The sequence below is a fragment of the Bacillus rossius genome, chromosome 12 (genome assembly GCF_032445375.1).
Source record: "Bacillus rossius redtenbacheri isolate Brsri chromosome 12, Brsri_v3, whole genome shotgun sequence".
NCBI classification, from domain to species: Eukaryota; Metazoa; Arthropoda; class Insecta; order Phasmatodea; family Bacillidae; genus Bacillus; species Bacillus rossius.
In genome coordinates this window covers 41,325,825-41,470,003 of record NC_086339.1, presented here as the reverse complement: position 1 = coordinate 41,470,003, position 144,179 = coordinate 41,325,825, and positions in this window count along the sequence as shown.

Sequence of the window (144,179 nt, the reverse complement as noted above, 5' to 3'; positions counted from 1 at the left end):
TTGTGGACCAGTTGCTGTTTGCATGTAACCTGAAGGTACCTATATTCTAATTCTGCGGATGTGTATGCTATAACAAACGTATTTCACTTGAATATGTAGGAAATAGGTGGAACGAAACGTGAAATCAGCTAATATAGTGGCTGTGTTATTGACGTAAGTCCACAACAGTTTTCACTGAGTGTACCGCTCCCGCCTGTAGTGTGTTACTCAGGGAGGGGACTGGAGGAGGTGTCACGACACTTCCCCTCACGGGATACATTGTTAGCTTGGGGGCGTTATACACACATTTAATGAAACGATTCGTGCACCGCCTATTGTAAAATAGTTTTACAAACTCAGAAACCTTCGTGGCCATGCGCATAACAACTCACCAAAATTGTATCGTATTGGATGAATGGTATAGGTACGCCTACGGGACAAACAAACGAAAATTCAAGACGTGATGGACGCCCCAAACGAGAGCGCGTATAAAATTCAGTTTTGAAATTTTTATTAGCGCCTTTATTTTGCTAGCCACCGCGAGCTCCACTAAGTGGACGGATTCACACCAAAGATAAGAATATGAAGTTGCCAGACCTTACTTTGTGTTCATGTGGCAGACATTAAGAAATGACACACACTCACTATCTTTATGTTTATGAGCTAAAATTATTTTCTGTTATTAAAACGAATTTATTACTTTTACACTCCATTAGGGATGGAATTTCATATAAATATATGGCCTATGTGTTAACCCAGGTTATAAACTATCCGTGTGTCAAATTTCATTCAAATCCGTTCAGCCGTTTTTGCGTAATTGATTAACAAACATCCAAATATCCATGCAAACAAACTTCCACATTCATAATATTAATGAATTTCCTTTTGTTGAAATCAAAAAAATTGAAAAACCTTGTTGTTGAAGAAATGTCATTCCAAGAAATGTCGCCATAATGTCAATGCGAATGGAAATGTCACGCTGATGAAAATAAAATCTCTCGAGTTCTTCACGAAACTGAAATGTCATTGTGAGTCTACTACACAGTGAAACAAAGACATATAATCTCAGTATTCCATGTGTATTAGTAGTAGGCTTCTGTCTAACGAATTTACTGGTGTGTCGTTTTAGCTTGGATTCCGATAAACATATTCTTAATGATTAATGAAGTCTTTAATTACACCGATTAACACAGGGAAAACGTTAATCAATTTTACCGACATAGATTTAAAGAAAGGGCCTAATAAAAAATAAACCAAAATACTCAAGTGCCATGGGTCATAAATATCCTTTAATTTCTATTTTAAAGGCTCGTTTCCATGATGCTATCTGACGCAGTTAAGGCCTAGAAGCAAGGAATAGATAAGGTTTTCAGCGGAACTAAATTAAACTACCTCATAACCTAACATATCTTGCGAGCAGTGTTTACGCCGTACATTGAGCAACGATGTGACTAGGTGACGAATGCAAAAAAATAATACTTAAATAACATTATTTTTAAATTTAAATTTCTTAGAAATTTTTTTTTTTAAATAATTTGATAATCTTCTAAAGACGTTTAAGCAATCATTAAATAAACTGAGGATATATGAGGAGTGAAAATAAAAAAAATAACAAAGAAATATTTCTGAAGAAAATATGAAATTATTTTATGAATTAGCCAGTAGCATTGACATCAACCTGGTATCAATCCATATATTACACTTGCTTCTAGTTTTGAGTAGGCTTACAATGTTAAGAGCTTCTTTGCTCCTTTTGGAACTTATAAGTCGTGATTCAGCGTATTTTATATGTGTACCCGTCAAATGTCGATCTACAAAATAATCCGGGTTAATCTGGCTTTATTGTTCAAAAATCCTGTTAACTTTATTGAAAATATTTTTTTTTTTTTTTTGCCTTTCAGTGTGATAAAGCGTGAGAACATTTCACCGTGTGTGTTTTAATTCATAAGTCAAAGAGACTTATTGTCTGTGAAACCGGTTATAAATTTGTATTGCGTGGTCGTAACTCAACCGGCCGCTCTGTTTGCGCAGTAAAAGCCTTTCCGGGTAAACAAAGGGCGGGACCGGAACTGCGGCGCACGCAATGGACACAATAACACTAAACAGCCCTTAAAGAAATAAACCCTGGCCTGGACGTACGAGCGGACAGCACGCCTGTAGCGTGTGCCCGCGCTGTTTGCGCGCCTGGGCTCGCGGGCGCCATGCCTCACGGGGTGTTGACAATCTCCCTGTGTCACCGGTCGCGCGACTCCAACGAATAAAGGGCAGTATTTTTCTTTTTTTTTAATCTCTCCATTAATATGCCGTCGCGGCTAGGCCGACTGTTACATCTGACGGGGGGGTGAAGTTCACTGCCGTCATATTCCACCCCTTCCCCCCCCCCTCTCCAACACCCAGGAAATGTGACGCAGTGTTGCCAGATCTCGCATGCAGCGGGTGAGTTCCAAACCTTAAGCTGGGTGCACAATTGAAAAAATAATAATAATAACCGTGACAGTAACAGTAGGTCGTGTGCACGAGATTTGACCGCCATTTTTTTTTTCGAATCTACTGATTCACAATAGCGCATAGGATGGTAGTATGTATTGGGAGAGAGATCGTGTGAATAGGAGGGAAATGAATATTTTTCTTTCCTTTTACGTATGCGTAGCGTAACAGCCAATGAGAATAGAGTACGACGCAATTTTGGTGGGACTAGAGAAGTCCATATTTATCAATAATACTGGGGCAAGAAATTGTCGAGATATTAAAATTCTCAGGTGCACGCAATTCCAGCTTTAAACATGAATTAGTTGTTTTATTACTAGGCTACTTATTAAAAGGCCACTAGCAATTAATGTAAATGAAAATAATTCGGAGATAGAATTGTTATTTAAAAATTTTACATTACCCAAATTAATCCATACGTGTGAGGAAAAAAATGTGTTCACAAATTTCCTGGTCAGATGTCGTGGGATAATAAGTACCAACAGACGTCGGATGGACAGCGAAATTCCATTGGCTGAAATGAAGAGTAAGGTTTCAACTGTGAACCGATGTTGCAGCTCAAGTCGGGTGCTTGGCCTGCTATGAACTCACTCGTGTTTTTTTTATTTTTAAATCGTGCACCCAGCTGTACTCGGAAGCACCTTATCTGCAAGGGGGTGGGAGTGGTTAAGGGTGGGAAGTGGGGAGGGGGCTGTGTGTTTTGGAAACAGCTCCTGGAGGTCTGGTCGGAGCGGCGAGTTGGTTCCGTGACCCCGTGAAGGGTTGCGTAGGGCTCGCGTGTCCGCGGGCCTAGTGCGTGCCTGAGCCCCGCGTCCAGACAGGAGGACTCAGGCAGGGAGAAAACAGGCACATTGAGGCGGGAGTGGGCGGGGGGAGGGCCGCGCGGGACAAACCGGGGCCCGGCGCTGATAACAACTGCGGCCCGCCGCTGATAAGGGAGTTACGCGGCGCGGAACCGGCCGGGGAAACGAGCCGAAAAGTATTACAAAAAAAAAAAAACCAACGCGGGAAAGGCAAAAAAAAAATTATTCCAGGGAGTTACCGGTATCGTGGATTCTCTCCAGTCCAGTCCCCGAGGAAACTGCAGGCAAATATTTAATATAGTTTTCCAGCATAAAGTTTTTGTTATCCTTCACGTAAAAAAAAGAGCCGGATACAGTTAGGTTTTTTAATAACGAAGCAAAGAATGTACAGGGTGCCAGAATATGGCTGGTTTATTTTATGAGCAAGAGACTTAGGTCTCAGCTAATAACTTATTGTGTTTTTGATTCACTCTACACTTGCATAGTTTTATGTCTACATAAATTTATGAAATCAAATATTGAAATTACTAGAAAAAATAATTTTTGGCAATGTTTATGATTAAATACTTCCAGTACATGTTTAAGAATTTAAATAAAAAAACCTAAACACCACGTGTATAAGTATATTAAAAATAATAAAAAGTATACTTTTGATTAAATTTTGGGTAAATGTATGCTGTGATGTTTAACTACTTGATTAAATCCGTCTTTTCGCATTTAAAGATCAAAATTACTTCAATTTTGTTTTCTTCATGAATTTGACAGGGAAATTTTGTTTTGCACATTATTAGTAGTTTTTTTAACTATTTTTTAATTAAATATTCCACGCGTGCATTTTCTGAGAAAAGATAAAATGTTTGAAACATAAAACATGTTTTAAACAAAAATATATGGTCATCGCATAGATAAGATTTTATTAAATTTTATTTTATTATTTAAAAACTGTTCTTTTGTTTCACTGAGACACGTTGTATTAATAAATAAAACAAAATTTAATCAAAATATTTAAAATAATGTATTTTTTATTTGTAATGTGATTTTTGATTTATGAATGAACGAAAATTAATATTTCATGTGAGTGTATGGCTTGACTAAAACCTAAACAAATATATTTTAATTTATTGTTTTGCCAACCTAATAAACGTAACTGCAATTATATAATTAATATCGTTATTGAAAAATAACTACTGCAGATCTCACAAATTAAATCTTGATAATTTTAATTATTACTTAAATCAGAAGCGATTACCTTTAGAACTAATATAAAACTTTGTTCTGGTACAATGAAAATGTTGTGTATCTGTTCTCATCATCTATGTATCTTAAAATATCATCTAGACAATGAACATTACCTTTGATGCAGAGCCTTCTTTCTAGTGAAATTAAGGGTCCAGTGTTCCATAGTTCTTAAAAAAATTGGCAGGAAGAATATCATAAAGAGATCAAGCATAAAATAAACGAGGTTATTGATACATGACAAAAGTACGTTCAAAATATATTTTACAAATAAAAAGTCGTCTGATCCTTAAAGTCTGCGTTTCTGCATTATAAGTCAAGTGTGCACGACAAGCACTAAGGAAAAGCGACGGTAGCATTTGTCTGCGTTAAAATAATTAAACCTCCTGCTTGGCGGCCGTTATCCATCACTCAAAATAAAAGTTTTTTTTTTACACTGGAAAATAGTACAAATCGTAGGACCACCGTTAGTAGGACCAATCGACTGAAACAGTACACAATCGTATGAAGCTTTTGCCCTTTGAAATTCGCTGGTTTTATAATATATACATTATATTCTCTCTAAAAACATATATATATTTTTTTTTTGTAATTCACGTTTTAAACATTCCGCACACTGCAAAACTAATTGTTTTAGCCACGAACTTATTTTGTCAGTAGGGACACCACAGAATAATCTTAGTTGACACAAAATTGTCGTAGTCTTAGCAAAACATAAGGGACATATTTTAGTGATACTAATAGACCATTTCGTGAATAAGACCTTTTTTTAATTACTTGAAAATATATAGATATATAGGGAGCATATTGGCAAAATTATTTAATTTTTACTTAGTGTTACAGCATAATTTACACACGGTATCGCAACAAAACCACATTTGCGATTATTATAATCATATTAACATATCTTCAGAGTTATTACTGCGTGTTTCTTTTATCACTGCACACACATTTTGAAAGATATTTATAACATACAACAAAATATTTCTATGTAAAAACTGCACATATATATTCTCTAAATAATATAAAACAACGTTGCTATCCGCGTCTGTCCGATTGTTCACTTACTTCTTCTGAACTACACAGTGGATTTTGATATTATCTTTAAAACATTTGTGCAATTGGAGTGCATGACTTGATGTAAGCTTTTTGACATACGCCATTGCTAAGCACATGTATGTCTGTAGAAGAAAACTACCAAAAACACAAATGACAAAAACACAAATAAAGCAAAAAATTGCTTTTGTCAGTATATAAATTCCACACAATACTCCATAACAGGAATATGGTCAATAAAACAAAGAAAAAACAAAGAAAAATGGACTAACAGAACGAAAAAATCCGCACAAATGATGACAGCACAAAAATACCGAAACCAAAAAATTCAGTTGAAACGAGACAAAACTGAAGCGGGTTTCACCATTATTTTGAAAAAAAAAAAAAAATTCGGAAGGTTTGTTTGAATGAACAATTTTTAATAAAAGAAATATATTAGAGCTATCTTCATTTTTGTAATAAAGTCGTAATATGTTGCTTTTAGGGCCCCATAATGAATTACGCACAAACTAATGTTAAAAGTAGGATGTGCTGTTATTTTATTATGGTATCTAATCCGTCTAAATTAGTTAATAGTGCACGCCTTTAAGTATAATCATAAAAAAAAAAATTTTTTAATTTAATGCACAATTCTGACCGGATGTGAAACTGGAGAAGTCATTTTAACTCCGCGAATTCTGTTGATACAAAGGGATATAAAAGTTGAATAACTTCAATCCCAGTAAAACTGTTTTATTTCAATGACAGTTATGAAAGCGCAGGGTCAAACATTCAATGTTAGAGGAATAAATTTGTTTATGTTGTCTCGTAAGAAAAATAGGTAACATTATTGTAAACAATTAATTATTTGTTAAATATAAATGACGCTACTTCAGTATAGCGCATATCTGTGAAGCCGTAGCGGGTCGCTTAAAGCACACACACACAGGAATAATCAGAAGAAAACGGAGAAAACAAGCCTTCTCCTTGATATCTAGCAAAGCCCTCCTCTTGCGATTGTGAGCATCCTGAATCCCATATGAAAAATAAATAAAATTTACCTCAACACACCATGTTATTGTAAAGCAGAACTATTTGGCCACGATCTTCCAAATGTAAAAAAAAAAAAAATATTTGCTGATGAAATATTAGAAATTTTATTTAAGTAAATGTTCTGCCATTAATTTACTCTTGGTTCGGTTTGCTAAACCTCACCAAGGCAAATCACGACGGAAGACTCCGGGATCTTAGGTTGAGTGGTATTGCTTTGTTGTAATAAAATAAATAATGAGTAGAGAGGAAATATGCCGACTGGGAAAACTACCGAACAAAAGTTGATAACCTGTTAAGAATTTATATAAATAAGAATTTAATTAAAAAGGTTAGGTAAATGCAACATAAAATACACAGATATCGGGTCAGCCATAACAAAACATATTTATTTAAAACACAATAAAGAGTAATAATTGAGTATTCGTACAGTCAAAACAAAAATGGGGCCCCAACATTATTACTTAGTTACATCTTCACAATATGATTAATTAGTTACATTTTTCAAAATAATTATTACTTAGTTACATTTTCAAAATAATTAACGTAAATTTAAGATACAGAAAGAATTAAAATATTGCTCAGGAATTAAATGTAGATTACGATGCCAAAGGGGTAGTTTGATGAACTAGTCGATGAAATTGCAAGAAACGCGTGGCCGAAACAGGTTAACTACCCATGCTGCATGCTTAGGATTTAGTCGTCGAAAAATTTCCTGGGATTTTTGTTGGCGGCTCCCATCGCCGTAGAACCACGGGACAAGCCCTGGGGTGCCCAGATGTTATGGGCGAAGCTTATGGATCACACCTCAGGCATGGGGCAGCGAGAAGTCGCCAACACCCGGACCGCTAAACAAGTTTTTTAACAACAAAAAATTAAACTATCCCATAAATAATTATAAAACAATGATTCCCGGGGAAAAGGCGGTAAAACTCACCTAATGCGGTAGTAAATACACAACTTTCGACATGGATGTCGATGGATACGTGACGAGCACAAAAATTTTTGATGTCTACATTATGGCTGACAAAAACAGAAAGGAAAGTACTACATTTTCCTTTCCAATATGAAGATGACCATAGATATGACAATACGTAGAGATGAGAAACTTAAAAAGTTACACTTTCCTGCACTTAAGTGCAATAACTCAATAATTAATCTTAACCACAATATTAATGTAAACAAAAGGAAAATTTAATTTATGATGTTTAAAGTCTTTTAAAGTCCATATGTTTTTCTTTTAAATCCACAAAGCTTAACAAAGACATAAATATATTTTAACAAAAAAAAAAACAAGATTTTTATACAACAACAATTATTTCTTACAAATTGATAATTAAAAATAATAATAATTTCATTATACTTCAAATAATCAAAAAAGTTAAAAACAATTAGGTATTAAAAAAAATATAATAAAAAAGTAGCCTCCCAGTTTGCATTTAATTAAACAACATATATAAGCAATAATGGGCGCATGCCCACACAACAAGTGCACAACGGCACAATGTTCCAATTCAAAACTCTTATTTTGAGTTTGGTTTGAGTCACAGAAGCTAACATTGATCTTGGTTTATTGCCTGTAGCTGTATCAAAAGGACGTCTCTGCAGATACTGCAGCAATTAGTTTGTCCTGAGAAAGAATGCTAGATAACTCGAGTAAAATGACTGAGTTAAAAACCCACTACGCAAATGATAAGAAGTATTCGATGCAGCAATTAGTTTACGAGAAAAGAGAGAGTTAAAAAATACACGGCAGAACTTGTAAAGCCGAGCCTAATTACAAGATACAGGACAACGATGGAGCTACTATTCTAAAGAATAATGTGATGTATGACGACAAATAATTTTATTTATCTTGAACGGGATTATGTTTATAGCTCTCCTGATCTCGACCGAGAACTTAAATTTAATTATTTTGATTTAAGGAAGACTTAAAATAATGGAAGTATCTACCATGTGAGAATACATTCGAGCCCATCTCAAGCAGACCCTTCAGGAAGCTTTTAGACGATGAAGAAGCTTCGACGTCATCGATTTCGAATCCTTCCAGTAATCTTGATGAAGACGCTGACTTCTTTGATGATGGCGACAGTGACTTTGAGTCTAGTGACAAGACCAAACATTGTTTTGAATAACCTAAAACTGGCAAGATCTAAGACTGTGATGACGTCCAGAGACCAAAACGATAGAAACCTCGAAATAAAATAAATTATTCTGATACAGTTTACGGTGATCACTGAGATAATAGCCTATTAATCTTAAAAATATTAATAATAAACATTTCAGTAAGATGATGGCAGCAGAAGAGATCGATTAAATATCATGAAAATATCGAAACATATAAGTCGATCGTGTGATGGCTTCGCTTAGGTCAGGAAACTACTCGCAGCTCAAAGAAGTAGCCTTCATACTCAAAGAACTGAAATAAAATTTGCTGCATATCGCTCTCCATGTAAAAAGCACTCAACGATCAAATCTGTTCCTTTTTAAGACATAGAATGCTGTAGTACATTAATTTGATGTATCAGTCATAAATAAGTCAACTTAAGCCATGTAAACGCCCTGAAAGTGTGTTTTAACGACTTCATTACCAACCATAGGAATTTCTCTACTATCATTGAATTTATCATGAATGAATTATTTACATAAAGAGTTGAAGAGTTTTTTTATGATACTGAAAATCGCATCAAAATCCACTGAGTAGTTTAGAAGAAGTTAACAAACAAACATGAAAATTTGGCTAGTGACTTTGTTTTATACTATTCAGAGATACTACTTTCTAACTGCGCTTAATTATGTAGGCCTTGGTGGCACAGATGTTAACCCTATACTCGTTAAATGAAGACCCGGGTTTGAATACCAGTTCGTCCATAATGTCGGGGTATAAAAGTGATCCTACGAGTGCCCTCATTGGAAATACGAGAGTTTGCTGTTTATTGTTTGCATGATTTAAAATAAACCAGATATAGATGACTCAGCAATGGTATATTTTAAATATATCTTTAATAAAAATACAACATATATTTAAACTCTAAAGGTTGGCATTAATACATTATTTAAGTAAGATGTTTTGTGTGATAAATAGTTCGTGAGAAATAAGAAGCTGTTTTGCGTGGTCACCAGTTAAACTTATTGATTCATAAGTTATTTACTTTAATTTTTTTATCGAGTATGTATCTATATATAATATTAGAAACATTGGTCCTGAAAATGCAACGGAAAAAAAATAAATTGATTTAACACAAGTATTCCCAAAATCTCTTCAAGCAAAGGCCGGAATTGTTCCTTATTTACGGGCGATGGGCGTAGACTTCAGAAGCCTAAAAGCTCCACGCGAAAAATCACGTCAACCCCGCAACCCTTTATTTGCGCCGCTGCTATAGACCTTTGGTGACGCCTGTTCAAACACTCGTGGTCTGTGTAGTTGTGTAACACTTTCCAATGGCCTTATTTCCGACGAGACTTTAACACAAACTGTCTTTAAAAAATCTGCTCACAACTTTACGCTTATAAGCTTGAAATTTACGCTGGCTAATATACACCAGCGACAGCGATTTTTCCTCATCCTTTCAAATCCATTCCTAGCATAGGGCAGCATTAAGATAACTTGTATTCGTTTTGATTTTTGTTCACAGATTCGTCCCAAGAAAAGGAGAGCCAGAGTGTAGGAGTGCACTCTACCTTGGATCTGTTATCCCGCGCACGTGAGGCACGGAGCTACGAGCACCGAAGAGACGGGATTTCCCGCGAAAGTGCCTCATCTCCAGGGAACGCCGTGGGGCGGAAGACGCGGCTGTCGGGCTGAGGTTGCGGGTTCTTGTAACCACGAGGGTGGCGCTGGCGGGCGCGCGCTCGCTGTTCGTGACAGACCGTCAGCCCGTCGTCCGCGGGATGACAAAAACAAACGAGGCCTGTCAGCGTGTAACAAGGCTCTGCTGCTACCTCCCCGTCCTTTTCCATCATCTCTTCTGCCTCCTGCTTCGCCCGGGCATCGCGTGCCTTGCGCTGCCGGCGCCACCCACTCCTCGTTTACCTCGTAGCCAGTGCGACCAGGAATAACCATGGGGTGGGAGTGCTGCAAGACGGCATGCTGTTACGTAGTGCAAGGCACTTTTGGACCTGACCAACGTGAGATGGTCACAACCAAGAAACGCGGAAATGCTTCTTGACAACGTCTATGCTCTTGATAAGAAGGTACGAATAAGATTCCTCGTCGCTAAACACACTCACTGCCATAAAATATAGTCATCTGAATCTGTTTTTTATAATGCAAACACTGCTCTTCAACCAAAGTTTTGGGCCTCTTACCAACATGGCGCAGACCATGAATCTAAAAGAAAAAAAAAACCACTAGCTTTACCCAGTTACAAGGTGATCATACATACGTGGCCATCTGCTGGAAATAACATTGGTTGGACTAGAGATACGTTAATATTATCATAACACTGAGAAACAAAAAGCAAAGATAAAAACTACAGAACATATCGGTTAGAGTTATGACTAAAATTTAATTCCAGGATAGACTCAACTTGCCTATGGTTATAAACAAGACCTTTCAAATTGTTCTTTGGTCGATAGAAAATTAACATACTTCGGCTTGGTTGTGTATAATCTGGTAACAATTTCTTCTCCTGAAACAGGGTCGTTGCGGCTTGCAGTTGAATCACCAACGTGAATCACATGCACATGTGCTTCAAGTCTTAGTTGCTAGCCAGGGAATTCACGAACAAATCATGGCTCTTCACGTTTAAAATATCGCAAGCTTGTTGTCCGCCTGCAGAACATTGTAAAACACTGTTTTAAAAATGTTCCACGTACTGCAGTAACTGTTGCAAGCTTCTCGGTGGACGTGTTTGCTGGCGAGAGTCGTGGGTTCGAGTCCAGTACCGCCACGTGACTCGATTGTACGAGCATGTAGTCAGTACCCAAGTGGGTCGGTTACCTCTGTATTCATGGAGGTCTCATCGTCTCAGCCATTTGTGCACAACCATGCGAAGATAAACTCTAATAAAACAATTAAAAAATAATCATACTGTTGAATGTACCAATAACTAGGCCCGAAAAATTCGTGAAATCATTGACCTCTAATATTGATTCCAAAGTCTTCTACATATTTGGGAAAATATCACCTGTTAATTTTTTTCCGAATCGTGTGACTTCCAATCGGGTAGACTGTGATTCAACACTCTTCTGGTTGAGCTTTCCTCATTGGCCCAAAGTAATCCATTGAAACTGTGAGCCAATACTAGAAGCAGCGCAAAAGTATATGTATTGTAATTCTAACCCATTACGAAATGAATAAATAATTTTTCTAGTCCTTACCTAAAACCGGTTATATAACTGTACCTATATTCAGAGTCTTCTTGGATTGTAGGAAGTGAAGTTTAATTTCTAGAACGTACATTTTTTTTTGACTGGAGTAAGCTTAACTGCATTATTTTTTTCTTTATATGATAAATGTACAATGTGGTGAAAATGTTATGAATAATCTGATGACAAATGAAGCTCAAAACACCCGAACAAATAAGCATCGTTTGCAATTGGACAGGACGTAGGTTCTCAGACACACTGAAGCCACAAGCCAAAGGAAAGTCGGTTTAAAAAGATAACTGAACCACAAAACTCTCATAAAACGCTCGTGAAACTATCAAGAGCCAATTAACAAAACTATATCGTTCAAGTCAGCCTAAAAACGTCTATCTCATGAATATTTCCCAATCCTAAACTCAAGGAGTACCGAGTCATTTAAAAGAAAAACTACCTTCTTTATCGCGAACTAGTACAACGAAACGAAAATGGCGTAACTAATAGTGGCGTGGCGGAGCGCAATTTTTTAAACATGGGCCTAAGGGCAAAATGTCAATGTTTCGGTGCCAATCAATCCCAAATGTTCCATGAAGTTGTTTTCTAAAGTTCAGCCTGTTCAGTAAACACCTAGTACCTATAAGCCAGCATCAGAGGGTCAGCTTTACAATTTGGTTCATGTGCCTCGGCCATACAAAAAAAAAAAGCTGAAAAATATATGGATCATACCCTTTCGCATAGACCTCAGATTACTCTGTAAACTCTTCATTGTGTGCTGAGTTTGTGAGTCTCTATTGGTTCTCTCGAAATATGGCAATTCTTAAGAAAAGCTTAAGTTATTTCCACAGAGATTCCGTGCATGTATAATTTAGTAGTTTATTCAGCAAGCTGCATTGGCGAAGTCTGCGAAATTACTTCATAAATGCGTGGTAAATTACGTAAGTGCGCATTCTTACACAATAGCAAGGTATATAACCAAAACGTAAGCATCGACGCCAAAACCTAATTCAGTATACTTCTGGCTTATCTGGCACCACCAGCAGTATCTACTTGCGATTTGTGCTTTTACGTAATACGTCGCTAAATTACCTAACAAATCGGTGACTTTTATGGTTAAAAAAAAATTTATGTTTCTGAAAATAAAAAGCCAAGTATCAGTATATTAAATCTTTGTTACATGAAAAGTTAATCCATTTGTAGTATGGTTACTTTCATTCCACGACTTATATCTTTACAAGGTTAAGCTTTACAGATATGTACATACCTAAGGAAATCACTCAACTGTTCACCGGCTGTTAATTTTGCAAAAATGGTTTTCGTATAAAACTTGCTAATAGGGAAGACTCGCACGTGGTGACCAGTTTACCAACGTATCACATTAACTATGATACAATCGGAGAAGTACAAAGTACAAATCATTTAAGCGAAAGAATAAGATTATAATGCAGAATGGGCTGCATTCTTGGTTCAGGGAATAGTGAAGACGCCGAGAAAACGCCTACGAAAAAGTCAGAATTGACCGCGATAGCAATCAAAACTGGATGTTTTTTTGCGGAAGGCAAGTTATTTGTATTTGAATACCAGTAATATGATAAAACTAGAGCTTAATGATGGGTTCTCTACCCTTGATACGTCATCTATATTGCAGCACCAATAATGGTAACCGCGTTGTATCGATTGCCGACGGAAAGCCCGCAAGCCAGTTGCCGGCACTGCAAGCACAGGCGACCAGGTTTGATGGGAGACAGCCATTAAAGCCCCCGTAAATGCCACAAAAACGCTGTTGAAGTCGGCGTCATTTCCGCAACTGGAGACCAACAAAAGTGTTTCGAGGGCTTATGTACATCGCAGTTAAAAGGTTAAGTCTAATGGTTGGTAAATAACGTGTTATGTATTCACAGGTTCAATATACAAAATCAATTCTCTATAAGAAAGCATGAATTGCAAAAAAAATAGACGGAATTGTTAATTTGTATCAGTATGTGCGGTATGACGTAACCATTCATAATATTTTAAGTGCTAAGCGTAGCTTTTGTCCGCAAAAATTACTTATGTACTGAATGTTATTATTTACAACCGGTATAAAAAAGCACTTTTCAAACCTGACCTCTAGATCGTATAAATAGCAAAAGTGCCAGTCCCACCTCTCTTTTTTGGTTAAAATATTATCATAACTCCAGTTAACCTTTAGTGTGGTTGGTGTAAAATAACCAAGTAGGTATATGTCCGAGTTGTTCAAGACCATGTTTTTTTGACGTGACAACGTCTAATAAATCGATGAACGCCGGCTGCACGTACAAAAAAGTTTTCCACTACGATGTCCCACTACGGATGTGTTCTATTTGCTCATTGTACGCATGCGTGGCATCTCTCTTCATACTCAGTGTACGCATGCGTGGCATCTCTCTTCCACTCGATTGGAACAACCATCGATTTGACTTTTCAATCATATTTTCGTCGTTTGAATTATTAATATTATGTAATTTAACGATCGTCCACCGATTTTCAGCACAATCGGTACGGTTATTTAAAAGTAATTTTTAAAATTCAAATACGTTTTGAACCAACAATGGTGTTTTACAGTTAGACATAATAATTCAAATTACACCCAGGATCTTTTGCACAATGTTTTAAAAAATATTGTAACACATTATAAATAAGTTTGGTGTATTTGGGATGCGTATTTGTTATAAAATCGTGTTAATATTATTCCCCTACCGTGAACAAAAATTTTGATATATAACATCTGAAACTAAATAATGGAAGTATGGCCTCGTGGGCGTGTGGTTAGAGTACCTGACTCTTATAATAAAGATAGTCGGTTCGAAACCCGGCTGCTGAGAAATTATTTTTTGTACTTGTAAATATAAATACGGCGCATGCAACATTTCAAAAGTAATAAATATATTTGAATTAATGAATGCAAATAAAAGTAAATTTATTAATTCAATTGCACATTTCATTTCACTCCTTTGTATCCACACAAAATAGTTATAATTGAATTAAAATGATTCAATTTTATTCATAAAAGTATGCAGAGGTAGATTTTATCATGCAAAAGATAGAAAAATTAAAAAAAATTCTTCCTCAAAGAATATAATATTTTTAATGCCTAAATCGTTTGCTTCCAAAAACCTATTACGGCTCACTCTCAGCCTGAATATGATATTTCCTTTTCTTCTGGATCAATCATTTCATCAATGTTTTGTTATGACGTTGTCACGTTAAACTATCGTCCGTAAACCGACTTTACAGACAACCAATTTTTTTTTTTTTTTAGTTAAAATGTTTACACGAAGCAATGGATTTTAAAATATTTTGCTCTTTGTGCTGCTAAATATTCATAATATGCACTAATTGTGAATATATCAATATTTTCAGTGATGGTGGGCATGCTGATCCTAGACAAGGTTTCTACGGCGACAACAGCGACACATAATTTCAGTTTGTACCTAAGTGTTCGTCACTTCACACTGTTTTCTAAGTTTTCGCCACTTCAAACTATTTGCTAAGTGTTGCATGTGTCTCGAGGTCGCAGTTTTTAAAAATTGAAGTCCCTTCCTCCATGCCGCGAGTGTGGCAGCAGAAGAGATGCGGCTTGTCTACGAGCCGACCCGACTGATGCGCTGGGTGGGTAGGAATTTATCGACGTCCATTACTGGAGTCATCATGCTTCGTGCACATCTCGAATCTCCAAGTAAAACACACTTCAGCTAATCTCCCAGGAATATTAATATGCCATTTTTACGATACTGTGACGAACCCGAGAGATCAGACCACGATGCCAGGTTCCGAGCTGGCTGGCGGCCCTCCACGGCAGCTGGAGTCACGTGCCGTGTCACGTGCCGTACACTGACGTAATGCATGCCACGCATGCCTGGACGGATTACAAGGGTCGTCGCTACATCTCTCTACCCCGCCGCGCACCCCACGCAAAGTCCTGCCTCGCGCTGTAATTTGTTGCTGAACGGCCTTGGGAAATTTCCCGGTGCCGCCGCGTGTAGTAGCGAGAATGGACGCCGCCATTCTGGACTTTTCAGGCATCGGGTAGACCAAGGATGACGCGAGACTCATCACAACCGCTCTCGTTGGTTCGAGAAGGGCACCCCAAGTACTTAAGCAGCGAAGCCGGCCTCCGCGACAGTTCTAAGGGGTGTGCCGCGAGTTCAACGAGGAGTGCCGCGAGAGTTCCGAGCTAATTTCGAGCAAAGGGAAGTGCGACATCGGCGAAGAGTATGAGAGACCCTTCCCTCCCCCCGAGAGTGGCTCGACGCGGAGTTCAACTGGATCGCGAAAGTGCAGCTACTGAGTGGCGCTAGATTGCGTGTGTGGACAGGCGCGTGGTAAGGGGCGAACCACTGTCGAGCCTAGCTCCAGTGAGGAGTGCGAACTGCGCAACTATGAAGACGTTGAGTGACTTGAGAATAAACATTTTTAAGTGCCAGTGATCTGTGATCGGACTATTATTAGTACAATTTTTTTAATTATTTATGTAAATATTAGTAATCAATAAAACTGTAATATACCTTAATTGGGCTATCCATTACGAACCCAGTTCTCCACAGTACAATAAACCAACAACCATAAATTTATTGTTTTGTTTTAATATAGGCCTAACCTTAATGTAAATGTTATGAATTAATATTTATATAACAATAAAATTTAATAATCCGAGGTTTAATTTAATGGTCAAATGTATCATATTAGTAATTTATTTTTTTTAATGCGTTGGTGTCATATTTTTTAAAAGGTTTTGATTATAAATATTTGGGTAAGCGGTAACCAGTCTAAGTACAGATTGTATCGCTTTTTTTAAGTCTTTTTTTTTTTTAACTGCATTCTTCTAAACTTGAGCGCATATCGACTGACGGGAGACTTCGTGTTGGCAGTATCTCTCGTTCAACGGGAGGTCGCGGACTGAAGCGGGGAACAAAGAGTACTAGAGACCTCGGGTAGCAGGATCAGATCTCCGGCTGACCTCTGACCCCGGGGGCTGGCTGCCGGGAGCCCGCCGGCCCTGTGGGGGGGGGGGGGGGAGTGGGGGAAGGATCAGTGCATCTGCATCGCGGGACCATGTGCGGCGCGGAGACGGGCTTACGCCCCAGACGTAGGGGGTCCACGGGGTGGCGGGCCGGCTGATTTATGAGGCGAGGCTCTCTGAGCAGGTCGCAGCCCTCCGCGTCGTGAAGTGATAGATCTCTCCTCCCCCCGCGCCGCCGCCCCCAAACGATGTGGAATGTGATTCTGTAACTGCTTGAACCCAGTGAATTACAACAGCCCATCGCCTGTCCGTCAAGGCCACGCGGCTAGCCTGGCGATTTACAACATGACTTTGGTTTTCTCTAAGAGGCTTATTTCGGAGTACACGTCGTTTCGCCTAAAGTCATTTAGCCTAAAATGTTCTTTAGGCAAAATGACTTTAGGCGAAACGACTTTAGGCGAAATGACTTTAGGCAAAATGACTTTTAGGCAAAACGACTTTAGGCAAAACGACTTTAGGCAAACTAACTTTAGGCCAAGTGACTTTAGGCAAAACGAATTTTAGGCAAAACCAAGGTGGGGAAACACGATTAGGCAAAACGATTTTAGGCAAAACGACGCGCCCCCTCATTTCGATGATGTTTACTATTGATGTCACGATTCTGAAGGCATTGGACTAGCATATTCACGGACAAATTCAGAGTCGTGCCAAAAGAGATTTTGGGACAGAGTTAAGGCATAGGAATCTATTTAGGGAGGTATATGGCTCAGTCCAGTCGTCTAGATTTCAGCTGGCCACGAAAGTATTCTGACAAATTTCTTACTCTTAGCTATACTTCTGTTGCTCTCCAAATAAAAAAGTCAGGAATGCTTACAAGTTGCCACCGTGGTAGTAAAATGAACTCATGGTCAGGTTTCGAATACAATTTCGGCTATGTTGAGTTCTGTTTACCATGATCACTCAAAATCATTTCAAGAAAATGCTGGGATTTCTCCGTCGTAGAAGAGATTTAAAAATTAAAAATAAAATTTATGAACCCCTGAACGAAAAATTATCACCAGGAAAGCAAACCAAGATCTTAGTTTTGTGCCTTATCAGGGCCGTAAGTAAGTATACTTCAAATTATTTTGTCTTAAAATGACTTTAATTAGACATGTTCATGACTGATTGTCATATCGAGCCTGATTAAAGACATTTTGCCATTAACTTTGATGATTATGACACTGAAATTGCATTCGCAATCCGGAAATAAGCACGAATGTGACTAGCCAAGTTAACTTGACCTGGTAAACTTTATTCAAGATGGAACAAGTTTTGTTTCAAGTTTAATGTCAAGCCTATGCCAGCATGATGATTGAAACTTATGGTTGCAAGCTAAATGCTCTGTTAGTAGAGATCTCCCAAATTCGCATTTTTTTTTTTTTCATTTTCCAGGATAGAATCAATATTGCTGTACAAGTTCAGGAAATAATAATTTGTTTATTGGCTGCTGCCGCCATGTCCTCTCTATCGTGGTTGCAAATGCCCGAGTTACAATTTCATTGCATGTTTCTTATTGTCTTCAAGGTCCTAAGAGAGTTTTAAATAACCCTTAATTTAATAAGAGATTACATTGAAATATCAAAAAAGTTTTCAATCTAATCGGTTGCTGAATAACGGGACTTTGGCAGGTCCCCACGGCGGATAAGATATCGCGAATCCCGCAAGCTCCTGTGCTGTTGACGGACTATATTAAAATTTACTCCTCAGAACCATAGGCCCTTAAGGGATCAATTATTCTATAAGTAAGTTTAATATTGTTTAAATGGCATTAAAATTTTTTTTATAAATGTGTGTTAAGGGGCATGTACTTATTTTACAATCCGGTGCTGGCCAGCAAATCCCCTGGGATCCATTGTGAGTGTTGCCTGACGGGTCTTTCCACCCCACAACGGAAAGCAGCATTTTGCTCGGGTACATAGAAACTACCCGATTTCCAAGGGGACACGGGGGACCACTGGCCATGAGCAGGGGCGTAGCCAGGGGGGGGTTTTAGGGGTTCTAACCCCCCCCTTAGCACCAAATCTTTAATTAATTTCTTACTCATCACTCAAACAAATTTCATATTAAAATTAATAAAATTTTTACCATTACAATATTTAAATTTAAGCACCGAAAACTGCTAAAATAGCACTATTTTACACCTTAAAATCCAAATTTTTCCGGGGGAGGACCCCCGGACCCCCCGCTTTAATACGGGGGGAGGGGGGCCATGCTTCTTAACACCCCCCATACGCAAATCCTGGCTACGCCACTGGCCATGAGGGACCGCGGCGACAACGGAGACCTCGTGGACCATGGAGACAATGGAGACCATGGAAAGCCCGGGGGACCATGGGGACCTCAGGGACCATGTGACCATGGGGAGGCAGCGACCTAACGACTCAGCCCCTCAGTTTTTCTTCTTTTATCTTTTTTCTTATTCTGTTTACTTTTTTCTCTTTGTATATCAAAAAATTTTCACATAGTAAATATAGTTAAAATTAAAACAAAGATAATTAAACATTTAAATTAAAATATATATATATACTTAACATCATTTATCATTACTTTAAACAAAATTTTAAAACTTAAAACATAACATTTTGAAATAAACATCTTATTAATACATGTATTTTAAATCATGTTAAAATAAAGATTCTTATTTGATATAGATAGGAACGTAGTGAAGCATCACCGACGAGAACACGGTGACGGACTGGAGCAGAGCAGGAATAGGTGACGGGAGGAATGCGGGCTCGGAGAATCAGCAAGGGAGGGAGCGACAGGGGAGCTCGTGTTCAGCCCCTCGCCGGCACTCTCGCCCCCTGCCACCCCCCTGCCACCCCCTGGCTGCACCCCCGCTGGCAAACAGAATCCAGTCACGTGACACCCTCGGAAACACCTCGCCGCAAACCCATTACCGCCGCGGGTGGCGCAGAAGGCATAGGGTGTCTGCGGCGCTACAGCAGATGGTTCCCTTCTTCCCGTGGATGTAAAATGATCAGGCGGCTGGGAGGTCGGACAGACTTCCCCCCGCCACTCAGCCTCTTCAACGGCGTAAAACCAGAATGTAGTAATATTGAGGTGCCTTCAGAGGGGAAGCCTTCATTTCACAGACGATAGAGCCACACCCGAAGTTACCCGAAGTTTACATGATTTCACAGTATCTTTAATGTAGCCATCCTAACCAAATCAACCGTCCACAATGTTTTAAAGTATTTATATTGTAGCTAAACTAACCTAATTGACCATTAGTATCCTTTTATCAACACCGCCATATTTATTTACAATGAACAACAAAAAAAAAAAAAACCGAAGATGCACGATCGGACGTTTGGCTCTCTCGTCTGTGAAAAGAAGGCTTCCCCCTTCAGGGGGCTTTGACGCCTTCTACTGTCACGGCAGTCTCGTGCACACGCGGATTAAGGGGGTGCCTCCCATTTCAGGTCAAGATTTTATATTTATAGTAATTACAGATAAACTTGTAGATTTTTTCAATTGTTTAATTTTCACGAAATGAAAAATATATACAGCACATACTTTTTCATTATAAGCTGTCAAAGTTACATTTTTTAACGTTTTTGGATTGTACAAATAAGGAGAATTTAAAATATTGCAGAACTGGATTTTTTTTTTTTTAGGTTTAACTACAATGCCACTGGCTACTTCAAGAAATGGTCTGAATTACTTCTAGAAAATATTAATTTATTTTACCTGGCATATCAAAATTCTCAAATTTGTTACAATTTTGACAGCCAAGAAACATAAAATGAGTTTTTATGATAGAAATGCAAACCATATCATGAAGTAGCAAGTGACATTGCAGTTAAACTTAAAAAGTTTCAGTTCCGCAATACATTAAATTCCCTTATTTGTACAACCCAAAAACGTTAAAAATGTAACTTTGGCAGCTAATCATGCAAAAATTATGCATTGTATATATATCTCATTTCGTAGAAGTAAAAAAAATGAAAATGTTTAAAAGTTGATCAGTTATTAATATAAATATAAAATTATAACCTGAAATGGGAGGCACCCCTTAAAAATAGTCCAGAACGACAACTTCGCCTACGTGGAGTAAAAAACTAAAGATTGCTTACGTTTATACTTCCCATTGTACATAACTAATGTTTTATTTCTGATAACTAATATAGTAAACAGAAACAATGGAATGTAAAGTGTGGGTAATTTCTTTGCAACAAGGAAAAAAAAAAGTTTTTTAATCTTAAAATTACTATCCATACTTATTGATTACCCTTATCGACTACATTTACTTAACAACGGCTTTCATATAGGCTACTGGCTAGAAAAAATACTGTGTTCAAAGTTAGCAAAAAAAGTGTAATAACTATTTATAGTACCTAGTATTTAGAAAGGATTTTCGGCAGTGTTTTAATATCTGTTTCTTTGACTTCCGTTTTCATGGTATCGTTTCGCATGTACAAAAAATGTATGGAATATATTTTAAAACCAATCATTATTTGTTATAACCAGCTAAATATATATGAGTATAAATATTGTTTGGTTAAATATTTGCATTTTTTTATATACATGTATTATTTCGAATTTCACTCCTAATGAAACACAAAAGCTGTTACATTGTTAAGGCTTCTTTATTTTGAAATCAATAAATCTACAGTTTTAACATTATGTTCTGCGATTTCATAAACTTATTTGCGCGAGTTTAGTTTTTTTGGAAATGTTTAAAATGTTAAAGAAAATATTAATTTTGTTTATAAATATCTCTGAATATCCAACCACTGAAAAATTAATCTCCTTAATTTAAATTACCCCTTTCTAATAAGATATCCCTTAAGGTTTTTCAAGAGAAAATTTTATTTTTCAAGAAAAATGAGAAAGCTAATTAGAAAAAGTGATTTTTTTCTTATTTTGGGGTATTTAAAGTAATTGTTTCAACAAAAAACGAGGCCATTGTTTTAGGTTAGGTAACCATAATCAGAGACAAAGGCCGACGTGAAATGTTATACACAAATACATCCTAAAGCCAGCCCCACGAAGCTCAATTTTATGCGAATGTTGAGTTGGTGAAATAAGTTTCCAGATTACTGAGGTTATTCACCAGTCAGTAATAGTAAACTAGTTAAGTTGTGCAACAGTTGACACATTTTAAACATGTGTGAACTTATTTTACGTTCTGATTAGCTTTCATTGAACATGCGTGGTTGCCGTCATTTCCACATATCGGAAAAAAGAACCCAACATTGAAAGCATGTACGCGATTATGTCCGTATAGCATTATCAAATCGGAAATTTACTGCTCGCTGAGCTGGAAAAGCTGCTGCTATGGTTGGCGTATCTTTTATTGCCCTCTTTTGTAAGCCGCTTATTTTCCCACACCCTTAATGTCCATTGTGAAGCTCTCTGCTTCATAAGTTAATATAAATTATTACTAATAAACGTGCACACACACTTATTTATCACGCCTAAATAACAGGAGTTTTGGAAGTGATACCAGTTAAATAATATGTTATATTATGTCAGTTTTTACGCACTCAAAGAAAAAGAGCATCCTTTATAAATGCCACCCAAAATAAAATAAAATACCTAAAACTAAGTTATATTACCTACATATTTGAAGACTTTTTATTGTGTTTTAATAGGTTTCGCTTTATGTAGATAATTCTAAGTAATGCAAGCTAGTTCGCAGTTAATTTGTTTTTGTACAGCTGCGAAGAAAACTCGTTAGAAATAAAGTGACAAGATGCTGTTATATGTAAAAACACACAATGTCGCTCTACTTTGTTTGCAGTTAATTGGTATTTAATTTTTGGTACTGGACCCTGGGTTCTGGGTAATGATTGGGATTGTCATGTCCGCTATCTAGCTATCAACTACTTTTCTTGTATCCCGACAACACAATTGGAATACGCATGAGGGTGAACGCATTCTTTCATTCCCATTTTAAGATAAGTATATATAAATATATTTTTTTGTCCTGCTGATTTCAAAACTGGTGGGATAAGCCATATTACACTAATTCCACTGCGTCCTGCCTGGCAGGTGATTCATTTGAGTCGCTGCGCAGATAGTCAGCTCGGCGAGGGAGCGCAACATAAGCCACCCCTTCACTTCACCCCCTCTCTCTTATACAAACAATTATTTTCGCTTCGCCGGCGTCGGGTTTCAAACGCCAGTTCTCTGCGCGGCACTCGAGACCCGCTCACAAGATCCGCGGGACACGAATACAAGAACGTCTAATAATCGTCGCGTCGAGTGACATTTCTGAGGCCGGATCCCTGTTCGGCGGGAAGCACTCCGACATGCTCAAAATTCAATCGTATTGAGAGCTTATGAGAATGAATGTACATATTAAATGAATTTTAGATGTGTGCAATATTTTTTTTATATACTAGAATAAAATATATTATCAAAATAGTTATTTTTGCCGAATAAGTAAAAAAAAGTTAATAAAACTGTACTGACATATATTTTTAATAACTGACAGTACCAAAATTTTGTCAAATAATTTTAATTTTTTACAAAACTTTCAATTTTTTACACTTTTATATTATTTTTCACAAAATATACTGTAAATTTTTATTTAAATTAATAAGTGAAATCTACATAATTGGAATTTGAAATCTAGATTCATAAAAAAAATATATTATAACAATTGATTTGGGATAAAATCTTTCGGTCTATATGTTATATGGTATTGCCTTGCAGTTTACAACCAAGCCTACCTGTTAATAATGATATGTTGCATGTCCCTTCTTATATATCTAACATTTATGGTGGTTTGAAGATTGAAACCCGCGCAAAACATGTGGATTGTGGTGTTTTTAAAGTAAGCTAGCTTTATTTGAGTTTATAGCATGCACGCGATAAGTCAAACATCAAAAGTGTTTAGCTGTTTAAAATAACAAAAACCAGACAAAAATAATTTACTTGTCATTCATGGCATTGAGAGGTAAGCTTGGAGTGTACGTGACCACTTATATAAAAAATGATTAAAAAACAACATATTTCTAACTTAATTGATTTTTTTTTGTTTTATTATTGTAGACAGCGAGGTTATTTGAATGGCAAGGCAAATTAAAACAACTGAGGCCGCTGGGAAACGATAAACACGGCCCGCATTGAGGAAGCAACCGAGTATTTACCCGGAGCGAATTCTATGAATCATTAAAAAAAAAATTGGTTGTCTGTAAAGTCGGTTTACGGACGATAGCTTATCGTGCCGTCATAACAAAACATTGATGAAATGATTACATACGTTTATGAATAAAATTGAACAATTTTTATTGAATTTTCACTATTTTGTATGGATACAAAGAAGGAGTGAAATGAAATCTACAATTTAATTGATAAATTTACTTTTATTTGCACTCATTACTTCAAATATGTTTATTTCTTTAACGAAGAGATTATTTTAACCATAACTTTTATACATGTTTGCTATTTAACTTCTTCCAATCTGTGTTATTCTGTTAAGGATAGGACGATGATAGGAAAAGTAGGATACGAATGGGAGTGTTTCAAGTTTAATGTTCCTCGAAAAAGTCAAATCGATGGTTGTTCCAATCGAGTGAAAGTTAGATAGATGCGGCGCAAGCGTACAATAAGCGTAACGGGACACATCTTAACGGGACAATGTGCATAACGCGACACATTTTCGTGCGTGCAGCCGGCGTTCATCGATTTATTAGACGTTGTCACGTCAAAAAGTGAGCGGGTCTTGCAGTACTTGCCTGTGATGTGTAACATCTAAGCTCCATACAAGCACATCCCTGTGTGCTCATGTAGCAAATACAATTATAATACGAAACTCGGACGCTTAACTTATTGCATATTTATTTAAAATATTGCTGAGTGTGATAAGTATATGCAAAATATGTGTTTTAAAATATAAACCTTCATATAAATCACTCGCAGGTTCCGCACCCGCCACTACAATTCACGGGAATGTGTCGTTTTGTCTAAAGGCGTTTTGCCTAATTTTAGGCAAAACGCAGTTTAGCAAAACGCAGTTTAGCAAAACGCCGTTAGGCAAAACGTCCTTAGGAAAATCTCCGTTAGGCAAAACACCTTTAGGCATTACGCCGTTAGGGAAAACGCCGTTAGTCAAAACGCTTTTTCCTCTTTTAGGCAAAACGCCATTAGGCAATTCGGCGTTAGGCAAAACGCCGTTAGGCTTATCGCGGTTAGGAAAATCGCCGTTAGGCAAATCACCATTAGGCAAAACGCCCTTGGCCAAATCGTAGTTAGGCAAAACGCCGTTAGGCAAAACGCCGTTAGGTAAAACGAGGTTTTGTCATCATAGTAACATTTTAGGCAAAACGCCGTTTGGCAAATCGGAGTTAGGCAAAACGCCGGTAGGCAAATCGCCGTCAGGAAGAACTCCGTTAGGGAAAACGCCGTTAGGCAAATCGCCTTTACGCAAATAGCCGTTAGTCAATTCGATGTTAGGCAAAACGCCTTTAGGTGAAATGACTTTAGGCAAATCGCCGTAACGAATTCATGTTTAGGCAAAACGCCTTTAGGCAAACTGCCTGTTACTCCAATTCGCTGCCGGAGTATTTACGTCTATTATCGAATCATTCGATTTTCAGAGCAAAAGGATAAACTACATAATGAAATGTCTCCAATTTAAGCAAAAAGATTTCAATGCCAGCTTTGAGCCTGATTTTCTACAAGGAATTTTATTAAAATTTTGTTGAAATTCATCAAACAGTCAATAATATGAAGTTTCCTTTTGACCTAGTGAACTTTGGTTCCTTCCATTCACCACAGGTGGCAGCACTGTGTTTACATAGTTCCATGCGACTTCCGTTTCATTCACTAAATTGCTCCTACCAAATGCCGTATACCGAGAGCTAAGATGTTACACATCACAAATGGCCGAAAGCTTGGTTTAATAGAGTATGTCACATTCCAGGTAATCATTAGTAGGGGGAGAAAGTGGGTGCGTGATCAACACCAGACCAATTAAAAACCCTGTAATCATATTAAGTCACCCCTATTATACCTCCGTATACTGACAATTAAAAACTTATTATGTCCAATAAGTGAGTGCATGTGTGCATATGTCCAGTCCCTTCCCGATGACTCATTACACCAGTACTACCCACTCCCCCTCAGTCACTAAATAAACATTTAAGAATCCTATTAATCTTTATTGTGTACAACTCATCAATCCCAACTACTCCCATCCCATCAATCCCAGTAACACTTCCCTCTATGACTCGCCCAAACTTACCCCCTCCCCCTCTCACACCACTCTGTCCAGTGTTGATTATTTTCTTTAGATTGCTGTCTCTTGAGGAGAGGTTATTATTTGGAGGGATACCCCAACGCCTCCCTTCCCTGCCCTTGACCATGTTAGTAGTATACGAATGTATGTCCGACGGCAGGATTCAGGTTGTGGTGTGTGGCCGGTGGTGTCGACCGCCATATTGGATTGTGACGTCACGGCGGCCATCTTGGATGGTTGTGACCTTGACCTTTGACCTTGACCTTGACCCCGGCGGCCATTTTGGATCCGCCATCTTGGATCCGACATTTTGGATGACGTCATTTTGTTTTCTCGAACTTTCCTCCATTTTGTTTTCCGCCATTTTGAATTATGACGTCACCGTTGCAATTTACGTTACGTCCGCCTTCTTTAAATTTTTTATTTATTATCCGATTTTAATGAAATTTTTTTTAAAATTTATAAAAAAATTAAATTAATAAAATTTTAATAAAATATTTAAAAAAAACATACATTTACGACACGGAGTTCGGAGTCCTCGGTTCGAACCCGACGAGGGCAAAAAAATTAAAAATGGCGTCCGATCCTTCCCTCACAGTGGACGCAGGCAGACTGACTCCCACCACTTTTTTCAAAGCATATATATCGTCACCTAGTATGACGTCATGTCCACCATCTTGTCTTCGCTGCTGGAGACCACCATCTTGTTTTCGTTGGCGAGAGTGCGCTGACATCATGTTAGTTTAGTTCTTATCCGCTAGAGTGCAGTAATCATTTATTATTACTGTGACACCCGCCATCTTGAAATTTGGACACCATCTTGAAAATCCGTAATTATTTAGCTAGAAATTCGGGAAAAATTCCAAAATTCATTAAATAAATCACTCATTAACTTACATATTGATTCGATCAGCTCCTGTCCTCGGTTCGATACCCGATCGATGCAATAATGTTTAATTTTATGTAAAAAATAATAATTTCAATAAACCATGTTCAAAATTCGTAAAGAGACTTTAAATCATCTACTACCATCATCCTACCAGTCAACAAGACCACCATATTGGAAATTCGTAATTGTAATGCTAGAGATTCGGGAAAAAGTTCAAAATTCATTAAATAAATTTGTAATCCATATAATGATTGATTGGATCGACTTAGGTCCTTGGTTCGATCCCTGGCCGATACAAAACAACTTTAATTAAAAAAAATACTAAAAAAAGTGCTAGGTTTGAGAAAAGTAAAACACCACATGTTCTTTTAAAAAAGTTTTATTACATAAATTCAATACACTACTACAAGTACAAAAAAAACACTGACAAATTACTAAAGCCTTTTGGATTCCTCGATTCAAACAGTCTTCTTATTGTACGGACTAAGCCTTTTACATGACTTTAAATGTCTATCCGATCCGGTCATCACCGCAGCCAGAGACGGACTGAAGTTCATATCACTTATATAGTCTCATTAGCCGGTACAACACATGAGTCAAATTAATAACCAGGTTCATTATACGTCTCGGAGCATTTTTTATAATGACGATGTAAGCTATCGAGACGTGAAATTAGTTTATTGCACTTATTGCACTGAAATTGTATTCTTTGAACATTATAAGAACAACCGCTTCTTTCATGTCTGCGAGCATTTGAGGTGATAGTAAATGATGCACCACAGTATTTGCACTGATGCGAAGTAGGCTCTTCATTAATTGAAGTATTCAATGCTGATGAAACTTCAGCTGATGGTGGAACAGCACATATCGAAGTCTCCTCCAGTGTTGACAGAGGCGTTGCCAACGGGATCTGCTCCAACATCGTCGACACTGACGTCATGGTTCCCGTAGTCGATGGTACATCCTCCATCGAGTTCGACGTTAAAGTCGGTAAAGATGCCATCGAAGTCTCAAGAACAGGCAATTACACGACTTATGCACCAGAAGAAACAAACTAGGTGATCCGTACACCGTCGACGGCAGTAACAAACTGAGCGTCCTGCTGTCTAGGACTCGTTTATATACATTAACCGGTTTGATCAATACGCTAGTCAAATCAAGAACAATTTACTAAAATACTAGAGTCAAAACAACATTAAAAAAATAGAAGCACCATCAACAAAAAAGGAAGCACATTTGGAAGCACCTTCAAAAAAGGAAAAACAATAGGAAGCACCGACAACGAAAAGGCAGCACAATAGGAAGCACCGACTACGAAAAAACAGCACATTTGGAAGCACCGACTACGAAAAAAATTAAAAAATGCATAAACAGTTTCTGCTAGCTTGTAAACTTATCATTGTTGAGCAAAGATAGAGTTCTTGTACAAGCCAGAAATTTATGCATTTTTTAATTTTTTTTAATTTTTTTATTAATTTATTTTTATTTTTAAATATTTTTTCTTGTAATTTTATGATATCAAAGAAAACATGTGGTGGTTTTCTCTGTGTGCTTCCGATTAATCTGGTCAATATTATTATGGTTTTCTCCGTGTGCTTCCGATTATTATTGTTAATATTATGGTGGTTTTCTCTGTGTGCTCCTGATTATTCTTGACAATATTTTGATGGTTTTTCCCGTGTTCTTGCAATCATTCCTGTGGTTTCTTCAAGTGTTTCTGACTATTCTGAGAAACCGCTCTCTGCATGGATTTTTTTTTTGGTCTAATGAGACATGTCATTTTATTTGGAGTTACATTTAATTCGATAATTTCTGCTACTAAATCAAAACTTGCAATATTTTTATCAGGTGGAATTAACAAATATCATTACTCAGTCAAATTAATATTACGCCATGAGACATCTGTGGAGCACCAACATGCAAGACGAACTTCCTTTTCCTTGGAGTCTAGCGAAGCCATCCTTCTTTTGCGATCGTTAGTGAGCATCCCGCATCCCGCATAAAAGAACTAAATATTATTTACCTGCAAGCAACATGTGGCGACATCTGTTGTTGAAAAGCAGAACTACATGCGTAAAGTACTTTTGCATGAGATATATTAATTCTCGCTGATGAAATATTAAAAAATTTCTATTTAAGTATTGAATCTAATTTAAAACACTCAATTGGTATCTGGCATTAGTCTCAGTAACTAATATGCTTTCCGATTTGGGATCTGACGCTGTATCGAAAGAACATAGGTGTAAGTTTTGCAGTAAAGAGTTTATCTTGAGAAAGAATAAAAGACAACACGAGAAGAATGACTGTGTTAAAAATCCACTGCGCAATATGATAAGTTGTGTTCGATGTAGCAAGTCGTTTACGCGGAGAGAGAGTCTAAAAAGACATGGCAGAACTTGTAGCGCCAAGCCTGTGTACAAGCTAGAGGACAACGATGAATCTACTAGCCTAAGGAAGAGTGATCTGCATTACGACAATAATTTTCTTGGCTCTTCCGATCTCGACAAAGAACTTAAATTGAAGAAGGTTGATGATTTACGGAAGAATGAAGACAATGGAAGAATCCTTAACGTGAAAAGTGAGAATTTATTCCAGCCGAATTCAAGTAGATCTTTCCTACTTTGTAAAAAAGATGGACTCCTAAAAAGGAAGCATGAAGACGATGAAGACACTTCAACATCATCAACATCGAATTATTACGGTAAATTGGGTGAAGACGATTCCTTCTACGGTGATTGTTACAGTGACTCTGAGGCTGTTGACAAAGACATAGACTATGATGAAGCACCTAAAGCTGCCAAGATCGAAGAATGTGGCGGTGTCCTGAGACCGAAACGATGGAAACGACGTGATATATTAAATAAATCTGATCAAGCTTGTGATGATCACCGTCTCAAACATGAAAGTTACCCTGAGGTTGGTGGTAAAACGGAAGACACCAGAGATCATAATATTTATTATAAAGGTGCAAGGAAGATGGTGGTAGAAGAGAATGATTACACATCATGGAAAGATCCAAACATATTGGTTGACCGGCTAAGACTTCTACATGGTTCGCTTTGTGCAGGAAACTATTCGTGCATCAAAGAAATATCCTTCATACTCAAGGAACTGAGGAATGCTGGCTACATACAATAATGACTTGTTTTACTTGCATTTGTATAATGTAAAGCAATAAAATAAATAATTTAAATTATAAGAATGTAATGTTTTTATTTCTTGTATTATGATTTCTTACTAAGACTTAGATCTCGTAACTTGTGCTTCCTTTTTGCCTTTTTTAGTTCATGGAGCTTCCAAATGTGCTTCCTTATTCGATGATGCATCCAAAATGTGCTGCCTTTTCGTTGGCGCTGCTTCCAAATGTGCTGCCTTTTCGATGGCGGTGCTGCCAAATGTGCTGCCTTTTCGTTGACGGTGCTGTCAAATGTGCTGCCTTTTCGTAGTCGGTGCTTCCAAATGTGCTGCCTTTTCGTTGTCGGTGCTTCCAAATGTGCTGCCTTTTCGTAGTTGGTGCTTCCAAATGTGCTGCCTTTTCGTAGTCGGTGCTTCCAAATGTGCTGCCTTTTCGTTGTCGGTGCTGCCTATTCGTTGTCGGTGCTGTCAAATGTGCTGCCTTTTCGTAGTCGGTGCTGTCAAATGTGCTGCCTTTTCGTAGTCGGTGCTTCCAAATGTGCTGCCTTTTCGTAGTCAATGCTTCCAAATGTGCTGCCTTTTCGATGACGGTGCTTCCAAATGTGCTGACTTTTCGTAGTCGGTGCTTCCAAATGTGCTGCCTTTTCGTTGTCGGTGCTTCCAAATGTGCTGTTTTTTCGTAGTCGGTGCTTCTTATTGTGCTGCCTTTTCGTTGTCGGTGCTTCCAAATGTGCTGCCTTTTCGATGACGGTGCTTCCAAATGTGCTGACTTTTCGTAGTCGGTGCTTCCACATGTGCTGCCTTTTCGTTGTCGGTGCTTCCAAATGTGCTGTTTTTTCGTAGTCGGTGCTTCCAAATGTGCTGTTTTTTCGTAGTCGGTGCTTCCTATTGTGCTGCCTTTTCGTTGTCGGTGCTTCCTATTGTTTTTCCTTTTTTGAAGGTGCTTCCAAATGTGCTTCCTTTTTTGTTGATGGTGCTTCTATTTTTTTAATGTTGTTTTGACTCTAGTATTTTAGTAAATTGTTCTTGATTTGACTAGCGTATTGATCAAACCGGTTAATGTATATAAACGAGTCCTAGACAGCAGGACGCTCAGTTTGTTACTGCCGTCGACGGTGTACGGATCACCTAGTTTGTTTCTTCTGGTGCATAAGTCGTGTAATTGCCTGTTCTTGAGACTTCGATGGCATCTTTACCGACTTTAACGTCGAACTCGATGGAGGATGTACCATCGACTACGGGAACCATGACGTCAGTGTCGACGATGTTGGAGCAGATCCCGTTGGCAACGCCTCTGTCAAAACTGGAGGAGACTTCGATATGTGCTGTTCCACCATCAGCTGAAGTTTCATCAGCATTGAATACTTCAATTAATGAAGAGCCTACTTCGCATCAGTGCAAATACTGTGGTGCATCATTTACTATCACCTCAAATGCTCGCAGACAAGAAAGAAGCGGTTGTTCTTATAATGTTCAAAGAATACAATTTCAGTGCAATAAGTGCAATAAACTAATTTCACGTCTCGATAGCTTACATCGTCATTATAAAAAATGCTCCGAGACGTATAATGAACCTGGTTATTAATTTGACTCATGTGTTGTACCGGCTAATGAGACTATATAAGTGATATGAACTTCAGTCCGTCTCTGGCTGCGGTGATGACCGGATCGGATAGACATTTAAAGTCATGTAAAAGGCTTAGTCCGTACAATAAGAAGACTGTTTGAATCGAGGAATCCAAAAGGCTTTAGTAATTTGTCAGTGTTTTTTTTGTACTTGTAGTAGTGTATTGAATTTATGTAATAAAATTTTTTTAAAAGAACATGTGGTGTTTTTCTTTTCTCAAACCTAACACTTTTTTTAGTATTTTTTTAAATTAAAGTTGTTTTGTATCGGCCAGGGATCGAACCAAGGACCTAAGTCGATCCAATCAATCATTATATGGATTACAAATTTATTTAATGAATTTTGAACTTTTTCCCGAATCTCTAGCATTACAATTACGAATTTCCAATATGGTGGTCTTGTTGACTGGTAGGATGATGGTAGTAGATGATTTAAAGTCTCTTTACGAATTTTGAACATGGTTTATTGAAATTATTATTTTTTACATAAAATTAAACATTATTGCATCGATCGGGTATCGAACCGAGGACAGGAGCTGATCGAATCAATATGTAAGTTAATGAGTGATTTATTTAATGAATTTTGGAATTTTTCCCGAATTTCTAGCTAAATAATTACGGATTTTCATGATGGTGTCCAAATTTCAAGATGGCGGGTGTCACAGTAATAATAAATGATTACTGCACTCTAGCGGATAAGAACTAAACTAACATGATGTCAGCGCACTCTCGCCAACGAAAACAAGATGGTGGTCTCCAGCAGCGAAGACAAGATGGTGGACATGACGTCATACTAGGTGACGATATATATGCTTTGAAAAAAGTGGTGGGAGTCAGTCTGCCTGCGTCCACTGTGAGGGAAGGATCGGACGCCATTTTTAATTTTTTTGCCCTCGTCGGGTTCGAACCGAGGACTCCGAACTCCGTGTCGTAAATGTATGTTTTTTTTAAACATTTTATTAAAATTTTATTAATTTAATTTTTTTATAAATTTTAAAAAAAATTTCATTAAAATCGGATAATAAATAAAAAAGTTAAAGATGGCGGACGTAACGGAAATTGCAACGGTGACGTCATAATTCAAAATGGCGGAAAACAAAATGGAGGAAAGTTCGAGAAAACAAAATTACGTCATCCAAAATGTCGGATCCAAGATGGCGGATCCAAAATGGCCGCCGGGGTCAAGGTCAAGGTCAAAGGTCAAGGTCACAACCATCCAAGATGGCCGCCGTGACGTCACAATCCAATATGGCGGTCGACACCACCGGCCACACACCACAACCTGAATCCTGCCGTCGGACATACATTCGTATACTACTCATGTTGGTTCTAAACTTCGCAGCTAGGCAGCGCTGATGTGCTGACATCAAAGCGGCAAGTTTATCTCGTCATTGAGGAGGTGCCACCATCTGACAAGACTTGAGCGAGCCTTATGGCATGGGGTGATCGATTTATTCAGTGGCACCCAAAACTGGGAGAAAATCGACAGTCAGATCTTAGCATATCCTCATTCCTCCAGCATGCCTCGCTCTCCCGAGTAAAAACTAAAAAAAAAAAAAATAAAAATAAACAATTCCACAGTCTCTTGTTTTTACACTTTGTGCATCTCTGTCCGCATGGCGGTTGTCTTAGCAACAAGCATCTAGCTACTCCTTCCCCCCTACCGCAGATTACTCCTCTCCTTGCCATCGACTGTGTGAGTCTTCAAGCGCGATGGCTGTCAAAAATAGCGTAACTGCGCAGGCTGTCCAGGCGGGCGGTAGCCAATTGCTTCTGGTGGCATAACGACCCCTCGTCTGCTGGGAGTGAAGCTCTCCCTTGTCTTTGGGGGGAGGGGCGGGAGTCCGTGAACCATTAACAATCTTTCAACTCACACACACACAAAGAACAAATTAATGCATGGTTTGAAAAGTTATAACACTCTAACTAGGGAAGCAGGTGATCGTGCAATGATTTACCCTCTGGCTTCTGACATTACATATTTTTTTAAATATAAACTCATGTAGTTATATATATGAATAAGATATATATTTTACTGAAATATATCCATATGTTGTGTAAAAAAATATATATTTTTTTTAAATTTCATAAACGATTTATATCGAACATACACCTACCTACATTTCTTGTGAATTGTGGGCATCGAAACTATTTTAAATATTGCATGGCACTGACTTACCTCTGCAAACATCGGTACCTATATCTTCACTGGAAATGGATAGTTGTGCTGTTATTGGAGCTCTCACACGCTCACACAAGGCATGCACTGTCTAATGGTCAGAGAAAGTCTGGGAAGCATCATCAGGCGACATGTATTCTATTGACATATATTTATGTGATTATTTATTTTTTTTACTCTAGAACCCTATTTCATGCCCATATTAGGAGCGAAATATAAACACCTCCCACTCCACATCCCCCCCCCCCCCTTTTCCTATCATGACACACTGGGAACGTTTCTAATTAAAGTTGCTTCTGGGAGGCTTTCATGTGCATCTTTAGCCAATTAAATTCAATTGCTACCACCCTTAATGAGTCAACATCGTGAGGCTTTGCCATCCAAATTGCAGTAAGTGCAAAAACATTTTCATTTAAGCTGTGCAGTCAGGTGTATTTTAATGTACCCCGTGGGAAAGCTATTTGTTCTAAAAAAGAAAATTAAAAATCTAATTTACATTTTTCACTCAAACGCAGTTTTAATTACGAAAGTTAAACTTGAACATCCTACTGTGCGTAAGCACCCATACAAAATACACTGTATTATATATTTTATAAAAATGCTATACTCGGTTACTTTTTTTACATGAAATTTAATATAATTATTTGTATTTTTTTCTTAATATATCCAGCAAAAGGCTCTGCACTGCCACACGAACTAGTTTCACACTTCTTTCAGTGGAAACTCCAGGACTGGATGGTTCGGTTGCAGGGAAGCCGTTGCTCGTTTCAGCACCACCTTGGCTCACGGAACTACAGAGATAAAAGATACCTGAGGCTTCCAGCGCTGCAATATTGAGCGTAAATGTTCGAACTCGACAGCTGCTAGTGACTGGGGAGCTGATTCTGTCTGGAACAGCTTTGAGATGTTCTGGAGATAATTTTAATGAATGCTGGTAAACTTCGTCCATGCTGGCTAGCACACCGCTCGGTAGATAAAGAAACACCGCACTTGCTGTACTCAGAACAGCCGACAATCTGGAGGACATATCTTTTATTTAAGTCGGGTTTAATGTTTGTAGCATGTGAAAAATTCCTTCGCTATTTTCAAAGTAATTATTATTTTTTAATTACTTCCTTTAATATACTGTATTGCACACTGTTTAGACCTGGTGTGACACTGATGTAGTGGTGATTGTCTGGGTGAAATCTAGTCATTCTACCTTTAAAATTTTACACTTTCTTGGCTCAATACTGATTGACGTCTCACTATGTGCATGCGGCAAATTCTGACACAACACTGTTTAAGCACGCAACTGTATTATTTAAAAGAAAATTGTAACTAATCACACAATTCAGTTTATTTAATTACATACGAGTTCACATTACTCTCCATAGTTCATTTTAACACAGTTCGATTTTTTTCCTTATTTATTAAAGTTTTCTCACTGCACATTGCTATATCGAACAATGAAAAAAGTTGGCATTTCGTATCATTTCTGTGCAGGCTATAAGGCTGTTGCATGTTATATCGTAGGATCTAATATAGTGAGCATTCATTTGCGGGCTGCACCTTAAATGCTTTATTCCTGTACATCACTGTGTATAAAATGATTCCTCAGTGGGAATCCAGCTCACCTTAAGTTAAAAATCGTACATTGAAATTTGGCAGGAAGATGGGACAATTAACCTCACAATTTTCTTTCACGCATTTAACTACTGCGCGGAGTATAGCTGTTTTATTATGGTTTTTAGGATTCCACTTTTGTCGAAAATGTAGATTGTCACAACATGTCTCTCAGGGATAACGAAGTAATATTTATTTCTATGTAAATTTTATTAAGAGCCCTTTATGGTCAACTATTTCATGACTACTTATAATAATGATTGCACAGTAACATGTAAAATGGGCACGTAAATGAACATATTTGGCCATTCGCTTATCTCAAAATTTGGTAGAACTATCGGGGAAAATTCATTCATAGTACTGTTTGATTTTCCATTCAGGAAAGTGTGCACAACAATATTACTTGTAATTATTATAACATTCACTTAAAAAGAATATTAACTGAATATATTGATTCATTCATCTCGACTGCATTGTAAACTTTAGGGCTGAAACCTTGCCTTTCGCCTAGCATGCCTGTTCTCCTAAAATCAATATGGATATTATCGCTAAAAATCGGACATTGTAGTGTAATGGGGTTTCATTCTAGCAGGAATGTCGACACTGTAGACAAGTGCTGTTTTATGTATTCTTCCATATCACCATTTTCATTTTTCCCTGATGGCATTTAATTTTGTGTTCCTGGTTGCCTTCCTATGTGGTGTAATGAAAAAAATGGACTATTCTTATGAAAGTTCAGGATTGAATTATACATAATCAGATCTACTAGAACAATTGCCCAATCTCTGTCTAGTTGCAGGGGTTGATAAGAAATAAGTAGTCATATGAAAGCTCTTTGCCATTAAAATTAATTTTATTGAATTTTTTAAAGTTATCTTAACTTTCAGTGTTTAGGTTAGCAGTTAACACACTATAGATTTTGCTCATGTTGTAAATCCATAAGCACCATTGTGTGCGCGAGACTAACAGTATCCATTGACCAATCAACTGACATTAATATTTATGGAGAAGAACTGGTCTCTTACTGAAATGAGAGACAGACAAGTGGGGATTTTTGAGTTTTGGTAGAATATAAGGTTAAGGGGCAGATTTTATGGCTAAGCTATATGAGCATCTATCTGTTCACCATACAAAACTTGGAGAAATGTACACTACCTTGTTGAAAGATAAAATTACTTTTTTAAAAGATGTACTTAATAGCTTAATTCAAACTGGAATAAATTGTTGCATACGTAAGACTCTGCAGTGAATAACTTGCGGTAACGATGATGTTGTCCGAAAGTTAACAAAATTTACACGCCCAGTCGATAGAATTAAGACTGTTGTTGATAAACTACATTCCACCAATCAGTTAAGAGTCCAGCCAAGCTCAAAATGACAGATCCAAAAGATAGCTCCTACCGATGTGCGAACCCAAGATCCCTGCTTGCAAAGTTGGAGCCTGAAGGTGGGATAAAAAAGTATGCTTTTTTCCACATTGAACATTCAGTTACATCTTTTGAAAATAGTAGGTTTGCTCAGGTGATTCAAAATATCAGTGGCAAATATTACTTGTGAAACAGGCTTGTTTGGAGCAAAACTTAGTGAGACAAGTTTTTTTTATACCTTTTACTTCAAACTTGACGATATAACACAGCCTTCCTCTACTGAGTCCACAGACTCTGTAAAGTGTTAAGATGTGAAGCTGGAGTTTGTGAAAACATCTTATAAACAATCTGTATATGAATTTAAGTCACGTGGTAATGAAGAAAAATTACCACTTGGTGCTCGGTCATTGAAACATATTTGTGGTGTGCCAGTTGTATCCAATTAGTCTCTAAGCGAAACAAAAATGTATGTATTTATTGACTTAAAATCCCAGTAATAGTTTTACTATGCATGACGTTTATAAGCGGAATGTTCATTGGTTTTTAGGGAACACAAAGAGTTTTTTTTCATCCTAATAATATTATTTGTGTGTCTAATGAATAAATAAACTGAGGACTTTTTCGTACTTTGATTCGTAGGGAAGCATATATGTACTCGGAATCTGCCTTGATACAGTAAAAACATCTACTTAAGATTACTATCATAATTTATAAAAATGATCATACGATGAATCGATTAAGAACCTTTTACATGCAGATCTTGATATTATTAAAGAGCTGTTTTCTAATGTTGCATTTCCCAAGGACTGTGATTGTTGCAGAAAACATTAGATTTGAAATGTATCAAAAAAAATTTATTGGAATGATGTGAATGAGTTTGTTAATCGATTACGACTGTTGATGGATTCGCAGCCTGCTGGTCATATTAGACACAGTAATGAAATTATTTCTATAATTGAACAGTTGCCGGAGTCGGGTTACATATCAAAATGTGCAGTCATTAAAGCACAGTAAGTGATCGCTATCACGGGAATCGTAAAATATTTTCAGCACAGAAGAGTGGTGATGTATGGCATTGATGACCTTTTACAGGTTGACTTCGTTGAGATGATTCTGTAGGCATCTGTAAATAAAGGTGTTAGATAAAAAATTAACTGCTATTGACATATACACTGAAAGGACTTGGGCTGAACTTGTTATGCAAAAACAGAAGGGTTTGTAGCTACTGCAGTGAAACACATTTTGAAAGTCTTGTGTTATTTTAGAAACATTCAGAGTGATGCTGGCAGTAAGTTTTATTATAAGGTATTTCATACATTAATGAAGAAGCATAATATTAATATTTATATTACTTTCAAAGAAATTAAGGCTAGTTTACTTGAAACTTTTTACAGAAAATTTTGAGAAGCATATTTTTCACTTGTTTACTGCACGTGGCAGTCACAAGTGACTTTCTTTTTACCTGGCGTTTTGTGTGAATATAATAATAACTACCTCCAAATGGTAAAGATAACACCTTCTGAATTTACTGATAAATATATTTTGCGCAGTGTTTAAAAAAACATGAAAGAAATCTATACCTGATGTCTTAAGGCACATATTAACGATTATGTTCGTGTATTGAAAAATAAGTGCATGTTTGCGAAATGGTGCACACATAATTGGTCATTTTGAGGTATTCACAGTAAGAAATTTCTAAAAGATAAGCAGAGTGTTTACTATTTGGAGGACCTTGATGAAAACAGAATAGGCCTACAAGGAATTCAGGTTACCAAGTATCCCGACCCATATTTAGTAAGCAGAATTAACAAATGGAAATAGTGTGTATGCTTCCTTCTTTTGAGTTGGCTGGGTTTCCCATGGAAGTTACAGATGTGGATTAATCGATTGCATTATAATGATATGGGCAAATATTCATGCCTTTTTCTTAACTGAACCATTGTTGCGGCTGATTGAGGAGAATGGCGGGAGCCCTTAAATGCCCACTTGTCCTCTGGGAGGTGGGCGGCATGCGTGGAGAACATATGGACCGACGTGCTGTGGATTATGCATAAATGTGGATGGCAGCTTTGGGATGGGGGTGTGTGAACCCTCACACTCTTTGGACACCCATTACACTGTGGCTTGGTGGGAGGGAAGAAGAGACACGTTTTTCTAATACATAGATCAACATCTGTAGATGTTAATAGTAAGTTGTAAGACGTGACAAACTTACTGCATTGAGATTGTGGTGGACAAGGATAAGTGGAGTGATGTGGAGTTGTTGGAGGTTGAAGACCTTGTGCCTAAGGAGGTTCAAGAAGATGAAATTGAGGAGGAGAGTTAAGAAGATGACATTGAGGAGGAGGTTCAAGAATAGGTCTTGAAAGAGGAGTTGAATGACACTCAGGAGCTGAAAGAGGAGGTGCCAAGCCACATCTTGTTCGTGGAGAAGAAAGTTTCCTAAATAGTGTGGAGGTAGCTGACCTGGATTTTGTACATATCCGTGGTGCATCTGTGCACTCAGGTAGCTGAATGGGCAAAATACATTATTGAGGTTATTAGATGTGACATAGAGAGGGCGAGGGACAGGACATTTAGTAATGCAAATATTAACGGCATTGTGTTTGGCGAGAGGAGGTTTTAAATGTGTGTATTTTGTAATAAAAAGTTTTACAATATTTTTATTTTAAATAGAATACTTACCACTTTTTTTTAAATTATATTTTTCACATTTTGTTATTGGCATCTCACAAAGGGTAGGCAGAGGTGATTGTTTACAGTTACTGACACTATCATAATAGGTACCATAGAATGCCCATATTATGTGTTTTTGCATTGTTATACATTTACACATTTGCATTATATGTTCATGTGTAGATTTTGGTCCCTCTTGAGAAGAGGGAGCACATTTAATTCTTGGCAAATATTGTTTTCATTTGTATACAAAATTCAGGGTTAGGCTACATGTTTTAATGAAATACAATATCCAATTTTATGTTATTAGTTAAAAAACTTTATTTATTATTTTTTCATAATTTATTTTCATGTTAAGTTAAATACATACACTGTTAAGCTTTCATGAAAATTACATAATTTTTAGGAAAAACATGACTACATATGCCGGAATACCAAGATCTGCAGTATTCGAAAGACAGCAGCTAAGATGTCTGGTAGCAAACGTAACTACTCTTGAGATGTTTTACAGTCTTTTTGACTTAAGCCAAGAAATCTGTCAGGAGATGTCAATGAAGATGGCCACCATCAAATTTAATTCTTCCCCTACTCATTTATGCAACACGAGAGGCATTACTGTATTTAACATTGGTCACATTGGTCACGATATTGGTCAATACATTGGCCTCTCCATCATGCATCATGTTTGTCATCATGAGTTATTGAGAAAGACATCTGTCAAAGACCTTGGCCCCCAGCATCTTGTATAACTTGTTTAACCATTTTATCCTCAAATATGGCTGTGGTATTGTGGTTAGAGTGCATTCCTCATGACCCAGAGATATGCTCTCATTGTTATAAACCCACCTGCTGCAAAAAATTTAGTAGAGTGATGTAACCACACATCTGATCAATAATCACTTCTCAAGAGAGAAGTTTCAAATAAATAAATAATACTTGACCGAGGAAGGGGTGGGGAAAGGATTAGTAATGGTGAGTCAGAGGGAAGGGGTGCACTTGGGTGTGATTGTGATTGATTGAATAGGAGTAATTGGGATTTCATGAGTTATACACACTTAATTAAAATTAATGTATTTCTTAATTATGACTAAGTTGAAGACCTTGGAGAGGGGGTGGAAGGCTGGACAATTGCACACGTGCAGTCACTTATTGAACTAAAAAGGTTTTTGATTGGTAATATACAGATGGATTTGTGGAGGTGGTCAGTAATAATTGTAAAAATTGGATTTTTAATTTGCTTATTGTAGATCCAGAACAGATTTGCTTACCCTACTATTATTTTATTATTAAGTTCTAGTAACATTACCGAATTTTGAGTGCCTGAACTTTCACGATGTGAAAAAAAAAAACATATGTGGCCAATGTTTTGCATTATTAGCTCGCTAAGTGGAATTTAAATATTTTTTGCAGTAAGGATAATAATAATGAAAAGGAATGTAATACAAAAACTTTTTTTTTTGATTTAAGTCAAGTTTACTGGCTACTTTGATTAATTTTATTTTTATTAAAAAAAACATTTAATTTTGCCTAACCTTTAAATTTCTACTCGAAATTTTATAACTACAGAAGGTTTTAATTTAAAACATACCGCACAGTAGCCTTCAACATTGATTTTAAACCCAATCAATTTCAATTATTTATTCAATTTAGTTCTCCTTATCCACTCTCCACAAAAAATGTTAAAAATCTAACTTTGCCAGTTAATTATGCAAAACTTTCTTTTTTTTTATTTTGTTTAATACTGTCCAATCAAAAAGTCTCCAAGTTAAACGATCCTAAACGTAAATTAAAAAAAAGAAATGATATGGAATGGGACACATACCTGACTTATCGTATCCTGTTAAGGGTATGTTCCACGGCGTCTGGCGCAGAGCGTTCTTCTTCCTTTTCGGAATTGTAGGAGGGCGTGGCTGTTTGAAGAGGGCATTTCCCCATCTTCCCCTCGGGGTCCAGGTATGCGAAGAGTCGCAAAAGGGGTGAAGAGGCGCCTGGTCTTTGAAGCCACTCGCAGGAAATTGCGTGCGCGCCCAAGCACGGCGCGTGGCTGCGCCCTCTCCGGCAGAAGTCCTGCTCTAGGCGCGTGGCGCTTTGAAGAGGTGTCTTCCCTGGCCTGCCTCCTGAGGTGCACAGGTGGTTAATGAAAGAAGGAAAATAAACTCGATGGATCTGTGCGATGTTTCTTCGCAAACAACGTAACGAGGGTTCATTTTGAGCTACGCTTTAACCGAAACTTGTGTACGTAGTTTGCTTTCTTGTGTGACGGCGAGGTCTGGGTGTCTTATTATTACGTCTTTCACGTTAAGGTGTTGAGGGTTTAACTATTTGAGTTATTTTTAATTAGTAATGTAATTTGTTTTACTCTTAGCTGCAGTCATCTAGGTAATTTATTCAGAATTTGAACTATGCGCATATTGTTAGTAACCAATTAAAAAAATAACGAATTAAGTTTTTTTTGCAATAACTAACAATATTTCGTCAATAAAAACCTGACAAATCTTTCCTGTAAGGGTTGTACTACTACAAAAATTTTGCATGCATTTTATTTTTACAATTTACTTTGAACTTTTGCCACAATAATTTTGATATTATGACAAAGAATTTTAAGTCATATATTTTATTAAATTTTTAGTGCAAACCACTCTGTAAAATTTTCTTGTAGTTATTTAAATTTCTTTAATGGGAAAAAATTAGGTTATTTTGTTTTGGAATACTTATATATATGTAAGTAGGTCAATATTTAGTTTTAGATTTTATATTATAAATTTCATCTCACTATGTCAGAAGCTGATGGATGAAACTGGCGAACAGTTTTACATAACTTATATTAAACTAAACCTAAACACAATATACTACAGGAATAGCTTTAACTTGACTGAACTAGATCACAAAACTCTTTGCTGCCTAGGCCAACAAACGCATCACTCAAGAGTTTCCAGAAAAGACATCTGAGAATGACTATCATACAATAATTACTTCCTACTCCTTGGTTTCAAGCGATACCCTCCTTCTTAAGCGAATGTGAGTGGACATCCCACATCTCTCATGAAATATCGAGTGTCTGTACAACATGTCAAACGAAGGGATTCATTACTTAGACGATTATTATGAGTTAAGACAGCTGAGAAACATTGAAATGCAAGACAAATTTTCTTCTCCTGGTGTATAGCGAAACCTTCCTCTTGCAATAGTGAGTAAGCATCTCACATCCAAACCAAAAAAATAATATTTATTTTTACCACTATGCAACAAGTGCCCAAATCTGTGGTTGACAAGCAGAACTACTAGGCCACGAGTATTTCAAAATGATAAATTAAATTTCGCTGATGAAATATAAAAAATTCTTTTTAAATAATGTTCCTGTTTAAAACACTCATTTGACATCTGGTATTAGTCCGAGAAGCTAACATGGATCCCGGTTCGTTGGAAGTAGCTGTATCAAAAACACCGCTGTAGATACTACAGCAATGAGTTTGTTCTGAGAAAGAATGCTAGTCAACACAAGAAGAATGATTGTGTTATAAACACACTACGCAAAAAGAAAGTTGTGTTTGGTGTAGTAAGTCGTTTATGCAAAGAAAGAGCTTAAAAAGACATGGCAAAACATGTAATGACGAGCACACTTACGAGATACAGGACAACGATGGAGCTACTCTTTTTAAGAAGAATGTGTTGCATGACGACAATAATTTTGCTAATTTTGAATTTAATTATGTTCATATCTCTCCTGATATCGTTAAAGATCTGAGATTGAAGTACACTAATGATTTAAGGACGTCAGAAGGCAATGAAATTAACATTACAATGAAAAGAGAGAATACATTCAAGCCCATATCAAGTAGATCCTCCAGGAAACTTAAGATGATCAAGAAGCTTCGATGTCATCGATTTCGAAAGCTCACAGTAATCCTGGTGAAGGTGCAGACTTCTACGATGATGGCGAGTGTGACTTTGAGTGTGGTGAAAAGACCAAACACTGTGATGAATCACCTAAAACGGGCAAGATCGAAGACTGTGATGAAACCCAGAGACCAAAACGATGATAACATCAAAATAAAATAAATTATTCTGATAAAGATTACGGTGATCACGTGGAAAATAGTGATCTTAAAAATATTAATAATAAACATTTCAGGAAAATGACAGCAGCAGAAGAGTTTTAATTTTGATAGCACATCATGGGAATATCCTAACTTATTGGTCAATAGTTTGGGACTACTGATGGCTTCGCTTAGGGCAGAAAACTATTCGTACCTCAGTAAAGTATCCTTCATACTCAAAGAACTGAAGGAATCTGGCTACATTTAATAATAACATTTTTTCCGCTTTGTTGTAATAATATTTAAAAATAAGTTATATTTTGGGTTTTAAAATTATTGTTTTATTCCTCAATTTATGTTTTTAACGAAGAATTTTCGACACGGAGCTCATTATTTTTAATGTATTTCCAAATATGCTTCAATTTTCTGAATATGCTTCCCAATGGAGATCCTTTCTCTGAATGTGTTTCAGAAAGTTTTTTTTTCTCTTTTATTGTGCTTTCAGTTGTTTTTCCTTTTCTGAATGTGCTTACAAATATGCTTTCTTATTTGGTTAAGCTTTGGAATGTGCTTCCTTTTTTATTATTGTACTTCCGATTATACTTACTTTTCGCTGATTGTGCTTCTATTTGTGCTTCCTTTTTTATCGTGCACTAGCTGCCCGACCCGGCTTCGCACGTCTATACTAATGGAAAAAAATTAAGCCACATCTCCCATTTACAGTAATGGTAAATAAAAACCAATTCAGTGAAAATTTATTACAATGCTGTGTAATGTACCGTAGAGAAAATGAATAGCACCGATGGTTTCCCGACTCGTGCACGCAACGTACAACTGATGTACCCGTACTTCGCTACGACAGTCTACAGGCAGATCACTCTTGCGCCGCTCATTATACATGCCCCTCCTTGTGGGTACGCCACTGCCGCGCGATGCCCGTTGCCATGCAGACGCAGAAGGCATGAACAATGCAAAATCCTGTTCTCATGCAGACAAAGTACCCACTGTTGCCTGGTCTTAACCACCCATGGGATCTAATTTTAGCAAAATGTCATCCTGCGTAACATAAGGTACATTACTGTGAAGTTTCAAGTCTGTAAAATATATATACTTGAAAAAAAGGGCAATAAAAAAACAAATTAAACACAGAGAGAGGAAAAAAATAATAGTTTAGGTTTGCGATTTAAAGTGATAAAAAGTATTTAAATACTAATTGAACTCTTATGAGGGTACTGATTGCTTCGTTGTTAATATCACACGGGTGTTTTTTACTTGTATGGGAAAATTAAGATTGATAAGGCATCTAGTGCGTGGCAACAATGTTAATAGGCAATAGGAAATAAACTTCAATGCGCCTGCGGCATTGTCAACACACACTTCGTACGTGTACTGCATGTTGTATCTAACCCCCTCCAACGCATTTGATTCTAAATTGGACTTTTAGTAAGGATCCCTAATGTTATTCATAATATAATATAGCCTACAGCCTTCCTCGATTAATGTACTATCCAACACTGAAAGAATTTTTCAAATCGGACCTTGGTTCCTGAGATTAGCGCGTTCAAACAAACAAACAAACAAACTCCAGCTTTATAATATTAAGTATAGATTCAGTTGTGCGTCCTTATTTTATTGTACTTCCACTTAAGATTCCTTGTATGAGTGTGCTTACGATTTTGCTTCTTTTTCTTTGATTGTGCCACCTTTTTTGTTGTGCTTCCAATTGTGATTACTTTTTTTATTGTGTTTCCAAATGTGATTACTTTTTTTATTGTGTTTACAAATGTGCTACCTTTTCATTGTTTGGGCTTGAAATGTTATTACTTTTCGTTGATTGTGATTAAGATTGTGCTTCCTTTTCAAATTATTTTTTTTTTTTTTTAGATGTTCTTCCTTTTTTGAATGTACATCGTCAAGCCTATAGTCAGATTATGATTGACCTTGTGGTTCTGATATATCTGGTCTAAACGTCTGACATTGGACATGGCCTGTTAAAAATGTTCGCCGAGTATCGTTGAAAAATACCTCTTGGTTCGGAGACGCTTGGCATTTATGCCTAACATTGTAATTACATATATTATAATACATATTCGCCTTGCATTATGTCGGTGGGTACCGTAGCACAGGAGAGCTATAATCTGGCTCGTAACGAACTTGATTGACTTTACCTTACACACCCATACGCCTTATTTAGTAAGTGAATTTCCTAGAAAAACACCGTAGTGCCCGATGGACTATGATCAAAACCAAATTGTTTCAACCAAAGTTTGGGCCCTTCCTCTTTTTTTTTCTTTTGATATGTAAATACAACTATGAAATATTGTCAGCCTACAAATGTCCCAATGTACATGTACCAACTGGCAGTTGTCTAAAAATATTATTCATTAAAAACAAGTGTGAAAAAAGTACACAAACAATGGTAGAGCACGCGCCTCTTAACTTCAAAGGACGTGGTTGAAATCTTGTCACTGGATTAATTTTTCTTTTTTTAGTATTATTACATCATTAGGAACATTAAATAATAATAATGTTTAGTCAGCTAAAAAAATAAGACTTTTTTTTAGTAATTATATACAGATTAAATTCAGTCGTTTAAGCCAAAAGAAAATTACAGACATGTACTTAGTGTTTTAATAAAAAAAAATGTTTTACGACAGTATTTTAGTATGGCCATATTATTATAACTTCTAACGTGTACGGAAACTTCATAGTATTAAATATTTGAAGAGAGTTTACAAGATGGACAGTTTTTTAATAAATGCCTTGTTGAAAATCAAGTCCAAAACCAGAATTTAGGATTTTATCAAGTTCTTTTTGGTTTGATTGGAGTCACTTCTAATAGTTTAAAGTTTGCGTTTGTTTCATACTGCCATCTACGTGTGGTAGTGGCAAGCGACGTTTGCGATTAAGGCAACGAATAATATTTTTGGGCGCAGAAATTGTGTGATTCGCATCTAAAAATTTCGGTGCACACTTGAAAAGTGAATATTTATTTATTAGTTATAATTATCACGCTCAAAGTTATTTTAAACATTTTTTTTTACTTTTGTGAACGAGTTTTGTATTATAAGTGTTTATTTGTAACACGGTTAACATGATAACACTTGAATTTTCTGGTACGTTAAAAAAATTTTTTTAGGTTCCTCGAATTTTTCAATCCTTTTCTTTCGCACCTAAAATCCTCACGCCCTTCGAAAATTGGTTCTGTGGGATAGTAACTGTTTGGCCCGTTTGTAAATCGAGTTCAGTTATAATGTTCATATTATTATAAAGATATAATTACTACAGGAATGAATCTTTCAACGCAATAATTAGACAATTTTTCCATTGTTCATAATAAAAATTGACCAAACAAACCAAAGCTATTTTTTAAATTAAGTATAAATTTTTTAAATATAATAAATAATTTTTTTTAGCACATATGAAAAAAGTTTAAATTTTAAATGAAACATATGATATACATACATACATTACCTTCAAGCCTCTTATTTCTCTTAACCTTCTTCCTTCCTCAAAATAACTTTAATAAATCTTAGTATGCACTAATAGCAAAACTACAATCGATGAAACAGCTCCAGTTTAGTTATCTGCGTATATTATAAATTGCATGCCTTAATCAAACCTAATAACAGTTTGTAATGGTAGGTACTATGTGATTCTACCAGCGCGCACCATTACATAACGACTATTATAAAAAATAATTGGTGGGGGAGCGGGGGTGTAAATGGCAGCAATTATAATGAAACACGCGAGTATCGCACCTTGCGTCACTTATCTTAACTGCATGTCATGCATCCCAGCTCCACGCCTAACAGGTAATTCCGTCTATGCAGATGATACCGATGCAGTAAATCAGGAGATTACTGAAGACCGATAACTGTTATATTCTGGAGATATCAGCCAGGGGGCGACATTTCGACCGCACTTCAATTGCCGAAGCGACTCTGTAGCCACTTTGTGATAATGGGACCTATGCAGGATGGGTTCAGATACGCAGCCAGTGTTAATGGAACAATGTTCTTGAAGCGATTAGCATCCCTATTTAACTCTAAGTTTCAATCATTATGTCGTGTAGTTGGGCAACCACAGTAATTAGTAAGACAATTAATTAAAATCCTAAAATATGGCGACAGATTTTTGTGTAAAAAAATTGATTTAGCGTTGTAAATAAAGTACGTAGAATAACCAGCTCGTTTATTTTTCATATAAATTAAGACCCAACAAATCTTTAACCTCATTTTTTCTATATCATTGCAATTTATTTAACGACAATTTTTTTCCCCTGTGGTTTGGACGGCAACATCGAAATATGTGTTATTAAGTATTTGGTGGAAATAACTATTATTTTGATACGAACAACTAAAAAAAAAGATTTCGTTACACTAAAAAAAATGTTTCAGCATATAAGTGATCCAGCCTACATATATTCATCCTAATGGGTGCACAAAAATTTATGTTAATTTTAATTTTGTATAGATGCCTTATTCATTAACTGTCTAAGTTCATGAGATTGTTTGAAACTTTAAATCTCGCTAACGAAATAAGCTTGATATCTTAGATGAAATGCTGACGAGGGCCATTCAGTGTTTTATTATGCTGGTAGGTCATAATATTTTTCTGAGCATAAGTGAATTAAACAAATCTAATAGGTGAAATAAATAATAAAGCGTGACTTTTACATGGTTTCAATTTATTTATTTTTTGCTAGATTCACTTTAAGTGACACCATTTTGCCTATTCTTAAAATAATAACTTTTGTTCTTAGTGCTCAAATTGATAAAAATTTAATAAGGTCTGTTAGTTAGGGTCTCTTGTTTGGATAATTATTAAATATTCATTAGTTATCGAGTCATATAAATCGCTTATCATAATGTGCATATAATAAATAAAAAATGTGTCCAGGCTTTCATTACCATCTTAATCAAGAAGACGTCAGATTTCCAAATAGAACAATTACATGCAAGTCTCCAAAATTGATAACAAACCAACGAATATCGCTGTGTGCTAAAAAAAACATTTTCCACGAATATACTTTTGTATGTAAGACATCTTCCATTCGATATATAATTTAATAAATGGAAAAAATAGTGTTTTTTAAAAACTATTTTATTTGAAAATTATTCCATGGAGGAATAGTTAAAAAAAATGTTTTTACATAGCTGATCGTATCATGCCAAACCCCATTCAAGGTAGTTGTATGCAATTTTAAGGTTCCTGGAGCTACCTCAAAATGATTTATTGATGTTTTCGGCAAAATACAATTATAAATAATATACTTAGCTTTTTCTTACTTATGCCGAGATGCAAACGTTAAAAAAAATATATAATATTTCCAAAAACTAAACAATACGTGTTTCCTGCTGTTTTTGAGGCATTGGGAAGCACGTCTCCATGAAATGCATATTGCATATTGAATGCCTAAGATTCAGAAGAACTACGGGTGATGTTTGGCATTAAATTAAAAAACACTGATGTTGCAAGAAGAATACTCTCTGGTAGCTTTTATTCACGAGAATGTCATGGATGGCCTTCACGTTTAATGCTTGGTTCCAAGAGCAATGTGGATTATTGCACATTCATGATTTTTTTATTTTATTTTAGAAAATGTTTTTAAGAATATTTCACTACACATGAATTAAAATTTTACTCTAGAGGAATATTTTAGGTACAGATATAGATTTTTTATGGTCTATGTTATTTGAAAATGTTGGCAAATAATATGAATGAAAACTTTTTCTATTTATTACGTTATGATCACTCACCAGATATTCATTATAAACATATTTGCACAGTAGTAGTATATATTTGTTTCTCTTGGCTCTGGTGTTGCGAGGATTTAAGAGGGGTTCCATTACCTACCACCCTGATGTCACGGCGGCCATATTGAATGACCTTGACCTTGAATTTGATCACGGTGGCCTTTTTGGATCCGTCATTTTGGATTCTGCCAATGGTTTTCTGCACTTTTTTTTGGGATCGAACATTCCACCCTATAATGTTGCATTTTCTTAATAGCCACCATCTTGAACATCAGTAATTTTAATGCTAGAAACTTTTAAAGTTTATAAAAAATTTAGTAAGTAAAATTTTATAAAAAAATACTTGCGTAATGAAGTATTCGGTTCTAACCTGGCGAGGTCATTCGATTAAAAATGGCGACAGGTTCTTCCTTCATGAAGGCTCCGGCAGACTGACCTCCACCACTAATGCCAAGGAATATATTACGTCATGCAGTATGATGCCATGGTGGCCATCTTGGATCCGCCATTTTCTTTTCGTCAGCTGGAGGGTGCTACCGCCATGTTAGCTTAATTTTTACCTGCTAGAGTGCAGTATAATTTATTACCTTGACAGCTGCTATCTTCTAGGCCAGCTTGGTCGCCATCTTGGAAATTTGTAATTATTTAACCGAAAATTCAGGAAAAATTCCAAAAATCCTCAAAAATATCAGTCATTAATTTAGTGATTGATTACAGTGCTTGGTTCGAACTTTTATCAATTTAAAGTGGTAATTTAATTAAAAATATAATAAAAGTGACAGATTCAAAAAAAAAGGAAGAAAATTACAAATAAAAATATTTATAACATTATTTCTGCAATACAAAAAGAAAAAAGCAAATTACTAACATTTCACAATTGCCTTGAACGACTCATGTTCGAAATTAATGTAAATTTAAGGACTTTTAAACGTAGAATTCACCTCAAATAAATTAATAATTCTTCGTAATTTCACATTGCTGGATATTCATAAAAATATGCCGTATTTTAAAATACGAATACTGTTTCTCAGTATGTGTAAACAGGGTAAACGCACACGCTGAAGAAATTATTATGTTTTTTAATGTGTCTTGACCAGTTTTTGATTTGCCTTATACGCCTAGACTGTGCTGTGGTTTATTTTTTTCAAAGTAAGTGACATTTTTACCAGTACATTTACGAAGGTAACATTTGATTTATGAACCAGCGTTTTCGTGAACGTCTGGTGAAGCATTTAAACAGCAGTGTCTGGTGCGCACTCCTCCCGCCAGAATGCACCTCGAGCTGACGAGAGACCGCCACTCCGCCGAGCGCTCGTCTGCGGGAAGCCTACGATTCACACCGAGTATTCGACATGCCCGAACATTACCAAGTACCTGCCTTCGGGTGTCTTCGGAATTCTTTTGTTTAGCTATGTAGCTAACCTATCCTAACCAATCATCCTAATTTTAAAGAATATTAAATGGACCCAACCTATCATAACCCACTGTCCACACAACCTAACCCAACTGACCATTTTCATTCTCTATATCACAGATTTGTAATACATAAACCTTACCTAATCATTTGTTAAAATGGTGAACTATTAGATCACAATGTCAGAAAAACCTTGTCAAAAAGTAGTTGATTTATTATTATTTTTTTCCATTTTATAAAAATTACTTAACATAATAATTACTAATTTATTATTTCAGAAGAACAAACATAAATGGTGTTTTATTTCTTTTTTCATTCATACATAACTTTCCAGTATATATAACACTCACATTGACTAGATTTTCTCATTGGTGGCATTGGAGAAGTTAGCATCGACATTTCCGGCATTTAAAACAGACGTTTTTTCACCTAAAAAAAAAAAGAATTCCGAAGACACCCGAAGGCAAGTATTCGGTAATGTTCGGGCATGTCCAATACTCGGCGTGAATCGTAGGCTTCCCCTCGTCAGCGCCTGCCGACGCGACGGTCCTAGATCCTCAAAGGGGCGGCTGCTGTGACGTCACGCTCCGCTGAAGCTTAGAAGCGAGGCTTGGGGCTCGCTGTAAGCACCCTAACGAGGACATCATTAGCCAGCAGTTACAGCGTCTCTGACATCCCACAGTGAATACCGCGCTAAACAGTTACATTTGACATTTTAGTTGAAGTATAATCTAAATTGGAATTGAAGTTTTAAATGATTAACCATCGACAAAACAAATCAAATCATACTTGATTAGAGTTAAAAAATTTAATTTTCTTTCCGGTGAAAGTTTCTAAATTGTGACATACGTAGGTATTATAGTTGTTAAAACACATATTTATTAAGCTATTCCGTTGACTTGCCAAATTGAAAGTGTCATTTGTTCTGCAGTATTAAAACTGAGCAATCAAAAAAAGATAGAAAAAAGATAATTAATGAGAAATAGTGCATCATTCGTAGAACAATATATATATTTTTTTTTAGAATTAGATGAAAAGTTAGCATAGTCAAAAAAAAGGATGTCTAATGATTTAAATAATAAATATATATATTTTATATTTTATAGCGTACTGGAGTCCATAGCTGTTACTTAATTCCATATTACCGAGCATTAATTTAATTTTATATGATATAAGTGAAGCATAAACACAGTATTGTGTCAGCTGATGTTGCGGAAAAAGTAATAAATTCGATTAATCGTAAAATTCTGGAGGTACTATAACTACGTTTGGTATCTAAATTTAGCGTCTATGATAAAAATTATGTTAATGATCACTTGTTTTGTGTTTGAGAATAAAAATAATTGTTTCTCAAGTGAAATAACAGATTTCTTGTTAACCTAACCGGATTCATTCGAAAAGTTTTTAAACTCGAAGTAGCCTACATACATACGTTAGGGGCTGACAGACGCGAGTAGACAAGCACTAGTAGTATACAATATAAATTCGGAGCACAACTTCACGAAAGAAGCTCGTTCGCGAATTGCAGACGGAATGCCGGGAGTGAAAGGGGCGTGGCATGTCATGTCTCTCTCTGTCTCGTGTTTCACAACACAGTACGTGCCACCCTCAAGCTCTTCACCGGCTTGGCTCCAATCATGCATTATTTGGAGACATGTGCTTGTCTGTTTTGTTCTATCATCCATTAACGAGTGTAGGTACCACGAATTATGAAAAACCTGTACAGGAATTGATGAAGCTAAGGAGACTTTGACTATATTTAAAATGTAGTTATTTATATGTAAAGTAATGAAAGTTGTAAGAAATAAAAATAAAATGTTCATGAGAGAGGATGAATCAGGATTGAGTTTCGTATTTCATTGAACATGGTTAGTGATTTTTCTTGCTCGATTTGCTTCCTTAGGCTTTAGGCTGGGTATTTCAAACGTCGCCAGGAACACACTAACACAAGAAAATTAGTCGTTTATAAAGCACGCGAGTCGCAAAACGTTCAAACAAATAAAATCTTAAAATTTAAAACTTTAAAAACAAATTTCTACTCCGGGCTGCTTTTTTTTCAATAGTTGATATTCAAAATGAAAATAAAATAAAATCGAATAATTTAATTTAAAGTATTACTACTTTTTAATTGGTAAAATTTTAATAAGTGTAAACGTGACGTACATAATAAAAATAAAGTTATTGCATTCACTGCACATAATATCTGCGTCTTTAAAAGTTTCTGGAACACGTCAATTCAAATATGCACGTCTGAAACGAAAGACAAGACGCAAGAAGTTGAAAAGTTTCTCAATGTTTGCGTTAAGGTTTTGAGTCTTGCATAGTTTGTGCACCGGGTCTTAGAGCCAGCAGCTCGCAGCTCCCAGAGCGCCTTCAAGTCACGTGACGAGAAGATGGGTCAGCAGTGGTTTCCTCCCAGCCTCCGGGTCCACTCGTCTCTCACGATCTCTGCCTCGGAAACACGTGAGTTGACACCTCGGCTGCCGGACAGCCGCTCAGTGGTACGTAGGTACAAGGCGCAAATCAAGCACTAGACCAAGATGTAAATTTCATTGTGAATTGATCAATTTTACTAGGTAATTTAATAAGTCTAAACTACAGTATTATTATCTACTTTATTTTGTCATAACATTTTTTCTGTGCCAAAAAAACACACGTTCGCACTCTCACCTTCAGGAGCGAACAAAACGTAACAGGAAATCCAATAAAATTGTGTTTGTGAATATTTTTTATTTGTATATTTCGTGCATAGAAGTAGAAACCAAATTTTTAGTAATTAAATATTTTAATTGTATAATAATTTATATTTTTTGTGTAACTTAAAATATTGTTGCGTTACAGAACGTTTTTATAAAGGCAAAAGTTGCAACTTTCAGAGTATTTTTAAGAGAAATTTATGACTGGTTAATGATAAGACATAAATATATTTTGTGCTTGGGATTTATCTACATATAAAGAAACTCTTACAAAACTAGTAGCGGGTAAATACCTCGTTTTTTTCTCGTCTGTTTCCCTGAAGCTTATCACATCCGCCAATCCAATTCAGGCCTCTTCCTTTCAGGACATTGGAAATGGCGAAAGGGGAAAATGCTTACCCTATCTGCTCCACGTGAAAAAACCCTCTCTCTCTCAGGCATCCCGGAAGATTTCGAACGAGAAGTAAGTAAGGAAACCAGAGTATCCGGCACCGGGAGAAATAAAGAAGGGTGGAATATCGACGGGTCCAGGGAGTCGTAGGGGTAAGCACTCTTGGTGGGGGGGAGGAGGGGGGATGGAAGAGGAGAAAATATTCCGTTACAGAAATTCAGTTTCTTTTGTGTGAGCTGCAGCGCCGCGCTGCAAGTATTTGGGGGGGGGGGGGGCCGCCAGCTGTCTCGGGGCAGGGTACAGGCAAATGCAATTTGCGACGGCGTGTCGCGGGGTCTTCTAGAAAGGGGGGTGAGGGGGTGAGTGCGGTGTTGACTCCCCCCAGGGACCGGGGAGGGAGGCGCGCCCCTGGCGGGAGATGAGATACCGACCAGGTGTCGGGATGAGCGTAGAGGCTGGGCGGGAGGAGACACGGGCCGACACGGGCCGACACGGGCCGACACGGGCCGACACGAGCCGACACGGGCCGACACGGGCCGACACGAGCCGACACGGGCCGACACGAGCCGACACGGGCTGACACGGGCCGACATGAGCCAACACGGGCCGACACGGGCCGACACGGGCCGACACGAGCCGACACGAGCTGACACGGGCCGACACGAGCCGACACGGGCCGACACGGGCCGACACGGGCCGACACGGGCCGACACGGGCCGACACGGGCCGACACGAGCCGACACGGGCGGACCCGGGCCGACCCGGGCCGACACGAGCCGACACGAGCTGACACGAGCCGACACGAGCTGACACGGGCCGACACGGGCCGACACGGGCCGACACGGGCCGACACGAGCCGACACGGGCGGACCCGGGCCGACCCGGGCCGACACGAGCCGACACGAGCTGACACGGGCCGACACGGGCCGACACGAGCCGACACGGGCCGACACGGGCCGACACGGGCCGACACGAGCTGACACGGGCCGACACGGGCCGACACGGGCCGACACGAGCCGACACGAGCCGACACGGACCCCGGGCGTCTGCCGCCTCTCGGATGCACACGTCATCTCTTCCGTCGAGTCACACTTTCTCCATGCCAATTTGCATCCCGCATGAATGTGCCCAGGGTTTTCCCTGTGTCTATGCAAGTTTTACCTGGGCACAACCTATCTCTAGTTATAGTCTAGATTTAAGAGTGAGGGTAGTTAGTCATGGCGCCAATCGCTACCATGGCTGGCCAATCCCCTCCTATCACATGATGCATGCGACCCTCTTCCTGCATGGCTAATCCCAGCATGACTAGGCCTTTGAATATATATACTGAATAGAAGTCGCGAGTGGATAGGATTTACTCTACGTTTTTCAGAAGCGCATGATGAGCAGCTTGGGAACTTCACCGCTGCAGTGCGCTGCCGTAACGCCCTGTATCGTCTTAGTTGTTATTTACACGTTAGAGCGCAGCGCTGTCGCCCGCTGTCATTCCCCGCACCCCTCATCCATCATTCACTGCAACTCTACGTCGTTCTATGGGAGGGGGAAGGGGTGTTTGAAGTGTTCGACACTTGTCCGCTAGGGACCACCACAAGTCGATGCCCTAGAGATGGTGGCGATTGCAGCGGTGAATTAACCAACTACCTCAAAACCGTATTAGAAATTTTAACCTGGGCTGGCGACTTCTATACAGTATATATATTCAAAGACTAGGCTTATAGGCTTTGGCCTGAGACGCACCCAGGTCCCTCCCTAACCCGGACCCCTCCAAAATACACTTAGTTTTAGTTAGGTTAGGAAAAAAATAACACTAGCTCAACCCTTGTCGCTTGTCGTCTGCGTCGTTAAACCGATCTATAATGATTGAGCGCGCAATCAGTATCTAAATAATGTGTACCACGAGTAGGTACGCAGATATTTTTTAGTTGGAACTGTCGCTTGATTGTAAAATTACAATAGATATAGAGTTAAATAATTCAGTCTTAAATCTATCAAATTGTGTCACCATTAAGATCTTGGATTATTCATCTGAAATATTTTATTTCTCTAATCCGTTTATTTTCCATACGTTGACGTCTCAATATTGTTATGATCGCGCTTGGCTGCAGTGCTTGGCGTCGCCGCGCTCGATCGGCCTGTCTGCGTCCCCTTCTACCCGCATCCTATCCCTGGTATCTCGTGTCATACTATCTCGCGGCATCCTGACCTTCGCAGCGCGCACCTGCCTCAGATCGAGTTGCATAAAAGGACTCAGACATGTTATCGGCGCGTTTTGTGGGAACCCGATGCTTGTTGCGTTTATCGGCGTTCTTTGAGCAGCCGCCGCGTCCTTCGACAGGACTCACGACGCGTTTCTGGGAATTTCAACGGTGAAGGTCGCGCGATATCTCGGAGACATGCCCGATTGTTCTGGACGGGATCCCAAGGGCTATATAAGGAGGTGGGGCCGACCTTTGAGTCAGTTTGAATCAGTTGAGTTCGGAGTGTTCAGTCGGGAGTTCTCCCACGGCGGAGTTTCCGGGCGATAGTGCCGCGGGTGCGGCAGAGTGGCAAAGTCCTTGGACGAAGGTTCCAGGGCAGGGAGTGAGTGAGTTCAGTGGAGTCGGGAGTTTTCCCGCGGCGGAGTTTCCGGGCGATAGAGTCGCGGGCGCGGCGGAGTTCCGGGCGAAGTTGCGAGCGAGGAGTCGAGCGGACCCTCGGCGAAGGGGAAGTGCGTCAGCAGCGGCGGAGTGTGGCGACGGAGTCCCGCGGTGGAGACCCACGATGGGTGCTGTGGCGAGAGTTGCGACAGAGGTGCGGCCCAGCGAGGTGTGTGGAACGAGTGACTTGGGAATAGACCTTTCTTTAAGTGTAATTAATTATTTGCCATTTTAGAAGATTTTTGTAAGTGACATAATTTATGGCAATAAATAAAACTGTGTGAGTGATAAAAATCTTTAATTGGGCTATCCTTTACAAACCCGCGGTAAATTGTAACAATATAGTTAAATGGTAAAAATACAAGTGTCGAAATAACAAGAAGTGAAAATCAAACATGAGTAATTTTTTTATAATATTTAGTTTTTTTAATGTTTACATCAGAAATGTGGTTTAGTTAAGTATTAATTATAATTAGAGGTTCGAATCATCATACGGGCAAAATAAAACTGGTATATTTGACACTCACATAAAACATGTGGTGCACATTATTGGACTTTTCCAGGGACGGAGTATTTACTAAACGAATTAACCAGAAAATAAAATATTCATTCACCAATTTCGCTTATTAAAATAACCACCAGAGAAGCAATATGTAAATAACATGCAAACAAAAAACTTGCAAACAAAAAATTTCATCAGTGTTTAATCTGCTAAACTTATTGAATGTTCGAAGCGTGTGGCAGTTAGAGATAGAGAGAGCTAAAAGTGCAAGCACTTCTTATTGCCAGAAATAAAGTTACTTTCTACCAAATGACCAAAAAATGTTTGGCCTAAAATCATTTGACCTAAAATAATTTTCGGAAACTTATTTGAAATAAAATTATTTGGCCTAAATACGTTTGGCCTAAACAGATTTGGCCTAAAGCCATTTGACATAAAGTTGTTTGGCCTAAAGTCATTTGACCTAAAATTATTTCGCCTAAAGGCATTTGGCATAAAGTGTCATAAGATAATTTATTTAACCTAAAATTATTTGGCCTAAAGCCATTCGACATAAATTTGTTTGGCCTAAAGTCATTTGACATAAAATTATTTCGCCTAAAGTCTTTTGGCATAAAGATATTTGACCTAAAGTCATTTGACCTAAAATTGTTTGGCATAAAGTCACATGGCCTAAAAATATTTAGCCTAATTTTAGGCCAAATTATTTTAGGCCTACTGGCGGGTACCCTATTTAAAGTAAATATAAATATCTTACTTCAAAACGAGTGAGACAAAAGAGAATTAGAAATGAGGAAAAAAAATCTATGTAAACCAATAGCAAACAATATCAAATGAGTTATTTTGTCACTTCCTTCGTATACAGAGAAAATAAACACGCCTTAGAGTAGTCTGTAAGCTGGGTTTCATTAAAAAATTTACTATCCCATAGAGTGCTTGTTCTTCAGATTGTTTTGAGAGAAATAATAATAATATTGAATAATGACCAGCAATTTTAATATTTTAAAAATTATTCAAGTCTTGAAAATTACAGATCTCACTACTCAAAAATTATATTCAGTGTAATGGGCTGTAAAAATGGCATTCAGGGACTAACGCAGTTTAAGATCCTACAGTATAGTTTTAAGCGTTCTGGTTTATGTTATGACATTACACGCATAAACTTCTGCGGAATCGGCACGTGATTGACTGTTTCGTTCAGTGGCCGTTTTGAGATTTGAGCTTGGTGATTTCTGCAAATTTTTTATTGATTTATCTATTTTAGGTACTTAACTAGTATATTACTGTGCAAAAAACTGTTTTACATGTAAGTTACTAGAATATTTCCTTCAAAAAGCACGTTATTGTTTATTTAAGAATCAAATTTACAGTATTTTTATTGTAAGAGGCAGGGTAAAGAAAATATATCAATGTTTAAATAATCATATTAAAATGTAACTAACCAAACGTACAAGTCACACATGAGTACCAAGAATATAAACCATTACTCAAGGAGAAATAATGTTTATATGGTTTTTACTATGTTGAATTTTATCCGGTAATGATATTAATATTATTATTTTTAATAGAGCAAATGTACATTTTTTTTAGCATTCATACAAAAACCACGAGATTATAATATGAAAAATTGTAAATTTAATTTTATCTTAAATTACAAATTCCATTTTATTTTATTCGAAGACTTGACGAATAAGTTATTCAGTTTAGTATATTTATCAAGTAAAGATAAAATTTGTAGAAGTAAACTAGTTAACTCCAAACAGATTTTTATTTCTTAAAATACAAATAAAAATTACATATATGGTATTTAAAATTATACTTTAGTAGTTTATATTGAATATAGTTTCATATCATTTTTTTAAGAAACTATATATTTATTTTGAATATTAGTGAAACAAATCGTTTTTAAAAACATTTTCATGTATGTTTTCGAGGGTTTTCATAGAAGTGAAGTTATCTTATACTTTTTTAGGCGCGTTATGAAACAAATTATGAGAATGATTTTTTTGACGATGCACGCGCAGCATGCAACAAAAATTGACATAATGAAAAAAGGCCAAATAAAAATATAAATTAGGGCTTTTTATGTGATTTTAAATATTATATTTTAGTGATTGATATTGAATAATGGTACATATTATTTAAGAAAAAATATTTTTTGCGAATATTAGTGACAGGAATGGTGTTTATTAAATTTTTAAACTGGTTTTTCAAGTCTGTATAACAAGACATGTTGCATGTAAACTTCCATTGTCGCTGGCAGGGAGAGTCTGTGTCTGTGGAAGGTTAAGTAGTCTCCTGGCTGTTTTCATGGGAGTGAATGTGACGTTATGTACCCGTATGTATAATTTATTTGCAGTTTTAATTATTTCACTACAATTAAGTAAATAATTGAAATAATACTATTTGATTTTCATTGTTTTTTTTTATTTATCCCAAATTTTTTTACTCAATTAAATAATTAAATTTTGTGCACATATTTAGCCCATATTTATAATTGAATAAGGAGTTTTAATTTTTTTTAAAATTTGATTAAATTTATACTTTACCAACAGTATTTAATCATCAGTTCAGTTCTTTTAGTATTTTATTAATATTAATTACGTATTTCCATGCAAAATTATAGTTACATTTTCACTACGCCAAGTAAATACATAAACACGCGCCTTTTTTTCGACTCCTCTTTTGGAATGACTCTTCGCCGCATGCAGAGACGATGCAGCGAATGAATCGCTGGAACGACAGGTAGTATAGTACTAACGCTCGGCGGAATGCAGACGAGGTCGCAGTGCAGCTAGGTCAGGGAAGACAAGAGGAAGGGGGGACAGGGTATGGGTGTTCCAGGGGCGCATTCTTAGTTCGGTCAGCGCTAATTAACCGCAGCGCGCGCGCGTTCGCCAGAGTTGCGTGTGGTTGGGTGGGGGGGGGGGGGGGGGGAGGGGGCTCCGGGGGTTCCGCGGTTTCGCAGACGCTTTCGCGCGAAAACGGTTTTCCTCTCCACCCCCCCCCCCCCCCCCCCCCAACCACCCAATTCCCATTCCTACATACGCGCACAGCTCGCGATCCACTCTCCGATGAACCTCGCTGACTCCACGCCGCTCGCGGGCGAAATTAATTAAGTCGTTCGCCCCGCTGCACGGGTTTCCGCGCTGTATCTGGAACTGCACTTTCTCGTTCCCCGCCCAGTTCCGAGAGCCGAGTCCCTTACGGGCCAACTCACACCGCACCACCACAGTAAACGCTGCTTACGTGTATCGGCGTACCCCGCGCGTTTCAACACAACAAGCGCCTTGCTCTGAAGTTGCCTAGTGTCTGGAATTATCTGCACTGCAGGTATTACATACTGAGGTGGGTAGAAACAATTATGATGTGTCCTTATAAACAAAAATATACGTAATGTACTTATTGAAATTGGTTGACATTATGCCAGTCGAAGTCGACATTGTACTAACAATTTTGTAAAAATTTACACTTTATTTCTAATTTTAATTTTGCTTAAAATAACACGATCAGAACGGTTTATTTTGTTATGCCGCTTTTATAAATTATTTGAATTAAAAGAAATAACCATAACTATTTAATGTTTTCCAGGAGCATACATTAAAATATAAATAATGTTAAATTAAATTTAACTTTTTTAACCATATGGTTAGCGGACTATGACGTACAAATCGAATGATTAAAAACAAATTAGTTTAAAAAATCATATATTTAGTTCGTCAGTTTCTGTAATTTTTTTTCGGGACGGAAAATTATCAATAAATTATTTTAAAATTTTTTACGTGAGTATAGTATTTGAAGTTTCTCCCACGGCATTTTCTTCGTTGTGGTGATAAGTTACCGACCACCATCTTGGATTGTGACGTCACGTTGGCCATATAGGTGTCAAATTTCTTCAAAATTCCTCAAAAATGACTCAATATTCCACAAAATTCCTAGAAATCTTCCAATTTCATGGGAAAAATCCCCATTTTAGAGGAAAATTTCCCGTTTTATTTCTCAACAATAAGAAATTCGGAATGCCTCTAAACACTTAGGCATTCAAAAAAACAAAATTCCTAAAAGCTGCTTAAGACTCTTAATACACTCTTTATACACTTTTTTATTTTATTAAATTAGATATTTTTACCAACAGTGTAGGATCGAAACGAAGAGCTCGCATCAATCGTTTTTTAAACAGGGTTATTTTTTTGGATGATTTTTTGTAATCGTTTCCGAATTTCTGCTTAAAAATTACAGAATTTCAAGATGACGGCCCAGATGGTACAAGGTGGCGAATGTCTAGGCAATATATATTTACTGCACATTATCAGGTAATAATTAAACTAATATGGTGGCAGCACCATCTTGCAGAAGAAAACAAAATGTCGGCAGCAGCCTCCAGCAGACGAAAATCAGATGGCCGACCCAAGATGGCTACCGGGACGTGGGCCTAATACTGGTTGGCGTAATATCTGCCACGACATTATTGGTGAGAGATCAGTCTGCCGGTGGCTACTGTGGAGTAAGGATCCGTAACATTTTTGATCAAATGACCTTGTTGGATTCAAACCGAAGACTCCACGTCGCAAATACCTTATTTATTACAATTTAATCAAATGAATTCTAATAGATTTAAAATTCGTCAGTTGAAATGGGTTTATAATTACGGATTTTCCAGATGGCAGTCATTTTTTAAATTGGCGAAGGTTATCTTTATTAAAATGTTATGATTTAAATTTATATAAATTTCAATATTTTTTCCGTTTTCTAGCGTTAGTTACGGTTTTTCATTATGTTGCGCCAATCCAGAATCCAAGATGACGACCATAGAAAAAAAATCCAACGATGACATCATACACATAAAATATGACGTGAATCACAAAAAGTTCAGTGTTCTAGAATCCAAGTTGGCGGGCATTGAAAACAGCAACGTTTGAAGTGAACATTTTTTGTTTATATTTTTTGAATATTTTGGTCAAATATAAAAGAATTTCTAGTTTACGGTAAAGGTAAAGGTTGTGTCCTTGGTACCATAGGAGCTGTTAGGAGTCTTAAGTCACTTTTAGGAATTTTGTTCTTTTTAATGCAAAAGTCTTTCGAGAGGTTCAGAAATTCGAATTTTAAATTTTTGAGGAATCAAACGTTAAATTTTTATATCGAAGCTGAGAAATATCTGGGAATTTTAAGGAATTTTGAGTCATTCTGAGGAATTTTGTGGAAATTTGACACCAAGATTGCCATCGTGACGTCAAAATCCAGTATGGATTTCGGCACCTCGGCCACTCGGCACCTCATTCAAGAAACAGCCGCATGACGAACATTTATACACTACGATCTAGACACACAGATACGATTTCATCGGAGGGATACGGCACAAAGGATCCGAACTCGTTGCAGGGATAAATTCTCACCACAGGGATACGATCGGTCGCACGATGTGCTGTAACAGTTTTGGTTTCAAAAGTGATTGGCTCCAAAAGTCATCGACTCCAGCTGTCAGGCGTTAACATTTAGCTACAAGGCAACTTGGCTATAAGACTTTGAGCTGCGATTTTACGAGGTAAAATGACTACAAGACTTATATTAATATCATTATACAGGAGTTACATTTAGGACCATTATTCTATACGGTTAATATATTAAATTAACACGGTTTTTGCAAACAAAATATAAAAATGGTTTAGATATCTCCCCTTTACCGGTGACATGCTGTCGATCAGCTACCCTCTACCAGTGGAATGCTGTGTATCAGCTACCCTCTAACGGTGGCATGCTGTCGATCAGTTATCCTCTAACGGTGGCATGCTGTCGATCAGTTACCCTCTAACGGTGGCATGCTGTCGATCAGTTACCCTCTAACGGTGGCATGCTGTCGATCAGATACCCTCTACCAGTGGCATGCTGTCGATCAGTTACCCTCTAACGGTGGCATGCTGTCGATCAGCAAAAACATTTTTAACGAAGAAGTGAAAACGGTACGGCTTTGTAAAAGTGTACGAGTGTATCATTGTTTTCTTATTATATTATACCAAAATTTTTAAAATTAATTTTTTTTCAATGAGATAATATGTAAAACTCAAAATTGAGATTTAAATCTAAATCGATTAGAATTGTGACAAAACAATTGTTCATTTGACATGCAAATATATATTTGCAGTAAGATATCTGTTAGTTACAGGTCAACAAAATTCAATTAAGTAAAAACTTGATATTTTTTTTTGCGGTAAAAATGTTTGATAATTCCTTGGTATCTTTCATTCACACGAATTGACAATATTATTTGTATTATTTAAAAAGTTAGATTTATTTTTGTTCCTGCATGACCACGCATTGGGCAGTTTTTTATATACCTTCACGAAACGGAAGTAATTTTATTGCCAAGGTGAACTTAAATGTTTTGTTCGGTTATTTTTCTGTTGTCCGGTGCATTTTAACTTTCGGACCAATTGGCTATGGTTCTTCCTGAACAAAACCATGTGTGTGCCTAAGATTACTCTGAAAACACAAAACATGACGAACATAATGCCTAGCCGACATTAACGATTTTAGAGCATGTGGTCAGGCAATTTCCATTCTCATAAAATATATGTTTCACAAAAGGAAAAATACTGGCTGTCACAGAAAATAAGGGAGTACTTGGACCACCTCTCAGAACCAACGAGCACAATGCACACACGCCTGGCAGACGGCGCGGTAGCAGGCCAATTGCCCCTCCGGCGGTCAGAGGCCGCGAGCTGGCCGCGCCAGGCCAGCTGGGACGTGTGGCGTCTGGCTGATGTGCTAGCAGGCACACGCCGCACCATTGTCCGCGCCAGCACCGCAGAGGCGCGCCCCGCCGCGCCGTCTGGCGCCTGTCAGCGCGCTCAGCCGACACTCCTTCCTCGCCGCCTCTCCCTGCCGCGTTGCGGCTCCCCAGGACCGTGTTCCACCATTTCCCAGACACCAAGCCCATTGTCAGCCCAAAAGTATCACATGCTATATCCATATCTAGCACTAGAGACCTTTCAAAATTCGCGCATACATTTCACGATAGGCTGCTAGAATCCAAAACGTTTGCATTTTGCTGCTTCGGTGATTGGGCCACAGCATATCTGAAGGACTTTGGGCCAATGAGAAAATGTAAACAAAAGAAGTAGCGAATCACAAGCATCCCAGTTAACAGGTGCTACGAGTCCGTAACCAATGAGCAGATGCAATTCGCCCGAGTGTGTAGATGATCAAGGAGTCTATCCTATAGGTAGAGACCTGCAAAATTCGCGGATTCAATGACCTCCAGGATAGACTCTACTACACTCTACACACTCGGGCAAATGGCACCTGTACATTGGCTGCTGACTTGTGTGAAGTCTCGACTGGGTGGCCTGTGATTCGACAATTCTGTGAGTGAGGGTCTCTAAATGGGCCACAGTCCTCCAGATTAACAGTGAACCAATGGCAGAAGCAGCGCTAAGGTATAATTATTTGAAATGTAGCATATCGCGAAATGAATCCGCGAATTTTGCAGGTCTCTACCTATAGGTCATTGAAATCGCGAATTTTTCCGGTCTCTATCTATCACTATCTCTATCTGTGAACACAACTGCTTCCGAATATTTTTTTAAAGGATAAATGAATAACAAACTACAGATTTATAAATTCTCAATCGAGTTCGTTTATGAGTAAAATAGGACCAATGGATATAAGTGGGAAAGTTTTTTTTAAAGAGCAGAAATATCAGCATGACTACCTTAATAACAGCACAAATTCTACATTATTTTCATGTTGCTTCGCCTTGTAAGTGTAGTACCAACCCCCCCTCTTTTTTTAAACTTTTTTTATCATCAGTAAAATGTTGGTGAGAAAAAAATGTTAAAGGACAAAAAAAAATATTAGCTCTCGTAAAAGATACAATCTCTACAATGTTCATCTTTATTGTACATCTTTAAATATTGTACTTAAATTTTTTCTGAAACAATTTTGGAAATGACCAGCCTTTGAGTAGGCCTACTGCAAGGGATGGCCTTTAGTTAAAATTTGACTTTGGCCATTTCCCCCCTCCAACGTACAGAAATACGAATTTGAAATCCATCTCCACCTGTAGACCACTCACACTCAAAGAAAAAAAAAAAAGGAATTAAGCGTGTGGACAGAATTCGAAACTTCACCAAACATTTAACATGTGAAAAAAAAGAGTATTCATTAAGGATAAATTTCAATAAAATACAAACTGACAATTTAAGTACATGCCAGTATAGTTAAGCTATAGTAGTCTGGTTACAATCGTAGCTGTGCATCTAATGCGAAAAGGAGCAGTTCTGGCTAAATGGCAGTTCACTCGACGCCCGCCAGGAGTTCTATTGCTCTCAAGTGGAAAACGGGAAGTACCTTGCCGTGAGCCGATAATTTTATTTTAATACTCTCTCGTCTCCGCTGTCCACATCATGAATGCTCCATTTCAGTCTTTTCACCACTCACTGTCTCTAATGACCTTAATGCAGATCAGACGTTAGATCTCGAGTTAGTAATGCATATAATCTGAGCTCTTTGAAAAAAACTAATTGAAATCAAGCACGTTTTGACAACTCCACAATACACAGTTTATGTTACTTTAAACGGAAAATTTAAAAATATATTTTTTGAGTGGGGTATTTCAGCGGTACGATAAACTGTTACACCTGCAAGTGTCTGCTAGAAAGTAACACTGTCGAAGGAAGTATGATCGGGAAGGCAGGGAATCGCCAGCTGCGCGCGCAGGAGCAGCGCGCGTGGCATCTGGCAACACCGCACAACGCCAGCGCACAGAGCGGCCGTGGACACTGCAACTGCGGGCCACGACGTCAAGCCACGCTAGGAAGGGGGTGCTGCGTGCGCAGGAGCAGCGCGCGTGGCATCTGGCAACGCCGCACACCGCCAGCGCACAGAGCGGCCGTGGACACTGCATCTGCGGGCCACGACGTCAAGCCACGCTAGGAAGGGGGTGCTGCGTGCGCAGGAGCAGCGCGCGTGGCATCTGGCAACGCCGCACACCGCCAGCGCACAGAGCGGCCGTGGACATTGGAACTGCGGGCCACGACGTCAAGCCACGCTAGGAAGGGGGTGCTGCGTGCGCAGGAGCAGCGCGCGTGGCATCTGGCAACGCCGCACACCGCCAGCGCACAGAGCGGCCGTGGACACTGCAACTGCGGGCCACGACATCAAGCCACGCTAGGAAGGGGGTGCTGCGTGCGCAGGAGCAGCGCGCGTGGCATCTGGCAACGCCGCACACCGCCAGCGCACAGAGCGGCCGTGGACACTGCATCTGCGGGCCACGACGTCAAGCCACGCTAGGAAGGGGGTGCTGCGTGCGCAGGAGCAGCGCGCGTGGCATCTGGCAACGCCGCACACCGCCAGCGCACAGAGCGGCCGTGGACACTGCAACTGCGGGCCACGACGTCAAGCCACAATAGGAAGGGGTGCTGCGTGCGCAGGAGCAGCGCGCGTGGCATCTGGCAACGCCGCACACCGCCAGCGCACAGAGCGGCCGTGGACACTGCAACTGCGGGCCACGACGTCAAGCCACGCTAGGAAGGGGGTGCTGCGTGCGCAGGAGCAGCGCGCATGGCATCTGCCAACGCCGCACACCGCCAGCGCACAGAGCGGCCGTGGACACTGCAACTGCGGGCCACGACGTCAAGCCACGCTAGGAAAGGGGTGCTGCGTGCGCAGGAGCAGCGCGCGTGGCATCTGGCAACGCCGCACACCGCCAGCGCACAGAGCGGCCGTGGACACTGCATCTGCGGGCCACGACGTCAAGCCACGCTAGGAAGGGGGTGCTGCGTGCGCAGGAGCAGCGCGCGTGGCATCTGGCAACGCCGCACACCGCCAGCGCACAGAGCGGCCGTGGACACTGCAACTGCGGGCCACGACGTCAAGCCACGCTAGGAAGGGGGTGCTGCGTGCGCAGGAGCAGCGCGCGTGGCATCTGGCAACGCCGCACACCGCCAGCGCACAGAGCGGCCGTGGACACTGCAACTGCGGGCCACGACGTCAAGCCACGCTAGGAAGGGGGTGCTGCGTGCGCAGGAGCAGCGCGCGTGGCATCTGGCAACGCCGCACACCGCCAGCGCACAGAGCGGCCGTGGACACTGCAACTGCGGGCCACGACGTCAAGCCACGCTAGGAATGGGGTGCTGCGTGCGCAGGAGCAGCGCGCGTGGCATCTGGCAATGCTGCACACCGCCAGCGCACAGAGCGGCCGTGGACACTGCAACTGCGGGCCACGACGTCAAGCCACGCTAGGAAGGGGGTGCTGCGTGCGCAGGAGCAGCGCGCGTGGCATCTGGCAACGCCGCACACCGCCAGCGCACAGAGCGGCCGTGGACACTGCAACTGCGGGCCACGACGTCAAGCCATGCTAGGAAGGGGGTGCTGCGCGCGCAGGAGCAGCGCGCGTGGCATCTGGCAACGCCGCACACCGCCAGCGCACAGAGCGGCCGTGGACACTGCAACTGCGGGCCACGACGTCAAGCCACGCTAGGAAGGGGGTGCTGCGTGCGCAGGAATAGCGCGCGTGGTATCTGGCAACGCCGCACACCGCCAGCGCACAGAGCGGCCGTGGACACCGCAACTGCGGGCCACGACGTCAAGCCACAATAGGAAGGGGGTGCTGCGTGCGCAGGAGCAGCGCGCGTGGCATCTGGCAACGCCGCACACCGCCAGCGCACAGAGCGGCCGTGGACACCGCAACTGCGGCCCACGACGTCAAGCCACAATAGGAAGGGGGTGCTGCGTGCGCAGGAGCAGCGCGCGTGGCATCTGGCAACGCCGCACACCGCCAGCGCACAGAGCGGCCGTGGACACCGCAACTGCGGGCCACGACGTCAAGCCACGCTAGGAAGGGGGTGCTGCGTGCGCAGGAGCAGCGCGCGTGGCATCTGGCAACGCCGCACACCGCCAGCGCACAGGGCGGCCGTGGACACTGCAACTGCGGGCCACGACGTCAAGCCACAATACGAAGGGGGTGGTGGGGAGGGAATAAAACTTTACAATTTCAGTCTTAGTTGCGTGCGGGGAAATGCCTCCAGCGCCATGTGCTCACTGTTGCCGGCGGGAAATTGCCCCCGCGTCTTTTCTGCCTCCACGCCCTCCCTAGCCGGGCTCTGTAATGACACCCGTTGGGGGCCCCGCACCGCTAATTACCCGCTCTGTACACACATTAACGACCAATTACCATGATAGCAAATGCTAATTAAATATTTAATTCCGAGATAACGAGGGTGGGATCCGGGAATGCGTCAGCTTTGACAAGCCAAGGAGGTGTTTTTGAACAGGGTTAATTACTGTGACACGTCCAGCTATGGCCAATGTGGAGTCCTCCCTCGGCGATATTCCGCGAACGATAGTTAACGACGGAAGACGTTAGGAAGACACCTGCTTAATGCTCAAGTCTATCATTAAGAAACTCACCGTGTAATCTAGTTCTTTTGTGACTGACGTACTCTTTTGAATTTTCGGACATTTAATCCACGAAACGATCTCAAAGTATATATGAAACTAGTTCCAATTACCTATGTACTTAATTGTCATTTTATTCTAATGTTTTTTTTTGTCTTCAACAAAGATTCAGTTTACATCCATTCCGGAGTGGCTAAACTTTAAAAAGTTAAGGACACTAACAAAAAAATTTTATTATTGCGTACCAATTCATGCCATGCACAGTCTCATGGTAATATAGTTTATTGTAATTTTTAAATGCAAGTGAAAATAATCACGAAAAAAAAAGCATTGCCTATTCTGCAGTATTAAATATATCATCTAAAGTAATAATAATGTACAAAATAATAATATAAAAAATAATATTTTATTCTTATTTTTTCGTTTATTTTATTTAGCAGTCTAGCACTGTCTATTCCCGCTTGTGTAGCGGGCCACTGTCAAGTGAAACTGGTCCGCGGACTGCATGTCAAAGTGACAACATGGCCTACGAATAGGACCTAGCTCAATGCTACTTTGTTGAACTACAGTAACCCACAGCTACACTCTGAACGATAAATATTCACGCCACTTTGTTGAATTTAAATTATCTACATACTCGTGGGCTCTTAGTTAAAATACGGCGTGTGACTTCGTTAATTAAAAAAATAATTCGTGACAAATAATTACCCATGACAAACTAAAGCGTGAAAAGCATTATACCAGCAGAAATATTTAGTTACACAGCTAAAACAAGTGTTAAAAACACTGATCTACAAGAGTAATTAAATTAATAATAATACATACATGAAAGACAAAATTTTCTTGCAAATATGGCCCGTGCATGGTTCACAACAGTAAGCTCAAACCCCGTTGTGTTTACCTCTGCCCAAATACTACATAAAGACGGGTTGCGTCAGGCGCAGGCGGGTCCCTACCGCCGCGACCCGCCTATCCCTGCAGCATGGCGGGGTTCAACCTGAGCCGCACGCCGCCACGTGTAGCCCGCTCAAGGCTGCTCCAGCGATCACCACCCGCACCAACGGCCCCGGAGTGGTGATAGCTCGGCCCGCCACCCGCAAGAATCAACCGCGCACATGAAAGTGCGCAAGTTCTGCGCGAGTTGGCCGAGAGCGAGAGAGCGCTATACAACCAAAACATAAGGACTCAAGAGAGCAAGAGCTGAAGAGCGTAAGTATGCTGTGTTCTTTCTTCCTTTACCTGCCATCACCTCTATCGGTTCTTCCACCACGTATCTATAACTATTCCCCTTCTCTCCCAGTTTCCCACCACATACCTAGCTATTTCCCATCTTGCGATTGGAGTTTTCGTAACGCTAGAAAATGTTTACCCTCTCAGCAAAGAAGTTTTACTTCAAAAATCTGGAAAAAATTATATGTTAAGAAAATTTGAGAATTATTTTAAGCCAAAAAAAAAAAAGAAGTAAAAGTAAACGTTACAACATTGTCTTCAGTTGTGTGGTTATAATGAAAGTAGTACGTGAATGGGGCACGTGACCCTGGTTCTGGTTTGAGGCCCGATGTACGGACTGCCATATGACGACACGGTGGCCATCTTGGCGTCACATTTCCTCAAAATTCCTCAAATTTCCTATAAATTTCCCTAAATCGAGGGAAAAATTTCCGGTTTGAGGGAACATTTCCTATCCCCCCCCCTTTCCAGAAAAAAATAAAAATATCAAATTTTGGAAATGCCTCAAAATAATTATGCCTCTGAAAAACCAAAAATTCCACATAGAAGCATAAATTCCCCATCGACAAGCTTCCAATAAGCCTCTGGAAGGGAGTTTTGACTAGGTATAGACTTAATATTCATTAATTTCTGACCGAAAAATTAAAACAAATTCTTAAAACGAATCGCTTGCTTCAAATGCTTAGTAACATAATGCATTTCAGTCCTGATTTACATAACCAGCGATACCAACAAAATTTTACTAATGAAAAATTTAAAAAAAAATACTTAATAAGAAATATTCATTTCGTAAAATTTTTGAATGAATACATTTATTTTTTAATACATTTATTGAGTCATACATAATTTTAAGCTTTCTTGATGATATCAAGCAGATTATTATCAATCAGCTTATTGATGAAGTAGGAAAGTATGGACCTTTAAAATATAAATTGTGGCTGAACTGTGTATATGGTAAACCGAATCCGTTAGAGGACCAAAAGAAGAAGTGAACTTACAAGACTATGAATACTTTCATTTACAGTTCTGACGATGCAAAGCAGTCGGCTCAACACACTATCGAGCAACTCTGTCGGGAAGAGGATGACTGGGACATTAAGGTGATCTAGTTGGTCTCTGTCTTTGGTAAACCGATTGGAGTTGAGAATTGGTAATTTCCAGCTAATGCAGAGCTAAATGTTTGTTATATAGCTATTTTTTTATGTGTTTATTGATAAATCTTCTGTTAGTAATATTTTTTTTTATTTCTTAGACCGGTTATTTCGTGTAATTTAATTTTAATTTGGCTACCTTTTATTGTATTGACCAAGTATTCAACCAAGGATTGCAATAAATAAGTCAATCATTACTTTAGTAAACAATGTTTTGATGTTTTTTTCTTTAGAATTATCTCCGTATATATATATATATATATATATATATATATATATATGTAAATTATTTGAAATTCCAAGATGGTTTTCCAAACGGCCGACAATATAGCGGACGCCATGGTTTTAAATACTTCTGCAATATATCGGTTAAAATTTAAACTAATATGGCAACAACGCCCTCTAGCATACGGCATGTGTACTACGTGACATTAGCGCTGCTTATATCGATTACTGAAAACATAATGGTGGACCCAAGATGGCTGCCATGACGTCATACTGGCTGACAATATAAAGTCTGCCAGTGGCTTCCGTGGAGAATGGATCGTCGCTATTTCTAATCGTATTACCTCACCGTGTTGGAACCAGGGATTCCATGACATATATCCGTTTAACTAAGTACTTTTTTTATATAAATTTGAGTCATTTTCCATTTTATTAAATGAAAATTACGAAACTACAAGATGGTCTACGTGACGTCAGTGTTCAGAATGACTGAAAGTTCTAGAATCCAAGATGGCGAGTGTGATGTTAGGGAGATTTTTATTAAAATTTTATTTTAACTAAAAGTTTGTTTATTTAAATACATGTTTACTCTCGCCCGGATTGGAAACGAGTACTGGAAGGATTAAGTAACTAAGTTTTTGGAGTAAGCAATTTTACTTAATTTTTTTTTAAATTTTTTGTTTGGAAATTAAACAATTTCAAGTTTTTGGGTATGGTCAAAGTGAAAGCTTCCCTTCAGAGGCTACGTAAAGGTTAGTCGGTAGGAAATTTGTGTTTTAATGAAGAATTTTCGTTTTTTGAAAGGCAAAAATCTTTTGAGGCATTTAAAATTTCGAGATATTCGCTTAAACGGGTACTTTTCTCTCGAAATAGTGAAATTGAGAGGAATTCTGACTAATGTTTTAGTAATTTTGAGGAAATTTGACCACCGTGACGTCTGATGGCGGTCGGCACCTCGCACCTCAAACCAGAACCAGGGTCAGGAGCCCCATTCATGTACTGCTAATGAAATACAAGTGCCGTACCATTTCAGACTTGAGTTTCCCCTATTTCCTCACGGGAAAACTTATTACCTTTTTTTCCTAGTAATATTCTTTGTTTAATTATTACCATTATGAAACTGTTACCAATTATGAAGTGGCTAATTCACTGGACATTTTTTTTGCAAGTTTCATGAGCATTAAAATTTCTATAAACTTGGAAACTTGAGACGTTAAACTTTTGTTTTTGTAATTTTTCTTAATTGTTATTGACGTGATAACGTCTTATAAATCGATGAACGCCGGCTGAACGCAAAAAAATCACATTCCGCCTGAGCCGAGCTTGCAAGAACCGGCCAACTACCGTGCGAGAAATTCTTTTATAATATCAAACAGGCGAAGGCGGTCTTTTTAACTAATTGTTTGTGATTACATTTAAACAAATTATTTAAATTAAATTTGCGAAAACTGTAAATAATATTTTAAAAATTAAAAAGCATGGAAAAATTCATCAATGTTTTCTTATGACGTTATCACGTAAAATTATCGTCCGTAAACCGACTTTAGAGAAAACCCCATTTTTTTGTAGTATTTCTTAATTGTTAAATGCAGACGAAAGTATTCCGTCTAGTGATGTTAGGTGCGTACGGCACACGATAAGAAAGTCGTCCTACCAGGAGACTGCGTCTGGCGATAAGCGGCCTGGCGTTAGGGACCGCCGAGCGAATCTGGGCGGCGAGTGAATGCCGCGTCGGGCTGAATAATTCAAACGAGCCCGGAATGGCGAATGAATATGAAGCGAGTCTTTGGGGATTGCCCGGACGTTGGTTGGGGGAGGGGGTGGTTGGGGATTGCGTAGGAGAATACGGCCGGTCATGATAAACAAGCTCCTTCGTCGGTGAAATACGAGCGAGCTGCGAGTAAAGAAGCAAAGGTAGACTTGAAAGAGTGGGCATGTTTGAGGAAGCGAGTTCCAGCGTTGCGGAGGCTGAATGAGGGTGCATTACCGCGCGGATTCCGCGACCCGGGGAAATGAACACATTTGGAAATACTGCAGAAAATACAAGAACAGCGGGAGAGATACGATTTAATCTTTGCCAGGAAAAAGTTTATTAAATTTCACTACGCCACCAATACGTTGCTACACTAATATGTATGTTACACCAAAACTGAATTAAATTTTTAATTGAATTTACCCATTTCTTATTATTCCAGAGATAACACAATGTTGTAAAGAGAAAATATTTGTAAATTTTTTTTAATAAATATCAAAATATTTAAATTATGTAAGAAGAAATTTTAAAAGTGGTTTAAATTATATTTTTAAATCATTAAACTATATTTGATTAACAAAACCTACTCAAATGTTATAGGTAAATATTTTTTTTAAGTTTTAGCTGTTGAAAAAAAATATATAAATGTTATTTTTATGCTTTTACAAATAGTACATGTTCGATCAAAATCCAAGCAATCATGACAAGGAGAGTTTTTGAACTAAAAAATATGTTTTTATTTTATGTTTTAATGGCCATGACCGAAAACGTGATTTCATCTGCCACCTTGAATCAATCTATCTGTCAATCAAGAGTCAGTCACCTTTCTTAAACGTATCATTTGTTAAAGTGCGCTGGTGTCGCTAGCCATTTTGGATTTATAAAACAAAACAAAAAATAACTGACAACCATTAAAAAAATACTTAAATTATTTATGAATGGACAATAATTCATGGACTTCAGAGGCGTAGATGGGACAGTTATTTTTCTTAATATCTTTATGGTTTCAGTTTTTATTAATATTTTCCCTTGTGCCCTTTATAGGATATGCACATTTCGAAGAGTTTAGTTTTTAACCTTTTGAATGCTCCAGTTGTGTTAAATATATAAATCTTCATTTATTTTGACCACTGCTTGCGAGATTTCATCAGCAGGCACGGTTATTTCCAATTAGTACCGTCGACATAGTGATGACAATTAATTGCGCTTGAAGAATCGTGACATCCCTAGTTTCTGATTACAGCCAGTTGGCCCTAGAAACCCAATTACAGTTAATTAATATATGAGTAATTAGTTAAATAATGTGTCAAGCGCTTTTGTAAAGCCTAGGGATCTTAAAATTTATACAGTTGAGTCATACAGTTTTCGATATACCTACATCATCGGTTATATCCAGAAGTGTCATTTGTGCACAATGGCCAGAACGAAATCATTATTGTCTTTTGTATGCAGTATAATGTTTTACAATATAATCGCTAGGTTGGGTGGACTAGTTTTTCAATTAATTTAGATGTTGCAAGAACAATACTAATAAGGCTTTCGACTTTCACTCTTACGGGTGCGATGTTTTGGGTACAGGACATTTTTATCAGTGTTTTATCTAATTTGGGTTGTCAGATTTTTTATTAATAAAATTAATAATGTTGTTTAAAGCGGGAACACAATAAATTCAATAATAAATACCAATGGTTATGTAAGTTGTAGCAATGAAATGTCTTAATTGATAGAATAAATTATTTCTTTTTGGTGACAAAATAGAAGTTATAGTTTTTTTTTTACTTTTTAAAAATCTTTATCATAAAATATAGATTGATTCATGATGTTATGGTGTGAAATGAATCCCCCTCTAACTTGCTTGTATGTGTCGCTTACTGTGTCGCTAGTGCCAGCTTTAGCAAAGCCGAAGCCTGTGGTGTAGGAAAACGTACTTTGATTCCGACAGGAAATCTCGATGAATGATGTTTCGCCAGCGAAGGAGACTTCAGTGATTGATGATTCGTCCACAACTAACGAGAATTTATGCAGTTACTGTGACGCGATATTCTCGAACAACGGTAATGCTCGTCGACACGAAACGAGAGATGTGCTAAGAATCCTCCTAGAAATTTGTTTGGCTGCCATTCAGACGTTTACCAGAAAATATAATATGAAAACGCAATTGAAGACATGCAGACGTAGTGCTGCACGACAGAAAATAAAGGTTTCGCTGCAACAACGATGCATCGATGTGCATAAGAGTACACCGAGAATTGATACAACTGCAGTAACATCAGCATCTGGTTCGGGTCTGAAAGATTCGTCTTCAACAAGACATCCTTGCGGATATTGTGATATGTCGTTTGCATTTTCTCATGATGCACAAAGACACGAGATAAGTAAATAAACGAAGATTCCTTCTCGTTTGATTTTCCGTTGTGATGAGTGTTATCTGTGATTTACTCTTTTTAACAGTATGAGACGACTCGCGAAAAACTGTAAAGGTGAAATCCATGTGCCTACTGTAGAGCTACATGAAGACACATCGACTCATCGGTTTAGGGTTGGAGATTCGAATGCATACAAGCATACAAGCAGATGTGTCTCAACCGATTACGATGACTTCTGGACGTGACGCTAAACACAATACTGATCTGTGCGTTACAGGTAAATGATAATGGATGCCACTGGGCACAATCTGGATTTCATGGAATTTCGAAAGACTACTATTATCCTAATACATTTAGTGAGTCGTTAGACATTTGTATTTTTCTTGACGATATCAAGCAGAGCATTATAAATCAGCTAACTGATGAAGTAGTAACATATGGGCATTTAAAATATAACTTGTGGCTGGACTGCATTTATGGTAATGCATATACATTCGAGAGTAGTATATATTAGCCGGTCCGATCCTAGGCTGCAGGCTGTGGAGTCGGAGCAGTCGGAGCCGATTTCCAACATCGTGGATTGTGACGTCACCGCGGCCATCTTGGAGGAACTTGAGCTTGACCCCGGAGATCATTTTGTATCCGATATCTTGGATCTGCTATGTTGGATCCGCCATGTATTCCGCCATTGTGTTTTCTAGAACTTTTCGCTATTTTGAATTCCGCCATTTTGTTTTCTTGAATTTCCCGCTATTTTGAATTATGATGTCACCTTTGCAATTTTCGTTGCGACCCCAATCTTCATAATCCATAATTATAATCAGAAAAATATATAAAAATATTTAAACTTTATAAAATAAAAAATGGCGACCGATCCGTCCTCTACGGAAGCCACTGGCATACTGACCTCCCACCTCTAATGCCAAGGTATACATATCGCCAGCTAGTCTGACCTCATGTCCGCCGTCTTGTTTTCGTATGCTGGAGGCCGCCATCTGGTTTTTGTCTGCTGGAGACCACCGTCTTGTTTTCGTCTGTTAGAGCGCACTGGTGCCATGTTAGTTTAATTTTTACCCTCTAGACTGCAGTTATAATTATTTATTAATGTAGTGCCCACCATCTTGAATTTTGATGACATACTGGAAATTTATAATAATTTAGTTATAAGTTTGGGATGGATTCCAAATTTCATTAAAAAAATAAGCAATTCATATATTGATTGATTCGATCAATTTCCGTCCTTGTTCGATACTCGTTCAATGCAAAAAAAAATTGTATGTAAACAATAATAATTTCAATAAATATTACGGAAGGTCCTAAAAGAAGCTTAAATTCCTCTACTACCAGTTTATAGTAAGCCGATGATGACATATTGACTACCATCTTGAAACTTCGTAATAATTAAACTATAAATTCGGGGGAAATAAAAAAAATCATAAAAAAAATCACTCAATAATTTACTGATTGAATCGATGGATTCCTGTCCTTGCTTCGATCCTTGGTAATGCAAAAAAGCTAATTTAATTAATAATACCATATAAGTGACAGGTTTATGTTTGTTATTAAGGGTTTCATGCTGGTTGCATTATTAAATAAAATTATGTTTGTAGATCAATGCACCTACTCTAAATTTATGAATTTTCACCACATTCACCCATTTGTTGGGATAGGCAACAATGATAAAACCTTATTTTTAAAGAAATAAAAATTAATAGTAATAATAATAAAATGTCAGTACACTAAACACCAATGTGATGGTAACACAAAATGAAACGAGTTATACGTAAAAAAATATTGTGATCTTATTTTCTTCACAAATACATAACTTATTATCACCGTATATAACACACCCTGTAGCTTTTGTCCTTTCGTCTACCTGTTAAAGCCTTTTTTTTTATCTAAACTTCGTTAAACTATTCAAATATGTTTAAGTTGGTTTTTAAATGTTTTTCAGAAGAAAAAATTCTGTCAATGCAGCCACATTTTAAAACATTCATTAAAACACCCTGAAGCTGGTTAAATTTTGTGGTTTAAAATCTCAATGTAAGGCCATGACATATAAATACGTATATTATTGTAACTTTAAATAAATTTACACACGCATAGCTCATGGATAACTGTACTATTTTTAATTTTGTGAATTAATCTACAAAACTTTGAAATTTTGCATTGGATTCTTTAAAGTCCAAATTCATTTGTAAAATGTGTCAATAGGGCTATTATTAAAATACAATATTTTTTATTTTGTTCTGTACTCATGTGTGCAGTTAGTTAAAAAATAAATGTACACCAATAAATTCATCTATCTTCATTTTAAAACTTTAAAACGGTTTGTGCATATGTAACCGAAGCTTTTAAATCATTCTAGAATATCTTTTTCCATTTTTTTTTTTAACTTTTCGGTTCAACTATTCATCAATGTCATTTTTATATCTGGTACAAGTAGTCTTCCATGAAACCAAATTTAACTGTTCTACGTTTTTTATACCGCAGTGTAAAATAAAATTAGTTGTCATTTAATTGATTCAGAATATGTGTTCTATCTTAAACCTATATTTTTTTTCTTTCAAAGTGAAGCATTCGCAGTGAAGACCGCCTGAGAAGAAGCACTGACTGTGTCTTCACGTGAGCGTGACTGCTTGCATGGTTCCCTCGCGTGTCTCCGGACCCTCCACCGGATACATTACCGGGAATTATGGTCGGCAGCACAACAAGTAGGTCATTATCAGGTCAACCGCTAAGGGACAGGGGTTTTAGAATACAACCCAATACACTATTACTACCCACATGTGAATGTAGACCACGTGCACCCAATTTCATTGCACTTAAACTGAACAGAAAAGCGTTTTAAAGCAATAATCTTCAACTATAATTCCATTTGAAAAATATAAGAATTTATTTTAACAATTTTAAATAAGGTAAATTTTACTAGATATTCACATAAAGGTCCATTGTATGAATGGTTAACATATGGTAGACATTGAAGTGAGTGGATAAAACAGTCATTCATTATCAGAATACTTGCAGTATATTTTGGACGTGAAAACGTCTTATAAATCGATGAACGCCAGCCGCACGCATGAAAAAACATGACCCATTGTCACGTTCCGCCTGAGCCGAGCGTGCAAGAACCGGCCAACTACCGTGCGAAAAATTTTTCTATAATATCAAACAGGTTATGGCGGGATCTATAAAAGCAGCAGTTTAAAAAAAATTAATTTATTTGTCCAATTTCGTCATTTCAAATTAACAATTTATTGACATTGATTTGATTTCAGTTTATTTATATCACTTTTTGTTCGTTTTTATATTTAAACAAATTATTTTAATTAAATTTGCAAAAACTGTAAATAATATTTGAAAATTAAAAAGTATGCAATATTTCATTAATTTTTTTATGACGTTATCATGTACAACTATCGTCCGTAAAATGACTTTAGAGACAACCCCCCTTTTTATGTACATAGTTGTATTGTATTGTGCGGCTTTGGTAGGCTAGGCTTGTATCTTCATCCCTGCTTGATTGCATTACCGCAGTTGACCGCTGGCCAGTAGATGTATTTGGTTCGTATGGGGGCACCGGTGGGTGGTGGGGGATCGGGGATCCGCGGCAGTCACCTTAAGGCTTCGCTTCATCAGCCATGTTGGATTACGTCACTTCCGCCGGCCATACACGCACGAAAAAGTGTCCCGTTATGTTCATCAGCCATGTACGCACGAAAAAGTGTCCCGTTACGTTCATCAGCCATGCACGCACGAAAAAGTATCCCGTTACGTTCATCACCCATGTTGGATTACGTCACTTCCGCCGGCCATACACGCACGAAAAAGTGTCCCGTTATGTTCATCAGCCATGTACGCACGAAAAAATGTCCCGTTACGTAACGAACGAACGGAGGAGGACGGACAGACCAGCTCGCCAGGACGTCTCGCTCTGAAAAGTATTGGGCGGTAATAAACAGCCAGGAGGTAACGAATATAAGCCTACTTCTACACGTGTTATGAACGCCGGATACATACGGCCAGGCAACCATGTGTTTTGGCGCGCTCTACTTCCACGACGCGCAACGGCACCGGCAAGTTTTTATTACTACCTCCTCTCAAGTTCTGATCTCCTAATACTTCACAGCAGAGAAGCGCTGTTGGTCGGAGCCTGTAGGTACTTCCTTCGCACACCTAACCTAACCTAACCTAACCTAACCTAAACTAACCTCACCTAACCTAATCCATATGCTAATCTATGCTAACCTAACCTAACCTAACCTAACCTAACCTAAACTAAACTAAACTAAACTAACCTCACCTAACCTAATCCATATGCTAATCTATGCTAACCTAGCCTAACCTAACCTAACCTAACCTAAACTAACCTAACCTAACCTAATCCATATGCTAATCTATGCTATGCTAACCTAACCTTACCTAACCTAACCTAACCTAAACTAAACTAAAATAAACTAAACTAAACTAAACCTAACCTAACCTAACCTAACCTAACCTAATCCATATGCTAATCTATGCTAACCTAACCTAAACTAAACTAAACTAACCTAACCTAATCCATATGCTAATCTATGCTAACCTAACCTAAACTAAACTAAACTAAACTTAACTAAACTAAACTAAACTAAACCTAACCTAACCTAACCTAACCTAACCTACCCAAACCTAACCTAACCTAACCTAACCTAACCTAATCCATATGCTAATCTATGCTAACCTAACCTAACCTAACCTAATCCATATGCTAATCTATGCTAACCTAACCTAACCTAACCTAACCTAATCCATATGCTAATCTATGCTAACCTAACCTAATCCATGCCAATCTATGCTAATCCATGTCAATCTATGCCAATCCGTATGCCAATCTATGCTAATTCGTATACCAATCTATGCTAACCTGTATGCCAATCTATGCTAATCCGTATGCCAATCTATGCTAATTTATATGTTAATCCATGCTAATCCATTTGCCATTTTGTATTTCTAGTAATTTCCACCAACTTCGAATCGTGACGTCATAGTTGCACTTTTCGTCACGGCCGCCATCTTGGATTCGAATTTTTTTTTCGAACTTCAACTTTTCGAAATTTGATGTAAACATCAGCCGCCATCTTTTGCCTTCCTTAATACATACCTAAGACGTCACATTTGAAATTAAAATTATTATACAGCCACCATCTTTAATTCCAGCACAGACTACCAGATGGCGCTAAATTCAAAAATTAGTTGCCATAGGCGAAGCCATCTTGGTCCTCAAGTTGGTTGGTAGATGTCGCTAGTATCGCGCGCCAAATTCAAAAATTAGTTGCCAGAGGCGCCGCCATCTTTAATTCTTAAAGTTACTGCCGGAGCGCGCCACCGTCGCCATCTTTAATTCTTAAATTTACTGCCGGATGTCGCCAAGTCGGTAGCCTGTATTCACCAAGTTCTCTGTTGCCGCCATCTTTAATTCATAAAGTCGCTACCAGATGGCGCCACTGTCGGCCATCTTTAGTTCAAGGCATTGTCGCCGGATGATGACAAGTTTGAATTTAAAAAACCTACAAGTGTTATGCAATGTGTAACCAGTCGAGACAAGTCGAGATAAGTTTGGAACATGAAGCCATATTCTAAACTACGTTTAATATATATATATATATATGTATGCATTTATATGTTTAGGTTTGATGATAGAGTAATGCAAGGGAATGGCTTTTCATTTATATTTGCGACAAACAAACCATCCATCCGATTACATTATTCCAAGTAACCATATTGGATGATGACATCACCGTTGCAATTTCCGTTACGGCCGACATCTTTAAATATATTATCCGAGTTTAATGAAAAAATTTTTTTAAATTTATAAAAAAAAAAAACTTTTACGACACTGAGCTCGGAGTCCTCGGTTCGAATCTGGTGAGGGCAAAAAAAATGGCGACCGATCCTTCCCTCGTGGTGGCTGCAGGCAGACTGACTCCCACCAATTTTTTTTCAAAGTATATATAATGTCATCTAGTATGATGCCATGTCCGCCATCTTGTCTTCGATGCTGGAAGCCATCATCATTGTATCGTCAGCGAGAGTACGCTGGCGCCATGTTAGTTTAGTTCTTATCCACTAGAGTGCAGTAATCATTTATTACTGTGACACCAGACATCTTGAAATTTGGCCGCCATCTAGGAAAACCGTAATTATTTAGTTAGGAATTCAGGAAAAAATCCAAAATTCATCAAAATAATCACTCATTAACTTACATATTGATTCGATCCGCTCCAGTCCTTGGTTCGATACTATATCGATGCAATAAAGTTTAATTTTATGAAAAAAAAAATAATAATTTCAAGAAACCATGTTCAACATTCTTAAAGAGAAATAAATCCTCTACTACCATCATACTATCAGACATCAAGACCAACATCTTTGGAATATTCGTAATAATTAACCTAGAAATTCAGGAAAAAGTTAAAAATTCATTAAATAAATTTGCAAACAATATACTGATTAATTAGGTCGACTAAGGTCCTTGGCACGATCCTGGACGAAGCTAAAATATAATTTAATTTAAATACCAGAAAAGTGTAAGGTTCGAGAAATAAAACACCACAAAGTCTTTTACAAACATAATATTTATTACACAATTTCTATCCTACTACAGGATTACTTGCGAAAGCCAGCAATCTTATAAACATTTAGCCCTGCATAGACGTGCAACGACTACTTCTTAGCTCCAACAGCTCCAAATGCTCCAACAGCTGCAACAGCTCCAAATGATCCAACTGCCTTTTCTTTCAACAGCTCCAATGATATTGGGCTACAATGGTACGAGTCTAAGAGACTACGATGCTACAAGGCTACGAGTTTAAAAGGATCTAGCTGGTTCCGAGTTAAACATGACTGTGAGACTGCATGACTAAAAGACCGCATTGCTACGAAACTACATGTCTATGAAGCTACATGGATACAAGTCTACTCGGCTCCAACACGCAATCTACACACAGTACACACAGGAAACTGAACGTACACACAGTACACACAGGAAACGGAACGTACACACAGTACACACAGGAAACGGAACGTACACAAAGTACACACAGGAAACAAAACGTACACACAGTACACTCAGGAAACGGAACGTACACAAAGTACACACAGGAAACAGAACGTACACACAGTACACACAGGAAACTGAACGTACACACAGTACAAACAGGAAACGGAACGTACACACAGTACACACAGGAAATGGAACGTATACACAGTACACACAGGAAACGGAACGTACACACAGTACACACAGGAAACGGAACGTACACACAGTACACACAGGAATCGGAACGTACACACAGTACACATAGGAAACGGAACGTACACACAGTACACACAGGAAACGGAACGTACACAAAGTACACACAGGAAACAAAACGTACACACAGTACACACAGGAAACGGAACGTACACAAAGTACACACAGGAAACAGAACGTACACACAGTACACACAGGAAACTGAACGTACACACAGTACAAACAGGAAACGGAACGTACACACAGTACACACAGGAAATGGAACGTATACACAGTACACACAGGAAACGGAACGTACACACAGTACACACAGGAAACGGAACGTACACACAGTACACACAGGAATCGGAACGTACACACAGTACACATAGGAAACGGAACGTACACACAGTACACACAGGAAACGGAACGTACATACATTATACACAGGAAACGGAACGTACACACAGTACACACAGGAAACGGAACGTACACACAGTACACACAGGAAACGGAACGTACACACAGTACACACAGGAAACGGAATGATCATACATACAGTAGCGGAAACACACAGGCTTAGTTGGAAATCGGAATACAAGAAATAAAAATATTAAATTTTTACTTTCAATATTTAATTACTTCTCAACATTACCCAAATACAAGTAAAAGAAGCCATTATTGTATGTAGCCAGCTCTCCTCAGTTCTTTGATTATGAAGGATATTTCTTTGATGCACGAATAGTTTCCTGCACAAAGCGAGCCATGTAGAAGTCTTAGCCGGTCAACCAATATGTTTGGATCTATCCATGACGTGTAATCAATCTCTTCTACCACCATCTTACTTGCTTGTTTATTATAAATTCTTTTATAATCACAATCGTCCCAGTGATCATAATAAGCATTATCAGATTTATTTATTATAACACGACGTTTCCATCGTTTCGGTCTCAGGACATCGCCACATTCTTCGATCTTGTCAGCTCTAGGTGCTTCATCACAGTCTATGCCTTTGTCAACAGCATCAGAGTCACTGTAACAATCACTGTAGAAGACATCCTCTTCACCCAGATTACCGTATGAATTCGCTATCGATGATGTCGAAGTGTCTTCATCGTCTTCATGCTTCCTTTCTAGGAGTCCATCATTTTTACAAAGAATGGAGGATCTACTGAATATAGGCTTGAATGTATTCTCACTTTTCACGGTGTTGATACTTACATTAGTTTCAGTCTTCCCGAAGCCATTAGCATCCTTCAATTTATGTTCTTTCTCACGATCGGGTGAGCTAATACCATCACGCTCAGGACAAGGAAAATTATTGTCGTAATGCAGATCACTCTTCTTTAGTCTAGTGGATTCATCGGTGTCCTCTATGCCGTAAGTAGTCTTGACTTTACATGTTCTACCATGTCTTTTTAAGCTGTCAATTCGTGTTAACAACCTGCTACAACGATTACAGCTTAACATGTTGCGTAGTGGGTTTCTAGCACAATCATTCTTCTCATGACGTCTAGCATTCCTTCTCATGACAAAATCCTTGCCACAGTATCTACAGTGGCTTCCTTCCGATTCAGCTGCAGATAACAAACCATGATCCATGGTAGCTTCTGTGACTAATGTTAGATACAAACTGTCAGTTTTCTCCAATTGGAACCATTTCTTAAATAGAATTTTTTAAATATTTCATCAGCGAGAGTTAAGTTATCTAATGCAAAGCAAATTGATGCAAGTAGTTCTGGCTGTCATCAAAAGATGTCGCCACGTGTTGCTTGCAGGTAAATAATATCTATTTCATTAATGCGGGATGCGGAATGCTCACTATCGATCGCAAAGGAAGGTTAGTTTCGCTAGACTCCAAGGAGAAGGAAGTTCGACCTTCCTGTTAGTGCTTCTTAGATTTCTCATAGATTATTATTATTCGACTGAGAAATGATTTTTTTAAATATCCACCTGATAAAAATATTACAAGTGATGATTCAGTGGCAGAAGTTCACTAATTAAATGCAACCTTGAATAAAAATTACATGCCTCATTAAGTAAAAAAATCCTTCATGCAGAGATCAATTCCTCATCAGTAACCAGAAGCACTCGGAGAAAACCATCAGATGTCTAGTCAGGAATAATCAAAAGCACCCCGAGAAAACCATCAAAATATTGTCAAGTATAATCAGGAGCACACGGAGAAAACCACAATAATATTGTCAAGAATAATCGGAAGCACACGGAGAAAACTATCAAAATATTGACAATAATAATCAGGAGCACACGAAGAAAACCACCATAATATTGACAAGAACGAACAGGAGCACCCGGAGAAAACTACCATAATATTGACAAGAATAATAAGGAGCACACGGAGAAATCCACCATAATATTGTCAAGAATAAACGGGAGCACACTGAGAAAACCACCATAATATTGACAAGGATAATCGGAAGCACACGGAGAAAACCGCCACAAGTTTTGTTTGATATCATAAAATTACAACGAAAAAAATATTAAAAAATTAAAAATATAAACGAATAAAATTCAAAATATGATTCTGGCTTGTACTAGAACTCTAACTTTGCACATCAAAGAGAAGTTCACAAGCTAGCAGAATCAGATTTTGAATTTTATTCGTTTATATTTTTAATTTTTTAATATTTTTTTCGTTGTAATTTTATGATATCAAACAAAACTTGTGGCGGTTTTCTCCGTGTGCTTCCGATTATCCTTGTCAATATTATGGTGGTTTTCTCAGTGTGCTCCCGTTTATTCTTGACAATATTATGGTGGATTTCTCCGTGTGCTCCTTATTATTCTTGTCAATATTATGGTAGTTTTCTCCGGGTGCTCCTGTTCGTTCTTGTCAATATTATGGTGGTTTTCTTCGTGTGCTCCTGATTATTATTGTCAATATTTTGATAGTTTTCTCCGTGTGCTTCCGATTATTCTTGACAATATTATTGTGGTTTTCTCCGTGTGCTCCTGATTATACTTGACAATATTTTGATGGTTTTCTCGGGGTGCTTTTGATTATTCCTGACTAGACATCTGATGGTTTTCTCCGAGTGCTTCTGGTTACTGATGAGGAATTGATCTCTGCATGAAGGATTTTTTTACTTAATGAGGCATGTAATTTTTATTCAAGGTTGCATTTAATTAGTGAACTTCTGCCACTGAATCATCACTTGCAATATTTTTATCAGGTGGATATTTAAAAAAATCATTTCTCAGTCGAATAATAATAATCTATGAGAAATCTAAGAAGCACTAACAGGAAGGTCGAACTTCCTTCTCCTTGGAGTCTAGCGAAACTAACCTTCCTTTGCGATCGATAGTGAGCATTCCGCATCCCGCATTAATGAAATAGATATTATTTACCTGCAAGCAACACGTGGCGACATCTTTTGATGACAGCCAGAACTACTTGCATCAATTTGCTTTGCATTAGATAACTTAACTCTCGCTGATGAAATATTTAAAAAATTCTATTTAAGAAATGGTTCCAATTGGAGAAAACTGACAGTTTGTATCTAACATTAGTCACAGAAGCTACCATGGATCATGGTTTGTTATCTGCAGCTGAATCGGAAGGAAGCCACTGTAGATACTGTGGCAAGGATTTTGTCATGAGAAGGAATGCTAGACGTCATGAGAAGAATGATTGTGCTAGAAACCCACTACGCAACATGTTAAGCTGTAATCGTTGTAGCAGGTTGTTAACACGAATTGACAGCTTAAAAAGACATGGTAGAACATGTAAAGTCAAGACTACTTACGGCATAGAGGACACCGATGAATCCACTAGACTAAAGAAGAGTGATCTGCATTACGACAATAATTTTCCTTGTCCTGAGCGTGATGGTATTAGCTCACCCGATCGTGAGGAAGAACATAAATTGAAGGATGCTAATGGCTTCGGGAAGACTGAAACTAATGTAAGTATCAACACCGTGAAAAGTGAGAATACATTCAAGCCTATATTCAGTAGATCCTCCATTCTTTGTAAAAATGATGGACTCCTAGAAAGGAAGCATGAAGACGATGAAGACACTTCGACATCATCGATAGCGAATTCATACGGTAATCTGGGTGAAGAGGATGTCTTCTACAGTGATTGTTACAGTGACTCTGATGCTGTTGACAAAGGCATAGACTGTGATGAAGCACCTAGAGCTGACAAGATCGAAGAATGTGGCGATGTCCTGAGACCGAAACGATGGAAACGTCGTGTTATAATAAATAAATCTGATAATGCTTATTATGATCACTGGGACGATTGTGATTATAAAAGAATTTATAATAAACAAGCAAGTAAGATGGTGGTAGAAGAGATTGATTACACGTCATGGATAGATCCAAACATATTGGTTGACCGGCTAAGACTTCTACATGGCTCGCTTTGTGCAGGAAACTATTCGTGCATCAAAGAAATATCCTTCATAATCAAAGAACTGAGGAGAGCTGGCTACATACAATAATGGCTTCTTTTACTTGTATTTGGGTAATGTTGAGAAGTAATTAAATATTGAAAGTAAAAATTTAATATTTTTATTTCTTGTATTCCGATTTCCAACTAAGCCTGTGTGTTTCCGCTACTGTATGTATGATCATTCCGTTTCCTGTGTGTACTGTGTGTACGTTCCGTTTCCTGTGTGTACTGTGTGTACGTTCCGTTTCCTGTGTGTACTGTGTGTACGTTCCGTTTCCTGTGTATAATGTATGTACGTTCCGTTTCCTGTGTGTACTGTGTGTACGTTCCGTTTCCTATGTGTACTGTGTGTACGTTCCGATTCCTGTGTGTACTGTGTGTACGTTCCGTTTCCTGTGTGTACTGTGTGTACGTTCCGTTTCCTGTGTGTACTGTGTATACGTTCCATTTCCTGTGTGTACTGTGTGTACGTTCCGTTTCCTGTTTGTACTGTGTGTACGTTCAGTTTCCTGTGTGTACTGTGTGTACGTTCTGTTTCCTGTGTGTACTTTGTGTACGTTCCGTTTCCTGTGTGTACTGTGTGTACGTTCCGTTTCCTGTGTATAATGTATGTACGTTCCGTTTCATGTGTGTACTGTGTGTACGTTCCGTTTCCTATGTGTACTGTGTGTACGTTCCGATTCCTGTGTGTACTGTGTGTACGTTCCGTTTCCTGTGTGTACTGTGTGTACGTTCCGTTTCCTGTGTGTACTGTGTATACGTTCCATTTCCTGTGTGTACTGTGTGTACGTTCCGTTTCCTGTTTGTACTGTGTGTACGTTCAGTTTCCTGTGTGTACTGTGTGTACGTTCTGTTTCCTGTGTGTACTTTGTGTACGTTCCGTTTCCTGAGTGTACTGTGTGTACGTTTTGTTTCCTGTGTGTACTTTGTGTACGTTCCGTTTCCTGTGTGTACTGTGTGTACGTTCCGTTTCCTGTGTGTACTGTGTGTACGTTCAGTTTCCTGTGTGTACTGTGTGTAGATTGCGTGTTGGAGCCGAGTAGACTTGTATCCATGTAGCTTCATAGACATGTAGTTTCGTAGCAATGCGGTCTTTTAGTCATGCAGTCTCACAGTCATGTTTAACTCGGAACCAGCTAGATCCTTTTAAACTCGTAGCCTTGTAGCATCGTAGTCTCTTAGACTCGTACCATTGTAGCCCAATATCATTGGAGCTGTTGAAAGAAAAGGCAGTTGGATCATTTGGAGCTGTTGGAGCTGTTGGAGCATTTGGAGCTGTTGGAGCTAAGAAGTAGTCGTTGCACGTCTATGCAGGGCTAAATGTTTATAAGATTGCTGGCTTTCGCAAGTAATCCTGTAGTAGGATAGAAATTGTGTAATAAATATTATGTTTGTAAAAGACTTTGTGGTGTTTTATTTCTCGAACCTTACACTTTTCTGGTATTTAAATTAAATTATATTTTAGCTTCGTCCAGGATCGTGCCAAGGACCTTAGTCGACCTAATTAATCAGTATATTGTTTGCAAATTTATTTAATGAATTTTTAACTTTTTCCTGAATTTCTAGGTTAATTATTACGAATATTCCAAAGATGTTGGTCTTGATGTCTGATAGGATGATGGTAGTAGAGGATTTATTTCTCTTTAAGAATGTTGAACATGGTTTCTTGAAATTATTATTTTTTTTTTCATAAAATTAAACTTTATTGCATCGATATAGTATCGAACCAAGGACTGGAGCGGATCGAATCAATATGTAAGTTAATGAGTGATTATTTTGATGAATTTTGGATTTTTTCCTGAATTCCTAACTAAATAATTACGGTTTTTCTAGATGGCGGCCAAATTTCAAGATGTCTGGTGTCACAGTAATAAATGATTACTGCACTCTAGTGGATAAGAACTAAACTAACATGGCGCCAGCGTACTCTCGCTGACGATACAATGATGATGGCTTCCAGCATCGAAGACAAGATGGCGGACATGGCATCATACTAGATGACATTATATATACTTTGAAAAAAAATTGGTGGGAGTCAGTCTGCCTGCAGCCACCACGAGGGAAGGATCGGTCGCCATTTTTTTTGCCCTCACCAGATTCGAACCGAGGACTCCGAGCTCAGTGTCGTAAAAGTTTTTTTTTTTATAAATTTAAAAAAATTTTTTCATTAAACTCGGATAATATATTTAAAGATGTCGGCCGTAACGGAAATTGCAACGGTGATGTCATCATCCAATATGGTTACTTGGAATAATGTAATCGGATGGATGGTTTGTTTGTCGCAAATATAAATGAAAAGCCATTCCCTTGCATTACTCTATCATCAAACCTAAACATATAAATGCATACATATATATATATATTAAACGTAGTTTAGAATATGGCTTCATGTTACAAACTTATCTCGACTTGTCTCGACTGGTTACACATTGCATAACACTTGTAGGTTTTTTAAATTCAAACTTGTCATCATCCGGCGACAATGCCTTGAACTAAAGATGGCCGACAGTGGCGCCATCTGGTAGCGACTTTATGAATTAAAGATGGCGGCAACAGAGAACTTGGTGAATACAGGCTACCGACTTGGCGACATCCGGCAGTAAATTTAAGAATTAAAGATGGCGACGGTGGCGCGCTCCGGCAGTAACTTTAAGAATTAAAGATGGCGGCGCCTCTGGCAACTAATTTTTGAATTTGGCGCGCGATACTAGCGACATCTACCAACCAACTTGAGGACCAAGATGGCTTCGCCTATGGCAACTAATTTTTGAATTTAGCGCCATCTGGTAGTCTGTGCTGGAATTAAAGATGGTGGCTGTATAATAATTTTAATTTCAAATGTGACGTCTTAGGTATGTATTAAGGAAGGCAAAAGATGGCGGCTGATGTTTACATCAAATTTCGAAAAGTTGAAGTTCGAAAAAAAAATTCGAATCCAAGATGGCGGCCGTGACGAAAAGTGCAACTGTGACGTCACGATTCGAAGTTGGTGGAAATTACTAGAAATACAAAATGGCAAATGGATTAGCATGGATTAACATATAAATTAGCATAGATTGGCATACGGATTAGCATAGATTGGCATACAGGTTAGCATAGATTGGTATACGAATTAGCATAGATTGGCATACGGATTGGCATAGATTGACATGGATTAGCATAGATTGGCATGGATTAGGTTAGGTTAGCATAGATTAGCATATGGATTAGGTTAGGTTAGGTTAGGTTAGGTTAGCATAGATTAGCATATGGATTAGGTTAGGTTAGGTTAGGTTAGCATAGATTAGCATATGGATTAGGTTAGGTTAGGTTAGGTTAGGTTTGGGTAGGTTAGGTTAGGTTAGGTTAGGTTAGGTTTAGTTTAGTTTAGTTTAGTTTAGTTTAGTTTAGGTTAGGTTAGCATAGATTAGCATATGGATTAGGTAAGGTTAGTTTAGTTTAGTTTAGGTTAGGTTAGCATAGATTAGCATATGGATTAGGTTAGGTTAGGTTAGGTTAGGTTAGCATAGATTAGCATATGGATTAGGTTAGGTTAGGTTAGGTTAGGTTAGGTTAGGTTAGGTTAGGTTTAGTTTAGTTTAGTTTATTTTAGTTTAGTTTAGGTTAGGTTAGGTTAGGTAAGGTTAGGTTAGCATAGCATAGATTAGCATATGGATTAGGTTAGGTTAGGTTAGTTTAGGTTAGGTTAGGTTAGGTTAGGTTAGGCTAGGTTAGCATAGATTAGCATATGGATTAGGTTAGGTGAGGTTAGTTTAGTTTAGTTTAGTTTAGGTTAGGTTAGGTTAGGTTAGGTTAGGTTAGCATAGATTAGCATATGGATTAGGTTAGGTGAGGTTAGTTTAGGTTAGGTTAGGTTAGGTTAGGTTAGGTTAGGTGTGCGAAGGAAGTACCTACAGGCTCCGACCAACAGCGCTTCTCTGCTGTGAAGTATTAGGAGATCAGAACTTGAGAGGAGGTAGTAATAAAAACTTGCCGGTGCCGTTGCGCGTCGTGGAAGTAGAGCGCGCCAAAACACATGATTGCCTGGCCGTATGTATCCGGCGTTCATAACACGTGTAGAAGTAGGCTTATATTCGTTACCTCCTGGCTGTTTATTACCGCCCAATACTTTTCAGAGCGAGACGTCCTGGCGAGCTGGTCTGTCCGTCCTCCTCCGTTCGTTCGTTACGTAACGGGACATTTTTTCGTGCGTACATGGCTGATGAACATAACGGGACACTTTTTCGTGCGTGTATGGCCGGCGGAAGTGACGTAATCCAACATGGGTGATGAACGTAACGGGATACTTTTTCGTGCGTGCATGGCTGATGAACGTAACGGGACACTTTTTCGTGCGTACATGGCTGATGAACATAACGGGACACTTTTTCGTGCGTGTATGGCCGGCGGAAGTGACGTAATCCAACATGGCTGATGAAGCGAAGCCTTAAGGTGACTGCCGCGGATCCCCGATCCCCCACCACCCACCGGTGCCCCCATACGAACCAAATACATCTACTCTGGCCACACAGGGGCGAAGGTTAAACAGATATTAGCCAACCGGCTGCTCCGTTGTGTCGGGGTGCATTACGCGGCAGGTAACTTCGCCTGCGCGCTGTCTCGACACAAAGGAGGTTCTCTTGCTCCAGTCAGATCACCAGCGGGGAACAAGCCGGGGGCTTTTAGCTCAACAAGAACGACGCAACTCTGTTGGGAAACAACAAAAAAAAAAAATTAGCCAAACTGACGTGACCGGGGAGAGGAGAACCGCGCAGGGCAAGTAGTGCCAACTTTATGCAAGGTAATGGAGTTGGAAGTCTCGCGTTTATACGTTTAACCGAGCTCGGCAAGCAGCTAGTAGCTGTTCATGTTATCCATTACTCGAGACTGGAAATATTTCGCGGTTTCAATGACCACTAGGATAGACTCCGCGATTCTCTATGTACTCGGGCAACTATCACCTGGTCATTGGCTACCGACTCGGGACACCTGTTTACTGCGATTCTTATGATTCGATACTTCTTTTGTTGAGTGTTTGCCATCGGCTCAGAGTCCTTCAGGTAAATTGCGGTCCAATCACTGACGCAGCATTAAGCTAAACGAGTTTTGATTCCAGCCTGTCACGAAAGGAATCCGCGAATTTTTCCGGTCTCTATCCATTACCCAATCAGGCCGTGTTACCGCTCGACACAGCAAAAAACCGCATGTAGGTTTTAAACAGAAAAAAAAAAACTTTAAAGATTTTATAATTAACACCTAATATAAATTTTATGCTTAAGTGATGGCCAAATTATTCAATTATTAAACAACAAACAAAGCAAAACATAGTTATTTCGTGGCACATTTGTTCTGTGTTGCCATATATTAATATCAGTATCACTGATCTCCAAAATTTGTTGATATTGAGAAGATTATCGCTAAATTGTATTTTTTCAATAAAACGCCATGATACAGGGTGTAATTTTTTAGAGTTTATCAGTGGTCTTAATAATCTTGCAGTAATATGCCATCAAGACGTTACCACTTGGCCAAACAAGCCTTGAAGAAATTAATGAAAATAAAGGCAATTTGGTTTTGTTGCTTGTAACATAGCTGATTCACAAATTAAACAAAAATTGAAGTTAACATGTGGTTTCCACAAAGATTGTCTTTTTATAAACCGGAACCAGAATTGTATTAAAGAAAACTCATAAATGTGAACATTAATAATGAAATCATTCAGTCATTTGTTGGAATGAATTTGACAAATTTATAAAAATCTCTTTCGGCACAGTCTACCGGCGTAGATAGAATTTAAAGTAACTTTTTCTTCTGGAAATATGTTGGACACTTCTATAAACTTTTGGAACATTTTAACAACCTAATTTAAATAACATCTTTATGTTCTCCAATATTGCAAAATTATCGATTAACTATTTTATTATTTTCCATGCAGCGAAAATATTATGAATGTTTTTAACTCAATGTACCCAGTTTTGAATAGCTTAGAACAAATTTCCTATTAAGCCATGTAAGGTCGTTATTCATTCCTTGCATTAATAACGTGGTTATACAAAAAATTTACTTTGGACTAAGGTTTTAGATGATATTAAGAGGGTCTAAAATAAATTCGAATGAATTTGATTCTAAAGAAGTATTAAATTTTTTTTAAATTTCAATTCTTTTTTTATGATAATAATTTATTTCATCAAAATTGTTCCAGCCAAAGTTTTGGATAAAGTTTTGGATTATACAATACATTATAACAGATTTTATAGAACACATATTAAAAAAGTAATGTTTTTATTTACTTTGAACGCTTACTTCCACCTCTGGTAGTAAATCGTTGGTTACATAAAAATTTTCTTGACAAAAGTTTTTAAACATATTTAGAAAGGTTAACAAAAATTATAATGGATACGATGGTGTACATAGTAGAGAATTTTTATTTGTTTTCGTAGTCACACCCAAGATTTTCCAACAAAGGTTTGTATTATCAAAAATTGTTTCAGAAAAAATATTTAGATAAAAATTATAAGATTTACAAACAAATTTGACCGAATTTGATGGTGTGCCTACTAACGGAGTTATGAATTTATTTTTGTATTTTGATCCCTCTTTATCCACCCTTTGCAATGGTTGACTATATCAGAAATTGATTCAAAGAAAAGTGTTAGATAACATATATAGGGTTTTAAACAATCTAAAGGTATTTCATAGTGTGTGTAATAAGAAAGTTATTTTGTCATTCAACCCGTGTTTATTTTACCCCTTGCAGTAATGGTATGTCATATAAAAATTATTTCAACAAAAGTTGTAGATAATATTTTGTTTCTAAATTAATTATATTGGATTGTATTGTATACATGGTACAGACATATAAGTTTTTTTTTAATTATACCCCTGTATTTCTCAACCCCTTGCCATAATGGTTCGTCTATCAAAAGAGGTTTCAGACAAAAGTTTTACATAAAAATTATAAGATTTTCAAACATATTGTGTAGATATAATGGTGTAATTACTAAGATAGTTATACATTTATTTTTGTGTATAAACCTATCTTAATCAACCCTTTGCAGCAATGGTTGGTTGTATTATAATTGTTTCAGACAAACGTTTTAGATAAAAATTATAAAATTTACAACAATTCAAAGGGATTCTATGGTATCCAAACGAAAAGAGATATTAATTTTTTGTCCTCCAAACATAGTTTTTACCACCCCTTGCATTTATGGTTGGTCGTATAAAAATTTATTCAGACAAAGGTTTTTGGTATTACTCCTACGAGTTATAATACGTTCAAACGGATGTGATTTTCGTAATATTATAGGAGTTAAAGCGATTTTTTTTTCTGTTTTTGAAAATACCTTCCCCATTTCTACCATTTTGGTCACGAATTACCCATTAATGATATTGACCAATATTTTATATTACTTTATTTTTTATGTATTATTTTGGAAGTGATTTCTTAAATTGTATTCAGTTATCGTATCTATAAAAGTATCATGTATTTAAATTTATATGTAAACGTGTGAGTTAATTATGGTTTTGGAGTATTTGGACCATGAAACGAAAAACTTCATAAAAAGTGTCCGTAAATCGCACTATGGTATCGTCTAGAAAATCTAAGAAATATTAAAACAATTTTTGTGGTTTTTTAAGTAATTTAAATATACATTCTAAAGCTATAAATTTGTATTATTATATATTAAAACTTTTTGAATGTTGTAATGAGTGCCGTACTAAAATAACAATGGACTGACTTAGAAAGTAAATGTTTCACAAAGTTAAATACTCGGATATTTTCTGTCTTGCAGCGTACCTATAGTTTTTATAACGGGTTATCGCGGTATTTATATTCATTTTTATGCTACTAAAATGTGTTGTAATGTCATTTTCAGTCGGGATGATATTTTAGTTTTTAAACAAAGAGATATTTATTATTTCTCTAAGTATGTATATATACCTAATCAATAATCGTCATATATTCAAACAAATATAAAAACGACTTAAATAATAAATGTCTTTAAAATTAAACATTTCTGTATTTAAAAAAAAAAACAAGCTTTTCAAATGCTCTTGGAATAAACTTTCCAGACAAAAGATCGAAGCCAATAACATTTCGGTTACATTTTGATATTGTGTATCATTGCGTTCGTCAATATTTATAATTTTATGTATAATTTTGACACAATTAAGAGCTCCAAAGTGGCTGTTCTATAGTTTCTGAATAGAACACAAAGAATAAAAATGGACGCTATTAAGGTATAACGTTGTATGCCGAAGTAATAACATAAATCAACTTTGTGCTATTTCTCTGTATGCTCCATTAGCACCTAATTCTAAATTTCTGCTACTACGTGTTACATCCATTTCCGCCATAGTTTAGACCGCTTCTCCATAAAAAAATTCCTCAAATTTAGCAGAAAAAACTTGAAAAAGTATTCATTGAAAAAAAGTAATCTAAATTTATTTATAATTAATTCCTTGAATCAATTTTAGTTTCTGAAACATTTTTTATTGAAATAATGTGCAAGACTAATATACAAAAACTGTTTAAACAAATAGGTACATACATTTTGCAAGAAACCGAAACATTGCATTATTTGAAACAAAAGATATTTATTCCTAATTCTTAAGTCACGAATTGGGTATGAAATGTCAGCAGATATAGTCAAGTATGTTCTTTCCTTTTTTTAATTTTACAAATAATTTGTTTCTGGCCCTTAGAAAACGTGTAGGCTACTACTAGATAATTTATGGTGAACAGTAAATACAGGTATAAATGAAATGACTAATAAAAGTTAAGCGGGGCCTATTATTAAAAAGAAGTTCCCACAAGATTTTGAGATTTGGCAAAATTTACTATAAACTCGTCTGTCACTGAAAACCGCTTTTATTATCACAAGAAATGTTTTAACGTAACAAACAAAAATTTAGTTAAAATGTGAGCCACTGATAAGTTGTGGGCTGGAAACAATTTTTTGCTTCCATAATATTCTCACAGTAAAAGCAAATTTTCATGTTCAATAAAATAGTTCCAAAACATTCTTAATTATGACGTTATCTACAATTTATTAAAAAACTTTATCCAAAAAACCCAAATATTTTAAATTTGAAAACATTACTTACTATGCTTTAAAAAACATTGTTTTAATGATAAATTTATTTTAATATTACCTTAAAATAATTGTTAGCTAATTTTAATATGATAGGCGTGAAAGAGTGTTTTTGCAGTGTAGGTCCAGGCGAAGATAACGCTGACTTGCAGGACAACTCGCGAGTGTTGGCTGCCACAGGGAGTGGGGCGGGAGGGGGGTGCTTGATGCCGCGAGGGGAAGGGAAGCCTTCATTTCACAGATGAGAGAGCCACACCCGAAGTTCCCCGAAGTTCATGCTACCTTTTTTTTTTTTTTTTCCGTTCTATCTCATTGTATAAACCGGTGTGGCATTAAATTTTGCGGTCAATTAGGATAGGTTAGCTACATTCATATTTTTTTTTTTAAATTTAGATGGTTGGTTATATCAGGTAAGTATAGCTACATTAAAAATACTGTAAAATCATTTTATGGTTGTTTAGCAAATAACTTTTTAATATGTAGTTTTCCAGGGCTAGGAAAACGTTTACATGATTTCACAGTATCTTTAATGTAGCTATCCTAACCAAATCAACCGTCCACATTGTTTTAAAGTATTTATAATGTAGCTAACCTAACCTTTTACAATGAAAAAAAAAAACCGAAGATGCACGATCGGGCGTTTGGCTCTCTGGTCTGTGAAGAGAAGGCTTCCCGCGAGGGGACAAGCAGGCCACTTCCGGCGCGCAAGCTCTCGCGGCGGTCAGCAGTCAGCGGGACCCACCGGCGCTTGCAACCGCCACCACCTAGATGCGCGTCATTTCAAGGCGACATGTCATTTATAAATACACAACGCTTAACAATACGAATTTGAAACGTCACGATTTATAAATTCATAACGTATAACTAGAGACAGGAAACATTCCCGGGTTCAATGACCTCCAGGATAGACTCCACTATCCTCTACACACTCGGGCAAATGTCAACTGTTCATTGGCTGTTGACTTGTGAGTCGTCTCGACTAGGTAGCCTGTGATTCGACACTTCTATGAGTGAGGGTCTCTAAGGCCGGCTTGCACAGTCGTGACTTGAGACGAAGTGGAGTATTCTTCCGTTTGACTAACCTGCCAAGTTTTTTCTCCGACTTGACTCACCTGACTCTGCAAGTGGCCCTAAGTGGCCCTAAGTGGCCCTCATTACTCCATATTAACAGTTAACCAATGGTAGAAGCAGCACTAAGGTATATTTATTTTAATTGGAGCATTCTACGAAATGAATCCGCGAATTTTTCAGGCCTCTACGTATAACTACCATAACTTATAAAAAACACAACTTGCTACAACATTTTTTTTTATAAAATATCGTAACTTAAAATACACATTAACACAACACATATCTTAGAAACACACATCCCGAAACTACACAATTAAAAAAATATATCCTAAATTAGCAAATAAGCAAATTAGCAAGCCTAGCTTTGGAACACTCCATTAAGATCCATCACAAGTTGAAAGAACGATAATTTAAAATTCTACGAGTTAGAAAGTAAAAAAAAAAATCTTCGCTTAGATGTCTACCTGGAATGTTTCTAAGGCCCGAATGCACAGATTGGACTAGAAATTTAGTAGTAACTTGTACTGCATTTAGTGAAGGATTCGAACGACACTAAATTTCGTATGTTAAGAATAATTTAGTAATGGCCTCGCTAGGCTTAAACAAGTATAGTGTTGAGGCTTACTAAATCACGAAGATAGTCGAGTTTAATCGAATATGGTCTGATTTTAATGACGTCAAGTCTGACGTCACGAACTCGGCCAATAGGGAACGGGTATTTTTGTTTATATTTAATTTACTGTGTACAAATAATAAGCATTGAGTTTTTGGGTTATCCACGTTCTTGTCTTGTAATGCATCGTGCTCCTAGACAGTTTTCAGAGAGATTCTATTAGTAGATCCTAAGCAACCATTCAAATTATTAAGGAAAACGTTTTTTATGGCTGACTTAATTACCTACAAATAATCAATTTTATTTTGAAATATGTTGTATTTAGTTCATAACACCATTTTTAATTAGCTAACCTTACTGTACCTTTATAGTCTCGTTAATAAATGCTTATTTAAAAAAAGGGAAACTATTGGCAAACTTTATTTTTCTGTTAAGATTATGTTTGGTTATGTGACTGAAAATATAAACTTTTTAGAGATGGTGTATACTTACTTCTTTAATAATGTTATGAGTAATTTTTCAGATGTTAAGCAAAGAATCAGAAAATGTTAACAAAGGGTGATTTTTAGATGATTGACTATGTTTAGGTAAAAATCATTGAATTTTATTTGTGTTGTAACATGTTCTTAACAATAGTTTTACTAGTGATCTCAAAATATTGAAGTAAAATTCTTAAAATTGTATTAAGAGTTTCTCTGTATCAATTCAATGAATATATTCTCTAACATTGAGATATTTATAAAACAAATACTGGCTTAACTATTTCGAACAGTTGTTTTAAAATACTTTACTGTATCTGTTGGGACAAAGAATACCATTTTGTTGTTGTTCCCTAAGTTTACTACTTTTAAAAATTACTGAATCTATTAGCTGTATTTTTTTTCCACATCTTAAAGTAGTTTCAGAACCCTTTAGACTAGCTGATTCTGAGAAATACAGTTATAACATATGAGAAAAGACTGTTTAGGTTAGGTAGGAAATATAAATTACCATTTTAACAAAATTATACATTAATATAGCTGACTAAGAAGATGCACGAAGATGATAGTCTCCAGAATTACTAGTTCAGTCTTCATGACACAAAGCTTTATTTGGTTTAGTTTAACCAAGGTGAAGAACCAGAAGAATTTTCACAAACTGCTATAAAAGGTTTATTTGTGTCTAAAAATATAATATAGAGGTATAACCCTTAGGAGAAGGGGTTGAGTAGAGAGCACTTTTTAAAACAAAATCATAAATTTTGTACATAGTGGCAGCTGGGGTATTCACTACGTTCACTTTTTCTTTCATTATATTGGAAATAAGGTTTCAAGGACACTAAAAATGTTGAACTTTCTACCAAAGGACTGGAAACCGGGCAGTTATACTGTCATACACTCTTACCATAGTGATCATATAGATATTACCCTTCTCTGTTTTCCTCTTGTCCCTATGGACCTTGTAGCAGTCACTTACAGTCACCTGCAGTGTTCCATCTATAGCTTGTCTTCACATAACACCCTACCCCACACATCACACCTACTTGGCAGAAGGAAAGAGGAGGGGGGGGGGGGGAAAGAAAAGAAACACAGACTTTTGTATTAAAATCTTGCCTTTATTCATTCCAGTTATAATTTTATGTTGTGGTATCTACTGTGCAACTATTTGCCATTAAGCTTATTAATGATTTATAAATGTCAGCAATTCTCTAAAATTAGGTTTGATAGATTTTATATTTAAAACTGGCAATAATTAAGCTTGAGAAATGAAGCTTCTTAAATGTGGGTGTGTTCTGCCAAGGCTTGAACATAATGGACAATAACAAATGAAAAAATTCTATGCATCAACTATTTTTATACCACTATTTCTCTGATTCGCACAAGCCTCAATCCTACTTTATAAAATGCTACAATTCTATAACATCCTTAATTTAACAATAAAAAGTAAATTTAATAAAAAAGACTGCTGACTGCCACCTTAAAAATCTATATTTTTATGTGTGTAAAAGTAACAAACATGATTATATAAACATTGCACAAAACTTACCCATTTACCTACATGTTGACTTATTGCACCAGTTTCCACATCACCTTAGAGGAAGCCCTCCGGAGGTATAGTGCTCAATGCGTTATCTCCAATTTTTTTATACATGGCGAGATTCCCCAAGAGGCCTATTGCATTCCATGTTCTGGACTGCACCTGGAAAAGAAAAAAGTTGTGAATTCACCAGTCAAACTGTTATTAATTATACAATGATAATTTGAAACTGTTATATACATTCACAGAAAACCACAAAAACTAACCTATTCAGGTGAAATGACGTTCAATGAACATTGCCCTCATTGCAGCTCCTCTGTTGTTGCGTGGATGCAAATTTGCAACGGGAACTACAGGTAAGACACGAAGCTCATCAACTGGAGGTGGCAATGGCATTTCATGCTGAACCGCAATGTTGTGCAGCACAGCACATGCAAGAATCACCTTGTTTGAAGTTGCCAGTTTTGTTCGCAGCTTTTGTCCAAGGCATGCGAACCGTCTCTTCCACACGCCAAATAATCGTTCCACAACGTTTCTCGTCCTTCTGTGAGCAACATTGTAACGCATATCCGCTGCTGTTGTTGGAACCAGTACTGGGGTGTACAGGAATGTCAACTGTGGATACCCATTATCTCCTAGAAGTATTCCTGGTAGTCCTTGATTTTCAAACCTAACCATTACCCTACTGTTACTAAATATCCGGGCATCATGGGTACTACCAGGCCATCGTGTTACAATGTCCATGATCTCAAGGTTCGGACCTGCAACAACCTGATGTGCATACATTTGTTAAATCATCCAAACACTTCCATCTAGTAATTTTTCATCTAGTATGAGTGTCACTTTTAGATAATGTTTTTCCTTCAGAAAAAATAAAATACTAAAGAATCAATGAGAACTGTTTAATTTTATTTAAAATTTGTTTTATGTTGTTAATACAGAAGTAGAATATTAAAAATTAATTCTTAATTTAGATAGTATGTATGTGTATGTGTGTGTGTATATATATCTCAACACACCAATGAATTATTTTCATGAGACAAAAATAAGTACCAACACAAACCAAAACATTCAAAGACATGTACTGTTTCCTGTTACGGTACAACTCTGCAAACTGGCCACCAGGATTACTAATGCATATGTGTGTGCAGTCAATGCAACCAGTTACTCCAGGAAATTCACCCAAATCGTAGAACTTCCTCTGGTTACTGCGAATACCTTCTGCTCCTGGGAAGTGTGCATACTGCAGCAAATGTCCTGCCAGCTCATTTGAGGTTACCTGTACAAATGTTTCACATTTAATTCAAATATAAATTACTAACTCACTCCAAACTTCTAAGTGTAGGTAAATGCTTCATAATTTAAATGATTTAAACTGCTCTATTTATAACTTTCTATTTATTGCAGTCAGTACAAACATCGTAAGGGCAGCACCATGGATTGTCAGTTGTGTTGACCACTAATCTACCAGTTACCTTTGCATGTAAACAAACATCCACCTACAATTTTTCCAGAAAACTTAATACCAAACTGTTATCAGACAGACAATTTGGCAACTGAAGATATTAAAAACTCTGTAATTATGCTCTTATCATTTATCCAAGTTTATAACTTGGTCCTGATGAATATTGAAAGATTTTTCTCATAACAAAGAATTTTGGAGGTAAATGTAACGCAATGCTGCTTTTCCATAAAGTAAAAAGAAAATGTCATAAATACCATCTTCCAACACAAAAAACATTCATGTATTTACCCTGAATACAGCATTTCTTAATTCCTACTGTTACTGAGAAATTTCAGTTTATAGCTCACATTTAAATCATGTGCATTACCGCTGTAACAGCCATTAATTGTTTACCAGTGTTGGTTTGTGTTTGTTTTGAAGAACTTTATCCCAATATAGTAAATGGTTGATTAGGCAAGATTGGCAAAATACAGTAGGTACTTACAAAAATTGTGGATGGTCATTTTGATATAGCTTCATTAAAAATACTATAAAATATTTCATACGACTGATTAGGAATAACCAATTTAAGAGGTAGCTACTCTGATCTAATCAACTGTTCACATGATTACACTGTAATTTTAATGTAGCTATATACCAATCCAACAAACTGCCCACAATATTTTTTAAGTATTTTCAACATCACTAACATTACATAACATAATTCCACAGTATTTTTAATGTCGCTACTTATTCTCCCCAACTAACTGTCCAGAGTATTTTCAAGCATAGTTTATGTTGATAATGTAACCATAACCCAATTTTTTTAAAGTAACACATAACATATTAAATAACTCTGATAATAAAACAATTACATCCATTGACTGAAGTTCTCTAAAACAAACAAATCGATGCTAGTAAAATAATTGCTGTGGCAGCAACAATGCACAGGTACTGTAATATACGTTAAAGGCGGCTATGGCAGCAGCAAAATACAAGTATTGTAAACTTAAGTTCTGACGTGTTATTTCTCATAAACTATTACGTATTTATGGACGCTGTTTTCAGGGTAAGTAGGCCCATAGAAATGGTATTTTTGAAATTTTACTTTGTGGAGGTAAAAGTTCTGTATTCCTTATCCAAGTTAACCATGTGATCCTGATGATATGATCCTGATGGCATGATCCTGTACACCTGATGCGCGAAACCTGACGTAAGTTAACTTATACGTAGGTAATTTATTTTTTACATCAGGTTTCACACTGTAGCGCAAAACGCATCGGCGCTACGCGCCTTCCCCCTGCATAACAAAATAAGCATCATGTACACAGGATCAGGTGTACAGGATCATGCCATCAGGATAAAAAGTATATCTGGATACACCTGGATACACAATAGTAATACGGAACCTGTACCATTTTCCCCCCTCAAATATGACCTGCTTCCGTTTTTTTATTAAAATTAATATGTCAAATAAAGGGCACAAAACTACTGATGATGTACAGAACCTAAACTTAAAGCAACTATAACCTTGATAATCCTGCTTACTGTTGCTTGATTCAAGTGAATAAGGTCACTACAAACAATCTGAAAAATAACCAACACAGGACACAGGTTAACGGACTATAAATAAATATAATAAAGGGATGTTCATGACAGCGTTACGAAGAAAACCGACAGTAAATAAATTTTATTTCTAACAGTTGTTTACAACTACAACCAACATAGGTATCGTATATCTTAGTTCACACTTTAAATTTTATTCTCACATACCTGAAAACTGTTACTACCATAAAAGCGTAATGCAGTGGTAACTTTAACAATTGCTGGCACCGGCAAACCACGTTTATCTCCTTTGTCAGCCGCAACAAGCGGAACGATGGTACCAATTACAGTTTCTTTAGTAAAACGAAAACGTTTCACAAACTCCTCATCACTAAAAAATTCCAACGGATTATCCCCATCTCGGAGATATTTTCTAGGCGGCGGATTGTAGGGATCATCCCTAGCATATCGCATAAATTCCACAAACTCGTCACCCACAATGCGTCGTACAGCTTCCATGATGCGAAAAGTAGCACTAAATAGCAATTTAGTAAGGTCAACCGGCGACTAAATATTCGCTGCACGAAAACACTTAAAAAATAAGCACCACTAATACTTCACAACCTGTGCATACCGAAATTGCAATTTAGTACAACTTAATACTCAAATTTAGTAATAGTAAGGTCTGTGCATTCGGCCCTAAGTGATGACAGCGCTCTGACTCTAGCTTGACTCTTGACTTGGCAACGATTTAGAGCCATCACTTCGTTTGTCGACACAGCCATCGTCTTCAAAGCGACAGTAACACAAAAAAAAATATTTTGTTCGTTTTACAAAAACGTTATGTAGACTTTATTTTGGAACATCGAACGACGATTCAAATACAAAGGCTAACAACATAAACATTTCAGTTCTCGTCCACTCAAAAAAAAAAAAAAAAAAAAAACATTTTTATACATTCCACAGCCAAGTATATTTGTCAGCTACAGTGCTTTACTTATAATGTTTATAAGGATCATTTTGGCAACTTATTTCCAAAGAATATCAATGAAATGTGTATACATGAATTACATTTCTATGCCCACCCTTTGTAACACAATAAAAAAAATTCTCCGCATTTATTAATGGTGAGGTGTAACAGACTATTGCTGAATAATACGGAAAACCACCGCAGCACCTATGTTAGTAGTTGAAAGTAAATTTAGATTCAACTAAAGTAATAATTGAAATTTTCTAATAAACTTCAAAATGTAATTTACTAAATATGATGATGTCAGCATACGATAGGAAATTATCCTGCTTAATTAAAACAAAACAAAAATTGTTTGCCAAAGAAAATTTAGTTTTTCCACTGTAGTCATTAAATTTTGTTCGCAGTTCTGTTTTTCTCCGTTGTTACTAATACGTTTGTGTTTAACTCTTGCAGATTTAACAACAGTGAGCGTAAATACGTGAAGTGAAGAACTCGAAACATTTGCCTTGCCACCCCACGCTCATCTCTTAACGAGGTCTTTTTGCCGGAGTTTCGAGGCGAACCGCTGTCTTCTTGCCACGAGTGGAAAATGCACGAAACGATGTCTTCTTGCCACGAGTGGAAAATTCAGGCGCACCTCGATTTGGAAAATGCACGAAACGCTGTCTTCTTGCCACGAGAGGAAAATGCACGAAACCCTGTCTTCTTGCCACGAGTGGAAAATGCATGAAACGCTGTCTTCTTGCCACGAGTGGAAAATGCACGAAACGCTGTCTTCTTGCCACGAGTGGAAAATGCACGAAACCCTGTCTTCTTGCCACGAGAGGAAAATGCATGAAACGCTGTCTTCTTGCCACGAGTGGAAAATGCACGAAACGCTGTCTTCTTGCCACGAGTGGAAAATGCATGAAACGCTGTCTTCTTGCCACGAGTGGAAAATGCACGAAACGCTGTCTTCTTGCCACCTCGACGTGGAAAATGCACTGATGGCCTCCCACCGTCGCGAGCTGGCAAGCGTCGCTCTGTCACCGCTCGGAAAACGAGTGTACACGAGCGGGCGAAGGTTAAAAGACAGAGGCGGGAAAGGGGACGCTCATAAATTGTCCCGCGGGGACTTCTCCTCTGTTTCAATTTCGCGCTAGCTGTTCCACGTCAACCCCTGCGCTAACCGGGAGGTAACGCAGACATACTGCTCGCGACATAAAAAAAAAAAACTCTTCTGAAAAAAAAAACAGCTTTGTAACAAATGTTTTTCACGACGAGCGGGAGTTGTATAACGAAGTCTTGTGGCGAACAAAGAAGATTTGTCCTTTTTTAAACTGTCGATTTTTGGGAAAATTGTTACAACATAGTTTATCCTGCATGCCAGTAAAGTTTTAGAATACTAAACGGAATTTATTTGTACGGCTCGGTATCACGCAGAATGTTGACATATATTTTTCTGTTTTCATCTTCATTAACTTGTTATTTGAGGGCTTTTTCTGGAATTTTAAATCAATGCTACCCTTAATTTTTTGTCCCGCAAAAAAAAATTCTATAACAGACATTTACACTGTGTAATATCATGGATGTAAAAATGTGCGCAAGTTTTCGTTATTGTAATAATTTGCACGGATTTTTACAGCTATGATATTTCACTATGTAAATAAAAAAATCTGTTGAAAATATTTGTGACAGTAAATAATAGTTTTAAAAAAATAAAAAACAACCTTTTACGTATAGAAAATCCAAATAAAAATAGAAAATAAATTTTAATAAATTTGAATTAAAAATAGTGTAAAATTAAAAAAAATGTATTTTATTAAAAAAAAAAGCGTGGGGTGCTTTTTAAGATAGTATCGAAATGATAATTCTTATACTAATATCTGTCAATAAATTAATTATAACTATTGACACCATGCACACCACGCTTTTTTTTAAATAAAATGCATTTTTTTATTTTACACTTTTTTAAATTCAAATTTATTAAAATTTATTTTATATTTTTTTAGTTGGATTTTCTATAAAAACCGTGTTTTTTTTAGTTTTTTAAAACTATTATTTATTGTTGACCTTCATCACATTAAACCTACTCTGTTTATTAACCAGCTAACTACAATCTACACCCTTTTATGATTATCTTTTACTGTTAAAATGATTATTCTGAACGTGTACAAATTTGAAATTAAATAAAAATGTCAGTGTCAAAAGTTTGTAAGCGCAAACAAATTACAACTGAAAAAATATTTCTTTGTTGATACAAGCGGTTTGTTGTGTTAGCGTCGAATTTTTTTTTGGATAGTTTCTAACTAAACGTAGACTTTAAATTAATGTGTCATTCAGGGGAAGGACACGTCCTTACTTTTCGGAAACAGCAAACGTTTGATAAAATTGCGCACGGTGCCACAAAATGGCTTATAACAGCATTGAGCGCATTTAAAGGAACTGCTACAATAGCCTACCTAGGTATTGAGTCACCGCCCCCATAGCGATATCATTCACAAAAATAACATTGATTCCTTTATAAAATCAGTTCTATTTCAGTCTACACGTCCGGCAGTTTAGTAGTCCTCCAGCAGTAATGATCTAATTTCATACATGAACCCTCAACGCCTCTTCAGCGCACCCTTTTAAGCATATAATTATCTTTCACCTTTCAACATGACAGCAGCTAAAACTAATTTGAACAATATTATAAAAAATGTTCAAAATAAAAGTCAAGCACAGCTGAATGAGCACGAAGATTACAAACCCACAGACACTGCGCCAATTATATCAGGAATTACCTTTTTTATAACCGGGGGAAAAAAAGGTCACGCTAGAAATTGTATGGAAATTATAATTAGTTAATTTCTAATAAATAATAGTTAAAAAAAAACTAAAAAATACGCTTATATAGAAAATCCAACTAAAAATAGAAAATAAATTTGAATAAATTTGAATTAAAAATAGTGTAAAATAAAAAATGTATTTTATTTAAAAAAACCGTGGGGTGCTTTTTAAGATATTGTCAAAATGATAATCCTTCAACTCATATCTGTCAATAAAATAATTATAATTATTGTCACCATGCACCCTACGCTTTTTTTAAATAAAATATTTTTATTTTATTTTACACTACTTTTAATTAAAATTTATTAAAAATTATTTTCTATTTTTTGGTTGGATTTTCTTGGAGTATTCTAGGAAATGTTTTAAAATTTCTATTTTCTTTTTGTCTTCTTTGATTAGGAAACGTTCACATTCTTTGTTGAAATCTTTAATCCACTCGTAAGCATTTCAGTTTCTGCCCGTGAATTTCTCAATCATGAAATCTTTTGCATTTTACCTAAATTTTGAGTTTTAGATACAGTTTTTTTTTTACTTCAAGAAATTTTTCTAACAGTTTTCCAATTTTTTATTTCATCCACTAAGTATAGATTTAGCACTTTTTACATGCTTTATATTAGCTTCACCTGTATGTTTGTCTGTCCGTCTGTAACTCTGTCTGTCCGTCTGTAACTCTTATATCCATACATCTAACTGCAAATGATTCGTAGAGACTTTACCATTTCTTTGTGACGTTGCAACTCCAAATAGTTATCTCAGATGGTAATAAGTAGTGTCGGTAACTCATTTCCCTATAATAATTATACATAAATATAGTTTAAAAAACTAAAAAAACATGCTTTTAAAGAATATCAAACTAAAAAGTTAAAAATAAATATAGTTTAAAAAACTAAAAAACATGCTTTTAAAGAATATCAAACTAAAAAGTTAAAAATAAATATAGTTTAAAAATCTAAAGAAACATGCTTTTAAAGATTATCAAACTAAAAAGTAAAAAATAATTTTAAAATTAAATTTATGACAATAGTATATAAGCAATACTAGTATAAATGAGAAAAAAGCATGGGGCGCTTAATATTCAAAAAATATGGCACAAAGCGCCTCAAGCTTTTTTCTCATTTATACTAGTATTGCTTATATACTATTGTCATAAATTTAATTTTAAAATTATTTTTTACTTTTTAGTTTGATAATCTTTAAAAGCATGTTTCTTTAGTTTTTTAAACTATATTTATTGTTTTTTCCTCAATTTCTTACACGTAAAAATTCTTAAACTGTAAGTTTTGCTGTCCATCCAAATATGTTTTTGATATATCATCTGTCAAACTTATCCATATTTTCCGTGTTTGACGTCTTTTATTTAATGATTTACTGACTTTGGCATAGTTTGAAGTATTTGTAACTATTTGGTGCAGATTTGCAGGTTGGTGTTCGAGTGGAATTTAAAAAATCTGCCCATCAAGTGTAGCTATTGAGGTTATGCATATAGTGTTTGATTTCCCATCTGGTTTTGGTTTCACAGCAAAATCAAACCTCAATTTTTCCATGTTTCGTCAAATATTTGCAGAAAATGTTGTTTTATAATAATGTTTCACTTTTGGTTAATTGGTAAAATGAAACAAAGACGTATTTGTGTTTCTCTATTTAACGAAAGAAACAACATTTAAAACCCTTATTTCAGATTTTTTTTCATATTTTTACAAATATAGATAATATTCTCTTCAAGAAAGTATATTGTTCACAATAATCATAACCCACTCTCACTTTTCATTTAATTAAATGTCACAATGTTTAGTAGGCTTTGTTTATATCGCAACAAAGACAAACTGAAAGAAAAGAGTTCGCACATTGTAAAGAAAACCATTTCGCTCATGTGCGAACTCTTTTCTTTCAGTTTGTCTTTGGCGCGATATAAACAAAGCCTACTAAATATTGTGAAATTATATAAATTGACAAACATCTTATTTTGCAAATTTAATAATGGAATAATCTTATCAAATTAGTGTATTGTCATCGGTCCTCGATAAATCTACAAAGTTTTAATGAAATCTGGCCCTTTAAAGTGGGTCATAATCGCACCCAAAGGAGTCGGTTACAAACATACAAACAAACAGACAAACATACAGGTGAAGCTAATACAAAGTGTATAAAGACAAGAATGTAAAGGAAGTACAGATTTAAAATTTTGGAAGTAGTCATTTCATATGGCCTAAATACATGATGTATTGTCTAAGTTCACCGTGTCTTAAAAAATATTTGTGTTGTATTATTAAATTTCATATTTAGCTTTATTCACTACTATAATGCTACGGATCAAAATCACGCATTGATTGAAGACACATCAAAGAGAGGTTTCTAGGGTTAGGTAATGTTACATTAATATAAATAACGAATTACATTTCGTTCAGTTTTAATTCAGTTCCAGTTGCAGCCTTGGCCAGTCGCTTGCGACTCGTCCAAGGCGAATGAAAATCACATAAGTTCATCAATACCAACAATTCTGAAAGCTAGACATCCCTATACAAATTATCATCTGAGTGAAGTCTGTGATATGCCAATGTGCTGCAGGGAATACCCGTGGATTCTTAAGGGTGTTGCTGTCATCAGGGATGGGATTTATTGAGGCAGCAAAACTATTATTTTTCCCATTTCTTACAGGCAAGGATAGACGCATCAAAATATTATCATACAAAATTTTGTTTACCACTACCATAAATAATAAAAAAAAAAGTGTTAGCTATGCAATATTTAAAAGAAAATATTTTTTTTTGTGTTTCTCTGATTTTCATCAGGAAAATGTGCGTTAGTTTTCTCCGTGTGCTCCTGATTATTCCTGGCAATCATTTTTTTGGTTTTTCCAAGTTTTTCTGGCCATTAATGGTGACACTTCTATTGGTTTTCTTCGTGTGCTTTTGGTTGTTTCTTACGAAACTTCTGCTGATTATCTCCGAGTGCTTCTGGTTATTTCTGAGATATCGATCTCAGCATGAATATTTTTTACGTAATGGGACATGCAATTTTATTCAAAGTTACGTGTAATTTGTAAATTTCTGTAACTAAATACGCACTTACAATAATTTTATCAGGTGGAATACAAACAAAAAATGTATTACTCAGTCAAATTATATGCCTTATGGCAGCTGAGAAGCATTATCATTCAATATAAACTTCCTTCTCTTGATATATAGCGTAGCCTTCCTTCTCTTGAAACCGTAAATGAGCATCCCGGATCCCGCATAAAAAAATATATATTAACCTCAACAAAACACGTTATGCCATATGTTGACAGGAATAGAAGCTACTTGCTTTAAGTTTTTGCATGAGATTAATATTTTTTCATCGACAAAATATTAAAAAAAAACAAAAAACATTTAAGTAATGGTTACAATTTGAAACTGCTATTAGTCACAGTAGGTAACTAAAAAGGATCCCTGTTCGATGTCTGCAGCTGCATCGGAAGGATACAGGTGTAAGTTCTGCAGCAATGAATGTATCTTGAGAAAGAATGCTGGACAACACGAGAAGAATGACTGTGTTAAAAATCTGCTACGTAAAATGATAAATTGCGTTCGTTGTAGAAAGTCGTTTACACGAAGAGAAAGCTTAAAAAAGAAACGGCATTAACTTGTAGCGCAAAGCCTACGTACAAGATAGAGGACAACGATGGAACTAAAATTCTAAAGAACAGTGTTTTGCATTACATCAAAAAAAATTCCTTGTCTAGAACCAGATTATGTTCATAGCTCTCCTGATCACAACAAAGAACTTCAATTGAAGGACATTGACGAAATCATCATTGAAGACTTAAGACAATGGAAATATCATTATCATTAAAAGTGAGAATACATTCGAACCGAATTCAGGTAGATCCTTCGTACTTGGTAAAATAATGGACTTTTAAAAGGAAGCTTAAAAGACGTTGAAGAAGCTTCGACAACAACGATTTAGAATTGTTACATTAATGTGGGATAAGACGCAGACTTCTACTATGATGGCGACAGTGACTCTGAAGCTGGTGAAGAGACTAGAGATTTTAATGAAGCACCTAATGCTGGCAAGATCCAAAGCTGTGATGAAACCCTGAGACTAAAACGATGGAAACGGCGTGATAAAATAAATTATTCTGAACAAGCGTACTGAAATACTATCGATCTTAAAATTTTTAAAAACTTACATTTCAGGAAGATTAGGATAGAATAAGATATTGATTATATGTCATGGGAAGATTCTTAAATATTGGATGATTGCCTGAGACTGTTGGTACTTCGGTTCGTGCAGTAAAATACTCGCACATCGAAGAAGTAGCTTCTATACTTTAAGAACTGAGGAATGCTGGCTACACACAATAAGTAGTTGTTTAATCTCCAAGTGTATAATATTGAAACATAAACCAATTTTTATGATCCTTTTTTTAAATTTCCTGTAAACTGATTTCAAAATAATAATGAATTCTCGTAATATAGCTTCATTAATTTTATTATCCTTCCTTTTAGTTGATGTGCTTCCAGTTAAGCTTCTTTTTCTTGATTGTTCTTCCAATTGTGCTTTCTTTTTATTCTGCATCCTTCTCGTTGATTGTGTTTTCAATTGAGCTTCCTTTTTGATGATTGTGCTTCCTTTTCGATAATCGTGCTTCCTTTTCGTTGATTGTGCTTCCTTTATTTATTGTGCTTCTAAATGTTCTTTCTTTTCATTTATTGTTTATCGTTAAGTCTATACACAGCTCATGGTTTTTTTTGTGGTTCGGTGATGCCTGGTCTAAAGCCCTGACATTGGTCATGACCTGTTTAAATTTTTTTTTATATTATTAATGGAAAAAATAACTTTTGCTTCGGAGACGCTTTGTCTATACGCCTAACAACGAACTATACCTGTTGGAACGTATTCCATGAATCGAAAAAGTTTTCTTCTTTGGTAGGTACAGCGGCAACGTATTTATTTCGCTGGACAGGTATCTTTAATAGAGTCGTTTTTCGTAGTGAAAATTATTTATTAACTCCACAAAAAAAGTGGGAAACAGATTAATATTTGACATGACGTCTAATAAATCGATGAAAGCTGGCTGCACACACGAAAAATTGTCCCACTACGGATGTCCCACTACGGATGTGTCCTGTTTACACATGCGTGGCATCTCTCTGGTATGTTGCGGACGGTACAGAGAACTCGGCCGGCACGTGGCGGCGTACTGCTCAGGTTTCACTCCGCCATGCTGCAGGGATAGGCGGGTCGCGCCGGTTGGATCCGCCTGCGCATGTCGCCACACACGGCTTGGGGCAGACGACAACATAGCGGGGTTCGAGGTTATTGTTGTGCACCGCGCCACGGGAGTATATTCGCAAGGAAATGGCGTTCTTAAAAGTACGTATTATTTTAATTACTAGTGTAAATAAGTTTAATATTTAAACAGGTTGTATGAGTATTGTTTTACCTGTGTAACTAAATATTTATTGCTGGTATGATACTTTTCACGCTTTAGTTTGACATTGGTAATTATTTGTCATGAGTTATTATTTGATCAACTAAATCACACACCGTATTATAGTTATGAGCCCACGAGCGTGTAAATATTTCGAGTCCAACAGAGAATATGCTAGTTAAAAGAAAATGAAACAAATTTCGTGCGTGGAATATTATTAAATTATAATATCCGAAACAATTGTTTCCAATATGGCCTCGTGGCTGTGCGGTTAGCAACGCTGGACCTGGTGCTGGCATGCCACATTGTCATGTAAATGCGAATGTGTAACAAAGCAAAATAAAAACTTTTGAATTTGAATTTGAATTTTGACTATTAATAGATAGGTTGACGGATCAAATCCCGGCGGCTGAAATTTTTTTTTGTACTTGTAAAAATAAATACGGCGCGCACGACACTTCAAAAGTAATAAATATATTTGAATTAATGAATGCAAATAAAACTAATTTTATTAATTAAATTGTACATTTAATTTCACTCCTTTGTATCCATACAAATAGTGATAATTCAATAAAAATGATTCAATTTTATTCATAAAAGTATGCAGAGGTAGATTTTATCATACAAAAGATAAAAAAAAATTAAAAAAATTTCTTCCTCAAAGCATATAATATTTTTAATGCCTAAACGGTTTGGTTGCAAAAACATATTACGGTTCAGTCTCAGGCCGAATAAGATATTTCATTTTCTTCTGGATCAATCATTTCATCAATGTTTTGTTATGACGTCACGTTAAACTATCGTCGGTAAACCGACTTTACAGACAACCAATTTTTTTTTAAGATTTAGTTACGGTACTGTTATTATTGATCGAGAATCAAACCAAGGGCGAACATCTATTAAGTCAATATTACATTAATAAACTTTTTTAAAATTATTTTTTAATTTCTAGGTTAAGTATTACGAATTTACAAGATGGAGGCTAATATATCATCAACGGTTTACTGGAATCTGGTAGACGTGGGAAATAAGCTTCTTCTAGGACTTCCTACCATATTTATTTAAATTAATATTTTTTACATAAAATAATTTTTGGCATCGATAAAGTATCGAACCAATGACAGGAAATGATCGAATGAATCAGTATTAAAATTGCAGTTTTTTTTATGAATTTGGGAATTTTCCCTTGGTTTATAGCGAAATAATTACGAATAGCGGCAAAATTTTAATTTGGTGTGCCCCATAGTTATAAATGAATACTGCACTCTAGCGGGTAAAAATTGAACTAACACAGTGGCAATGCACTCTAGCAGAGTAAAACAAGATGGCGGCCTCCATCGAACGAAAACAAAGATGGCAGACATGACGTCTTTCTAGCTGTCGAATTATTTACCTTTGCAATTTTGGTGGGAGGTCAGTCTGTCGTTGGTTTCTGTGGAGTAAGGATCCGTCTTGATTTTTTTTATTTTTGCTCTTTCCGGGTTCGAACTGTGTGACATATGTGCGTTTTTTAGTTAATGTTTTTATTTGAAAATATTTGTTAAAAAAGTTAAAATTATTTCCGGAAAATCCAGCTAAATAATTATTATTCGATCATGGCGTCAATGGCATCCTAATGGTCGAGGTCATGACCTCGAGTGCTTAGTGCAGCTTACTCATGGGAATTTAAGCAGCCTTGGAGAATTTTGAAGACGTTGTAAATTTTTGAGTACTAAGACTAAAATTTCTCTCGAAACGGATTTTTTTTTTTTTTGCTGTTTATTTCCCTAGTAATTGGAAGTTATTGTGGATTTCGGTAATTTGAGGAATGTTAAGTCATTTTTGACAATTTTTTGTCATATTGTGAAGGTAAAGTTATATTTAAAGTTAAAAGCTCAAGGTCATCCAAGATGGCTGCCCAGACGTCAGAATCCAAAATGGTGTCATACACCACCGACAACACATTTTAAACCCTGGGCTCGGTTATCTAACCTTATTACTGTCATACTTTACAGATAAGGCGATTCTTACGGCTTGACTAGCCTTGAGTGTATTTTTAATGTCACCTCCAATCTAACTGGCACCTGGTTACAGTAGATAATTTGCTCCATTAAACGATTTCATTATATAACTCTACATATCACTATACGAGAATATTACTTTATTTATTTTGGAAGTAATGTTGTTCTGTTCCTTGTTAACAGATAAAAATGGCAATATTTACGTATGCAAGTACGTCAATGAGGGTCAATCTTAAACAAAACTCTAAATAGTGGTGTTTATTTTAAGATAAATAAATAATAACTGTGGTTGACGGTGAAAATAAGATTTATTTCGATTAATCGTAAAAAATACTCTCGTAAAAAAAATTAATGGATTTCTTACAAACTCATTTTGAAACTAAAATGAATACTTAGTGATTGTATTGTATGTACTAAAGACATCCCATCGAAAAGACTTATCTAAAAATTTATCGACTTATTTTTTAGCTTAATTAGTAAAAGTAGCAAGAAAACAATTAGTAATACACAGGAATGCAGCTCTAGTTATAAACACAGTGGCACTGATCTTCAGTCTGTATTAGCAATATGTCGTGGTCCAAAGCTCACTATGTCATGCAGATTTTGTATGTTTTTTTGAAGTGACAACGTCTAATAAATCGATGAACGCCGGCTGCACGCACGAAAAATTGTCCCGTTACGCACATTCTCCCGTTACGATGTGCCCCGTTACGCACATTGTCCCGTTACGATGTGTCCCGTTACGCTCATTGTACGCTTGCGCTGCATCTATCTCTCTTCCACTCGATTGGAACAACCTTCGATTTGACTTTTTCGAGGAATATTAAACTTGAAACACTCCCATTCGTTTCCTACTTTTCCTATCATCGTCCTATCCTTAACAGAATAACACAGATTGGAAGAAGTTAAATAGCAAACATTTATAAAAGTTGTAGTTAAAATAATCTGTTCGTTAAAGTAAAACATATTTGAATGAATGAGTGCAAATAAAAGTAATTTTATCAATTAAATTGTAGATTTCATTTCACTCCTTTTTTGTATCCATAAAAAATAGTGATAATTCAATAAAAATTATTCAATTTTATTCTTAAAAGTATGCAATCATTTCATCAATGTTTTTTATGACGTCACGTTAAACTATCGTCCGTAAAACGATTTTACAGACAACCAATTTTTTTATTATGATATTTTGTAGGGCTAAATCTGATTAGTGGGAATTTTCTTTACGTTTCTTTTTGTAATTGTTTGGTGTGCGCCTGTACATCTCGCTGGCAGCGAGACCATCTTGGGCAGACAACCCACTGCAACTCAATCACCGCAACTATGGAAGAACTGGGCCATGGGCTGGTATAATTTCCGCAACAAAATAAAAAATAAATATATTTCAAGCTGTTTTGTCCGGGATTCTAGACTAGGTTTACCCGAACATAAGTACAATGTTTCGACATAGCACTGCATAATTTGATGTTGTTTATATGCTTTTTTTTACGTTATCAACTAATCGTTTATGCAATAGAAACAGGTAAAAAAAAAATTCAATAACTTTCATAAATTATTTGGCTATTATAGGCCCCCTCCGTTTAGTTTCTTATGGTTTTTCGAGTTCTTAAATTTTTAAGTAATAAACCATGTTATCATCTGAAAATTATATTTTAAATAAAAGGCTGCGTCACATACACTTTTATAAAAAGAAATGGATATCGTTGGAAATAGGAGAAAGAATTATAGGTGTTATGAAATAAAATAAGACAGTTCATGGAGAGCAACAGCTACATAGGCTAGAGACCGGAAAAATTCGCAATTTCAATGAACTATAGGATAGACTCCTTCATCCTCTATACACTCGGGCGAATTGCATCTGCTCATTAGTTAAAAACTCGTAGCACCTGTTAACTGGGATGCTTGTGATTCGCTGCTTATTTTGTTTACATTTTCTCACTGGCCCAAATTCCTTCAGATATACTGTGGCCCAATCACCGAAGCAGCAAAAATGCAAACGTTTTGTATTCTAGCAGCCTATCGTGAAATGAATGCGCGAATTTTTCAGGTCTCTATAAATAGCTTTGTTTACGTGAGAGGAAGAGTTGGGAGTTTGACGTAGTAATTCTCCCGCCATCCTTTGTGAGTGAAAGTTATTCCTCACAATTTTCTTTCCATTAGCAAAGTGATGATAGTTCTCCTGGAGTGGATGACGGGAAGCCAGTTCGGCACTTCTCCACATCAGCGTGAGCTCACGGCCACTGTGGCCCATGGTTATATAAGTGTTTCCCCAAGGGAAATTTAATTTTGTTTGTAGTTTAAAACTAAACACGTCATGTTGGTAACACGTGGAGCTAACACAGAAAAAGAACACCTGAACTGTAGAATACAGGAACTCGATATCGAGCGTCGTCATCTTTCACATGTCGATGAAAGTTCGACATGTTCGTTTCGATGACATCAGTGATTTCGAATTAGCCTAATCGATCGCGACCTGTTGATCCCGATAAATTATTGTTGAAACTGTCACGGAAAATTCCACTTTGCAAACGTATTTTAAGGTGAAATTTCTTTGGGTGCAAGGAGAGTATAATTTCAAGGCCTCATTTAAATGAAACGTTTTCGTGAAACGTTCTTGTAAAACATTTATGATATAAAAAGGAGAGAGAATAGTTACTTGGCCAAAGATATATGACGAAAGAACTATGGTATATACATCGCTGGGCTTATTTTCGTTTTTCTCTTTGTACGATAATTCGTCCATTCCCAAAAAAAAATAGAAATGAGATTGTTGAACGAAAGAATAAGATAGAAAGTGTGCCCATGCGCTTGTTTCAGAAATTAGATATAGGTATCCTACATGGTCAGCTGTGAATACCTTGAATTCAATATTTGCTACCAGCGAGCTCGCGTACCTCCTTATTCAACCAGCAGCGTAGAGTGTGCTGTTGAGACAGTCCCGGTATTTCTTGCATGCATGGCACTACCTTTTATGAATTTCACATTTAGATCAGAGATCTGACGTTTTACAAATGTCAGAATTGTTTGAAGCAACAGTAAGACACACTTTTTCTCTAGGTGATAGTATTTTAACAGTGAGTAATATTTATTTAGAAAATAATCTTCTTTCTTTCTCTCTCTCTCTCTCTTTCTCTTTAGGTTTACTCCTTACGATGTAATTAGTAGTTGAATTTTGAATTCCCGGAGAAGTTTCACTTATATCAAGTGTACTGAGTTGCACGAGCTTTTTTTTTTACTAAGTCATTGTATGTTTGATTCCATTTCCTCGGAAATATAACATTAAGTTGTAAAACACAGACGTGTTTGTCATCTCGACACATCGCTCTCGACATGATTCGACACGTGGAATGTGACAGCCAGTCAGACGCGCTGTCACGTCGACACCTCGCTCGGCGAGCGGCCCACAGACTGTCAACTGTCGGGTTGCGTGTGTCAGTCGCGGCGCCTCCTCCGTGACCGGCCGTCGTAACTTACGTCCTAATGCGCGCGCGCATATTTATTGTGCGGCCCTGCCCCCCAACCCCTAGCGGCCAGGGGCGGTGTTTAGCAGGTCGGTAAAGGGTTGCAGGGGGAGAAAAATGAGCTGTGCCTTATCGCGATTCGAAAACAAAACACGCCCAGGAGAAAGAGCACCGTAAATTGTCGAGTTCCACACACGCGCGCCTGTCAAAGGGGTTCAGCGGGGGTGGAGGGGAAGGGGGTGTCTTGTTAGCTCGGGCTTTGCGTGATCAACGCCGCGAGTGGGGAAAAAAAGTGATTTGGAATGGGTAATTTCCACTGGGGTGGGGAAAATAGAAAATATAGACATTATAAATGTCAACAAATCGTTACTGCTGACACTTATGAACGGTTCCATTAATTTCTCAGGATCCCGAAAGGTTTTTTTTTTTTTTTTTTTTTTCACCGTTTAAGTTTGCTACCCTATTCTTCCCATCCCAAACCCAAAGTATTTTCTCTCTACCAACGTTATCTATCGTGAATATCTAAGCTTTCGCCTGAGTTTTGGAAATAAACCATAACAAAGTTCTAAATAACATGTAAATCAAATTTGTATTAATATATAAGATTATTATTTATTTTATTCATTTATGAGTTATATTGTTAAACACATATTTTTTTTGTAATTTTTTTTTGTAAAAATGCAAAATATATTCAATACATATTTAGAAAAAGTTTATTCATTTAAAGAAACGTACCAGCTATGGAAATGTTCATGCTCTCCATAAGGCATCCATAAAGGCTCATTTTACACATTTCAAACCCATGTTATTGGGTTACTTTGTTCTCGCTCGTGGATACGAGTACTTAAGCGGCCCGCCTCGTCAGGGGTGTATGTGTGTTAGTGAGGCGGGATGATAAGCGCGACGCTCGCTGGTGCTTCTAGCGCGGTGTCTCCTCTGGACTGGCGCGTAGTCTTCTCGTCGTCACAGGACAACTGTGAAATTTGAGCCGTGACCGGAACATTATATTGCGGAGAAATGAAGATAAAGGTGTAATGCAAGTCCCTTAAGTGCTTTCAACAATCTGTACCGGTTGTTTTACGCCTAAAATTCACTCTGAAAACATGCGTTTTAGCCATTTTAACTCTTCTAAAATTACAGTTTAAAAACTTAATCCGAAATCAGAAGTACTTTTCGGCCCTCAGCGAACTCTTAAATACTTTTCGTAAGCAGACCCCGCTCGGATATCCTGAGTAGTTTTGAAATCGCGTTGTTTTTCCTGAAGCTCTGCGCACCGCGTGTGTGCCCGGGTAGGCGGGGGCCTTAATGGGGCTTCGTCAGTGGTTGCGGCGCCTCCAAGAACTTAAACTCCGCGGCGAGACTCGTGTCGGCGCCCGCCTTGAATCCAGGCCGGCTGCTGGAGCAACTCGACCCGACTTCGTTAGCGCTAAATTCCCGGCCGGAGTGGCAGGGTTTGTTATGGTGTCGGACACTTAACAGCCGGCGGGAGCTCCTGTGTTCCGAACCTGCCTCCTGGAGCCGGTTACCAGCTTGAGTGGCGTTTTTCCGATAACCTGGTAGCATCGAGGCAAGACTGCTCGTTCGAGCCTCCCACGGCGCGACCCTCAGTCTAGTGATGACAGCCGCGTTTAAATAAACAAATAATGAGTCTAGAGACATGCATAATTCGCGGATTCATTTCGCGATAGGCTAGCATCGAAACAACTATACCTTCGTACCGCTTCTGCAATTGGCCCACATTTTATCCGGGGAACTGTGAGCCAATGAGAAGCACTAAACCAAGAAAGTGCCGAAATACGGACAGCCTAGTTGAGACCTCTCACGCGTCAGTGGCCAATGAACAGGTGTCATTTCCGCGAGTATTTAAAGGACTGTGGAGTCTATCCTAGAGGTCAATGAATCCGCGAATGTTGCAGGTCTCTAATAATGACTTACCAAGTCGAGCGTTAATAGTCCTGTCTCCGGATGTCACTCAGTGGTCACTTTCTCCTCCGTCGTAATACATTCAGCAACTGTTTGGCCGTGAAATTAAAGTTTCGAGGGAAATACAACAGTTTATATACAATGAAGTCAACCTTTTTTTTTAATATTTAATATTTAACTACCCCGTTTCAAGCTTAACTAAAAAAAAAAAAAAACCTTTCACAAAAAGTCATTCAATCCAAACTTGCATACATAATTTATTTACTCAAATTGTTAATATAAATATGTTTACCATCTTAAAATAGTACGATTAATATGTACTTATTAAAAAGGAAATATTTCAGTTAATACACAGTAATGAAAATTGTATTTTTGATCACATGGACGCAAAGACACAAGTTATTTGGTTAAACCCCACCGTAGTGAGAATTTTAAATAACTTTTCTCCACATCCACTGAATGTTGTGCAGTTCTGATTTCAAGCGAAATGCAACGTAAATGGTCTAATGTAAAAATAAAACATTATGGGTGAGACTTTGCGCATGTTACTCTATCGTTTGTTCCCTTTTTTGATTGTTTTGATTGATAATTTCATTTTGGCGCAACAACATTTTGTTAAGATTCTAGTACAGTGGTATTGGTCATAATAAAAAGGCTAGAGTTGTTTTGGGTCAGTATGGTATGCAAAGTGTTGTCGCCAACCAGTACCATGGTTTGTACCGGATTGTCGCGTGTTTCATTGGGCTCAAGAGAGGCGTTGAGCGCATGCGCGGTGAGTCCCGGCGACGAACACAGTCACGGTGCGCAGGAGAGCTGATGGCGACACCCGGCTGGAGCGAGGCTGTTGGGAGTGGGGCTCTCGACGACAGGCAGTATTAACATAAAATTCCTTCTCAAAAAGGAGTTAATTTTTTTAAAATCTTTTTCGATTTTATCGGAGATGTTTTATCGGAGCAGTGGGAATTGCCTCGTTAAGGAATTGTCTTTCAAATTAAGTATAAATATGTTCATTGTGTTTATAGCGAAGTAAGCTGTAAACTGGATTATTGTACTATGCGAATGCATTTATAGATACATTTATTAATAAGTATAAGGTATACAAACAAAAAATAAGTGTTTGCTTGTTACTTGCTAATTAGAAAATTTCCACGGTTATTTCATCACAATGACGGTGGTTATCAATCAAAAATAGTGTTACTTTTCATCTCTTAACTGATTACAAAAGTCTTCTTTAAGTCTTCTGAAAAAAAAAAAATCTTCAATATAAATAATGTTAGGTTCCTGCAGCGAATTCCAGCGGTGGATGCGGAAAACTAGGTGCGATTCAAGTCAAGACATGTAGTTTAAAAACACAATTTGCGTATATTTATCACGCTCAGCTTTATTTAAAAGTATTCTGTGTTAAATTTCGCGTCCTAGTTTCATACTGTAATTGTGTTTGCGACGTGAAAACACATGAATAAGCTCCTTACCGAGGTTTGACATTACACATCACTGGCGAGTACTAAAAGTCTCGCTCACATATATATTTTTTTATATTGTTTTTCTCACAGTACTAACATATGAACAGATTAAAAAGAGAAGGGAAAGTGCTTAGTGTTGTTGCGTAAAGGTGTAGTCGGATTAACGCTTGATACGTAGCCTACCTACCGACAAGTTAGTCGGCAGCTGGGGGATGTTGTGCTACTAACTGAGATTGCTGTTACAGCACTCTTCCACGCGGAAGAAATAAAACCGGGCGAAAGACGAGGAGAGAACAAGCGAGGCGTGTACATACTCGGAATAATTCATTTCGTTACCTGGAGCTTAAATTTGAGTTATTCTTAATTAAAATGCGCTCGCAGTCAAATATACAGAACGCAAAACGCGAGCTCGTGACGTAAGAGAAAGAAGAAGGGGGCGGAGGGGAGAAGTAGGTGGGAGTCGAATAAACGCGGCGGTGAGAAGCAGAGAGGAAAAAGGAAATAAGATAAAAAAAAACATTCTAGCTGAAGTGAACCAGTGGAAAGGGGGATAGCATGAAAATTTCGCTTGCATATTCATGGCCACGTCAAGTAATGCATGAAAACTGTGCGAGAAAACGGCGTAACATTTGCGTTTTCCTCCACGATCGTTAAATTATTCAGTTGAGCTGACTTCAGACACTGAATTCCTTGCAAGAAAAGCTCACAAGCTCAGCAACGGGATAAGGAAGCGCTTTGACCAAGGAAATAAATCAAGAAGTGCTGTCTGATGGTCCGTGAAAATTATTCTTTTTTTTTTTTGCATTTCCCGCAGTGTTAATTTTTAACAGGCAAACATTCCTCAGGCAACGAGTCGGAATATAAAAGACAAACTAACATAAACAACATTCTTCATAAATCTATCCTGATTTCGGTGTCTTTAAAGCTTAACGCCTACTATAACTACACGGGGACAGTGAAAATGTTAGAGAAAAGAATATTCATTGAAGTTTTGAACATTCTCCAAAAAGTATTCAATCGTTTTATTGTGTGTTACACGCGTTTTGTGTTACACTTCAAACATATATTGCAATTTTAATCTCACACCATTTAACTCATTAACTGAGTTAGAGTCAGTTGTTTCATTCATAGTTTTTTTGCTAGCTGAAGCTATGGATAATAATGTGAAAAATAATACATGTGTACCAAAGTTTAAACGCAAATGTGCTGAAAGCTTACGTGAAGTATTCAGGGGTGCGATTCTCCAATCCGCTAACGTCAGCTTGTCCATAATCCCGCATCATTACTAGAAACCGGAAAAAATTCTTGGGTTCAATGACCTCCAGGATAGACTCCACTATCCTCTACACACTCGGTAAAATGCCAACTGTTCATTGGCTGTTGACTTGTGAGTCGTCTCGACTGGGTAGCCTGTGATTCGACACTTCTATGAGTGAGGGACTCTAATTGGCCCTCATTACTACAGATTAACAGTGAACCAATGTCGGAAGCAGCACTAAGGTATAATTATTTGAATTGTAGCATTTCACGGAATGAATCCGCGAATTTTTCAGATCTCTAATCATTACTGCCTGTCTCCGCGATAATCGATAACCTCATGTAACAAAAGTACGAGTAGGTGACATCAAGACTTCCACGTACTTTTCGTAGCCCAAGAGAGATACTGACGTGTCTCGACAGTCATAACAACTTTTTTTTTAATGCTGGGATACAAATATACATAATATATATGTGCATGCTCGTTGATGCACCCATTCTTCTTTACGACAGCCCACATGCATAACACAGTCGCACTGCTCAATATGCATGCCCCTACTGAAAGGTATGCAATTGCCACGCTTCAAACTAAAATTAAAAAATAATAATAATTTAAATCATCAAAATCAACCAGGAAGAAATATAAACCACAGACGTTTTATTGGATTCAGCAGTTTTCAGAAGCCTTCAAATAAGTCTTTATTAAAATCAATAATACCGTGTTAGTAGGATGGCGATGACAACAGACATTTTGGATTAAAATACGGAAGTTAATGAGACATTAAAAATGCAACAGCTGTTGCCATGGAAATTATCGGGGAAGACGTGGGTCTAAAATCGATATAATTATAAAAATAAAAAAAAAAACTTAAACTTATATGTAATGATGATCATATTCATCACTTTGATGACTTATACTTGATTCGCAAAATGCCAAAAATTTATTTACCTATCTCTAAAGAAACATGGCCAATCATCGTGTACTAAGAGGTTCGGGCTACATAAAATGAATGACTTGTATAACACTGCGTGCGAATGTTGAAACCAGCCATTTTAAGCCATTGAAAACAGTTGATATTGGAGCTATCGAAGATTTTTGAGCAGTTTAATCCAGTTGGAGATAGCGAGTTGGAGCAATTAGAACTAGTGGGAGCTCAATGTAGCCATTGGAGCCAGTTGGAGCCAAACAGAATTGGAGTTTTTTGGAGCCAAATGTAGCCAGTTGGAGTAATTGGTGCAAGTTTAACCAGTTAAATGTGACTTTCGGAACAATGCTAGAATATAATTGGTCAATTTAAAATCCATATACAATAAAATATTTTATTCAAAGAAATAAAAAATGATTGTGGTTTTGTCTCACATATTACACCAGCAACCTCGAGTGCATAAGCGAGGCCCAAAGGTGGGTATTCAGTTCACATGTGGCTTTCGTTGTGTCTGCGGATTAGTTCTCTTTAGTAAACACACAGGAAGTTAATAGGAGAATCATTATTGTCGAGCTTAATGAAAGGTGTGCCATCGGCAGGGTAGAATCTGGTGGCAACCACACAGACGATTGCAGAGATATTAAATGTAACGTATACAATAGTCATCGGAGATATCGAGGGCAGCGACAACAAAGAGTTCGTAAGTCCTGGTGGTAGCTGCACTAGGGCAGACATCAGCAGGGGCTGTTCCATCGGCTGGGGAGATTTTAACACCTGCATTGTCTTCAGATGAGGAGACTAAGATTCATAAAATGACATTACATTTGTTGAATCAATCGGTGGCGATCTCTGGAGGTTTCAGCAACGTCTTCCGGGCGTCGATGTCGCCACTGTGGAAATTATTTTACCAATGTGTCTAATGTTTGCAGGCATGGAATACGACGGTGGCCAAATAGTGTCCAAAGAACACTGTTACAGTGAGTAAAATGGAATAAACTTTTCAGCTGCCATGATAACTTAATGCGACTTGATGAATTATGAATGAGGCCAGTTATACGCAAGTATGAACAAGATTATAATTTCTGTGACAATGTCGTGAGCTTGAATCTTCGTGAGTGTACAATAAACAATTTTAATAAGTAATCCGAAAAGGTTAGAGATAACTGCAACATGTGTTGGAATCAATTAACACATTGTGAATAATTGAAAATGCATGTTTAGTTTGCAAAGGACTGATTGCCTATTCATCAGGACCAACCTGTACCTTCTGTGGCCAGAAATTTGCACACATAGAAAATGCAAGGCATCATGGAATATATCACTGACCTTTTAACGAATTAGAGAACGCTTAGCAGTATGACATATGTGGTCATGAGGAACTGCCCTGAAAAGACACATAAAGAAATGTAAAGGACTTGCTTCGAACTCCCGGAAGACTGTAGAAAACGAGAAACACTAATATGTATATTACTTGTAATAAAATATTATTTATTTTACAAATATAATTGGTAAATTAACTATGATTTAGTTCTTGTAACTCGAATTTTGACCTGTGTGGGAAAATTGTTTATTGAAATTGATATTTAATTAAACTAATATTTTTTGGCTAAAACTTGGTATTTTTATGACTAGGAATGGCCAATTTTGGAAAATTAATCAATTCGTTAATATGTAATTAGTCTAATGATTTTTGGGACATTTACGAAATTTTGGGATGATAATTGTGCAATTTACAATATTGCGGCAAAGATGGCCAACAATATGGTGGAAGCTACAATAGTTGTCTGTCTGGTGATTAACTCAGTGCACTATAGTGTGTAAATTAATAAACAAGATGACGAGTGCACACTTGAGCAGACGACAGAAAAATCGAAAATGGCGGATCCAATATGGCTGTCATGACGTCATAATCGGGAGAATAATATTTACCGTTGTAGTAATAGTGGAATTCAGTATGCTGGTAGTCCTCATTGGGAAAGGACCTGTCGCCATTTATAGTCGAATGACCTTGTCGGTATTCGAACTGAGAACTCCAAAGTCCATGGCGCAATCGTAAGTTATTTTGTTAAAATGTTCTAAATTGTTATTTAATATTTTTTTATAAATTATAAATATTTTGTTGGGAAATAATTACGGGTTTTTAATTTGACTTTTGAGATTTTTAATTCAAAATGGCGGAAAGTTCAAGAATCCAAGGTAGCGTGGAGTTCTATAAAACAAAATGGCCGAATATAATAATGCGTCTAGGGTAAATTACAATTTTAAAGTCACCCAATATGGCTGCCGTGAAGTCATAAATCTAAGATGGCGGTCGGTGATTGACCTCCATTCCGCACCTTATCTTGAATTCTTGCTAAACTCCACGATTCACACCTCTGATGCGCCCTTAAGTAGTGGGTGGCTCTAATCTTACGTCTTATGACGTAAAACTGGTTATTAATTGGTTTTAGTAATAATAATTAATCTTTGTGTTTAAAAAATATACAAAATTATATCAATATTCAATGAAATTAGCATAAATTTAAAACACTGATATTGTTTGAGATTATTTGGATTGGCATACAAATGTGAAATACGCATAGCTGTATGTAGTTTTAAGAAAAGAGATTATTAAAACTGTTTGTTGGTTAATTGATATTAAGTTAAATAATTATTTAACAAATGAAACAATGGTTCATTGGAAGAAGTATTTGGCTAGTAAAGTGATATTTTCAAATGAGTACGGTATAGAGTAAACGTACATCAAACACTTTTAAAAAGGGCAGAATTTTTCATCGAATTAAAGCGAATCCTTCCCAAATACAAAACCGGCTTCTTCATCATGGAGCTTTATGCCATGGGATTCTCCATTCGTATTCGCATAACTAACACGAAATATTTAGCATGCCTGCGGGATTTTAATTGCAATTTACATATCGACGGTCAGAATGGGTTTTTTTAATTTTTTTTGCTCTCCTATACCATACCGTGATGCAAAGGGAGTTATTATCGCATTTTTTTTCTAAAAGGCAAAAAAAAATCAAGCTGAAAACATTGGCGCACAGGCACGTGCAGTTTTTCTCTTGCTGTGCTATTGTTTCCCAGCCATAGATAAGCCGGAGTTATTTTGGCGGATATTTATGGCAAATAAACTGCATGTTGTGGTATCGTTAATTGATGAACCCGGGTGGAGAAATAAATATTTCAAACGAAATTCTCATTCACCGAAAAGTTGGAGTCCGCATTTTTAAATGTGTTTCGCAACTGATATAATTTTTTTTTTGTTGTATTTCGTTTTAAAATCATGGCACAGAAAGGAATGGTGTGACATTTCGAACGCACAATAAGTGAACGAAATTGTATCAAAATATCACAAACAATGTGACGCATGAAAAATTGCGTTTAATTTGATACGCACAGATGGAAAGTTCTTTTTGAGTCAAATCGACTACACATAATTTTGATGATCTTTAAAGACCACTTTTTACTTTGTAAATTAGGAATTTTCTAGTATGTACTTTTGGTCTAGATTTGGAACCTATATTACTTTTGCTTAAATTGTCAGTGTATAGAAATAAGTATGACGATTTATCAATAACGCATACTAAATAAACAATTTTTTCTGTAGTGTTCAAAAGAGGCACAATAATTTAAAATTTGTTTTTACAATTCTAATTTTTTTAAAATTATTTTTAAAATAAAGGAACAATTTTATTGTTATTATATAGTTCAGAATCATGAACTCAAAATAGTACTACAGTATAACTACTTATTAAAAATAGTACACTACAAGAAATACATTTGTAGTTAAATAAAATTTTACCCTTTTATGTACAAAATTAAAAGGAATAGCCTATTTTACAATTAACACAATATAGAAACTTTATTTAACAGGGTTTCTGGTGATTTGATTGATAATTTATTCTTGATAGTCACTTTCAAAACTGGTACTACTTATTTGAAAACCATAAGGTAAGATGCCCGAAGTTCGTCCCCTGACCTAATATCGTCCCCCATGGTTTCCGGACTAGTAAGAGCCGCATTTTAGCGGCAGTCGATGGAACTCGGAGACATCTAGTAAGGCGCGCAAGCGGGTCGCTTTCTGCGCTGTGCAGTAATTTAAGTTTGTATTGTATAGCAAAAAGAAAAACCTGTTAATTGTACTTTGTTCAAGGACATTTTCTATTGAAAGTTAAGTTATCTTTTCGCTTTAACATAGCAATGTACTACTTATAACCTCTATTTTCATAATAAATCCAGTGCCATATATCACACACACCTATGTTCCAGCATAAGTTTTATAAATAATTATGAATTACACATTATTTAATGCGCTTTTGAAGAAATATTAATTTCGAACCTTTTTTAAAATGTTATTTAACAGCACAGAGCTGCCTTTGTTATATATAACAATATGAATTTCACTACAAGCTATAAGGTTTTTACATACATAATTATAATTTTGTCTTCTGTAATGACAGCAGCATTGTATTATTAAGGGGAAATTATCTATTATATTAACGGTTGTTTATGTGCTCTTCACTGTATGTCCTTACACAGCTTGAATTTCGATTTGTGGCCTATTTCATACATTTCAGATGGGGAAACGGAAAACATGGAATAAAGGCTCTATGATCGCTGCAGTGAAAGCTGTAGAAGAGAAGACTATGGGCTATAAAACAGCATCTAAATTTTTTAATGTTCCAAGAGCGACGCTGAAAGATTATGTCAAATCAGAGCTGTCTGCTGATATGAGGAATGTGTACAAAAGAAAGTTCGAAGACACCCAGTGCTACCAGAGGCAATAGAAAAATTGTTAGTCCAATACTGCTTGGAGATTGAAAACAACTACTATGGATTGACGGTCAGTGATCTAAGGAGAAAGGCTTATCAGTTAGCAATAAAGAATAATCTACCACATCCCTTTTCAAATGAGACAAAGAGCTCAGGGTTGAAATGGAAGAGACTTTTCTTTAAAAGGAACCCATGCCATACAATAAGGCAACCTCAGAATTTATCAATCTCAAGAATCCAAGGTTTCAAAAAAAGAAAACGTATACACTTTCTTCTGTATAAAAAAGAGCTGGAAAAATAGATTTTAATGGAACAAGAATTTTTAATGTAGACGAGACAGGTATTTCCATCGTCCAGCACAAGGCAAGTAGAATAGTAACAGCAAAAGGAAAGAAGCAAGTGCATAAGCTTTCTTCAGCCGAACGAGAAGCGACAATAACTGCTGTGACATGCATGTCTGCTGCAGGGCAGTATGTTCTACCACTGCTTATATTCCCCCCAAAAAAACTGGCAAATTGAACTACTTGATGGAGCTCCTGCAGGGAAAATTGGTGGGTGTAGTGAGTCGGGCTGGATCACTGCAGCCCTATTTTAAAAATGGTTTGACCATTTCATTTCAATTGTTAGGCCATCGAAGGAGAAACCAGTGGTACTAGTTCTCGACGGGCATTTTATCCACACACGGAACAGAGACGTCAATGATGAAGCTCGTGAAAATTATGTCTCAATCATGTGTCTCCCTCCTCAATCGACAGATAAGTTGCAGCCACTCGATGTTGCATTCATGTTTCCCTTAAAGTCGTACTACGCCAAAGCCATTGAAAATTGGTTAGCCAACAACCCAAACAGGGTTGTGCGAAAGCTGCAGGTCGCGAAACTGTTTGCAGAGGGTTACCAACGTGCTGCAACCTTACAAACCGCAGTAAATGGATTCAAGAAAACAGGAATCTTTCCGTTCAATCCAGAAATATTTACCAAAGACCAGTTTCCAACCCTAAACCCAGAAGTCGTAACTGAAAATAGGAGAGCAGAAGAAACTTCAGTACAACCAGTGGTCAGTCTAAAAGACTTGCGAGATGTGCCAATAATCCAGCTATCTACATCCAACCGACCTGGGACAGCAATTCTGGTGACAGGAACTCCACATAAGGGTAACGTACAAGAAGCTCAGCAAAAGAAACGAAATGCAAGAAAGACATCTCAACACAAGGAACCAAACAAATTGCGAAAGAGACTTGCTTTGGATCTTTCTACATGTGATCCCTCATCTCAACAGGGTAAGCTTACATCAAAATCTTCAGTTGAAGTAGTACAGGCATCTACAACCACTCTCAAAGAGAAGACTAAGAAAACAGCGAAAGCAGCTAAACGATCAAAGAAGAAACAAGTTGTCTCTGACTCTTCTAGTTGTGATAGTGATTGTGTTTTACTTGTTTCAACTTATGACGAAGACAGTGAGAACGATGTTAATTGTCCTTTTTGTTGCAAACCTCTTTCTGCTGACCATCGTGGAGAGAAGTGGGTAAAATGTACAAAATGTTTTCAGTGGTGCCATGAACTTTGTACATCCCATTCTGAATAGGCAGAATTCATTTGTATATTTGCCTGGACAGTTCAATTAAATTCTTTAATTATTTCTTAAAGTAAGTCAAACCTTGCAAATTTTTATTCATTTTTACGACTTGTCTCGAATTTTCATGGATTTAGTTCTCTTTTTACAGATTTTAATATTTTGAATATTCAGTTAAAATATTACTTTTCTATTTTATACAAATATACAATAACGTGTGTTGCTTTAATACATTTCTTAACAATGTTTTCAACTTTCCTTCCTTTTTTAAATGTTAAGCTACGACATTTTGCAAATTATTGTAAAATAGATCATTTGTATTTCGATTCCAATGTTTGGTTTGCAAGTTATATTGATGTCACCAAATTTATAAATGCATGTATTATATCATTTATGTGTAAAAACACATTTATAAGTGTTTTGATGATGACTTCCGAATGTATTTTAGGTTTTTAACATTTAAAAAAGGGGGACGAAATTAGGACCCCATATTCGAAAATGAAATTTTTTTTTCTATTTTTGTTTATTTTTTATTACACTTTCACTTAAAATGCTTTTTGCTTACATATGTAATAGGTAGGTAACCAAGCTACCAGTTCATCATTTTTCTACAATTTTACAGCCAATTTTTTTTTTTTTTTTGGATTTTATAACAAAAAAAAAAAATTGGGGACGATATATGGGCATCTTACATGTGCCTTGAGTCCACGCGCCACAGAAGTGAATCTTCTTGCTTATTAATTATAGATAGAGATAAATAACTAATTTTTTATTAATAGAACAAATGATAATAATTTAGAATAGCAAGGAAATTAAATATTCATTTTCCACACGAATAAATAAATTGTAGATTATTTGAATAAAAAATGCACTAAAATTATTTCTCGTTGATTGAAAACAAATTTGATTTTAAATAATTCGTAAAAATAAAGCTTTCCGATAATTAAGTCGTTTATGCAGCTTAAATAATGACTAAGCTACGTTTAGCGGCGTCAAGGCATCAATAGCCAAACGTACGATTCGTACAATTAATAATAAACTGTACAAACATTTTACAGTGAATGGCAATTACAAGTGGTTGGATATCTTGCAGAAAATAGTAAGCGAGTACAATTCCATGGTGCATTTAACCACGAAAATGCAGCCATAAGATGTTAAGGACCATCGCTTGCTTCGAACCATGTACTGTAATACCAAGAAACTAGATCCGCTTAAGAATAAAGCTAATATAGGCGACGTTATAAGAATCTCGAAAAATCGAGGAATATTTCATAGCCCCTATAAGAGAAATATGACTGGTGAATAATTCCGTGTTTATAGAATAAGGCATGCATATTCTCAAACATATTTTCTGGATGACTTAAACGGTAAATAAATTATAAGGCGACTTTTACCAGGAGGAAATACGGAAAACCAAGTTTCCAGACACGTTATTCGTTGAAAAAGTTTCAAAATGCAAGAAAGGGAAAGTCTTGATTCCATGGCTCTTCCAAGGACATGATTTTGATTCGTGGGTCGATGAAAAGGATATTTTGAAACATTAACCTTTTGTGTAAATTATGTAATAAAATGTTATGTGTAATACTGCGTAAACACAGTTTATGTGTAAATAAAATTTATGTGTTAATAAATTTTTGTGTAGTACGAGTTATTTTAAATTTGTAATGTCGCAGGTGCCCCTTCCTACGGCTGGCGAGCGACTGCCGGCTGTTTCCCCCTCCATGCGGTTCCGGCAGAGGCCCGGCTAAGAGAAGCCTTCTTTTCACGACGAGAGAACCAAACCACCGATCGTGCATCTTAGGTTTTTTTTTGTTCATTGTAAAATGTTAGGTTAGCTACATTATAAATACTTTAAAACATTGTGGACGGTTGATTTGATTAGGATAGATACATTAAAGATACTGTGAAATCATGTAAACGGTTTCCTAGCCCTGGATAGCTACATATTAAAAAGTTATTTGCTAAGCAACCATAAAATGATTTTACAGTATTTTTATTGTAGCTATACTTACCTAATGTACCCAACCATCCACAATGTTTTAAAGTATTTATAATGTAGCTAACCTATCCTAATCGACCGCAAAATTTAATGCCACACCGGTTTACACAATGAGATAGAACGAAAAAAAAAAAGCGAGCATGAACTTCGCGGAACTTCGGTTGTGGCTCTCTCGTCTGTGAAATGACGGCTTCCCCCAATCTAATGTCCTGATACACTAGCACTCCTGGCGGCCAGTTGCCATGCTCTTGCACTTTGCCACCTCCCTCCCCCCACCATCGACCGCACGCGCCAATGCTTTGTGAGCCATCAACTGGCAGCGTGATCTGGCCATGTCCTGCACTGGCAAACTTTATTCCACTCTATTTTTTTTTTTTTTTTACAAATTCACAACTTGAAATGTTTTTAAAAATTTATTCATACATAAAAAATACATCTTTACTCTGGTATATTTCTCTAATATTTTTTTTCAAGACCTTATATATTTAACTTGAACTCATTATGAAACACACAACTTGAATATCACATAATGACATAATTTTTTTAACTTCCGCTTGAGTATAGTGGTAGGGTTTAACAACAAAACACATACATGAATTATTTTTTATTTCACTAAAATTTTTTGTATGTACCACATTTTTTCTACATTGTATGTAGATATTATACTTTTTACAACACACTATGTATTACACATTGTTTTAACTATTATTTCTCTCTTCAGTTCTCCTCGCTCAGTAAAAGTTAGGTTCAGAGGAGGTTTTTAAACAGTTTGGGTTCTGCTTTTGCAAACAACTTATGTACAAAAATTATATTTTTAACAAGTAAAATATTTTCATCAGACATATACTTTCTGAACCACTAGTACAATGTTAGTTATGTTTAGTTAATCTGAATGGTTCATTAACATTAAATTTGTTATGGAAAAGTCTGCTTCATGCGTAATATATGTGACCTGACCACAGAACAAGGCTGATTACAGTAGAGCATGTCAAAAGTTTATCACTGAAAATACGTCACGCTACACTATTCGTTGTAATGTTGATCATATACGTAGTTTCTAGTGTTTGTAGTTTCGTTCAAGTCCCACCTTAACGTGTCATCGATAGAGACCAGAAAAATTCGCGGATTCATTTTGTGATATGTTAAAATTCAAATAGTTATAGCGTTGTGCTGCTTCTGCCATTAGTTCACTGTTAGATGTAGGACTCTCGACCAATCAGAGACCACCAATCAAAGAAGTATCCAATCACAAGTTACCGACTTGAGACGTCTCAAAATTCAGTACCCAATGAACAGGCGTCGTTTGCCCAAGTAGGCAGATGATCATGGAGTCTATCCTGAAGGTCATTGAACTCGCGAATTTTTCCAGTCTCTAGTCATCGAAAATATCATTAATAACTCTGGTATGGTGTGTCGGTAATCTATACACTCCAGCACGGTATGTGATGGTGGTGTCGACGGTGTAGACCTCTCTGCAATTGCCTGTTGCCGTGCTGGAACAGGCATTAGCGGCGTCAATGGTCTCTTCAAGGTGGGTGAAGCCATCGATGGGTGTTCCGTACGAAGCATTACAAGTAATAGCTGTATCCTGAGCATCAAAAGCAATGGTGATAAGGGTTGACGTCGACTCACATGACAGCCCGTGATACTCGAACTGACGAGAGGTCACCTCCCCAAAAACTCGACGGGCAGACTCCACTGGTAAAGGTTCACGATCGGGAGACCCTGTCGTCTGCAGCACTCGATGGCACACCAGTTGTGTAGGTACCGTTCCTCATCCTCTACATCACTCACATCATATATAGGTATGAGTAGAGACCGGAAAAATTCGCAGATTCATTTCGCGATAGTCTGAAATTCATAAATATATACCTTTTAAGCTGCTTGTGCTATTGGTTCACTGTTCGTCTGGATGACTCTGGGCCAATGAGAAACCCTCAGCCAAAATAAGTAACGAATCTCGGGCAAACCAGTTGAGACGACTCACAACTCAGCAGCCAAAGAACTGGCGTTATTTGCCCGAGTATACAGATGACTGTGTAGACTATCCTGAAGGTCATCTTAACCGCGAATTTTTCAGGTCCCTAGTTATAAGTGTAAAGGACCCAGCCCTCCATAGGTTTGTTGATAAATTACTTCGTTGTCATGTTAACTGCTGCAATGACCTCGACGCTGGTGTTTGTGGACAGGAGATGGAGTGACGATCTTGAAGACAACTGGTGCTGCCGCATGTTGTCGATGGTGGCGGTGGCCTTTCTCCCATCTAAGATTAAACTATATCTTTGCTGATATGTAGTTGGTGATCATTACGTCGATCGGGTCCGGATGCGATTGGTTTAGCACTGCGTTAATGTTCATTGCGGTTTCGTGAACGATGGTCATGTCGGCACAGTCGTAACCTGCAACGACTTCAACAATGGCCTGGCACAGATGTTCAGGCGTGAAAGCGACCGGCGCCACGCACTCACGAGCCCGATGTTTGCACATTTTGTTCTGGCATACGGACCACGAGGCCCGCAACTGCTATGATGACAATACAGTTTGCGGCACACTGTGTCGCAGTGTTGTCTGATAAGCAAACAGTCTGAGCCTCCTCGGGTATGCGGGGCGGGAAACGGCAGCAAACTGAACGATTCCCGGGATAGCGAGTTGGTATTCATAGCATAATATTTAGCCGAGGGGTTCAGGGGAGCCATAAGTGTAGTGGGCATGGTATACAATAAATTCGCAAAAAATAAATTGAGGTAGGGGCACTAACCAATAGTAGAGACCGGAAAAATTTGCGATTTCAATTACCTATAGGATAGACTTCTTGATCCTCTATACACTCGGGCGTATTGTATCTGCTCATTGGTTACAAACTCGTAGCACCTGTTAACTGGGATGCTTGTGATTCGCTACTTCTTTTGTTTACATTTTCTAATTGGCCCAAAGTCCTTCAGATATACTGTGGTCCAATCACCGAAGCAGCAAAAATGCAAACGTTTTGGTTTATAGCCTATCGTGAAATGAATGCGCGAATTTTTCAGGTCTCTACCAATCAGGAATAAGTTCAAAGTGGGTAGCCAATAGTATTAAAGCTGGGAGAGGGGGTGGGAGCTTCATATATTCTTTAGAAAAAGGTGCAGGGGTTCCAGATACACTATAGGTTGAAGGGATGCCATCACGGGGTTCGAACCAAAGATATAAGTATATTTTATTAAAATTCTATTATTTAAATATTTAATTAAATTTAATTTTTTTCCCAATTTTATAGCATAAAAATAAAGATTTTCAAGATGGTGGCCGTTACGAAAAGTGCAAAATTTCTTGAATTCATTATGGCAAATAATATGAAAAAAAATTTAATAACAAAAGATTTTATTAATTTTAAATTTTTTCCGGTTTTGTAGTTTAAAAATGCGAATTTAGAAGATGGAGGCTGAAACGAAAAATGCAACGTTTCTAGAATTCAAGATGGCAGAAATTTTATTAAAAATTTTTTATTTTCTAAATTATTTTTTTAATTTTAAATTTTGTTCAGATTTTCCAGTTAAAAAATACGGACATTCAAGATGGCGGCCGTAGCGAAAAGTGGAACGCAAAGGAGTGGGGAGTTCGATTCCAACATGGCGGAAAACTTAATGTCTTATCCAAAATGGCAGCCTGGGTAAAGGTCAAAGGTAAAAGTCAAGGCCATCCAATATGGCTGCCGTGTCATCAGGGTGGTCGGTAACCCCTGCTCGCTCGTCGGGCCGGCACCAGGTGCGGAATATAAATTCATATAGATACTATAAGTCAATATAATCACAAAACAGAAAAAAAAATTTTCAAAAATCTTATCACAGAATCTATCTATAGTACGGAACTAAGCATGAACAACTTATGTAATCATTAAAAAAAATTGTTTACAAGAAATCTTGAAATTTGGGTTTTCGGGGTTATGGCGAAACATAAATATTATTATTTTGTATTTCAATTGATGTTATCCTGCAACCAAACCATTTCAGCAAATGTTTAAAACATGAAATAATTGTACAAAAATGTTTACTTATTCGCAGTTAATGCTGATATACATACATATATATTCAACTTTAATGTTTCTTACACAGTTTATAAAAAAAATAATTCCAATGACAATACTAATGTTAAAATATAAACATCAATTGCATTACGACGTATATTTTTCATCATGGGAAAAAAAGCATATAAAAAGCAACCTAATGATGAAAGATGTTTGAGGTCGAGAGAAACATAGGCCCCTGGTACTCCCATCTCGCCGGCCCAGAGCGCCTCGCGACTCCACGTCACACAACACACGATATTCCCGCTCGACCGTAAGCCCACCCCCAACCCCCTCCCTATTCAAAGGCGCGCGCTGTAGTAAGTTTCACACAATTAACCCCGCCGTCTCGGAACGGAGCTAGGAGGCGAGTAAAAAAAAAAAATTCTCGCTGCCAAAACACCCCCGGTAAATCCATTACGGAAGAAATTTCAAGACTTCCATCCTTGTGTTCCAACCCCTCCAACCACACGAATTTCCACCACGCACAGAAAAGAAGCAAAAAAAAATATATATATATATATCTTTTACGATGGGGGATTTTTTTTCCCGAGGGTGGCAAAGGAACTACGGGGGGAACATCTTTGTGAAATGTTCATAACTTAATTTTATTAGGAAGCTGTACGAGAAAAAAAAATACGCAACCGTAAACGTCCCGGAACTTTGGCGATGAAACATTTTGCCTTAAAATCGACTTTTTCTTTCTCTCGTTTTTTATAAACACCGCTATTTTTTTTCGCTCGACTTGGAAAGACCGTCACAAAACAAGTACAGTGAGGAGAAATCACATGTAGTCAGAATATCAGAACAGACTTCTTCAAATTACGCATTGTTCGGTCCCTGAGTCAGGAAAGTGATTCTTTTATGGAAAAAAATATCCTAAATATTTAAAATACATCACTCCAGGGCAGCAGCAAAATGGTTTCGTTATTAAGGGGATAATTTCACACCGTTTGAAGCTTACGAGCCTTTAGAGCGTCAGAAGTTTCTGGTTTGGTTCCTCCTAATCTATGAACGCATTAGCCCGAGGAACCTAATGAAGAACAATCCTCACATAGTTTTGCTATCTCTTCAGCTAGTCTCACCAAGAGCAATTTGAATCATTTTGGAAGCATAAAAAATTACGATAGACCTTTTGTGTTTTCGTTTGAAAATTAGGATGCATTAGTTTTGTTTCTTTCTCTTCTAGGTCACAAATGCAAAGCAGCGAGCCATTCAACTTAATATAGATTCAAAGGAATTTTTTAACAATGCATTTTACAATTGTTTCCATTAATAAAATTTATTAGTTCTGAATTGTGATATTAATAACAGGAAAAAAAATACTCAATAATTCTTACATGTTACGTCTTACTAGAATTAGCGAAACAGTGAGACTCAACTCACCAAGTCTTCCATATTAAGACGAAATGATTAAGAATACAAAAAAAAATCAAAATCAATGAGAGTTAAAAAAAGTTTTTTTTTACCGTGACAACGTCTAATAAATCGATGAACGCCGGCTGCACGCACGAAAAACTGACACGTAACGCACATTGTCCCGTTACGCTGTGTCCCGTTACGCTCATTGTACGCTTGCGCCGCATCTATCTCTCTTCCACTCGATTGGAACAACCATCGATTTGACTTTTTCGAGGCACATTAAACTTGAAACACTCCCATTCGTTTCCTACTTTTCCTATCATCGTCCTATCTTTAACAGAATAACACAGATTGGAAGAAGTTAAATAGCAAACATGTATAAACGTTATAGTTAAAGTAATCTCTTTGTAAAAGTAATAAACATATTTGAATTAATGAGTGCAAATAAAAGTAAATTTATCAATTAAATTGTAGATTTCATTTCACTCCTTCTTTGTATCCATACAAAATAGTATCAATTCAGTAAAAATGATTCAATGCTATTCATAAAAGTATGCAATCATTTCATCAATGTTTTGTTATGACGTCACGTTAATCTATCGTTCGTAAACCGACTTTACAGACAACCATTTTTTTTTTTAACTTATAAATGCTCTTTCCAGCTCATACGTGTAAATATTTCCAGCACGAACATTCACAGGTATTGTTCGAGGTTTGTCTGGCTTGGCTCGCTTGTTGTCTTGTCGACACACGTGGACATTCCGACACGTGACAAGCCTGAGAGGTGTGTGTCAGTGCCTCAGCTTCCTGGCTTGGCCACAGGTCGACGTGTACAGCAGCTCAAGTGTTGGTCTCGCATGCCTCGTCGGGTATTCCATTTCTGTGACGTTACTTCTCAGAAAGAGCCACTCCTACAAACGTATCACCACAGTTCTTTTATTTATTGTTTGGCCACAAATATTGTCATCGGAATTTCACTAAATACTTTGAAAGATTTGTGAAATTCCAAAAATATACTCATTTACTTGTCATTTACAACTAATATTAGATCAAACTTAATATTTTGTTTAAAACACCTATTGCAATCAATTTTATCAGAATATTCATTGCAAATATTTAAGAAATGAAGTAAACGTTTTGACAATTATGAGAGAGCTTTAATGTCTAAGGTGGTGTCGCACGCGCCATATGGATTTATCATTTTGTTGTCATTACGAACATTTATGGCATTTTTCAGTATATTTAGCACTATTTATATCTCATTCATTAATTGTTCGGTCACAAAAAAATTTAATAGATATTCACTGAGTATTATATGTGCATTAAAACGCCAAATTGTTTGATAGTTATCACTTTTTACAACAATTATATAAAACATAAAATATATATTATCCATATATAAACAGCAGTAGAAGGGGAAGTATTAGGATGGGGTCGTTAACCCCATTCAGCATCTTAAATTCTGACGTCATGGTAGCCATTTTAGTTGATATTGACCTTTGACCATGACCTTTAAAATTTGCCAAAAATTGGCAAAAAACACTAAAAATTTGCCAAAAATTCGCCAAGAATATGTTCAAATCGCATGGAAAAAAATTACGCCAAAACACCGCAAGAGAATCCGAAAAATAAAAATTTCTCTATTTCGAGGAAAAATTCCCATTTCAGGTAAAATTTCCCATTTTAATCCTAAAAAAGTCTGAGGGTTGAATGTCCTAAAAGAGGCTTAGAACTCCTGTAATATCAAAGTATTCAAGACTCTAAGCCAGGACTGTGACTTTTGAATATCTTGATGACTGAAATATAACTCAAGTTAAATTCTACACCACGATTACATTTTTAACTAAAAACTAACAGAAAATAATTTATGTTTCTAAAATATATTCAAAATTGATCAAAAATCTTACACGCTATCTTTACGTGTTACATCACAGCGGCCATCTTGGATTTTATATCACCGACACTTTTTTAGATTCTGACGACAAAGCCGTCATCTTGTTGCGTCTTCTGGAGGCCTCTATCTTGAATGACGTCACAGCCACCTGCCTGTCGTAACCTACGGGAGGCCGCCATCTTGGATATCACCACCTTTGTTGCTGCTGTCTATTCCTAGAGAGCGCCAGTATCTCTCTCTCTCTCATGCATGTAAGATTTATGTTCCATTACCATTGCTATGGTACTTATCAACATATCAAATCAAAATTGTTACACAAAATACAATAGAACCGCGGTGAATCGAACCATGACAGCTCATACTTCTGTGTTGTAAAACATGCGCCTTTACCCGCACGGATTTTTTTTTTTTAACATGGGTGGTTCACTGGCACGTTTTGACAGTTAGCAGTGTGCCAATAATCTCCCTCCCCCCCATATTTTATGTCGTATATTAATGTCACTCCGAGTCTTTGTAAAATTGTGGTTGTAGTTGTTGGTGTATTAAGACAACACAAATTACATCCATGTCTTACCCAGGATTCAAACCCCGAACTCCACACCGTAGCCCTTTGTGTTGCCAACTACGCTACATTGGTTGACTGAACCGAGACATTTACCAGAGAGAGAATTTCTAAATGTATATAAAAATAACACGCACATTCAGACTTAATTTTTTTTCTTAATTTTAAGAAATAATAGCATCACACGCTAGACGAGGTTGCCGCCATTTTAATTTCCAGTAGCTCTAGTTAGCACATACTACCTTTTAGAGGATGCTGCAAATATAATAGTTTAATTTAATCTGCTATAAAGCAGTAGTGTTTAACAATGTCGTCCACCATTGTATCGACCATCTTATGCGCCATTTTGAAAACCTTTATTTTTTTAGCTATAAATTTGGGAAAAATTCGTGGGTTTAATGACCTGCAGGATGAACTCTATAGTTCTACGTACACTCGGTTAAATGTCACCCACTCATTGGCTGTTGTCTTGTGAGACATCCCAACGTAGCAGCCTGTGATTTGATAAAGCTTTGGTCGGATGTTTCTCATTGGCCCAGAATCAACCAGGTGAGTTGTGAGCCAATAGCAGAGGCAGCACTAAGGTATAACTATTTGTATGTTAGCCTATCGCGAAATGAATTCGCGAATTTTTCCTGTCTCTATCCATACCAAATAGATAATTTTGTTAAATATCACTTCAATTTAATAAATAAAGTGGCAGGTTCAAGGAAAAAACTACAAAAATACAAATAAAAATTTTATTACAGAATTTGTACTCTACAAAAAGAACAAAAACAAACAAATCACATGTACTTCTCGATTTATACAGTTTTATTAAAGTAAGAAGCAAGTACTTTACGTAGCTTGCCATGTCTTTTCAGGCATATTCCACGTGACTGGTGATTACCACATTTTATATACAGAACAGAGTTATCAGTTTCGTTTAAAGGACAGTGATATATTTAATGATGCCTTGCATGTTTTATGCTTACATATGTATTGTCGCAGAATATACAGATGCACTGTACCGTGCATACAATAAAAAGTATCATGCTCAAATAGTGAAGCAAACATACATTGCTTGAACAAACTTATTTGTTAGCTCTCTCTATACAAATAAATATACTTTAGCACCATCATCAACCGAAACACGCGATAAGTTTTTTGAGCGTCTAGGCCATATAAATTTGCTAATAACTTAATTCTAAAATTTTATTTACTTGAATTATAATATATAAATTATTTAAATGCCTGAAATTTTTAACAGTGATCAGCTATTACAAATAGTTCATCATATGAAGCGAAAGTTTTTTCTTTTTAAATTACTTCTTTGGGAAGAATTACAAAGGCAAAAAATTGTGTATGTTAATTATGTTATGGTCTTGGTAAATTTTATATCGTCTGATCTCTGCCTTAAAGAAGGGAAATTCTCAATGCTAAAAGATAACAAATAATATGACATAACACTACCGTAAGAATCGACATCTGTTTTATAAAGTAATTAGGAAGACGAATACAGCAGTTCGTTCTATTCTCTTTCGAGAAGGCTTGGAATAAATTGCTTAGTTTTTCCTAGGCTAAGCGACAAGTCAACAGCAACTAGCTAGAGAAGGGACACAAGACAAAGGCCAAGGCATCAAGGAATTGAGTCAGCCATAGTGTAAGAAACTCACCTAGCGTTTATGGTGAATTATTTCAGAAAACTGGGGAAAATAATGAATAGCGAGTTAAGTGTATAACTACTGCGGCACATCGCTATGTTGGAAAGTTTGCATAAGTACTAACATGTAAGGGAAACCATTGTGACCGTGTCTGGTCACAAGACGTTAAATTAAATTTCCACCACCAAACATTTAAGGACATGAAGAAAGCTTACCTTCTATTGTTGACGTGTAGGAATAAACTGACTTCTTGTGACGTCACGACTCATAGATAAGCTACGGCTGTGTGCGGCAGAAGACAGTTCACTTTCAACAAAATACCATAGACAAAGTGGAGACTTCATTCCTACACAACATCGAATTCAGTGTTACCAACTCCGGATTTAGCAAGAAGAAGAATAAATCCCGGAAATTGGTTGTTTATCGATTATGTGAACTGGTATGAAGATCTTGCTAGAACATTCGAAAATCATCTCTATTAATCCCGAGAAATAAGAGGGGCAATAGGTGGAATGGGGAGGGGGTTTGAGAAATGGGTATATAAGCCCGGGATTTTGATCAGTTAGGCATGGAGCAGCAGGACCATCACCAACATCATCATGAGGCATTAGAGAGAGAGAGATTGACCGAAGGCAAGGTGTTTTGGAGAGCTAAGTATGGTTGTTGTAATTATTTGTTATGATATGGCCAGTAGAGTTTAAAGTTTTGATAATGGTGAAAATAACTTTGAGTAGTAACCATTGGACTTGTGTTTTGTGCGAATATGATGCACCTGTTTAAGCTTAGTGTTGCTTTAGGTGTTCATAATGTGGATTGGCACTTGGTAAATTTTGTTGCACCTCCTGTGCATTTTGCTCTTGTTGGCGGCCATATTGCTTTCAATAATTAATTGATTTTTAGCTCTCCAAAGACCTTTTCCTTGCGAGTTGATTAATGGTTAGTTTATTTTTGGTTTAAAGTCATTAAGCATTTAAATGTACTCTTCTAGCCTAGAGTTTTGAAACCAAAGAAAGTATTAAAGTCAGGAATATTTATTGTGTATAAATTATAAAATATTTGTTATTTATGAGATCTAACTATTCTTGTATTATTTATGAGATATCTCTAGTTAATTATAAAACATTTGTGATATATTTATGAGATCTAACTATTTTTGTACTATTTGTGAGATTTTAAGATTAACAATAAACCTTGAAAATATATTTGATGTGTTCGGTCAATGTTTTTGCCACCTTACATTTTTCAGCATAGGTTTTGATGTTCACTTTGATTTTGAATTTTAATATGCAGGTTAGGCCCCATCTGGGCAAGTTTTTACCTTGTGGGAAGTAACAGGGATTTTGTGCTTGCAGTGGGAGTTGGGACTCTGATGGGGCCCGGCCTCATTTCCTGCGCAACTCTGTTTACCTTTACTCATTCTCTTTTGTAAGTGTGGCATAACATTGGGGATATCCTGCCAAGAGAGCGACTCCATAGACAGTCTCCGAAGCGCGGCCCGCTCGTTAGTCAGAAAGGACGATGAGGCAGTTAGTGAACCGGGTGAGTCGATTCTGAAAAAGTTAAAATCTCTCCCCAGTAATGTGGTAGAAAGGGTTCCTCTGCTTAAAAGTCTTGGGTTGTCTTTGGTAGTAACATTTCTGGTAGAGATTCTGAAAGTAAGCAAACTTGGAATATGTAGTGATAAAGTAGTGTTTGCTGCGGCATTGCTAAAAGTTCCCGAGTTACTTCAGCCTATTTTCAGTGAAGCTATTCACAAGAACTGGGATTTTGCAGGATTAAGTCAGGAAGTTTTGAGGAATGTGGGATCTAGTGTGGCTATTCAGAAAATCCGAATGCAGATTCTGGATAGGAGTCAAAGTCCCCATGAATCTATGCGTTCATTTGTTTATGAAACAATGTGTCTGGTGGAAGTGTTAGGTTTTCCCTGTGAAGAAAGTTATTTTGTTGAATTGGTATTTCATAATCTGGCCCCAGCTTACAGTCGTTTCTTCGTTTTCTCTAAGAAACCAGCCACATTGTCTGAGTTGCTTATATTGGTCACCCAAGTAGAATTAACCGTTGCTGACAGTAGTTTGAGTATTGCTCCTAAACCTAAGGTCTCAGCACTTCAGAAGTGTAAATTTTGCCATAGAACTAACCATATCACTGAGAACTGTTTTCGGCTTCAAAATTCTAAGCAGGTTAAAACCGAAAAAGGGAAAGTTTTTAATTTTAAGCAGACTAACATTTCTAATGAGTCAAGCTCCCAGGCAGAGGTTCAGGCAGTGGATAATGTGAGACCCGAAAATGGGAATGGTTCGAATAGGATTGAGGAAAAGAAGCAAATTAAATGTTTTTTGTGTGGTAAAGAAGGGCACATTCAGTATTATTGTCCGATTAAGAAAAGGCCGCAAGGTTTGAATTATGTTAACCAAATTCTTAGAATGTAATGTGATCTCTCTCTCTCTCGAGATCAAGTCTTTTATCTAAGAGTATCCTGTTGTTATATGTGAGAATGTAACCTAGTTAAGCTAAATATTGTTGTTGATCTTTGTTAATATTATGATTCTTGAATATGATGTGTTCAAAATCACCATGCTCCTTTTAAGAATTTATACGCTTACTAATGATGTGTTTTTGTATGAAATATTTTAAATATGTTGTCTAGTCAAGTTCTGATCTGTGATATAGTTTGTAGGTTGTAGATGAGTTTGTTTTTAACTTGAGAATTAGTGTCTTGGAGGTATCTCTCTCTCTCTCTCTGTTTTTTTGGGAAGGGGTTGAATACGTAGGTCTCTCCTTTTACTCCTCTTGCTCTCTCTGTTTCTGGGATTACCTCGACACCGAGTACACCGACTGCTGCTTGAGAACTTCGAGAACTTCATTTCCTTCAAGATCATCTACAGTTCAGCATCCAACAGCAGAAGCATGCCGCTCCCCCGCTACAACATCACCCACCAGTTCGTCTCAGTTACAACATCAGCTCTGATGGCATCTCGCCCACCAGCAGGTACTTCGTCCGCTTCCTTGAATACTTCGGCTTCTAGATCTGTGGAAACTGACAGGTGAAGAACTGACTTGCGACTGGCCATCCCAAGACTTTTTATCACCTGGAAGAAGATTCCCTCCTGCAGTGAAGTTTCAGGGGGGGAGGATGTGACCGTGTCTGGTCACAAGACGTTAAATTAAATTTCCACCACCAAACATTTAAGGACATGAAGAAAGCTTACCTTCTATTGTTGACGTGTAGGAATAAACTGACCTCTTGTGACGTCACGACTCATAGATAAGCTACGGCTGTGTGCGGCAGAAGACAGTTCACTTTCAACAAAATACCATAGACAAAGTGGAGACTTCATTCCTACACAACATCGAATTCAGTGTTACCAACTCCGGATTTAGCAAGAAGAAGAATAAATCCCGGAAATTGGTTGTTTATCGATTATGTGAACTGGTATGAAGATCTTGCTAGAACATTCGAAAATCATCTCTATTAATCCCGAGCAATTAGAGGGGTAAATAGGTGGA